Source organism: Mytilus trossulus, chromosome 5 (assembly GCF_036588685.1).
Source record: "Mytilus trossulus isolate FHL-02 chromosome 5, PNRI_Mtr1.1.1.hap1, whole genome shotgun sequence".
Taxonomy (NCBI): domain Eukaryota; kingdom Metazoa; phylum Mollusca; class Bivalvia; order Mytilida; family Mytilidae; genus Mytilus; species Mytilus trossulus.
Window position 1 is genome coordinate 33,073,340 of NC_086377.1, and position 121,439 is coordinate 33,194,778.

A 121,439-nucleotide genomic window follows, 5' to 3' on the forward strand; every position below is an offset into this window, starting at 1 on the left:
GACAAAAAACTAAAGACTGCAGAAAACGAAAAAAAACAAATGAAAAGGGGGTGATCTTAGATGCTCCGGAAGGGTAATCAAATCCTGCTCCACTTGCCGTGATAAGTCTTCTTAGATAGGTCACATTCATGTTAAAGTGGACAGGATTGTTATTACGACAAAACGAAAATGTCACATATCAACATGAGTTATACATGATTCATTCCTATCTGGCTTATAAAAGTTATTAAAAATTGTGTACGGTTTTTTCCTGATATTTTTCAGAGGAAAAGTGTTATGCAATTAAAAACAACACCAATGGGACATTGAAATGTCCAGACGACAAAAGTATTGTCATCAAACAGATCGGCTTTGCAGAAAATAATTGTTCATCAGATGCTTTTCTGAATCCTACGCATCTTAGCCGTCTAACCAATATAACGTGCATCAATAAGTCTACGTGTAGACTACCATTAAAGCTTAGCGTGCACACTTTTCTTAATATAGGTTTTCAATGTGAAGGTAAGTATAAGGTATGAGCCTATACTAAATTTTGTACACTTATTGATTTATAAATGCTCAAATTTTATATTTGATGATTTTAAAGTCAAGCGTATTAATATGACTATTCCAAGCTTAAACCTCCGAAACACTGACATAGTGTGTGCCTTACAATGTAATATCGGATGCCTAAATGCATGATTCTTTATTAATAGAAAATACTGGATTGTTTCGGTAAAGGCGGCAGTATTACTGTTAGCTGTATTTATTTTGACTTGTTCCTTCTTTTAAAATTAAAAAAAGAAAACTATTAACTTGTATACTCTTAATGTATTACCTTTTTAAAAACATTTGTTCTATAACTTTATATACCTTTAAATGTTTAATATGATTCATCCTTTTACCTACTGAAATTTGCGGTCGAAATTAGTTCTAACCTCTATCAAAATATGTCAAGAAATGCCATTATAACAGTTTTAGAATAATCAAAGAAACACAGTTCCAACCACAACAATTGTAGACATTTTTAATCTTATACATCTATAAACTTTAAATAATCCTTCCAGTTCTAAAACAGGGACAAAAGATACCAGAGAGACATTCAAACTTATAATTCGAAAATGAACTGACGAAGCCATGGCTTAAAAAGAAAACGAAAAACAGACAAACAAAAGTACACAAAACACAGCGTAGAAAAAAAGATTGAGCAACCTATAATTCCATTCAGACAAATAATTTTTGATAATTCTTGTGTTAGACTGATAAGAATAGATATGTTACAGAAAACAGAAAAAGACAATAACGCGCATTTCTGATCTTAAAATCAACCTTTCCCTGGCACCGAGACGTTGTAGATGAGGGTGTTTCATCACCAAACACTCTTTTTGAAAAAGTATTTTTAATGCATATCCGACTAAATATACGACATCTACCTCTATTCATATATATATATATGTTTAAAATGTAGGAACCGCGTCATATCACAAGGAGACATGTTCAATGCTCTTAATGTAGATAGGGTGTCTTCCTCCATTTTGGATTTTGAAATACCCAGAAAACAAGGTATAGATTTTGAATAAAATGTGCAAATTTTGAAATAAGTAGGTAATTCATGTGTAAGATTTCTTATTATAATATAGAAAATGCCATGTTTTATCATATTTATGGTTGTATTTTACCAAAAAACAAATACTTTTATTTGATTTAATTTTTTTCCAACTTTGGCAAATAAGGGGAGACAGCTCAAATGCAAGGGCAGATAATTCAGATAGTGTCACTTTTACAATAGAATGTGTAAGGAATTTACCCATTTTATTATGTACCAAGAAAACGAGTCCGGTGACCCCATTTTTTCTTCTTTTTAACTGAAAGAATAATATTTAAGCTATCTTCTCATATTTTATCTCAAAATTATATGGTGTAGATTTCGTTTTATGACCGAAATTGGGTTTTCCATGCATAATCTATACAAAATTTGACAATTTTGCACAACCTGTAGTGTGAAAATAAGTCCGGTGACCCATTCTTTTTATTAATGTTCTTAAGCAAGCAGGATATAAACTAGATTTTGGCAAATTATCAAGAAATTCTATGGATTATAACTTAGACACCCCATCTACCTTAAACTTCGTACTTTATTTGGCCTTTTTAACTTTTTTGGATTCGAGCGTCACTGATGAGTCTTTTGTAGACAAAACGCGCGTCTGGCGTATATACTAAATTGAGTCCTGGTATCTATGATGAGTTTATCTACTCAACAGCATAAATATAGATATAAGAAGATGTGATGTCTGTGAATCTCCATCCCAGTCACAATTTGTAAAAGTAAACTATTAAAGCTTACGTTGTTTAATACGGAGCCTTGGCTCACATCGAACAGCAAACAATAAAGTGCCTAGAAAATTATCCATGTGAAACAATTCAAACATGATGATGCCTGCTGTATATATGCATTTTAGATGTCACATCGTGGTGCTAAACTTTATATTTTTACAATTTTGTTAAATGTTGAAGGTAATTTATTAATTTGCACATATTATTCTTTTTTTATAACAGAATGTGTGTTTTTAGAGGAAAAGAACTTTCTGAAATGCAGATCAAGTCATAAAATTAAAATCGATAATGTTTTGGTACTTAACCAGAAATGTCCAGCTTATGATATTCTCAAAGTGAAAAATATTCAACGGAACGATATAAAAAGTAACATTTCTGAAGAATGCAAAGGAAATCAAACCTGTGAGATTGTTAAGGATTATCCAAACAATACAAGTATATACTTTCACTGTGAAGGTCAGTATCTGAATAATATATTTATATACGACAATAAAATGTATTCTTTAAATGAAATATTTAAGTTGTCTTTCTTAGTAATGGTCCTAATAGTTCTGGAGGTAATTTACATATTAAAAAAAATAAAGTCACTCAACAAATTAAACACCGAGTAAAATTTAAAACAGAAAGTCCTTAATCAAATGGCAAAATCAAAAGCTCAGACACATCAAACGAATGGATAACAACTGTCCTATTTCTGATTAAAGACATTTTCTTATGTAAAAAATGGTGGATTGAACCTGGGTTTCAAAGCTAGTTAAAACTCTCACTTGTATGACACTCGCATCAAATTCCATTGTATTGACAACGACGCGTGAACAAAACAAACATACATAGTAAGTAATCATGTCAAAAATTGGGGTACGTGAACAGCATTCAACATTGTGTTATAATCTTAGTCACTATTAAAATAGATAAATATGCAACAAAGAAGCACACAAAAGCATATGACTAATTAACAATTTCATCCGTTGATTTTATAATACGATTTGATTTATCTATGTGATCCAACCACAAAAAATTGAAGGATTTTGAGTACTGGGTCCGATTCCTTACCCTGACTTGAACTTGGTGAGGTTAACATTGACTCTGAGAAACATACGTGTTCACACTAACATTTAATGTTTTCTAATTTTTGATTAAAATGTGTCGTTTCTAAAAAAAAAATCAAACAATGATCTAACTTACAAATAAAAAACCAAAAATTATGACTAGACGATTGTTAATTGATCATGATAGTTGACCCAACAAATATGACACCAGTACAATATGCATACGTAAGGAATTAATGATAGGCAAGTCATTGCAAATCTTATAAATCGCATATGTCAACTAAACAAAGAAACCATATATAAACGAGATAAAGAACATAACAAACTGCAATGAAGTAACTAAGTCATGGGACGATAACGCGCATTTCTGATCTTAAAATCAACCTTTCCCTGGCACCGAGACGTTGTAGATTAGGGTGTTTCATCACCATACACTCTTTTTGAAAAAGTATTTTTAATTCATATCCGACTAAATACACGACATCTACCTCTATTCATATATATATGTTTTAAATGTAGGAACCGCGTCATATCACAAGGAAACATGCTCAATGCTCTTAAACTTCGTACTTTATTTGGCCTTTTTAACTTTTTTGGATTCGAGCGTCACTGATGAGTCTTTTGTAGACAAAACGCGCGTCTGGCGTATATACTAAATTGAGTCCTGGTATCTATGATGAGTTTATCTACTCAACAGCAAAAAAACCCAGCTTCACACAAAAAAACATCGTGATTTGGTTTTCAAGAGGTTTTTAGTAATTATTTTCATATTTCAAACCCCAAATCAATCAGAATCAAGAGATGAATGAGAACTTTCACTTTAAGTGTCAAATGCATAAATGCAATTGATAAAGCACTAACATTACCAATCTCATTGTATTGTTTATCGTTCATGTCTTAACTGTAGAGGAACCAGCCGTCATTGATACTGATAGAAGACATACTGATTCCAGTAAGGGCCATTTGAATACTAATCATACACCAAACCCAGATAACAAAAATCAAACGTCAGAGCATGGTACTGGTTCTCAAAATCATACATTGATTTTAAAAACAATCAAACAAATAGTCCAGATCATGAAAGTGGTATTATAAATAATACTCCGGAGCAGACAAGTGGTATTCGAAATCTTACTCCTGAGCAGACAAGTGGTATTCGAAATTATACTCCAGATCCTCAACGTGATAATCGACATCAAATTTCAGATCATGGTACACGAAATCGACCTTATACAACAGGTAATCATTCAAATAATACAAATCAAACCTGTAAGTGGTAATATACGTCACTAAACAGATACCAACAATGGTTATAAAAAAAATCAATCAAAATATTCATGCAATGGCGGTTTCCAAAATTATTGATTTTATTGCCATTATGATGATATAATTTGTACATCAAATCAGATCAAAGATAAAGATAAGCATCGATTTGATTATACTTGGTTTTGAAAGTAAAAATTATAAGTCATACTTTTGATAGTCATTGTTAACAAAGTTCATTAAGTCTGAAAAAGAAACAAGCAGACAAATCGAAGTAGTGGATTCAACTATTATATCGGTTATCATCTTTATTTAAAACCAGCCACACATGAGGATAAAGGAGAATGTCAAATTAAAGCAGTTATATCTTTATAATAGTATAAGTCAAAAGATTGTTTACATAATTGAATTATCACATGTGTTAGTTGTCACATGTTAATATATAAAAGTGCAATAAGAGATACATATTGATAGCATATATAGCGTATAACATATTAATACTTCATTATGTTTCATTCTAATACACAGTGTTTCCTTTTAAGTTACAACGACAAAGAAGAATCTTTGCTCAATTTGTTCGTTAAATGAACAGTGTCAAACCTTTCAAAAAGAAACTGAAACATTGTTTACGTGCAGCCATGAGAGAAGAATTAACATTTCCATGGCATGGGTCGATAAATATGATTGTAATGATATAAGAACAATAGCTGGGAATGTGGTTCATTTGACCAGGGATGTGTCTAGTCGGTGTAGTGGACATTCTAATTGTAGTCTATCATTTCACCCAACCACAGCTGTTGTTGGATTTTTAAACGTAATTTACAACTGCAATGGTAAGTAAAGTAGTTTATCGAGGTGCAAATCTTGAAAACAAAAGACATGTCAATGTAACAAAAAAAGCTAATTTAATTTGTAATTCAAAAAGTACCGAGTCCTATAGTTGCGATGGTAAACGTCTCTGGTCATGTTACTTCACACCAGTCACGCGAAACCACAAAAAGTCGCATTGTCACAATCAGAAACAATCTTTACTTTAAATAGTCTGACATATTGCGTAGGAAACTGTATCTTGGCTTTTTTTTTTAGTAAAATGCAGTGTTTGTCAAAGTGTTTGGAGCTTTTATTGTTTACACACAACGTGTCAACACATGCCGCATTTTATTCGTATTTAGCTAGACGTGAGCAATGCGTTACAATATAAATCGCCGATACATTGTTTTCAAAAGAAGTGTATTAGACGGGGTTCGGTATGATAAATTGTTTACTAAAATTGTATATTGCTATTTGTGTTTCTCATCTTTTTACGTGGTATTGAATAAATGTTTAAATGGTGGATACACTATTGAGCTTATACACAATTAATCTTACCCGATTGGTTTAATTTATATATAATGTTGTTATATCGCTTTTTGTATAGTTTTAGTTTCATTGCTAGTATCTCTTCAACGCCATTTTTGTTTTTCTGCATTCTACATTCTACACAGACATTTACAATTTATTGTTTAATAATTCAAACAACTTTGTTAATAAAAAAAAAGAAGTTATCAACGTGACTACACTTGATTTTTTTTCACATTTGTGCTGCTGTATTGTGAACTTTAACCTGACTGTAAATTAAATGAACTAATCATAGTTTGTTTTAGATGACAATCAGTCACCGAATCACATTAATAAACGAAGCAACGAAAGAACAATTGGTAAGTGAAGCTCTACGAGACTTACAAGAATAGAAAATGGGTTAATTGATTTACAGCGCTCGACTGAAGAGCAGATGCAATTAAACGAACAACTGGTTTTATTCAATATAGAGATATTTCATCTATAAAACAATATCAATATTGATAAATTCATGATTGTTTTACGAAATTCAGGAAGATTCTATCTTAAGAATTGGAACGTAAATACATAATTATTTTTTGTTTTTATTCATTGAATTTTTTTTTTTTTCGAAAGTTAAGTTTCTTGCCTGTCGCATGTACTTTTTGTTACCACAAGAAAAGAAAATAGACAGAAATGATTTGGGTATTCATTCTTTAACCACTTTATTTAATTTTGCATCTCCTTATTATAAAAATCCAGACGCTAGATGATCATGGTATACATCAATAGCTTTGTCCTATCGGAAACTTAGTCTCGTGGCAAATTATATGAATGATTTTTATTGTTGTAAATTGTTTTTATCAAATATCCCGACTATGAATAATGCAAAAGCAAATCAAGAGCTGACGTTTTTTGTAACTTTAGTAACTAAAAAGAATATTTTATAGGTGGTGCAATTGCAGGCGGAGTTTCAGGTATCTTAATTGTATTTCTTCTGATTGGAGTTTTCTTAATCAGGTAATTATTATTTATCATATAAGGTGTATAATTTTAACATCACGACCCATTGCATGGACAATTTAGTTTAGGTATCTGTGACATTTCCTATGCTCTTTAATTGTTTTTTTTCAAACAAATAAAATTATAAAAAATGCTGCACATAAGTTTTTCAAAATAAGATAACGGATCAAATGTTATGATACATGTATAAATTAAAACACCTACGCATGCCCAAATATAGACTCAACACAATGCAGAGTTGTTGAATTGTCTCCCTTTTTGTCACCTATCAAAATTTGTAATAAACATAGCTGATACGTCTTAAACATTCTATTCTTATCCACTTTTTCTATGCTACATCTCATAAGCCTGTGTATCCCCGGAGGTAGTTCCAACCTAAGATTGTACAAGTACACGAAAACGACGTATGTTGAAAGGTTCAAATTATCGACGTTCTATCCTACATGTATATATTAGTAAATCAATCACATACACCATTCATTATTTCTGTAAATGATTGAGTTTTTTTTTTTTAATAAATTGACTTAATTGATTCATCAATGTACAAAGCGCTATTATGGAATTGACTCAACTGGATTCCAGTTGTAAGAATAATCAACCGTGTCGTTCTTCCTTCCCTCTGCACGAAACCTTTCAAGTGTGTTTAATTAGTATAGTGAAAATACCGCTTTCATTTGATTTCTATTTGCAGACGATGTCGAAATAAAAATGCCCAGGAATCAAACGCCAATACAATGAATAAAACAAGATCGAATCCAATGAACGATCCTAGTAGTGAAATACATGTAGACCAAGAAATAAACAATCATCGCACATATTCAGGAAATTTGCCACAAAATACAGCTTCATATGTTAGAAGTATGGATACTAACTATGCTCATTTAAAAAGCAAAGAGAGCAAGGGTAATTATTATACAAATGGAAAGGCTACAAACTGCATATATGAAAGGGATTCTTCTACCTACGATCATATACAAAGCAAAGATGGAATACGAAACCAGCCAACTAAAACGTTGGAACAAGATGTATATTCACATTTGAAAGAAGGTGCTACTGTATCGGACGCCATTTATGATCATACACTTCGAGATGGTATTATAGATCATTGTGAAGGTGATTATGACGTTTCCCGTGGAATAATGACTGATGACGACTATGATGTATCTGGGAACTTTAATCAGTCTCAAGTGAAAAACTCAGATTCTTTGTATAATTAATGCTTAAAAGATTGACAACAAACGAGCATTTCTATATAAAACATTATAGCGGTAAAATTGCTATTCCAAATTATTTAAATCTTTTGAACTGAACCAATCATTCAGCATTCCAGTTGTATCTAAGAAATGTATACAATTTTCAGAAAATTGTTGCCATCACCATTAAAATATGAAAATATGACAATTTCAACATCCAATCATCTATATCAAACTGCCAAAATGTCTAAATATTCTATAAGTGATATGTGACATACATTACAAACATACCAGGGAAGCAAAGAATGTCATTGTCTGAAATTAAAATGATCAAAAACATGATAATGAATTATACATATTACTTATATTTTTTTCTTCTTTTAACTACAGTTAAGGTAATACCAATCAAGTATATAAAACTTCTTGGGGGACCGGGTATATTTACTTTAAGCAAAAACTTATTAATCGCTACAAAAAAAAGTTCATTTGGGGTGGTTGTTGATTGTATGAACAATAATAAAATTTATAATGCAGTTGTGACTTTTTGCAGCATATTAAATAATATAATGTCTCACATTAAAGTTATTGTTTGCTTTGATTATTATTCAGAATCGTTATGCATTACCCCGTGAAATCTACGGAGTTAAACAAAGCATAACCATGTTCGTGCTTGGACTATAATTAATTGTGCACATATAATCTTGTACTCTAACAGTTGTTATAACTCCTTTCATTGCACTGGTTTTTCTACTTACTTTTCTTAATATACCATGTGACAATATGAATAAAATCATAATTGAAAGTATCGTCTATTAGACATATTTAATACACAAATAAGTAAAGCGACATATGGGGGTAAATATTTGGTTTTCGACTATATATAAGAATCCGCTGTAAAACTACACAATAAAACGACACACAAATAAAAAGAAAACTTAAGGAAATTTATGACAATCAACTCTAGCGATGTCGGGCTGTTGATTGTGTTTGTATTGTACACAATAATTTAGGTATGACTTAATGCAACCGCTTACGAAGCCTCGCTATACCATAATGAACATAAGGCGAGGATGATTTGCACTTTATCCTCCTTTTTGAAACAGTAGACGTATTCTGCATTAAAGCATCGGTTTATTTGTTACTATTTGATATATATGATGTTGTCAGCATGATATCGACCTATACTTATGATTTCTTTTATTTTAAGTTGTATTGTATCCTCATAAGAGGAAGTTGTGATAAAACCTGCAGGTCGACGAAAACACGTTGGAAGTAAATATAATAGTTTCCGTATCTAACTGTTCATACTTCCTTTTACGTTACTTTTTAGATAAGAAATAAAATAGTTTTGGGTATTTGCAGCAAAATTATTTGAACTTTTAGATTGTCTATATCTATATCTAAGTGTCGTTTATAGGTTTATCGAATATTTCCCAAAATATATACATAGGATATATGACTTGTGTCATAAAAATGTACAAAATAGTTTTGCTCATCGCTGTAGTTTGTTTGATATTTGGAGAATTGAATGGGTATTCGAATGTTTATAACGGTTTGTATATTTTTTTCCTTTATTTTTGAAATTTTTTCGTTAAGCTGTTTAAGCTCGAAATGAAGATTCATTGTTATATTGTAGATCTTTGGTATCTAAATTTAAGTTCACGTTGAAGACATAATGTAATCCTTCCATATTTGCTTTGCACTTGATAAACTTGAACCTTGCTATCAGCTGTCACTTCAAAGATCACACCCAATCTAGTTGTATGTAACAAACTTTTCTTTGATTATACCATTACAATTATGATAAGCAAACAGTATCAAGAAGAAAAAAACTATACCATTAACTGTTAAAAGAAGCAAAAACAACAGGCTTTAGTACATATGTTCGCCAATTTAAACAAGATATTGAAGATATCAAGGGAACACTCAGTCGAAGCAAAATTGATGACAGAATGGCACAAAATTACGAAATGATAAACAAGTCACCTTAACACTATGTAAATAAAAACTTGAGATATACGATAACAACAAAAAAAGGAAATTCATGCAATGAATGATGACAAACAAATTTAAGACATACAAAGTCAGAGTAGAAACGAAAATACTGATATCACGGGACCAGGAAGACGGATAAAGGAAACAATTTGCCATATACAACAGTGAATATTAAACGATTATCCTTTTAAAAAAAACGGAAATTTGGCTCTTTATTCAATTATTGCTTTTGAAATAAAAAAAAATAAAAAATAATATGAGCCTTTCTAAAATTGAACTGTGCACGAAAAATCCCACCAATCAAGAGATTAATTGCAAGATACAGTAGTGTAACAGCAATCAAACAAATAAACTTCTATAATGAATTGGGAAAAAACTAACTTAAACGGTATGTATATTATTTTGAACATAAAAAAAAAATATTCCAAAACTGGCCGGGTTTTCTATAATCATTCGGTGCACTTTAAATAAATTAAATTAAACCAGCCACTTACACATAAACGTATAGATTATCAAAGAACAAATATCAGTATAATCTAAGATGTCATTAGGTAAATTCTAATTGCATACAACTGTTCATTATAAACGCATAAGACATAGACAAATTTAAATATATCACAAAAATTATAATATATAAATGTTCTGATAATTATATTGTAACTATTCATCCCTAATTCTTAATGTCAAATGTTATAATTTCTACGTAGTAACTTTATAAGAATTCTAATAAACGACATATCATCCTAATATCTATGCAGAACACAAAAACGGTGTTTTATAGACATTGATTTGGAGTGTATGAAGAAAAATAAAATAATGCCAAAAAATATATGTTTACTCAAATGTAAGAAGAACACTTGCTAAAGATGGTACGAATAATATATCGCTGTTCGTGTATTTTTAAAGATCAGTAGTGTAAACAAATAAGTTATCTATGCAATACCATAGTTTAAACGCATCATGCTTTCAAGAAAATGTTTCATAGGGGTTTAACTCCCATTGTGTTTTTGCTGCTGGGGGTGGACTATCAATACTCTCAGTGGTCCGTAAATCATTAATGACTTTAAACACATGTACTACTGTCTGAAAAGATTCGAGTACATATACATGGGTATTTCACAATGTTCAAATCCAATAATCGATTAAGAAAATAATTAAAGGTTGAAAACACAAACTAATGGAAATTCAACTCAGAAGAAACGAGCTTTTGTGTTTAATGCATGTCAAGCAATGCACAATGCCGGTCATAGTTAGACTTTCTAAATCCGTTTCTTTAATGAAATGTTGCTAGAAAAAATAGTGTCACAGCCTATGGTTCAACGCTTGTATGTGTACGTATCATCAAAAATCTACTTTAGAACAAGATTTTGAAAATTTTAAAATCAGTGAGGATAAATCAAATAACACATTATATTTTTTTATGCAGAAAGTAAATGTGCAACTGTTGGGAAGAATGAAACTGGTCGATTACACTGTAAGGAACATGATCACATTCATATTAAAAAGATTTGGACGGATGAAGATAAGTGCATATTTGGAAAATCTTCTAATATATCATATACAATTCGAAGTGTTTCGTGTATTTCAAATAGCTCATGTGACGTCAAATATGAGACAAACATTTCTAGTAAATATCTCAACATCGTTTATAAATGTGCAGGTAAGTATAATTTTATAATCATTAACTTTCAGCATTAATTTGCAGATCAATTTGTTGAAAAAAACAAAACTTTTGATTGTGTAAGTTAGTTGAAATCTTCAGTATGTAAACTATTGGATTCACTTATGCTTAATTGACAATTAAAATGCATGGACATTTATATGTAAGCACAAAATGGCACTTAATGTTGCCATGGAAGGGATATTTTTACATAATATTATATATGTTTAAAATTGGAGTTGGTGAATTGATGGTCTAACACTTATGTTCCAACTGACAACTGACCTAGATACAGACAAATGGAACACTCGAATATTCAGCAAAGTACTAAAACAATCGTACTTATTACACAACATATAACAATGCAAATATAACTTAGTAAAGATTTCCATATCATGAAAATAATACAAATGCTCAAACATTCCTTCTTTAAAAAATGACATAATGTAAACTGCACGGTGACATCTACTGTAAACCAACTTATTTTCGCGGATACTTTATTTCGTGTTTCACCCTTTCTTGACCACATCGCGGCTATTAAATTTCGCGATTTTCTGATTAACTTGATAAAGTTTAATAAGGAAAGAACCAAGTTGTACATATTCGCGACGATTTATATTCGCGTTATTTTTCTACTCGCGAAAGTCGCGAAAATAAATCGCTCGCGAAAATAAGTTGGTTTACAGTTGTTGTTAACCCCTATATGACTCGTCCCATTTGGAGAGTTGTCTCATCTGCAGTCATACTTCAGCTTCTTATTTCAATATTCTTATAAGTATGTGCAAGTTGTTTGAGCCGTCTCTGAAAATTAAAATTAAGTACAATAAATCATAATTATCTTTAACATAACTCAATATTTATAGATTGTTTACCCATGATGTGGAATACCACAGCTGAAATTACATGCCGAAAAAACATGATAATTGAAATATATGATGTATGGATAACGAATGAACAGGAACCTTGTCCCAGTTACAAACAAACGCATAAGAGACATACATTTAACAACTACATTTTAATGAAGAGCGCATTCTGTAAGAAGTGTAACTGGAAGTCCAAGTGTGAGATTTATAACAATGACCAGCTTATAACAGCTAGCTATATGTATAGTGTGTATTATCAGTGCAAAGGTTTGTAACACGCTTAGATGCAAATGCTGTCCTGTTGATAAAATAAAGTATATAACAATGTAAAATCTCAAAAATGCTTAAGTACAAGGACAATTTTAAACGGAAAGTCCCTATTCATATGGCAAATTTAAAAGCTCAAACACATCAAACGAATGGATAACAACTGTCATATTCCTGACTTGGTATAGGCATTTTTGAATGAAGATAACGGTTGATTGAACCTGATTTTTATAGCTAGCTAAACCTCTCACTTGTATGACAGTCGCATCAACTTTCATTGTATTGACAACGATGTATGAACAAAACAAACAGACATAATAGGTATAAATTTTAAAAAAAACAGCAGTCATATTGTGTTATATTCTTAATCACTAAACAAAACCATACAAATAATGTAACACAGTAGAACAAAATGACACAATGACGGGGTGTGTAAGTACACAGTCGTGTCACATATGTAACAAAGCAACATTAAAAGGCATACAGACAAAACACACAAAAAAATGAAAGCAAGCAACAAACAAGTTTTTTGAAACAACACCAAAAGACATATAGACTAAGAAATAATGTTTAATATTTCTTACGTCTTCTCGGATATTACATTTATAACCGATGGTGGATTACTGTGGATGAGTCTAGGACATAGTAATGACGATGACAGGAATCATTATTAGAACCAATTTCGTAAATGAAAAGTCGGTTCATAATATAACATTTATGATACAGGCCGTCGGACGTCAGACAGCATAATACTCCTTTAGCCACAATGGGTTTTGGGGTGTATACTGACGCCGATAAAGCGTACAGCGTTGTATCTGTCAACGAACGCAGTAAGTCGTTGAGCTTTCTATTAGTAAACCGATACCGCAGATAGTGTGTAAAGATGACCTGACCGATCATGTGACTGGACTTTCATTGATGCATAGTCGGTCTAGTACAAAACAGGCTAAATATTCATTTTACATCAATATCTTCTCGTTTGCAATGCAAAACAACGTAGTAATTACCCCAAAACAACATTAATTTACTTAACACGAGACCAATCATAAATCGGGGATGATATCGCGTAATCTGGAAAGGAACTATGTGTAGCACATGTTATATGCTCATATAAGAACAAACCCGGTAATAAGTTTGATTTCACAGGTTACTATCTATGAAAAGCGAACGCGAATATGGTTACGGCAATTTAAACATAAAATGTTTTTATAATTTCAGCTGAAAACAAATCGTTAGACTTGGGAAATGTAACATCACGTCAAGGTATATATGCAGGCGTAGTTACTATAGTTGGAATATTGGTGATCCTGTGTATATTGGTAGCGGTATTCATTTCCAGGTACTGTCACATTAAGTACAAGATAAATTTAAGATACACGATTGCTCCCATTTGACCACGCTCATACACATCACAGATTTGAAAATTGTTATTTGAAACACATTATTCTAATAAAGGATCATTCTATTAGATTTTGTAATTAATATCATAAACTCTGGCTGCTAATTAACCCGGATATATAAAAAGAGAGTCTATGTACACTTGTTATAATCTAACTTGGACTATTTACCGGATTTGTAATAACATAAGCAACACGACGGGTGCCACATGAGGAGCAGGATCTACTTACCCTTCCGGAGCACCTGAAGTTTTTGGTGGAGTTCGTGTTGCTTAGTCTTTAGTTTTCTATGTTGTTTTTTCTGTACTATTATTTTTCAGGTTGTCTTTTTATTTTTAGCCATGGCGTTGTCAGTGTATTTTCTATCTTTGCGTTTCACTCTCCCTCTGGTATATTTCGTCCCTCTTTTAGTCATTTTAGTACATAAATCATATTCGTCTTTCGTAATAAGAAGGATAATATGACTTTGATGATTCCTACTCTGATGCATAAGGTAATAATGAAAAATGCTACATTTTTAACCCCGCCACATTATTTATGTATGTGCCTGTCCCAAGTCAGGAGCCTGTAATTCAGTGGTGGTCGTTTGTTAATGTGTTACATATTTGTGTTTCGTTAATTTTTTTACATAAATAAGGCCGTTAGTTTTCTCGCTTGAATTGTTTTACATTGTCATATCGGGGCCTTTTATAGCTGACTATATGCGGTATGGGCTTTGCTCATTGTTGAAGGCCGTACGGTGACCTGTAATTGTTAATGTTTGAGTCATTTTGGTCATTTGTGGACAGTTGTCTCATTGGCAATCATACCACATCTTCTTTTTTTATACATGTTTTACGTTCAAATTGGTTCAACTTTTTCATGGTTAGTATGTTCTGCTATTAGAACTAAGCTGAGTTCAACGAACTTGGAACAAAGATATTTAAGACTTTATAGTTACCCTAATGTCAATTTTGAATATGAACTTTTTAGTAAAAACTAAACATTACACCTTATATCTGCAGGAGACAGACCACGCATAGCACAAATAAGAAAACACATAGTACAAGAACAAATGCAACAAACGTCCAGAGCAAGTTAACAAAGGAACATCAAAATAGAAACCAAAACAGCGGTATATCAAATTCAATCTATACAGAGTTAGTTTCGTCAATTGAATATGCTTATGCCATACTCAGTGCAGAACCTGGCTCAATTGCTCAAAACGGAAACCAGGACAAAGGCATATCAAATTCAACTTACATCGAGCTAGTTTCTTCGGATGAATACTCTTATGCAATACCGAGTGCAGAACCTGACTTCATAGTTGAACAGAACGATCAACCAAATGAATATCAAAATGGAAACCAGAATAGCGACACACCAAATTCACCTTATGAGATGGCTTCATCAGTACAATACTCGTATGACATGTCGAGTGCTGGACCTGATTCAATCGCTGAAAATAGCGAAGTACAAAAGGAACATCTAAATAGAAACAGCGGCATATCAAATTCCCCTTATGAGATGTCGTCTTCGGTAGAATACTCGTATGACATGATGAGTGCAGAACCAGACTCCATTGCTGAACAATACAAAGTACCAAATGAACATCCAAACCGAATCCAGAACAGCGGCGAACCGAATTCACCTTATGAGATGGCTTCATCAATAGAATCCTCGTATGACATGACGGGTGCAGCACTGGACTCTAATGCTGAACAATATGAAGTACAAGAAGAAAATCAAAATGGAGGCAAAAACAACGCAATTAAAAATTCACCTTATGAGATGGCTGCATCGATAGACTACGCGTATTTTCTGACAAGTGCAGAACCAGACTCTTTTTGTGTAAAGAATACTGACGGTTCTAATGAACACTTGTATGCAAAAGGAAAGAGAACTACAGGAAAACTATCGTTTGATATTGAAAATCCTATAGATAGTACTTATTCACATCTTATAAGAGACGCTGGTGGTAGCTCTGATATGACGCATACGTCACATACAAGAGTGCAGGAGACAGCCGAAGGTGATTACGATTTATCGTGTAACAGATTTACAGAAGATGAATATAACATATCTGAAAACTATAATGTATCATTTAACAAAGATTCGGATTATAACGAGATCTAAGTATGCACTTACATGAAAGTTAATTCAAGCAGTAAATTACTGTACTTCTATATTGTGTTTTGTACACTGTTGTTTGCGTTTTACTTTCCTTTTGTTTTTGCCATGACGTTGTCAGTTTGCATTCGACTTACGAGTTGGACATATTCCTTTGGTGTCTTTTGTTTTTCCATTATCAATGAATGACACAATCAGCTAACAGGTTAAAGCTGTGATGATTTGAATGAAAGAAATATGTAATATATAAACTGGTTAAGTTTGTGTTTTAAAAAACAAAATAAATAATTACACTATATATATTTAAGGTATTGCTTTAAGTTTGTAACCTTTGCAACACTTTTTTACAACAATTAATAATAAAATATAATAGTGGCAAGAAAATTGTCCACCTACTTATTATTGCATATCTGATTTGAACATGTTGAAAAGAAAGTAATTCAGGAAATATACTTATAATAAAACATTCAGCCTTTTTTCACTTCAAAGGTGAAAAGTTTACATATTTGTGTCAATATTTGTATTTTCTAAAATCTCTCTTTGCATATAGTGAATGTATTTTGTTGCTATGGAAATCATCAGGTTAGATGAACTATGAAAACAATATAATTTATGTGTTTTTCTAATTGCAATCAACTGATCATTTAACATGAATTTTAGAAATTAAAGTGGAAAAAAACACTTTCCAACCAAGCTCAATGATTCATGTCCAAGCCTCTGAAAAGCTTACATACAAGACCTTTTATTGCTTATTTTACGGTATTGGTTTTGTCTATCTCTATTAGTGATTGTTAACACATGTGGCCTTGTCAGGAGTCATCGGTGATAGGCGATCAATCAACTTTAGGAATTGGTACCTCACTACTGTCAGTTCAATACTATATCGTTTTGTGTACATGTCTCACATTATGCATACAATTATGTTTACAATATACTCAGAAAAGATACATTTTTTATGCATAAGCCGAGCTGCACATAGTACACCTCCTTAATGTTATGTTATCAAAAAGCGGATCAGAGTTGTCTCGCTTGTGTCGTTCTCTTTGACAGGTGTGCCAATGAGTCCACTATCGCCTCTCTATTTAAATTATCAATATCTGATTCATAATGGGTAAAAACAATATTAAATTACCATAAAAGGAAAATATTTTTGGGTGGTAAAAGTCTTGATCCCTCTGCACTGGAGGGCATGCATCTAATCTGGATTATATGAGCATACAGAATTTTCATTGCAACACGTTAAGAAACACACTTTATAAAACGAATAATTATATACAAAAAATTGGGATCGACCAGGAATATAATACCATCTTCTAAAATAATTGTTTCGTGTTGTTGCTACTTCTATTTGCCGGGAACTACTCACATTCTGGTTACATTCGTTGGGACCTAGACTCTAGCTTGGCCTGAGCCCTCGGTATGACAACGGGACCTTAGAAGACAATCCAGTCCGTTTATTACATTTTATTCTGGTTCACAGTCTATATAAAATGTATAACAGAACTTTACGACGGTTACGTACAATACAACTTCCATTATTTTCCAACCTGGTAAGTAAGTCAGCAAGGTATGATAGTAAAAGAGTGATGACGATACCAGAGGCACATTCAAACTCTTAGACCGAAAATAAACTGACAACGCCATTGAAAAAATTAAAGACACAATCAGACAAATAGAACACAATTCAAAACCTAGAAAACCAAAGACTAAGCTACACGAACCCCATCAAAAACTTGGGGTGATCTCAGGTGCTCTGGAAGATTAACGGCGTGTCCTGCTCCACATGTGGCACCCGTCGTGTTGCACATGTTATTTCAAACCCGGTACTGCATATAAACATAATAACAAGGAAAATGAGCTCTATAACATTTAAAAAAAATGCCTTTAATATATAAATGTTCTAGACCGTATGAATATTTGGACCGTACGCATACGGTCTGGACAGTATGCGTACTTATTCAAAATACGCATACGGTCGGACCGTACGCATACGGTCGGGCCGTACGCGTACGGTCTGGCTTACATTAAGAAGTTGGTCAAGTTTATTAGATACAAATGTATATTACAGATCAACATAACTTATATCTAAAATTGATATAAAAGTTCAATAGTAAATGAAATAAAAACTTCTTTTTTTATCTATTTAAACAAATCACGCTTATTTAATATGTTAATCTCCTGTATTTAGCATGTCAGTAATTCATTAATTGCAGCCCAGTATGCTCATTGAAATTGAAGTTATCGGAAGTAAACATAATGTGGGAGGACAATTGGTTTAAAATAAATAGGAACTTAACAAAAATGTCTATGCCAAGGAACATACATGAACAAAACATGTCATTGTATAAAAACATTATGGCGTTCCTTATGGTACTGAACAAGTGTCACCTTGGGCCAGAGTAACAAAATATGAATCAGATATATAATTAAACAAATATTTAATTTTTAGTGTTCGCTTATTCATTTTATTCATCTAATTGTAATAATAACAATTTGTATAACTAATAAGACAGATTTTGATAAATTTTTATTTAAATTTAACCCATATGATCTCAAAACATGCATGGCCATGATAGCTGGACCGTACGCGTATACTTATAAGGTCCGACTGTACGCGTACGGTCCGAATACTCATATGGTCTGGAACATAAACATCAGATACATATGTACAACACACATATAGACAGCACATGCATGCATTAATACATTTTCACCGATAGCACATGCAAAATAAAAGCTTTGCAAAAAATATATTAAAATAAATGTCAAATATCAGCACATAATTTAAAAACACTGTAAAGCACAAGCAAAAGACTGTGCAAGCAGCTACAGCACGTGTAATGCATAAGCAAAACAAAACAAAAACACCAAGAAGGGATAACGTTTTTTGAACTGGCCAAACCAATTGATAGATATAAAGCTCTGAGGCCCCTCATGGGGGGTCCTAGTAATCACATAATCACCATTTTTTTGCCAATATAATCACATAATCATTAAATATTTGCTTATCTTTAGTAATCAAATAATCATAAACTAAAAATACAGTCCTAGGTAATCAAATAATCATGAAATATTTGGCTTAATAATCAAATAATCATTAAAAAAACGGCCAAGTAATCACATAATCAAAAACCCCATGAGGGCCCTCAGCTCTTTGCCGCAAAACGATCATTTCATATTACTGATATTTTGTTAAAAAATTATAGATGCAGATTACATTCTCATTGCCAATGAGAACAGCAAGTTATGACATGAACTAGTATAATAACAGTCCCAGGGTGAAATTTAATTAACATGGGAAATAAAGGTATGTGAAGGAGAACACAATACATCAAAAAACGGAAAATCGTACGATTCCGACACTGTTTTACAATTATTTTTTACCCGCCAAAAAGACTTGCTGGTGGGATTCTACATATATATTCAACTAGTTGAGTTCTACGAGAGTGGTAAAGAGTTATATTTGTTAAAGTGTCCTAGACTATCAATTATCATCAATAAGAAATCTAATATACAAGCAATTCATATCATTATATTCTGGAAAAAAAAACATGTTGAAATATTACTTCAAGTACGACATCATTATCATACTCACAGACGTACTTGTATGTATCTAGGCCAGTGGTAGGGTAGCCTAGGCCTGTGCTCCCTTTTGTTGGAAAAAAATGGTTGAATATAAAGGAATTACTGAAGACTGACTGGAGCAACAACCAGTGGCGGATCCAGGAATTTTCATAAGTGGGGTCCCACTGACTGACCTAAGAGGGGACCTCAATCCAGTCACGCTTCAGTGATTCCCTATATAAGCAACCAATTTTTTTTTGAATAAGGGGGAGGGGGCCCTGGGCCCCCCTAAATTCGCCTCTGACAACATGCGGCCAGAGCAGATAGCAGCCAAAAGCCACCAATGAGGCTCCCGCAGGGTAAAAAAAAACCTGCGACCTCTGGTCATTTTAGTGGCGACTTCCGACCTGAGGGTCTTCTAAAAACGACCTGCGATCTGTAAAATTTGTAAAAAACGACCTCCAACCGATTTCTGTCCTCTGTGTTGGGAAAAACGACCTGCGTCCTGTACATTTCCCTTAAAAACAACCTCTCGACAAATTTAAAAGCGACCTTGTGACCTGAGGGGGGTACCCTGTGGGAGCATCACCAATGGGTATTGAATGCAGCGAGAAAATCCTGAAACCCGGACACATGCTTTAGCTGGCCCCTAAACAAAAATGTATAAGGGTGGTAATGCCCTTTCAGGTCAGGTGTCAATCAGTCATTTTCAGCTACCAGTTAAAATTTTACAGTGATTGGTCAAAATATCCTTATCATGATACTTGTATGTCAGATGTCTCAAATCCTTATTGGTACTGTTTGGAAAAAAAATAGCATGATTGTCAAATTCAGCTGATTTTTAGCTCACCAGCTGGCCCGAAGGGCCAAGTGAGCTTTTCTCATCACTTGGCGTCCGTCGTCCGTCGTCGTCCGTCGTCGTCGTCGTCTGTCGTCGTTAACTTTTACAAAAATCTTCTCCTCTGAAACTACTGGGCCAAATCAAACCAAACTTGGCCACAATCATCATTGGGGTATCTAGTTTAAAAAATGTGTGGCGAGACCCGGTCAACCAACCAAGATGGCCGCCACGGCTAAAAATAGAACATAGGGGTAAAATGCAGTTTTTGGCTTATAACTCAAAAACCAAAGCATTTAGAGCAAATCTGACATGGAGTAAAAATGTTTATCAGGTCAAGATCTATCTGCCCTGAAATTTTCAGATGAATCGGTCAATCGGTTGTTGGGTTGCTGCCCCTGAATTGGTAATTTTGAAGAAAATTTGCTGTTTTTGGTTATTATCTTGAATATTATTATAGTTAGAGATAAACTGTAAACAGCAGTAATGTTCAGCAAAGTAAGATCTACAAATAAGTCAAAATGACCAAAATGGTCAGTTGACCCGTTTAGGAGTTATTGCCCTTTATAGTCAATTTTTAACCATTTTTCGTTAATTAAAGTAATCTTTTACAAAAATCTTCTCCTCTGAAACTACTTGGCCAAATTAATCCAAACTTGGCCACAATCATCTTTGGGGTATCTAGTTTAAAAAATGTGTGGCGTGACCTGGTCAACCAACCAAGATGGCCGCCACCGCTAAAAATAGAACAAAGGGGTAAAATGCAGTTTTTGGCTTATAACTCAAAAACCAAAGCATTTTGAGGAAATCTGACATGGGATAAAAATGATTATCAGGTCAAGAACTATCTGCCCTGAAATTTTCAGATGAATCGGTCAATCGGTTGTTGGGTTGCTGCCCCTGAATTGGTAATTTTGAGGAAATTTTGCTGTTTTTGGTTATTATCTTGAATATTATTATAGATAGAGATAAATTGTAAACAGCAATAATGTTCAGCAAAGTAAGATCTACAAATAAGTCAACATGACCAAAATGGTCAGTTGACCCCTTTAGGAGTTATTGCCCTTTATAGTCAATCTTTAACCATTTTTCATAAATCTAAGTAATCTTTTACAAAATTTCCACTGAAACTACTAGGCCACAATCATCTTTGGGGTATCTAGTTTGAAAAATGTGTCCGATGACCTGGCCATTTAACCAAGATGGCCGCCACGGCTAAAAATAGAACATAGGGGTAAAATGCAGTTTTTTGCTTATAACTATGAAACCAAAGCATCTAGAGCAAATCTGACAAGAAGTTAAATTGTTAATCAAGTCAATATCTATCTGCCCTGAATTTTTCAGATGAATTGGACAACTGGTTGTTGGGTTGCTGCCCTCCAATTGGTAATTTTTAAAGAAATTTTGCCGTTTTTGGTTATCTTGAATACTATTATAGATAGCGATAAACTGTTAACAGCAATAATGTTCAGCAAAGTAAGATCTACAAATAAGTCAACATGACCTAAATGGTCAATTGACCCCTTAAGGAGTTATTGCCCTTTATAGTAAATTTTTAACAATTTTCATTAATTTGGTAAATTTATGTAAATTTTTACCAAATATAGTTCTCTGTTACTAATGGGCAAAGTTCATGATAGATATAATTGTAAGAAGCAAAATCGTTCAGTAAAGTAAGAACTTCAAACACATCACCATCACCAAAATACAATTTTGTCATGAATCCATTTGTGTCCTTTGTTTAATATGCACATAGACCAAGGTGAGCGACACAGGCTCTGTAGAGCCTCTAGTTTTAACGTCTTAAAGAAAGTGTACATTTTATCGTCATGCACTTCCATTTTCCTCATTTGGCAAAAAAAATTTACTGTTACATGAAATGAAGGTACCCCCAATTACTACTCTCATGTATGATAGTTCAGTGATAATGATGTCAAACTTAACTATAGAAATATATATAAAAGAAACAAAGATTAATAATCATACAAGACTAACAACATGAACAAAGCCAGAGGCTACTGACTTCGGACAGACAGAAAAAAACCGATAGCATTGAAAAAGGTATTCAAAATTGTAAACCCCTTGAGCGAAAAAATAAAAAATCCTTTACATCCCTTTGAAGTCAAATAGTTGCCTCCCTAATTGACAACTAAAAGTATCTGGCAAAAGGTGCTTAATTACAAATATGCTGGTGATAGTATCAATAAGGTATAATGAACAAAGTGTCTATATGAACAGGATAAAGCACCTGAACCAAAGTATGGGTTATAGGTAAAGTGCTTAAAAAAATCAGCAACATCAAAAAATCATTTGCATATATAACAAAATGGGGCTGGAACGTGTTCTCTTGCTCAAAACAACATTGTAATTAAAAGACCATAAAGTAACAAGGGGAAGCAATCTTGTACAAGGCTTCATTATTCATGTACAAAAAGAGTTACCTCCCATTGTAAGCTATTTGCAGTGGCAGATCAAGAAATTGTCTTTTAAGAGGGCCCACTGAATACCATAGATGGGGCCTTTCCAGTTATGCTTCAGTGATTCCCTATATTATATTTTATTTACCATACCTGTCAACTCACCCGTTTTTTGCGGGTGACACCCGTTATTTTCACCTCTCACCCGGGAGTTTTTCTTTACCCGGCGGGTCCCGGGAATTTCTAACATTACCCGTTTCACCCAGATTTCTGACTGGAATTGTTTCCGGTATTTAGAAGTAATACGACCTTCGGTTTTATCGGTCTTTTTCAATGTAACCAATAGTCAAAATATAGGACTGTTTACCTGAGCTACGTAACGATATTTTCAACAAGCTACAAGATGAGTTCAGTGACTATCAGTTGACCCCATTAGATGAACTTCCACTTTGCACTTCCCCTGAAACTGACATTGGTACATTTTGGGGAGAAATGTCCAAGTTGCATGACATTTTTTCTTAACAAGCCAAGATTTTTTGTTTTGTCAAAAATTGCTAAAACATTACTGGTTTTGCCAAACAGCAATGCAGACAGTGAGAGGGCATTTTCTTTAGTAAAGAAAATAGCTACAGAGTTTAGGGCTGATCTTAATAAGGATACACTGTGTGCTCTTCTTTCTTGTAAAATGAATACACATTTGCATTGCTATGAACTGAAACCAAGTGCAGTTCTTTTAAAGAATGCCAAGTCTGCTACTATGCCTATGGAATATAACAATAGTCTGAAATAAACTTGTATACATGTTCTAACTGTTTCATATACATATTGACTATATAAATTATATGTAAACATATTTTTGTTCTTCAATTGAGCCCGCAAAATGTCGTACGCGTTATGACCTGAGATTTTTTTTCTCAATGCAGGTCATGACCTGACTTTTCATTTTCAGAGGTTGACAGGTATGATTTACAGAGTTCTCAAATTCTTTGTTTCCCTGGTGGTCCTTGAAAAATAGATACAGGTCCCCACTATCATTTCTATTACAAATTACCAAAATTGTGGTATTTCTTTCCAAAAATGTGGTGGTCAAATACCTAGGACCACTAGTAGTCCACTTATAGAAAACTCTATAATTATAAACCAAATGTTTTCCTCAAAAGAGGCTTGGCCTTCTGATGTATCATGTATCATGAATATAGTTGATGGTCATCAACTAAAACAATAAACTATTAGCAGTGTGGGTGTTCAATACTGATGCAGTTGATTTACAGTCCATTTTAATTACTTCAGCATCTCCACATTCATGAGCTTCATGTACTTGCAATATGGACCATAATTTGCTATTGGGCTCCGTTTCTTATAACTATAGAAAAGTGATAAAATGTGAATTACTGTAAAAAAAGTTGTAACTACATCTAAAGATGCCATTATTTTTATCAACATACAAGTGTATGCTACTCTTCCCTAGAAAAAAAAATGAAATATACGAATTTCAAAGATTCTACAACCGTATTTTTGTGTCGTTTCTCGCGTTACTTATTGCTTCCGAAGAGCATAACGCTGACTGATTTATAGATAATCGTCACCGGCAAATTCGTAACTTTTGCTTTCAAATAACAAAAAACATCGACCAATAAGAATAGTGAGAAGAAAATGCCGAGAACTATAAGTATTTATATAGCAGATGTAAGAACAGTGGCGTAACTTTTGTGTCCGATTTCGTAACGCAAATTTTAGATGATGTAATCTGCTTTGTTGTAATAGAATTCTTAAAAACAATATGCAAATATGAACTCTTGCGAGATGTTCAAACAGGTAAATCAGAGATGATTTACATTCTTGTTTTGATCTTCGTAATAATTAAGTAAGAAAATGACGTTATCGTTATGCGTTACATTTCACACGAAACAGAAGTCCAGTTATTTATTAAAATTGTTTTTGTCCTTAAGTTCTAATCATTTCCGGTCATACGTGAAACATGTGACTAACATGTGATAACGCCATTACTGCCGGATGTACGAAATACTAGGTCTAAACATTGTTTTTGTTTCCAACGGGATGTTAGCAAACATAATCTGTAGACTTGTTTCGTCTTGTTTAACAGAGGAAAATACAATTGTCAAAGAGATTGCGCCAGTGGTCTGTTATTTTTCCGATGTGCATAATGTTACATACGATCCTGTGTGAAAATAAATGCCCAATGACTTGACAAAATTGATTTCATATTTGACAGACGTTAGAACACACTTCGTTTCCGGATAATGACGTGAAGAGTCCTTGGAAAAATCAATCGAAATTACGTCTCTTATCGTTGTACCAATGCTCGTTGGATTGATTTAACTTCAGCAGTAAATATTACTGGATATTTTAGGTGAATAAATATAATTTAATAAAAAATACATGTTAATATACCGTTACACTTGGAATGTACAAAGTTGACATCTTTGTCACAGTTTTTAATTAATATTTTTTATTCATGTTCTGCAAACACTAATCAGAAACGCAATAACTTGTAAAAGGAGAAGTAAACTTTTACCATGCATGACTTGAAAGGAAGTACTTTATTGATTTTAGCCCACTAAAGTAGGTTAAAATGTGGAAACCATGTAGATGGTGTACAGGTCACAAGTATCACATTGTGCCTATTTTAAAGATTTTAATTCCAAGTTAAAAGTTTTTTTCTTTACTGGATTTAAAGAATGTTACATTGCCAATGATTTGGAATAAATTGTATATAACTGGAATATCAAAACCAAATATAAATACATTTTTTTGGCTTAAACATCAAGATACAACGATTATGGAATCCTGTATCAATGAAGAAAATATGGAAAATTCTGAATAAATTGTACTAATTGTTTTCAAAACAAGCACATATTTAGGAGTTTTATAATACTGTTACATTTAAGATGGATTTTAAGAAAAAGTATACTGTTCAGATTATTTTAAGCAGATTTTGCAATAAAATAAAACAAAAAAAATGCTTTCGGTTTCTTATGGTTTCCTGTCAGGTTTAAAAAAAACTTTAATATAACATTGAAAATAGATTTTAAACATTAACACGAAGCAAGTAACACTAGTAATGGTGTTTATTTATGCCTTTTGAATTCTATTGTGCAAAATAAAGAAAATAAAGATTGGTTTCCTGTTTGGTTTCCTGTCATGTAAACGGTGAATCAAAATGTATTAATTTTTTCTCGAAAAACTCAATTGTTCCATTCATACTATTCTCACACAAACACAACCCACAAAATAAAAGTTAAAATTTTATAACTTATAAAAAAGGATACAAAAAGAAACCAAAGGCCGAATACCAAATTATGGTCCATATATATTACAAGTTGTTAATATGAAAATGAAAACACGTTATTAATGATAATATTGTCAGTTAATATTGTTTTGCAGGTGCATAAAGAAGCTGTGAACCTCTGTGTGATAAGAGATAAATAAAGATAATATTCCTAATAGTTCAGATGTTATACAGCAGGGTAGGTATAATTATTTAACATGTTAAGGCTTTTTAATGGGAACTGACACTTCAGAAAAATGTGTTTTTTTTCCTTTTTAAAGAATTCAATTAGAATAACACTAGATTCATTGTCTAAACATGCTAAAGAGCTTTTGTGGATTCACTTTTATCAGGCATGCTTAAACTTACACTACAGTTTACTGTAAACCAACTTATTTTCTCGAGCAATTTATTTTCGCGAGTAGGAAAATTTTGCGAATATAAATTGTAGCGAATATGCTTTAACTGAGATCTTTCCTTATTAAACTATATCCAGAAATTAGAATATCGCGAAATTGAATAGCCGCGAAATTGACAAGAAAGGATAAAACGTGAAATAAAGTATCCGCGAAAATAAGTTGGTTTACAGTATTTACATATTGTCAAATTGATTTTGTTTTTTAATTGCAGAAATTAACCTGAAAATTGTCATAGTAATTAATTGTGGAATATACCAGTACTTGAAAAAAAGGTTTGAGGAATTAATTTTAAATTTATAGCTGAACATTAAATTAGAGAAAAACTACCTCTCCATGCAATACAAAAAAGATCAGAAGTAAAAAAAAAATCACAATTTTAAAAGGACAAACCAATAAAAATGAAATTAATGATTAAAGCTGCTTCAATGCAGCATGTTTAAGATCATGCACAAAACAATTTTTGTAAATGTTAGAATTTTCCACCAGTAAATTTAGAAGTGGATGAACAACGGAGAAGTATAATTCTGAGAGGACATTTTAAAACTATTGAACATTCAGTAACAAACAAGAAATCAATAAATAAAGCTGTTCCAATTACACCATGTTTTAAGATCTAACACAAATATTTTTTTATTAATTTTGTAAAAAAATAATATTTTCCACTGAAAAATGGAAAAGTGGATAAAAACCAACATGATTATTAGAGGAAAAAGCTAAACTATTGAATATACAATCACAAAATCAATGATTAAAGCTGCTCAAATTACAGTATGAATAAGAACTAACACAAATAATTTAATTAATTTTTGTAAATATGAATATTTTCCAAACGAAAAATTTAAAAGTGGATGAAAACCAACATGATTCTAAGGGTACAACTACAAGTCAAGCAAAAGTGGTGAACAAAAAAATCAATGATAAAACTGCTCTAGTTACAGTATGTTTAAGATCTTACATAAATATTTTTATTAATGAAGTAAATATTTATATTTTCCACTGTATGAACTTGCACTTGTTATCTCCATGTTACAGATGCTGTCCTAGAGAGAACCGACTTCAGCTGTCCTCATCAGCTATGAAAAACTTGTCTATTTAATTTATCTTGAGTGGCAGGAAATTTACAGCTTCTTGGCTCCTGTATACAGTACATTGCATTCTAGTTACAGTTAGTGGATTATTTGGACAGTCTATAGCAAGTAAGTTTTGTCAAGTTTATTTTAAACAAATAGCTTTTTTTCTATTAAAAGAATGATAAATATTGGGGAAAAAAATCATGAAAATAATAGACAGAACATTAAATATCAATATCCATTTTTAGCTCACCTGGCCCAAAGGGCCAAGTGAGCTTTTCCCATCACTTTGCGTCCGGCGTCCGGCGGCGTCCGTCGTCCGTCGTCTGTAGTCCGTTGTCGTTGTTAACTTTTACAAAAATCTTCTCCTCTGAAACTACTTGGCCAAATTGAACCAAACTTGGCCACAATCATCATTGGGGTATCTAGTTTAAAAAATGTGTGGCGTGACCCAGGTCAACCAACCAAGATGGCCACCACGGCTAAAAATAGAACATAGGGGTAAAATGCAGTTTTTGGCTTATAACTCAAAAACCAAAGCAATTAGAGCAAATCTGACATGGGGTATAATTATTTATCAGGTCAAAATCTATCTGCCCTGAAATTTTCAGATGAATCGGACAACCCGTTGTTGGGTTGCTGCCCCTGAATTGGTAATTTTGAGGAAATTTTGCTGTTTTGGCTTATTATCTTGAATATTATTATAGATAGAGATAAACTGTAAACAGCAATTATGTTCAGCAAAGTAAGATTTACAAATAAGTCAACATGACCGAAATGGTCAGTTGACCTCTTTAGGAGTTATTGCCCTTTATAGTCAATTTTTAACCATTTTTCGTAAATCTTAGTTTTCTTTTACAAAAATCTTCTCCTCTGACACAACTGGGCCAAATTAATCCAAACTAGGCAACAATCATCTTTGGGGTATCTTGTTTTAAAAATGTTTTCGGTGACCCGGCCATCAAATCAAGATGGCCGCAACAGCTTAAAATAGAACATAGGGGTAAAATGCAGTTTTTGGCTTATAACTCAAAAACCAAAGCATTTAGAGCAAATCTGATATGGGGTAAATTTTTTATCAGATCAAGATCTATCTGCCCTGTAATTTTCAGATAAATCTGACAACCCATTGTTGGGTTGCTGTCCCTGAATTGGTAATTTTAAGGAAATTTTGCTGTTTTTGGTTATTATCTTGAATATTATTATAATTAGAGATAAACTGTTAACAGCAATAATGTTCAGCAAAGTAAGATTTACAAATAAGTCAGCATGACCGAAATGGTCAATTGACCCACTAAGGAGTTATTGTCCTTTATAGTCAATTTTTAACAATTTTCATAAAATTTGTAAATTTTTATTAACATTTTCCACTGAAACTACTGGGCCAAGTTCATTATAGATAGAGATAATTGTAAGCAGCAAGACTGTTTAGTAAAGTAAGATTTACAAACACATCACCATCACTAAAACACAATTTTGTCATGAATCCATCAGCTTCCTTTGTTTAATATTCACATAGACAAAGGTGAGCGACACAGGCTCTTTAGAGCCTCTAGTTATAATTTGTACAGTATATTTCCATTTATGTACAAGTATATGCAATTAATAATGAAAATAAGTAGATGTGAAATGATTGCCAATTAGATGACCAAATGACATAGAACATGTAGAAAATAACAACTAACAATCATTTTAAACAATGCAATACACCTTATCGCTATTTACGCGCATCAACGGACATCACAAAAGTTCAAGAAAATGTTGGTGTCATAATAGAAAATATCTGACTTCACAATGAAAAAGTGATTGTTGTATGATGTCAAAAGTTCAAGAGGGACAGATTCTGAAAGCAAAAAGGTGTATGAATAAATTAATATTTACATGTTGTAAAATTAACATTCTCTCTGTACATTTTGAAAGGTGTTGACATGTGACTGAACCCTTCATCTTTCATTGGCTTAATCAGTGTTACTGTAAATTATTCACAAATTATTGTGTGCATCCATTATTACAATTTTATCATTTTAAACTAAAATATGAATATGATTTTTGCAATATTTAGAAAAATCCTGTTTAATTCATATGAAAAATTTCAAAATGTGAGTAAATAATTGCGAAAATTATATCTCTGTTGCATTTTAAGCAAAAATAAAACCGTTTTAACCAATTCATTCAGACAAATAAATAATATAGTGATACAATGGGCTGTAATTTCAGCATTAATAAAACTGTCTTCTAGTAGTTCAAAAACTATGGCTAAAGTGCCCTGCATCCTATTTTTATACCCCCGCTTTAAAAAAGGGGGGGGGTGTATACTGTTTTACCTGTTTTACCTCTGTCTGTCCTTCCATCAGTCTGTCCGTCAGTCCGTCCGTCCCATGAATATTTTTTCGTCGCATTTTTCTCAGGAACTACAATACAAGGATTTCTGAAATTTGGTTTCAGGGTTTATCTAAGTCAGTTATACCGTGTGATGCGTTTTCAGATTGATCACTCGACAGCTTCCTGTTTACCGAACACTTGTATGATTTTACACATGATAGCCAAGTTGAAAATTTTCGTCACATTTTTCTCAGGAACTACAAATAACAATACAAGGATTTCTGAAATTTGGTTTCAGGGGGAGGGTTGAGATCTCACAAACATGTTTAACCCCGCCGCATTTTTGCGCCTGTCCCAAGTCAGGAGCCTCTGGCCTTTGTTAGTCTTGTATTATTTTAATTTTAGTTTCTTGTGTACAATTTGGAAATTAGTATGGCATTCATTATCACTGAACTAGTATATATTTGTGTAGGGGCCAGCTGAAGGACGCCTCCGGGTGTGGGAATTTCTCGCTACATTGAAGACCTGTTGGTGACCTTCTGCTGTTGTTTTTTTTATTTGGTCGGGTTGTTGTCTCTTTGACACATTCCCCATTTCCATTCTCAATTTTATTTCAGGATTTATATAAGTCAGCTATACCGTGTGATGCGTTTTCAGATTCATCACTCGACAACTTCCTGTTTACCGAACACTTGCATATTTTTACACTATTAATATTATCCACTTGCGGCGGGGGTATCATCAGTGAGCAGTAGCTCGCAGTTTCACTTGTTGATACCATCCTACATTGAAATATTGGAAGTATATTGTTATAAATCTTACAGATGTAAAACATGCTTACGACATCGGAAAGAATTTGATATGCTCATACAGTGATAAGTGGTACTTAACCAAAGGGTACTAAGGATGTCATGATCAAGTTATATGTAGTGATATGAAAATATCTTTATTACATGTACTTTATAACATGTACATGTAAGTGGACCCACGTGTCTGATCAAAGTTCAAAGTAAAGTGTACATACCTGCCAACTGTCACTATTTGAGGGGAATTTCCCCCATGGAGGCTCCCAAATTGAAATTTTTAAAAAGCAATTATGTCCACAATTTTTACTAAACAATTAATTTTACAATGAATTGAGGCTTATAATAGTACGAAGAAGCCAAAAAAACAACATAATACCGTATTTGAAGGCCCCCTTGAAGGTTTTTTAGGAGTATGGCAGCCATCATGCACGCAAAACCCCCATGGGTGCTTTGAAAACTTGGCAGGTATGAGTGTATCATTTGTTCAATACTGAATAGTTCAGATATTTTCACTATTAATTTTGATCTATATTTGATTGCAGATGATTAAAAATATTAGCCAGTTGTTTTTTTCCTTTTCTTATAATGAAATGTTTAATTTTGAAACTCAAGAACTTCTGAAATTTTTTAAATTATGAAAAAGGTTATATTTCTGTCTCCTTGAATTGGTTTCTACCAAAAATCCTTCCTATGAAAAATCCTTATTTCATAGATAGAAATACTATCATGTCTTAATTTCTTTGAAAGGCAATAAAATGTTTTAGGGTCCACCATCAAACTTAGTCAGTGTGAGCAGGAAACAAGCATATATTTTTGTTTGGCCTTACAATAAAACTTTTACTTTCCACTGGTTTTGTACATTGAATCATATTAATTGGAAAACTGGGTCCCTGCATCTTTAGACTGACAAGAAGGTCATTGTACCAGTTTAACATTTTTTCAAGCACCCATCTCTGTTATGTAGATAATTTAACCATATCTACATAAATATATTAGTTTTATCATTTATCATATTTACAAGTGCACAAATGATGTAATATTACTTTGACTTTAACCAAATTATTTTGACGGAAAGATAAAGATTAGAATTGAGCATATTTTCAAGGTTATGAGCACTTTAATCTGATTTTACTTAATGTAGATATATAATATAAAAGAAGATGTGGTATGATTGCCAATGAGACAACTATCCACAAAAGACCAAAATGACACAAACATTAACAACTATAGGTCACCGTACAGCCTTCAACAATGAGCAAAGCCCATACCGCATAGTCAGCTTTAAAAGGTCCTGATAAGACAATGTAAAACAATTCAAGTGAGAAAACTAACGGCCTTATTTATGTAATAAAATGAACGAAAAACAAATATGTAACACATAAACAAACGACAACCACTGTCAGATTACAGGCTCCTGACTTGGGACAGACACATACATAAATAATGTTGCGGGGTTAAACATGTTGGCGGGATCTCTAAGACTTATTCTTAAAACATCCATAAAACAAGAACCTTATTTGATTTAACATTTCTTTAGAACTTAGCTTTGATCTATTGATTGATTGATTGGTTTTTAACGTCACCTCCAACTCTATTGGCTATTTTGTGGCTGTCATTATTTATTGTCGGAGGAAGCCAGACAGATTTTACCACCTACATGTACCTCCAACAGGAAAACTGACAATCCTTGTCAAGTTGCTGTAAATTCAGAAACTATTGCAAGGTTTTTATTACTGTGAAAAATGCGACAGAGTTGTAAATGCAATAATTTAAAATCACATTTTGAAATGTTTTAGAATTTAGAATTTATAACTTTTTCGAAAAAACTAAGGATTTTCTTATCCCAGGCATAGATAACCTTAGTCGTATTTGGCACATTTTTTGGAATTTTGGTTCAATCAATGCTCTTCAACTTTTTACTTGTTTGGCTTTATAAATATTTTGATTATGAGCGTCACTGATGAGTCTTATGTAGACAAAACGTGCATCTGGCTTACTAAATTATAATCCTGGTACCTTTGATAACTATTATATGAATCAAACAGGATTTTTCCAAAAATCATTACAATAAAAATCGCATTTTAGTCTCAAATGACAAAATCGCAATAATTTCTGAATTTACAGTAGATTGCAGTGGCGGATCCAGAACTTTTCCTAAGGGGGGGGGGCTTGCTCCAGTCATGATTCAATGATTCTCTATATAATCAACCAAATTTTTCCCACGAAAGGGGAGTCCCGGGCCCCCCTGGATCCTCCTATGGATTGGAGTCAAGCACACCTACTACATGTGAGGTTTGAACTCTGAACCTCAGTGTTGGAAGGCTAGTAGTGAGACAATAGTTGAACTACTTGGACTACTTGACCAGTAGGCCCCATGTATTGACAGATATTAGGAATCCTCTGGTTTTTGTCGAGCCTGCAACTTTTGTTGCAGAAAGCTCGACATAGGGATAGTGATCCGGTGGCGGCTGCGGCAGCAGCTACGGCGGCGGCGGTGTTAGCTCACTTCTTAAAAGCTTTATATTTTAGAAGGTAGAAGACCTGGATGCTTCATACTTTGTATATAGATGCCTCATGTTACGAACTTTCCATCAGTCACATGTCCAATGTCCTTGACCTCATTTTCATGGTTCAGTGACTACTTGAAAAAAAAGTTAAGATTTTTTGTAATGTTAAATTCTCTCTTATTATAAGTAATTGGATAACTATATTTGGTATGTGCGTACCTTGCAAGGTCCTCATGCCTGTAAGACAGTTTTCACTTGACCTCAACCTCATTTCATGGATCAGTGAACAAGGTTAAGTTTTCGTGGTCAAGTCCATATCTCAGATACTATAAGCAATAGGTCTTGTATATTCAGTGTATGGAAGGACTGTAAGGTGTACATGTCCAACTGGCAGGTGTCATCTGACCTTGACCTCATTTTCATGGTTCAGTGGTTATAGTTAAGTTTTTGTGATTTGGTCTGTTTTTCTTATATACAATAGGTCTACTATAATTGGTGTATGGAATGATTGTAAGGTGTACATGTCTAGCTGACAGGTGTCATCTGACCTTGACCTCATTTTCATGGTTCAGTGGTTATAGTTAAGTTTTAGCATTTTGGTCTGTTTTTCTTATACTATATGCAATAGGTCTACTATAAATGGTGTATGGAATGATTGTAAGGTGTACATGTCTAGCTGACAGGTGTCATCTGACCTTGACCTCATTTTTTATGGTTCAGTGGTCAAAGTTAAGTTTTTTAGTTTTGGTCTATTTTTCTAATTCTTTATGAATTAGGTCAACTATATTTGGTGTATGGACATATGTTATGATCTTTATGTCGGTAATGCTGGTTTTATTTGACTTTGACCTCATTTTCACAATCCATTGCTAAGTTTTAAGTGTTTGTGTGTTTTGGTCTGTTTTTCTTTATTAATAAGCAATACATCAACTATATTTGTTGTATTGAAGAATTGATAGCTGTACATGTCTGCCTGGCATGGTTCATCTGACCTTGACCTCATTTTGATGGTTGATTGATCAATGTTTCCTTTTCTTGGTTAATGTTGAGTTTATGTGACAGTTGTAATAAATCTTTGTATTTAGGTCTATCAAGATAGTATCAAGGATTAGTAAAGAAGGTGAGACATTTCAGTGTGTGCACTCTTGTATCCATGTAGTTCCATTAAAATGTTTCCCCCCCCTAAACCCTACTTTTCTTTTCATAATTTCACAACATATAGTTTGAAATGCTCTATTTGAAAAATCTTATAAAATCCTTTACTATTGCTCAATGTATGAAAAATCTAAAGAGAAATATTTCCCACCAAATTTTCAATGGCTTTTATCTTGAAAACAAGCATTGGGATCCTTAGTTTTTTTCTGCTTTATTTTATATTCTTAATTTACATACTATCAATTTATAACAGCCTTTTAAAAACTTGGTATCTTAAAACAGAGATGCGAACATCTTTGACTTAATTTAAAACAGTTGTGTTTGATACTGGACAACATGTACTGATATATCCATGTATATTGGCACATTCTCATACATGTATATCTTAAGAGTTCATTATATTAAAAGTTATTGTTATAATAACCTGATAAAAACACATTGATATTAAATTTGTTTATGTCTGGACTGAATGGTTTTCTGAACAATTGACTATAAAATAATTAGACACACTATCATACTGTTTATGTCAAACTAAATTAATGCGATAAAAGTAATTATGCACTGCTCTTAATTTAGTGAAGTGGTGACTCCCCCTGTCTCCAATAAAATCCATCTCATAGGCATCAGGAAATATAAGGTGCACAACAGCCCGCGTGGATTTTGCTTTTTCCACCTGCCCACTGTGGGCAGTCCACCCGTGCCCACTCTATCTATAATATCTTTTTTGTAAAAATATTTATTACAAATGCTTATCTGCTTTTTTCAAGTGATTGTACTTGCAAGTCTTTAGATGAAACAAAAGAAATTGAATGCCCACTCCTACAGGTGGGCAGAGCTCCCATGGTGGTCCGGTGGACAAAGCAAAATTCACCCGAGCTGTAGTGTAAATATAAGTCAATATTATTATGAAGCAGCAACAATTGTGCATGTGCATATCAATTTTCTAAGGATGAAACCAGTCACAAAAGGGATCAAATGGAAAAAAAAGGGGGGTCTAGAAAACTTTTTGATATGGTCTAAAGATAAAGAGGTGATAAGATTATATTCTGTTTTAAATTAAAATGTTAAAGTATAGACCATTTGTAAGTTTTGAATAATTCAGTAAAGACCTGTTAAATCTTCCATTTACAAATGTCTGCATGGTTACCTGGTTACATAAAAAATAATTATAAGTGACGTGCAATGGTATTTCTATGATATAACTTGTTTTATGATATGAAAAATTATTAAGTAGAGATACCATGTTTACTGCAAAGATATAGGAGTTCTTGCAGCTTAGGTTAAGTGTTTGCAGGTAGAATATGATAAAAGTAGTTAGATTCCAAGGTCACTGCATACTTCTGGAATGGTATATTGTAAAACATGGTATGGCACAGTGGAATGGTAGTTTATGCATACCATAGTACAGTGATATGTGTACCATGCCATCATACCATGACATGTTTTACAGTATGCCTTCTGGAATCTCTCTTGACTTATTTAAGAAGACATGCACTTGCATGATAAATGTAGCTGTTATACACAGCATTGTATAAATCATTTTTATACAGACCTACATCAGAGATTCAATGTTTAGATTTTGTTATAAGAGCCAGCATAGGAATGTTAAGAGATGGAGAGGATATGCAGTTTTCTGACATTTTTATGATGAAAATTCACTTTTGGCCTATTTTTTTGAAAGCAACAAACTGATTTTTTGAGAACGAAATTCAGTTACTTTATCTTTTCAATTTTCTACTGTGAAAGTACTTTAGTCCCCCCATGAGTACCAATTTTCATGACTCTATCCTTGAATTTATGTGGTCAAAGAAATAAAACAACTGGGTACTGTCCAAGTCTATCTATGGAAAGGAGCCCATAAAATGATTTAGATTAAATAATAAATAATAGCACCTCCATTATGTACTTTTCAACTTCAGACAGGAGTATACCCATACATGTACTTTTCAACTTCAGACAGGAGTATACCCATACATGTACTTTTCAACTTCAGACAGGAGTATACCCATACATGTTCTTTTCGACAGGAGTATACCCAAACATGTACTTTTAATCTGCAGACAGAAGTATATCAATACAAAAATAAATGATGTGGTATGATTGTGAATGAGACATATCTCTTTACAGACCAAAATGACACAGACATTAACAACTATAGGTCACCGTACAGCCTTCAACAATTAGCAAAGCCCATACTGCATAGTCAGCTATTAAAAGCCTCTAAAATGGCAATGTTAAACAATTTAAAAGAGAAAACTAATGGCCTAATTTATGTACAAACTGTTCAGGGTTTAACTTCTGTGGTCGTATCAGGCTGTGCTCAGCAAAGCAATTTATTACATAAAGAGAATCAATTCTTTGATTTAAAATAGCAACTTACGATTTTAACTTGTTTGTTAAGTGACATGTTTATGGCACAATTAACACCTTAAGTGAACTTTGAATATTTTGTACACATGCTCTTAGTACATGTAGTATCAAATACATTTTATTCATACATTTTTATTGTTGATATAAATGGCTTTTATTCAAAATATTCATTCAGTTTTGTTTTCAGGAAACTGAAATCCCAAAATTTACAAATCCACAAACTTTTCTTTTAAATAAAAAATTGTGACCTAAAGATAAAGGTATTGTCATATTATATCATAGATTTTCTTTATTTTATCAATGTTGAATTATGTAAAGCAAGTAGGTTTTTTCGAACACATGCATAGATTGTGGCCTGAGCTGAGTTAGATGCATTAGGGGATTCGTGGGCGTATTCCGGTGTTGGAACCCCTTTTTTTTTTTGGCAGATCAATGCATTTGCTTTTTCTGGAAGTACTAATGTATATATATATATATCATATTGTTTGAAGCTGCTTTTCAACATTTTGTACTAGTTTTCTGACTGAATTAACATTTTGGTAAGTGGCAAAAGATTTTCTGTATAACAATGATCAATTCATTTTATTCGTGGAAAATGAAAAATTGCATTTTATATATATCAGTCAAACAATATGCAGTAATTTCTACATTTAGAACAGAATATAATTCTTCTTACTGTTGTGTTCAGCTTACTGAAGTTGAATTTTGACAGAATGCTGTTTTTCCCCCTTTTAGCATACTAAAAAATGATATGATTTTGTATCATTAATGTCACAATAGAATTCAAAATGATGAATTAAATGTTTTTCTTATGACAACTTGTGACAGCTTTAATGAGGGAATTCTAATTAAAACATTTTAGGAAGCATTTATCAGTCTGTCAAATATACACAAGATAAGATAAGATAAAGTGTATTTCCTATTATAGGACCCATTATGGAAATAATCAGTTAGTTGGAATATAGACAGTATATTATAAACAAAACCTATTTTAATGCTTCATAGTTACAAAAGGGAAAAAAATAGTTACAAAAGGGAAAAAAAAGTGTGGGGGGGGGTATCTGCATGGAAGAACAAGTTATAAATTGCCATTTTATGATGAATGAACAATTAAAAATCTCTTTCAGATTATTTTTTTTTACCAATGTCACGAAAAACACAGTGAATAATGAAACTTTTTCATGGCTGCACGTAAAATAGAAATGGCAAAGCATGTTGCACAAAAAGAACCCAAGTTTACAGAATTAATGATAACTGGTTACATGACATATCATTGAATTCTCTGGGTAAAGATTCTTATTATTTTGTGCTTGATTACACCCACTCTCTGTCTACCTCAGGGATATAAGCTATAGATGACTTTGGCTGTATTTGGCAAAACTTTTAGGAATTGTTGGTCCTCAAAACTCTTCAACTTCTTACTCTATTTGGCCTTTTTAATAATTTTTTGATTCAAGCGTCACTGATGAGTCTTTTGTAAATGAAACATGAGTCTGGCGTTAATACAAAATTTCCATTCTAGTATCTATGATATGTATGATGAGTTTTTTTAAATCCAAAAATATAATAATTGAATTGTTGTGGCCTGAAATTTAAAATTAACAGACTAACTTGAGTTTGTTTATTTATTTACAAGCACATGGTTATAGGAAGTTTAAACTTGAAAGGTATGGTCATTTCTTTATTGTTATTTATCTATTTATTAACTGAAGTATAGAAACATTGTAAAAGCAGTCTCTAATCTATATTTATAAGCAAGTCATATAACAAATATAAAATATTATCTTGGGAAGTATTTATGGCCATATCTAAGTGCAAGGGTATAAAAAATGCAGATAACTTTGGATAACATATTAGTACTTTGTATTATGAATTTCTTAACTTTATGACCTTTTAACCCTGAATATATATAAAACAGAAAAATAACCAGAAAATTTTATGATCAACATAGTAAATGCAATAAAATTTATTATGCATGGAATTCCTCACTCACAGTAACATGAATGTAAGGTTGAGTTTCTTAAAAAAATAATTATCTTTTCATCAAATTAAAATGATTTAGAAAAAAAGTAATTGAAAATCAATAAATATACAATGTTCATGTTAAATTTGTTTTTAATGACATAACTATAATTAGTATATTAACTACATAGATATGAAATAATTTTTGGTGAAATGCTCTTTAATATAGTATTTTAGAGGGTAACATTAACTAAAGATCAAACAGTCAATATTTTTTTTCTGAGGGTAGTATTAACTAAATATCAAACAGTTAATATTATGCTTATCACCCTGCTATAAATTTCTGTCATCTATTGAAATCAAAGAGAAATTTGTTAAACATTAGTGTCAAATAGAAATTCCTGACTTGTGTAATGTTTTTATTGATGACTATGATGTAGCAAAAAAAATTAGGCTATGATGTATTTAATAAAAGAATATATGTTAAAAGTAATGAATTCATTAGCGTTTTAAACTGATCTTAGCCAAGTTGAAGTTAAGATGGATTTTGTGTCTTAAAATCGGAAAATAACATTTTTCCCAAACTTTTACTTTGTTTATGAATTAACATTGTCTTGTTTGGCAGTTAAGGTGGTACCCAACACTTTCACTAAAATTAATTTGGGTTGTTTAATTTTCATAAAATTTTGACACTTTAACAAAAATATAAAAATTTAAAAAATTTGAACCAATCCTTTTGTCAGAAAAATTACACTGGTTATAATTATATAGCAATTTGACAAACACCAATTTTGATTATTGAGAAGCTTAATATTCCTTTTACAACACAACTAAATTAAAATGTAAAGCCGACTTTTCAGAGTTGATCTCCCTGTAGTGTTAGGTACCACCTTAAACTTGGAATTTTGGTTTGCGAAAATAGATTTTTGATACCCCTCAGACTCGGCCCTCAGATTATGTGCAGGCATGGCATGAATGGAGAACAAAAAAAATCATCTGATGTGACTGTAATTCAAATAAAACATTCTTTTTTTTCAACTGAATAATTCAAGATTTTAAACAAAATATAAGTGGTAATTAATATTCTCTCTTTATGATTTTTTTCTTTAAAAGTTTAGCTTATTGTTATGTTTCATTTTCAAGTCAATAATTCAAGATTTGAAAAAAAAAATTTATAAAAGAAAATAATAAGCAATATGTGATTATTTTCAAAGTCCCATGTTCAGTTGTAGCTTATTGTTATGATTTGAATCATACATTATACTGGCGTGTAAAAATCATCTGGTAATATTTAAATATGAAATCCAGGCTTATATATCCTAAGCTCTGTCGATCAATGAACACTCCAGTGTAATATGGGGCAATTATAAGACTATTTTCTGCTACATTGAAGATCTTCTTTATTAACTCGCCTTTTCACCTATTAAAGGTGCACTGGGTCATTGAGGGCTTTACTATATAACATAGAGAGATGTTCTGCATGAGTAATTACCAAAAAGCCACAGGCGCTTATACCTTCTATTATTTGATCAAGTCAAATGTCATGAAATTGTTTATACAGATAAAAATCAAAAGTGTGTGTTCACTGTTATAGCACTGGTAGCCCTTTAATAAACGGAAACAGGAAATTTATAGCTTGTGTTGAATGACACACTCCGGATAATGATAACAAGTTGTCTGTTAAGATTGGATAATTGAAATTCTTGTCAGACAATGTAATAGGTAGCATGTTAGATAAAAGATTAACACTAATTTATTTATTATTTCATTGACTTAATATTATCATAGACTGTTAGTGTTGTGTCATCAGAAGAAAAAAAGAATTATGTTTAAATAAGGTAGAGTAGTCTCTAAGGCTTATTTAGAAAGGGAGATAGTTTTAATATTCAAAAGGGGTATAAATGTACTGTAAACCAACTTATTTTCGGGAGCGATTTTTTTCGCGACTTTCGCAAGTAGAAAAATAACGCGAAAAATTTTAAACTGTGATTTTCCTTATTAAACTACATAATAAATTTGAAAATAGCGAAAATAAGTAGCCACAAAGTGGACTAGAAAGAATAAAACGCAAAATAAAGTATCTGTGAAATTAAGTTGGTTTTCAGTATTTAAAAAAGGACTTGTTTAAAGAATGTGTTAAGAGAATGAAAGAAAACAAAAATAAAACATTTTGAAGAAGGTTAAAGGTCACCATCTGACAGAAAAAAGGGGTATCAAGAGGTGCATGGATTTGATACTCAGACCAAAGAGAGGTCTTTTTTTCAAATATTTGTCATAATTAAAAGCAAAGATTTTTAAGAAGGTAAATTAGTTATCAGACATCAATGCTTATCTTATAGAAAGGCTAAAAAAGTTTGAAAGCCATAAAGGGAAATTAAGAAAGGACTATTTAATGTAATTTTCATTTCATGATTTGTTATTGCACTCTTTATTCTGGAAGCCTTTTATGTACTTATCGGAGCCTTTTATAGCTGACTATGCAGCTCATTGTCGAAGGCTGTACGATGACCTATAGTTGTTAATGTTTGTGTCATTTTGGTCTTTTGTGGATAGTTGTCTCATTGGCAATCATACCACATCTTCTTTTTTCTATTTTATGTACAGGGTTGGTGAATCAGTGTCCAATCTTTTACTTGAGAGTTTACTACATGCAATATTAAATTATATCACGAAATTGTATCTCATGTGTATTTATAATACACCCAACAATTTCAGTTCAAATTTGAACATTAAAATAAAATTTAAACTTTATGTTTTTCAATTTTTAACAAATACATTAAATGAAAACATATTTGGCACTCTATTTGTAATCTTGTCACCATATAGAGATGTTGTGCATTTTATGAAGACATATTTTTATTCAGTTGACCATATTTTCTATAATTTAATCCAGATTTTAAAGATTGATGATAAATGAAAATATATATGATAGAGCAGTAGTATATATTGGCCAATGAACAGGAAATACCTTGATAGAAAAAAAGTATATATCTTTTAAATGTATTAAAGTGTAATATCAAGTATTCCTTAACAATCTTAAAGGATCAGAAAAATCTTTTATTTTATATGAAAATGTTATTTAATCAACACGCAGGAAAATGATAAAATTTATTTAAAAGGTCCAATCAGAATTCACATTGATATAAGATTGCCATAAAATATTGTAATATTTTTCTATTGCCAATGGTATGCTATAAAACTGACATAACAATGTTTTTATAAATAACTATTCCCAACTATGCAGGTCCAACACAAAATATATGTGAATATTATATTAGTAACACCATATACCCCAGCTGAAGGTCATCAAATGTTTTAGAAATGTTAATCTAATAGTTGCTACTGGACATTAGGCAACCATCATTTAATAAAATAATTTGAAAAAAGAGAATGACACTTTTTTTCCAAATTCAGGATTAAGTGTTAATAAATAAATATTATCAACTATGCAGGTCCAACACAAAATATACATGATATATGTGAAAATTATATTAGTATAAGCATATACCCCACCTGAAGGTTATGAAATGTTTTAAAAATGTTAATGTAATAGGTGCTACTGAACATTAGGCAACCATCATAATTTAATGAAGTCATTTAAAAAAATAAAAATGACACTTCTTTCCAAATACAGGATTAAGTGTTAATAAATAAATATTATCAAATACATGTATGCAGGTCAAGAAACAAAATATATGTGAAAATTATATTAGTAATATACCCCACCTGAAGGTCATCGACTGTTTAAGAAATGTTAATCTAATTTTAATGGCTTGTTAAACCCCCACCTGAAGTAGGTATATGGAGGTACAGAAATTTCATTAAAGTTTTTTTAATTTAAGCTTTCATGCTATCATGAAATTAATCTGCCCTTCATAATATTTCTAATATCGCCCTTGATAGTATTTCTTATATCACCCTTGATAATATTTCTAATATCACCCAGAAATATGTTAAGTTTAAATATTACAGTTTTGGTTAAATATTAAAGGAAAGATTTCAAATTTTATTTGATCAGTCTTTAAACAAATTGGCTATCATATCAAAGGTTTGTATAATATATAAAAGTCAAAATGGACTAGAAAAAATGTGATTAAGCATAGCAATATACAGATCTGCCTTGAACTTCAATGGACTTCATTTCAATTACTATTTGTTGAAAGATATTTGTGGTCAGTGTTTACTAAATTTAGACATTACTAAACTTGAGAATGGAATTTGGGAATATGTTAAGAGACAACAACCCAACCAAAGAGCAGACACAAGCGAAGGCCATCAATTGGTCTTCAAGGCAGCAAGAGAATCCTTAGCTGGAAGTGATCCTCAGCTGGCCCTGAAATAAAATTGTTTATTAGTTCAGTGAAAATGGATGTCAGACTAAACTTCAAAACATAGAAATTAACTAGAATTAAAAACATACAAGGCTTACAAAGGCCAGAGGATCCTCACTTGGGACAGGCACAAACTTACTGTTGGCATTATTGGGAAAGGAAATTAAATATTCACTTCATCATACTTTAGAAAAATAATTGTTATATGGAATCCTACATAGTCTTTTTAAGAAATTAAAATATGCAGCAATGAATCTAAATTTTCTCCCAAATATGATCTACTTGAAAGATACAGCTCAAAATAGAAGTACATGCATGTAACTGGTGAAATAGGACAGTGTGTGTTTAATAATTGTGTTACGTGCACATATTTGTTTTTCGTTCATTTTTTTACATAAATAAGGCCGTTAGTTTTCTTCTTTCAATTGTTTTGCATTGTCTTATCAGTGCCTTTTATAGCTGATTATGCTGTATGGGCTTTGCTCATTGTTGAAGGTTGTACAGTGACCTATAGATGTTAATATATGTGTCATTTTGGTCTTTTGTGGATAGTTGTCTCATTGGCAATCATACCATATCTTCTTTTTTATATTACTTGTACATTTACATAACAAATTATAAAATTCAGTTGAAGATGGAAGCTGGAATTAATAAACTAATTAACTTGAAATGTATTTGAGTCATTGAATGAAAACATTCGGATCCCGTTTGATGTTCTAAGTCTTGTATAGGTACAAGTTTAATTTTTTGCTTATGTACATGTATCAGTTCAATATTCGAGTTCTAACATGTAAAAATACAAGTTTAAAGTTCTAGTTTATGTTCAAGTATTTAAGGTTAATGTTCTAGCCTATGTTCATGATCCAGTTTGATTCTCTTGCTCATGACATGCCAGAACAAGTTTAATTTTCAAATTCTCCAGCTCATATACAACTAGCGCATGTAGCAACAATACAGGGTTGAGTTCAATATCGTAGCAGCTATGTAGCTGCTATCAATATCTATGAAAAAACTAGTCTACACATCCAATAGTCAAAATTTATGCAGCACTACATAGCTGCTACGATATTGAGCGTAACCCAGCTAACAACTAGCTAGCTTTTGTACTAAGTACCAGTTTAATGCTCTAGTTCATGTACAGACTATCAGTTAATACTTTTGCTCATGTACCAGTTGAATGTTTGAGCTGTGACATGTACAAGAAAAAAGTAAAAACACAAAAATACCGAACTCCGAGGAAAATTCAAAAGGAAAATCCAAAATCAAAAGGCAAAATCAAAAGTCCAAACACATCAAACGAATGGATAACAACTGTCACACTCCTGACTTGGTACAGGCATTTTCTAATGTAGAAAATGGTGGATTGAACCTGGTTTTATAGCTAGCTAAACCTCTCACTTGTATGACAGTCGCATCAAATTCCATTACATTGTCAACGATGTATGAACAAAACAAACATACTCAAAGAGTAAAAATGTCAAAAATAGGGGTACAGCAGTCATTATTGTGTTTTCATCTTAATATCACTATAAAAACAACAAATGTAACGAAGAATCACAAAAAGGCATACATCAAAATTAACATACTCATTTTGCTTTTCTTGTACCACTTAATTTATGTATATAAAGTCTACCCGTCAAGGAAAGAAGGTTGTCATCGCTGGTGTAAAAATGCGCGTTTGAAATTCGTACAGGTAGACATAAAAATAATTTTGTCGTTAAAAGTATGAACAAAACAAACATACTTGCATCACTATAAAAACAACAAATGTAACGAAGAATCACAAAAAGGCATACATCAAATTTAACATACTCATTTTGCTTTTCTTGTACCACTTAATTTATGTATATATATAAAGTCTACCCGTAAAGGAAAGAAGGTTTTCATTGCTGGTGTAAAAATGCGCGTTTGAAATTCGTACAGGTAGACATAAAAATAATTTTGTCGTTAAAAGTTTGAACAAAACAAACATACTTGCATCACTATAAATCAACAAATGTAACGAAGAAGCACAAAAAGGCATACATCAAATTTAATATACTCATTTTGCTTTTCTTATACCACTTAATTTATCTATATAAAGTCTACCCGGAAAGAATAGAAGGTTTTCATTGCTGGTGTAAAATTGCGCGTTTGAAATTCGCACAGGTAGACATAAAAATAAATTTGTCGTTCAAAGTATGAAGGTATACATACATGCATAGTCAAGTTGATATAACAAACAACAGACTCAACAGTAAATGTAATAAAAATAAATAAATAAGGTGTGGTTCAAAGTATGATGGGATACATACGTACAGTATCACGTCAAATGTATAAAATAAAAAACAGACTTAACAGAAGTTTAAAGTATTTTAATGAATAATGTTATCATTCATAGTATGTAAAAATCCATAAGTAAGAGTAATTTAAGTAAATGAAATAATTTTGTCGTTCAAAGCATGATGTTTTTATATAACCACAGATTCAATTCAAAAGAATATCTCAAAAATGTACAAGCAATATTAATAAAGACTAATAAAATAACACTATAACGCGTTATTAAGATGATAACCAACGTCAGTACGCAAAATCTATACTTCAAGACCATCTTGTATTATTTGTGAAGTTGATACGGAATATTTATCAACAAGTTCTGGGTATCTTCCGATGAACTTTTTTAGAAAAAGGACGAGATGTTCTTTGACATACCCCTGGTTCATCAACTTTCTGCTCAGACACTGGTGACGTTGTACAAAGTCTGAATAGGAGCTGCAAGCTCTTGAATACCTAATAAGTTGGGAAATGTATATTCCATATGCAGGTGAAGTTGGTATATTACTACTAAGGTGAGGGAAATTGATAATTTCAAAATTGAAATCGTCTCGTTTGTCATAGATTCTGGTACTGAGATGACTGTGTATGTCAAATTCGAGGTATAAGTCTAAAAATGAGGCGGAGGAAGCCGTGTCCGTGGTCTCTTTAATTTCTAGTTCTGGTGGGTATATTAATGGAACCCAATCAGAAAAGTTCGGATTGTTAATGGAAAGAACATCATCAATATATCTGAAAGTGAAATTAAATAACCTGGCTTCTTTGATTTTCTTGTTTTTAACAAGTGTCTGAAGGAACTCCGATTCATATGAAAATAAGAAGAGATCAGCAAGGAGAGGCGCACAATTCGTTCCCATAGGAATGCCGACAATTTGTTGAAAAAGTCTACCTCCAAATTCAACAAATATATTGTCAATAAGAAACTCTAGCATACTGATCACTTGTTCCTCTGTATAGTATGTTTTACCCTTTTGTTCCTTATTAACAAAATATGCCTTATGGTATCCCAACGTGATAAATTTATAGCGTATGCTACCATTTTTATGATGAAAAGCATTGTGGATAATTTCTTTTAGACGATTTTTTAATTTCACATGGGGAATGGTTGTATACAAGGTTGAAAAATCAAAAGTTTTAATAGAACTAATTTCAGAAAAAGATCGAGATTTAAAATTCTCCAGAAGTTCTTTAGAGTTTTTAAGAATCCACATATGATTAATACCACTGCGTGAGTAAACAGTTTCACAGTATATCTGAAGTCCCTCTTTAACTGCTGACAGAATTTTAGTCAATCTAATGGACAATTCTTTAGTAGAACAAGCAGATGAGCCAGCAATGTATCGTTGTTTGTACGGAATTTTGTGAAGTTTAGGTATCCAATACAAACAAGGTAAGTCCTCCGATTTGTTGTTCAATGTAATGTTCATAGAAGCCATGAAGGACTTATGATTCGCTAAAATCTCATCCTTGTCAAATGATATGTTTTTGTATGTGGGATTAACCGAGTGCTCATTTATTCCTAATTCTTTTATAAGACATTCGTAGTAATACGATTTACATACAAAGACAATATTATTTGAGGCTTTGTCCGCAGGAACAACAACATACTTATCCTGAAGAGATGATAGACATTTTACAGCCTCTTTGTCACTAAAAATGGACTTGGGTCGATCATTCACACAGTTCTTCAACTTATGAATGCGACGTTTTATCAGAGACCTGATTGTTTTGACCCATTCTGACAATGTGTCCAGTTGAACTTCTTCTCGTTTAGCCCATGCTCTGGCATATTTCTCAATGGAATCCATAATTATTTTGAAGTTATGGTTCCAATTGATGTGTTGGGGTTCTCTAAACTTGGGACCACGAGAAATCACCTTTCGGAGATTTTCATGTTGAATTATGTTTAGATCCCCAGTAATAACATGGCCAGAGGGACTGTAATTGTAAGGCGAAGGGGAACAGTCACATGTCAGAGGGTTTTTTAGGTATTGTTCTAAATCAAGGTTCTGTAATGCTTGTTGATAGTTAAATATTTTGGGTGCAATGGTTTTGGTGTAACTGTAGGATACAATAGGAACAGACTGATTTTGAAAATAAATAGGAATTTTTGATGTTACCTCCTTGTGATGTAGAACGTTGCTGATGTTGATTGCATCAATTCCTCTATTGGTAAAGTGAACAGGGAGGAATTTCCTCTTTTCCTCATGTAAAGGTTCCGATCTTACTGGTTTAAAGAGACGGAAAAGAGCTACATCACAAATTATACTGACAAGTCTGTATATTGGAGAAAATGTATTGGTGCCTCCTTTGTCAAGTGCATAATCTCTCAAACATTTTAGAAAATTAACCGGCAGTGAAAAAAGAATAGTTCTAATGTAATGTAACCCTAACGGATGATGTAGATGAGAAAGAAGGTCATCAAAGCTTCCAGAGGCCGATCTCGATTTGGAAGACTTTTTTACATTAGGCCGGTGGTAACGTTTTTGTCCATGACTACGTTGGTTTCGTAAAGTAGAATTAAATAAACTCATTACATTAACATCACTACAGGCTGGACTTGACAAATTTCCTACTCCTTTAACATTGTCATTGCAACCATATGGCATTGCAGTACCTAGTTCCCTTATCCAGAAATTTTCTCTATCTTTTCGGAAAGGAGTACTAAGTACTGGACTATTTGTGTGGTGATAAATTTTCTCTATGATGCGTACTTTCATAGATAACGAAGGATCATGGTCCGGTTGATTAAAATGGTTATAAAGAACCCTGAATTGGGGATCTTTATTATCAGACCGGTGTTGATTCATCCTTTTACGTAAAGTTTGTCGAGTTTCACCAACATAGAGTAGTCCACACAAAGTACATTCGATTCCATACACTACATTGTCCGTGGAACAGTCCAGAGGTTCGAAAGATTTAGTATAATAAGTTTTTCCTGTTGAGTTACTGGTGAAATCAGGAGTAGTGATTAACATATCACATGTCTTACATGTGCTCCTTTTTCCTTTTTTGTGTCTACAAGAAGAAATGCTAGGTGTTGATTCACTTGTAGCAAGCGTATTCAAACAGTCGAAAATATTAACGGAACATGGCTTTAATTTATGAAAAGTACCTGAATTTTTAAAGTAGTAATTACCTTCTGGCTGAACGTATGTCAAATCAGGGGTATCCCGGAGGATATTCCGTGGAACACACAAATCAAATGCTACAGTGTTCCGTGCAGCAAAAGGGGACCTTGGTAACCCGGGCGACGTCCCAGCCGGTTTGTTCTTAGTATTTTTTGTATTCATCATGCATAAAGCTACCAAGTTAATGATGCCCTCGGGGAATAATCCACCAGCAGTAAAGTTTCTTCTAGGAAGAAACTTGACATCGACTTGGTTGTAGTAAAAAGTAAAAACACAAAAATACCGAACTCCGAGGAAAATTCAAAAGGAAAATCCAAAATCAAAAGGCAAAATCAAAAGTCCAAACACATCAAACGAATGGATAACAACTGTCACACTCCTGACTTGGTACAGGCATTTTCTAATGTAGAAAATGGTGGATTGAACCTGGTTTTATAGCTAGCTAAACCTCTCACTTGTATGACAGTCGCATCAAATTCCATTACATTGTCAACGATGTATGAACAAAACAAACATACTCAAAGACCAGTTTAAAGTCCTAACCCATGTACTAGTACCAGTTTTATGCTCTAGTTCATGTACCGGTTGAATGTTTGAGCTGTGACATGTACAAGAACCAGTTCAAATCTCTAGCTTATGTTCAACTACTAGTTTAATACTTAAGCTTGTGTACATGAACCTGTTTAATATTCTAGCCTATGTTCAAGTTACAGGTTATACTGCTTAAGCTTGTGTACAAAAAACAGTTTAATGCTTTAGCTCATGTTGAACTACCAGTTTAATGCTCTAGCTCATGTTCAACTACCAATTTAATGCTTTAGCTTGTGTGCATGAACCAGTTTAGTGCTTTAGCTCATGTTCAACTACCAGTTTAATGCTTTAGCTTGTGTGCATGAACCAGTTTAATGCTTAAGCTTGTGTACATAAACCAGTTTAATGCTCTAGCTCATGTTAAAGTACCAGTTAAATGCTCTAGCTCTTGTTAAAGTACCAGTTTAATACTTTAGTTCATGTTCTAGCTCTGACATTTACAAGTACCAGTTTAATACCTAAGCTCCTGTACAGGTATCAGATTAATGTTTAAGCTCTGACATGAAAAATTAGCTAACTGCAGTTTAAAGCTCTAGCTTATTCATGTACAAGTACCAGTTTAACATTCTACCTTATGTGCAGTTACAAATTTAGTGCAAAACCTCCTGTACAAGCACAGGTTGAATATTGGAGCTGATGTACTAGTACCAGTTTTATCCTCTAGCTGACATACAAGTATGAGTTCGATACTTGAGCTCTTGTTTTAGTACAAGTTTCATTGTTTAGGGCATGCATGGGTCGAAATTAGCGCTGGTCCGGTGGTACGAGACCAGTAGAGTTTGCGTTGGACCAGTAGGTGTTGTCAGCTAGTAATTGAACATAAGCTAAAGTAATATTTGTACATGCCTTCAGGGGTCGAATTTAAGCTTTTTTGTGTACTGGCAAGCTGGACCAGTGGACTGAAAATCAACTGTCCCGGCTCCAAATCTACTGGTCCTGAAAAAATGACATGCATTTGACAACTTTAGCAACTGTAATACTTAGTGTCCCCCGTAATTGATGTCGCAGGTAAATTGTTTTGTTAACAAACCAAGATTTTTATCGGCTTATTTATACTGGTCCAGCTTGCCAGTACACAAAAAAGCTTAAATTCGACCCCTGAGGGCATGTACAAATATTACTTTAGCTTATGTTCAATTACTAGTTTAATTTGTATGGGCATGTACAAATAGCAGTTTATAACTTAAGCTCAAATATATAGGTACAGGTTTTAAACTGACTAAAAGACATAATATCGATGCACTTGGCCTTTAATTTCATTAAGCGTTTTGTGTTAAACAAACAAGGACAAAAATGCAGTGATGCGGTAAGCATTTTAATGTAAAATGTTTTGTTTTTCAGATAAACAAAAGAATAAGGTGCGAGTATATGATGTAAAAGACACCAGGTCATATCATTTGACAGATCTGTTTTAGAGGTAAAAGTCTCTTTGATCTTTTTCAGGTGAGAAAGAACAAGAATCTATACATTGAACATTTTGTTTTACTAGAATTATTTCTGTTTTATTGCAGTTTTATTGACAGTATACATGTATATAGTCTAGTCATCTAATCTCTGATTGACAGTAGAGTTGAAATTAGATAGACCTCAAAGAAATTTTAAACCCTTTTAAGTTGTGGGCAGTAAACAAGGAAATATTGTCTTTATACACACAAAAAAATAAGATGTGTTATGATTGCCAATGAGACATCTCTCAATCAGAGATTACATATGTGGAAGTTAACTGATTGTCAGTATACAACCTTTAACAATGAGTAAAACTGTCAAACCCAGGGATGGGGTAATTGTAATCTGTAATTGTAATCGATTGTAATTGATTACATATTTTCAAGTAATCGACAGTAATCTGTAATCGAAGACATTTTCGATTACATGAAATCGTAATTTAATCGATTACAGCAAAAATTTGGATGTAATCATCGATTACTTTTCGATTACATTTCGATTACTTTAGTAAAATAGTTTGATGATAAATAACCTATTTCAGAGGAAAATATGTATGTTATCACTTTGAAGTACAGATAAAATATTATGCATCAACAATACTTGAGAGTTAAGCAACTGCCTTATTTCTATCTATTGTCTCAAGCTGCATTATATAAATGAGCAACCAGATCCCCTACCTAACTTTACTTTATATCTAGCTTTTATAATAAATGGATATACATGCTTGTCAATAATTCAAGAGCTTTAATATTAAAATAAGAAAATAGATTTGAAATAATAAAAAAGATCTTAAATAAGAAATGTGTCTGTGTTGAGCAATATAATTGTGTTTTACTCATGTTATTTTTTTGTTGAAATGTTGAAGCATGTAATTGACAGTAATTGTAAAGTAATTGTAATTACTTTTGATAAAGTAATCGATTGTAATCGATTACATAGTAAAATTTGAGTAATCGATTGCACAAAAATCCTTCATGTAATCGATTATTAATCGAATACATTTGTCAGTAATCGTGTCCATCCCTGGTCAAACCACATAGCATGACAAATGGAAAAAAATAAAATTAGACAACTATGATTAGTATATATTCATTGGCGGATCTAGGGGTGGGGTTCCCAGGTTGGAAACCCCCCTTTTTTTTGGCTGATCAATGCATTTGAATGGGGACATATAGTTGGAACACCCCCCTTTTTAAAATGGCTGGATCTGCCCATGATATTCATACAACTTACAAGAGCAGCAATTAATGATAGTATATTATATATATAGCATAATACTTTATTGGACAACTCTCCACCAAAAACCAAATTACATAGAAGTTAATTGTTTGTCTCAACAATGAGCAAAACCTATACCACATAGCATGATATAAAGTCTCTCACATTACAAATAAATGCAATAACAAATTGTCCGTTTCAGAATCTAATGCATCCTGGGTAATATTTTCAAAAGTGAACACCAAAATGTCCTGATTGGTTAAAAATGCCATAAACAATGGGAATTTAACCAATGATGTGACGTTATTTTCATTTTGAGGTACGAACACTGAAATTACCCATGATGCTTTAGATTCTGGAACAGCCAATTGGCTGATAAAAAAGATTTGGTATGATTGACAATAAGACTTTACTTTTTATAATAAAGAAATTAGCAACTAGTGGTCAACATATGATCTTCAACAATGAGAAAAAAAAACATACTGCATAACAAGCTATAAAAGGCTTGCAACAACAAATTTAATACATGTACTATTCAAAAGAGAAGACTCAATCGTTTTAATTTCAATCAAATATAGACTGTTATGTAGATGAAGAGACTTGAAAATATTGGTCTTGTTAATTTATAGATGCACTGACTCTATAAAATAAGAAATCTCCAGCTAACCTGAGTAAAATATAATATTTCATAAGTTAAGGTGGTACTTTTAAACACCTGGACTAAATTAATTTGGCTCGTTTAATTTTCTTTAAATTTTGACAAAGTATTCAGTTCGACCCTTTGACACAAATATAAAAAATTCAAAAACTTTGAACCAACCGTTTGATTAGAAAAATTACACTGGTTATATAGCAGTTAAAAAAACCTTATTTTGATCATTGAGAAGCTTAATATTCCATTTACAACACAACGTAATTAAAACGTTTAACTGACGTTACAGAGTGATCTCCCTGTAGTGTTAGGTACCACCTTAATGGAGTAACATACATGCACTGCAATGCAATGGGAAACTTTTTCATAATTAAATATGGTCTGACAGTACCTTATTAAAAATGTGAAAATCCTGCATTATAATGTCTGTAAATATATATTACAGAAACAGGACAGTAAAATATAGAAATAAATACATATATAAAAAAGATGGATTCAAAAAGGAATTATTGAAATATTTATTTATCCTTTTGTTACCTCCATTGATATATATTTTTTCCTTTTTCTGTAAAATAATGAATTACTTTATAAATGTGATTACTTATGATGATCTATCATATATGTAGAAAATAACCCAACAGTACAAAGACAAGTTTATACAGACAGACTGAGAATTAAAGGTGTTATTCCAAGGTAAGAATTGAATACTGATATTTTGAAACTTTCATATATGTGATGCTTTATCATTGTCAGTTCCAACCTGCACATTTGGGGTTTTGGCAGGTATCTCATATTTAAAAGAACTTGTTACCTTAAAATGTCAAAACCCCAAACTGGAAAGCTTAGAACATTATTATCTACTTAAACGTTACCTGGTTAACTTAGGCAATTTTCAGACATATTAACCTTGTTATCTAAAGATGTACCCCTCTAGAGCCTCATTTGTTACGGACTCTATACAAAGTTGCCATTAGTTGTTATCCTTGTCAGTATGTTCATACAAAACAAAAATTTGTTCTGTTTTCCTCAATCAGATGTTTGGAAACTTTTATTCAATGCTTATTACCATAAAACGTAGATCAAGTTCAAATACAGTGGCATCACTTTTATCTAGTTATTTGCCCTTAAAACTTGAAATGCAAGCAGGGGCATTGTTCGTGTCCTTTGAACACATTTTCAATTTATTTATAAAAGTCTAGCTGTTATCTGCTCTTTGATCCGTATGTTGATATTCAGTTCTATTTTGTTACTTTAAAATTATTGCAATATTTAGGTACCTATATTTTATAGTACTTAATTTGTACTTGAAATTTAGGTACTTCAGATTTTTGGTTACTACCGTTACATTCTCAGCATTATCAATTTCAAATCTCTTAAAATCATGATTTTCAAACATGGAATATTGTATTATTTCTGTACCAAAATATTTAGAACAAATCAAGTACTGTAAAATACAAGTACCTAAATATTACAAAATTATAGTTTTAAAGTAAAAAAATTAGTACAAAATATTAAAAGTCAATTTCCAGTACTGCATTTTTTTAGTACAGAAGTAGTACCTATGCAAAAGTAGCTGTGTATTTTCTATTCTATTTGATTTTATTACATCAGATCAAACATATCGAATGATGTCATTGTATATTCGACTCTAACTGTGGCATGGTGAAGTCAGAAATGTACAGCAAAATGTATGAATGTCAAAGTAGTCTTTTTAATGCCAACTTATTGTTTACAAACAATTTTATGGTTTTAAATTAATTTCTAATTCTAAACTGAGTTTCAATGCTTATTGCAAAATACTTTTATCATTATTTGAATTGATAAGATTACCAAATATATTATTTTTAATAACCATATAATAGTAGGAGGGAGGGGGAGACATTAAAAACCAGACATTTCTAATTATCTGTCTTGTAGGGAAAGTTAATGAATGAATCTTAGAAAGTCAGACTAAATGAACTTTTTCATATTCCATATTTCACGTAGATTGTACAATAAAAAAACAATTGATATCTTACAGTCTTATATGTCATATTTCAATAATTGATTTGCTAACAGCAGGAACCTGTTTAAGGAATGATCGACTGTAATATTTTTCTGTCTATGAAGAAATAACATCAAAAATGTGGTGCACACTGAATAACCCGGGTAGCGTGTGTTGTTTAAAAGGTTGCACAACATTTTCAATGATATTTCATATAGACAGAAAAATATTTCAGTTTTTCCATATGGTTTAATTCTAGATTCCGTTTTTTTAGATGTCATTCATGGAAAAAGGTTGATGACATCATATGGTCACATGACAAATTTATGTCTATGAGCTGATAGACAAGAAACGTTTAGGCGATTGAAAGTTGTGATACATCCAAAATTAACTGATTTCCATATAAAGGGGAAAATCTACCAAAAGTAGTATTTGGACTTAATTTGAAAATTATTTATATGTTGCCAACAGCTTCAAGAAGTTGTACTTGGACTTAATTTGTCTATTAATTAAATTTTGCCAAAAAGTATTAATGTTGCAGTTTGATTCATATATTTGAAGGTCATATATAGTTGCTCTTCACAAACACGCTTTTGTGATCACATTTAAGTTAATAAAAAATCATTTTGTTTTTGATGAAGACTGGACGTTAACCTCTATATGTCTTTAAGTTTTACGTTTCCTTGTCACATTGATTAATACCCTTCGTAGCCTTTTTATGATAGTTTGAATTACTTCCGACTCATTTGCATAACAGCGCTGATCTAGATTGACAGCAATCGTGAACATTTGTACTTTAGGTATCAGTTTTATACGATATAATATCGATTGTGGTTCAAATCTATTCTATGTAGCTTAACTTGATTTGGTTTGGGTAATTACCTATATTGATGAGAGTTCTATTAGATTTGTCCTGAGTAGAATATTAACAGTTGTCCATATAGGAAGAAATATAGCTGAAAGAGAAGAAAACTGTGAGTCTTTTGGTCCATAGATCAGTCTGTTCAGGCCCAAAGACAGGAATTTCCAAGGGGGGATTCGTTGGACTCATAAACTCGATTTTAACAGTCACAATTCGAACAGAACATTGACTTTAACAGTGCTAATTTGTTTTCAAGAGGCTACAGATATGCTGTTTGTCTGTTTGTTCATAATCAGACTTACATTTTGGTTTTAGATAGTTGTTGCCAAATTAACCTGAAACTTAGTGCATATTTTCACAACAAAATGAAATATATGATGTATATATATGACAAATTAGGGGTAATACCCTGATTTCACAGTTTACTAAATATGTAAATTTGATACAGATAAAAGTTTTAGAATATTAACAGTTGTCCATAATGGAAGAATACAATCTTTGTCCAGAAATATAGCTGAAAGAGGAGAAAAACTGTTGGTCTGTTGGTCCATTTATCAGTCTGTTTGTTCATAATCAGACTTACATATATATACCATTTATAGCTGACTATGCGGTATTGGCTTTGCTCATTGTTGAAGGCTGTACAGTGAACTATAGTTGTTAATGTTTCTGTCATTTTGGTCTTTTGTGGATAGTTGTCTCATTGGCAATCATACCACATCTTCTTTTTTATATATTACGTTTTGGTTGTAGATGGTTTGTTCTAACATCAACCTGAAATTTAGGGCACATTTTCATAACAAATAATAAAAAGAAATATAGTATATGCCTGTATATGACAAATTAGGGTATGACATTGATTTCACAGTTCACTAAATATGTAAATTTGATAAAGATTAAAGTTTTGGTTCAAGATTTCTAAAAGTTTTGTTTTAAGGTATTTTGTGGTCATGTCAACTTGAAACTTAGTACATGTGTTTGTAATAAAGAACTATTTCGATATTTCGATTATATGCCAAGTTAGTTCTTTGATCCTGATGTTTTTAAGTTACATAGTGGGATTGGGGCATGATGTTCTATGGATAATATTCTAATTAAGGTGGTACCTAACACTACAGGGAGATAACTCTGTAAAATCAGCTAAATGTTTTAATTACATTGTGTTGTAATAGGAATATTTAGCTTCTCAATGATCAAAATAAGTGTTTTTCAAACTGCTATATAACCAGTGTAATTTTTCTGACAAAACGGTTGGTTCAAAATTTTTGAAATTTTTATATACTTGTTAAAGGGTCAAAGTACATACTTTGTCAAAATTTTATGAAAATTAAGCGAGCCAAATTAATTTTAGTGAAAGTGTTTGGTACCACCTTGAGTAAAACTTTAAAAGACCTTGTAGGTGGCATATTTTATGAGACAGGCTGTAATGATATTTGATGTACCGTACATATTAGCTGACGAGAATATCTAAGGCCTTTTTTTTTAATTAGTTGGTTTACGGACAACTAGTGTCAAAGGTTAGGGTCGGAGGAGGTAAAAAAAATAAAAATAAAATAGCAATCTTAGATTTTTTTTTTGTTCACGTATAACTGTTCTGAAAAATTTGAGTCGGAGGAAAAAAAAATAAAAAAATGCTGTTCATTCATGACATTACAGGGGTTGAGGAGGAGAAATAGTTTAGCTCTTATCTTGATATGCTTTGCATTTGATGGATGGATGGTCAATTGTTGTTTAATGTCTAGTGGCTAATCAGATGCATAATTAGGATGAGAATATGATAATGAGAAATGAAATGCTAAACTGACACACTGAGCCAGAATTTAAATGTGCTAGCTCACAAGGTAACAGTTCCCCCAAAGATATGTTACCTTACCCAAACTCATTATTCTGACTCCTTTAATAATTGCAATTGCAGCGTGCTTGGCGAAGAAGCAGCAGATACCAATTTTTAAGTCTTTGATTTGACCGGGTCAAGGTTCAAACCCAAGATCTCTCACTCTCCAGGTGAACACAATACCATCACATTTAAGGTGCACGTGGTCTTCACGTATGAATATATTATGTGCATGTTTGACCCAAAAATCTTTTGAGGACAATATACTTGACATAAACAAATTTCTTTGATTTATGAAATGTTTGATAATCAACTGTGTTCATGATCCTATCATGCTGATGAAGAAATAGCAATGTACCAAAGTTTGACTAAAACACATATTTTGTTCAGACAAGAAATTTGTTAGCATCTAAATTATGCATGAAGCCGTCAGACTCCATGGTCCTCCCTCGTTGGGTTTTTGAATTCATCTGCGTCATTTCGAAGCTTTTCAAAATATGCCGTTCACTACAAACGCTTTATTGACACAGACAAAACGTTTTGGAACGCCTCAGATTTTTTTATTCACAGCACTCGAAAAATCGGGTCGGCGGAATAAAAAACAACACGAAATCAAAATTTTAATTTTATTTCACTTTTAAACAAAATCGGGTCGGCGGATCCGTAAACCAACTAATTAAAAAAAAAAGGCCTAAACATGTATTACTAAAACTTTGTTTTAAATTTTGTCTTACATTCGGAATTTTTAAAAGTTATAATTTGACTAAGCTATGTGTTATATTGAAATATTATGTTTTGATGTGATTATACTATCATGACTATATATACTAGTGTGATATAATATTTGAAGAAAAAAAATATTCATTTTTCTTGATCTATTTATTTACATGTATAGTTTTAATTTATGCTAATGAAATTCACAACAACATGCCGTTAACCCACTTACTGTTTAAGTAGCCCATTATAATTATTTTCAGACACATAAATACTTAAAAAAAATATGATTTTGACAGAATATATCACATTTTGAGAGAAAGGTTCACTCTGGGTTAATTTAAATGCACTACATTTCATTCATTTTAGATTAATTATAGAATTATTATATTTATTGTGCACATCACAATGTGCAACCAGTACATGCAGTGCTGTCTACGGAGGAATACAATTAATTATATATTGTACATGTTTGCAACTAAATGCATTTATTTATAAATTTGTTTAATATTTTACCTCAAGACTTCTATTTTTTTTTTTTTGCCTTTTAGGACTTTTGATAGCATTTATAAGACTTCTTCTAAATTTTAATTTATACTTTATATGTTCACAAAAGAATATACAAGTAAAGTCTGTCAAACCTGTTTCTGGATTGTGATCCTAATAATGTATTGAGAATGCTGAGGCAGAAATGGCATCTTAAAATTGTCTTCAATTTTAAAGTTACATCTTTTTTTTTCTTGTCTTTTAGAATTTGTTTAGATCATTTATAATTATATTTCAATTTATTCACAACTTTTCAACACTCACAGCTTACAGTTTGAAGGATAATATAATATAAGGATATTGAAGATAGCATTGTAACGGTAAATATAAAAAAAGAAGATGTGGTAGGAGTGCCAATGAGACAACTATCCACTAAAGACCAAAATGACACAGATATTAACAATAATAGGTCACTGTACGGCCTTCAACAATGAGCAAAGCCCATACCACATAGTTAAATGTCTTGTTCTTATCAATTGGTTGCTGTCTGATTGAATTAAGAATATGCAAAATCTTCTTTTACGCTATCACTAATGGTTATTTATTATAACTTTTGAAATAGCTAAGCTGCAACAGTTAAACACAGAAAATTCAATGTTTGGCCTTGCTTGTCAATCTATTTCTTGATAAAAAACTCCTTTTACCTGACTTAACTTTCGTTCTGGCGTAAACAATGGTCATTTTGAGGTCTTGTCACAATTCAATTAACTAGTGTAAATATCCTGTCGTGTACGATCATTGTTTTGACATGACAACCTCATTCCATAGCGAGGTCAACAAGTGCACTAGGCGTACCGCCACTGTGTTATAGTCATATTAAATCGGCATAAAATGTGTCCAGCGAAAATTAATGCGAACTCTTGTGTTTGTTTTCTGTACGGTTAAATAAAAGGAACTTTATCCAATAATAGGTTTTATCCAAAAACAGGCGTTATTTCAATAGCACTTAAAAAACTATCAAGAATAAATTAGGATTCATTTTAAGCCTCATTTGTTGTTGTTCTTGAGTGAAAATTAGATTTTTTTTAATATTGACATATATAAGGATCAGAGATTGGACTGTGAAAGTTAACAATGAAAAGCAGTTTATTCCATTAAACATCCTGTATCAAACATTTAATAAGAGAATAGAAATTTTATAGTTTTTTTATTCTATAGGCTACGAATGTTGGACCTACGGAACAGATGTTAGAACGGATTGTATATTATATAGAAGTTACAACAATATGATGTTCAAGTCAATGTTTAACAGGTCAGTTCACTTTTATTATAACTCAGTAAAAATTGTATAAAGTTTAAGATTATTGACTGAAGACTGTGAAGTTTTAAAAAATTATTTGTGAATGATCATTTTCAGCAAATAAATAAAATCATCTCTTGGGGGCGGGGGGGGGGGGGGGGGGGGGGTGTCACATTACACTGAACTTTCTTACTTCCTTAAATGAAAGTGGGTACTTTTCCCTTGGGAGTTTGGCAGGACTCTACATCCAAAATAGGAGGCTTGATTGTGAAAAACATAAATTTATAAATTTTATTAATTTATTATTTTGCTACTATATTCTATTTAATATTTTAAGAATTAAGAGGAAAAGGAGGTTGATTGAAATTTGAAATTGAAAAGCTAGGTTATTCAATTTGTGAATGCTATCATAGTTAATTTCAGTCTTACTTGGGGGACATGTCATACATAATTATTTATGGTCACCATATATTTAAAGGCAATACTTAAGATAAGTAATTTTTGTATCAAATTAAAAAGTGAAAGTATTCTTAGCTTATGACAAAAATTTATTACAAAATGCAACAACAGTATGACAATGTACTAGTTTCAGGGGCGAATCCAGTCATTTTAAAAAGGGGGGTTCCCAACCCAGGATAAAGGGGATTGTTCCAACTATATTTCCCCATTCAAATGCATTGATCGACCAAAAAAAAGGGGGGGTTCCAACCCCAGGTACCCCCCCCTCTAGATCCGCCAATGAGTTTGTCCACAGAAGTTAACAAGTGCTGTCAGGGATGCTAAAATTCTAAGAAAAAAATATAAAGGTTGATAAATAGAATATGTCATGTACAATGTTATGATATAGAGCAGATTCTTAGAAAAATTTCTAATAGTTTCGTTGTAATGACTCCAGTTTTTTTCTAGGCAAAGCATTAAAATAATTGCCATGCTTATATATATTTGTCAATACTGTTCGAATAGCATTTACCTCAATGGACTTGCTGACAAAATATTTCGATTCCAGCAACACCAGTTCATAAAGTACAACATTATTTTTATAATTTTTGAAAATTTGATGAGACTAATGAATTAAATTTTAATTTGATTTAAAATTTTATACTAATTTTTCTTGCCAAACATAATAGGTTTCCAAATGCTTTTATTTCAAAGGCATCAAAAGATACCTATCATGTTTTTCATGATTTTATTGTATAGTAAGTTTACTATTTCAAAAAGACAAAATTCATATAAATGTTGTTTAGAATTTAAGCAGCAAATTACTTCCTTATTTCCATGTAAGAAAAACAATTTAAATACTTCTATGATATATCAGGGAAAAAAATGCATATTATGAGAAATTTCTTAACAAATGGGAAAGAATTTTAGTAACTAAAACTAAAAAATGTAATAAAAAGTGAAATTGAAAATTGTCACGAAAAGCGTTCGGCCATAATTCTGTAAATTTGGCATTTGACAGCTTGATCTTCCATCAATCAGTCATTTAGTAACGGGATGTTTAATCTTTACCATTGTGTAAAAAAATGTTGATCGATTGCCCTATCACCGATATTAATCAAAATTAGATTTCTATCATAGAAAGGCAGTGAAAAATAATAATTAAAGAGAGATTTGTAGTGAATAGAGATAGTATCTGTCACATTGTACCTATTAGTATTGAGAGTATAGATTGGGGCTCATTGGGGTCTAAGGGTGACGCTGGATTTCCAATTTTTTTGTAAGCGTGACATGTGAAAGTCAAATTATTGTGTTGTGAAAATGGGAAACGAGGTCTTAGTGAGCGTGACCCGGGAAATGAAAAAAAAAAGAAGAGAATTGCTTACGTACATAGTGTAAGCGGGATACAGGAATCTGACAAAACAGTAAGCAGGATCCAGGATCGGAACCCCCCAATGAGACCCCCTATAGAAAAAGAAAGTTATAGAATATATACCTTATCAATTAATTTGTAGATTGATTTAAGATTGAAATATGGCAGGCATTTGAAGGCTTCTTCTACTTATTTTATTGTATGTGAACAAATGGCAATTTGTCCATGAAAAATTTAGGCCTGAACATGATTGAGGCATGCATCTCTGTCTAGAATGTGCACTGAAAACAAACTACAATTTGTCCATGGGATATTTTAGGACTCAGATATTTTAGGTCTAAACATGATGCATGAGTATCAATCTAGATAGTAAAATCCCAGTAAATTGGTGTGAAGTTTTGGAATTAGTTCAAGAATTTTTGTCAAATAAAAAGGCATTAATTTAAGTTCATTTATATGTTTTGGAGTTTATTGTTATGTTTAACTTTACTGAATTAGTACTCATTTCTGTTTAGAGGCCAACTGAGGCCCCTTCCCAGTGCAGGATTTTTGCGCTGTGATGAAGATTCATTGGTGGACATTGGCTGTTTTCTGCTCTTTGGACTGATAGTTGTAACTTTGACACATTCCCCCCACTGATTTTTGTTACTTTGACACATTCCCTATTTCCATTCTCAATTTTCTATTTTACGAAAAAACTAAAGAATAGATTACCTTAGCCGTATTTGGCACAACTTTTTGGAATTTTGGATCCTCAATGCTCTTCAACTTTGTACTTGTTCGGCTTTATAACTATTTTGATATGAGCGTCACTGATGAGTCTTATGTAGACAAGATGCGCTTCTGGCATACTAAATTATAATCCTGGTACCTTTGATAACTATTAGTGTTATGCAAGTATTATTTTACATTTGAAGTTAAAAAGTTCAATTTTTTGTAGAAAATTCAGCAAACCTTAGAAGTTATTTTTTTGGCAGAAATCCAATATTTATATTCTCTAGACTGTATACAGTGATAGTATATGTCATTTGACTTTTTATGTTGTTGGATTGTTGTCTCAATGACTCATCATCAATATTTAAAATTCAAAGCATTGAAAGTAATTATATCTGACATTTTTTATACTGTTTGCTGACCTGTTGATGCCTTTTGGTTTTTTTTGTATTGTAAGCTTGCTGTTTTCTTCAGATATACCTCCAATCTAAATGTGTATTCATTGACCTTTCTTATTAAAGCCATTATAACCTTAATTAAGCATTTAAGTTTTCATGAACTAGTTGCTCCCTGAAATCCTATGGCAACAGACACTGTTAGAAGAGAAACCTTGTTAGCTATATAGCCGAGGGCAACAATTATGATGTTGACTGGGGAACAATGTTAATATTTGTCATACACATCATAGCACTGCAGACATGGGATATCATTGATTAATATAATGAAATTTGTTAATGTGATATATTATTTTAATAACACGAGGTGTGTTGCTTTCCATGTAACAGCTTTCTGGCTATAAGGTTTTTATACTCTGATTCATTTTATGATTATATTTCTAAAACTACAAAGAGAGTGATGACCAACAGCAGGCTCATTCACTGTTTTAATTGACTCAATCTTATGCTGATTCACATGTCTGAATCTATTGCTGATTCACATGTCTGAATCTCATGCTGATTCACATGTCTGAATCTAATGCTGATTCACATGTTTAAATCTAGTGCTGATTCACATGTCTAAATTAGCTCCTGAGACTTTTGTCTAAACCTATTGCTGATTCACATGTCTGAATCATTGATTGATTCACATAGCTAAATATAATGCTGATTCACATGTTTAAATCTAGTTATGATTCATATGTAAATATAATTCTGATTCCTATGTCTGAATCTAATGCTGATTCACATGTTTAAAACTAGTGCTGATTCATATGTCTGAATTTAATGCTGATTCACATGTCTGAATCTAATGCTGATTCACATGTCTAAACTAACTGCTGAGACACTTGTCTAAACCTATTGCTGATTCACATGTCTAAACTAACTGCTGAGACACTTGTCTAAACCTATTGCTGATTCACATGTCTGAATCATTGATTGCTTCACATGGCTAAATCTAAAGCTGATTCACACATCTGAATCTAGTGCTGTTTAACTGTCTGAATCTAATGCTGATTCACATGTCTAAATCAAATTTTGAATCTAATGCTGATTCATATCTGAATTAAGTATTGAATTTGTTTTTATTCATTTAAAAGTGGATGTCTCCCTATGTAATGATTTTGAATAATCTAGAATATAGAATTTCATTGATATTAAAAATGGCATGTGGAATTTGAATGTTACAATTAACTGAAGTCAGTGTCAAAAATTAATAATAAAAAAAACAAATACAAATTTTAGTTAATACATCTACTTTGCTATTTATTTACATACAAATATACCAATACTTGAACACATCTAATTAATATAAACTGTTAAATATAATTCATTCAAATAAACAATTACTTTTTATTTTCTAGTAATTGAATGTTAATAAAACAAAGCAAAATTGATTTTTTGCTTTTTAAAAAGTGTTGAGTAAATGAATAAAAAAGAAAGAAAATTTCGATAAAAATTAGTCTGATAAAAAAAAAACCTGATAATTACAATGAATTAACGACACATTATTGAATATATTTTTTTATAATGTTAAGATCTTTTGCCTGTGAATGTGAAAATTGAAAGTGATATTTGACTGGCCTTTCAATAGACTTCGACATAATTTAATATCGAACTTCGGTAAAATCAGCGAAGTGGAAAAACTTATTTGATTGTTACTTTATTCATTCAGCATTTTATTTACAGCTTTACGCAGATAATTAGACGGGGAAAGATTTAAAGGTGAAAGTTCAACCATTTACCGCAATTCAATGATACGTTTAAATGTTTAGAAAGTTAAATGTTTTGTATTAGAAGCGATTGTTAGAAGTAAATTTGTACAGGTTTAAATGGAAGTTAATATGTCGTCTAGGGATATCAGTTTAACATAGTTTAGGTAAGACTTGTAAATGGAATTCGTAAAATTTATAAAATTTATTTAATATTTGAATTATAAATTTTGATGTACGGGTAGTTGCCTTACCAAGATAATGTAAAAAAAAAAATCGCTGATGGAACAGGCAAAACGAACTATATATATAAAATGAAGATTATTTTCCAAATTACAAGTTCCTTACTTCTAATCCACAAACCAAGATAATTATACTAACTATTAAACTGACAGCAGAACTTTGGAATTCACAGTCCCGGTCAATTTCGACCATGTGTGTTAATAAGACACATCAAAGTTGGAAAACCCCTAACAAAACTGAAATAAAAATAGAATATTAATATAAGGGGTACAATTTCATTTCTGACAATTTTCATAGGTATAAATATTTACACTAATTTGGAAAATGTATTATTAGAAACACATTGTCTGTTAACTTTCTTTTTGAATTATATTCCTTTAGTAGATCATGTCTATATTAAAAGGAATTATACAGATATGGGTTCAAGAAGTGTGTGTGTGTGGAAAGAAAAAATGAGGGGGGATGTGGTAATACCACATCTCACTGATTTAATAGCATCTGTATGAAAGTCTTTTTTTTAAACTGCAAAATGCAGTTCCTCCCAACCTTACACCCATAACATGTAAGCCAGTGAATCTGGTACTCAAAACCTGCAAGATATGTAATTATATTTATAGAAATATGTTTTAAAGTGTTGAATTAATTTACGTATTTTATAAATTTACAATACCAGCTGCTTAATCTTTAAATTGTAATTGAAGTTTCAATTTTTTTTTTTATTTTTTTTTTCAATTATTGTGATTGTTTATAATGATGGAAGTCATAAACTAGAAGAAAAAAAAACCAAGTGAAATAGATACATGTATATGTCTCTGAACATCAATAGCAAATATGAATATTTAGTTATTATCTAGTATTCCCATAAGGTTTTGAAGTGGATTTTTACAAGAATTAAACATTCTTTGACATGAAATTTTTAACAGAAAGTAGTTAAAATTTTCATCAAAATCTAAAATAAGTTTCTTTTAAAAAAATGTATTTCCTTGGTCACTATTTGTTTAAATTTATCCTCTAAATTTCAAATGTATCAAAAGGTGGGAGTTTATAATTTACCATATTTGGTATTATCAATTTAAAGGTAGTGTCTAAAGTATAAATATTAGGATATCATTAACCAAACCATTTGTCATTGATAAGGCCATAATAAATAATAGGTTTGTTTGCCCAAACATACCTATCCAGAAAAAAGCTGCCTACTCAAATTCTTTTATTGTCCTGATTTGAAGAAGTTTTTTTTTAATCAAAAAGGCATGAAGACTAATAAACATTTGATACTTCAATTTCATTTGTTGAAGGAAAAAAAAAGAAAATGCCTACCTAGCTACCTACCCACTGTCTCAACCTTTGAGTAGGGTTTGGACAAACCAAAATATTTTTAATTGTGGCCTAAGTTAGATTGTTTATTTACTAGGTAAATGTCAGGTGAACAAAGTGATGACCACTTAACTCTTCATAAAAACATAGAAAATGACAACGTTTATTGTGTTTATTGATGGACGTTCTAGTAACTGACCGGTCTTATATAAACATTCTGTGTGGTGTACTATATCAAGAATTTAATTTTTGCTAATTTTGAATTAGAGAAAAAGGTAGGATTTTTATTTTTTCTAGTTATAAAGAGATTTATTTCAAATAAGAATTGTAGGTACACTTTTTTTAAAGAGTTTGCATGCTGACGTTAGGTTTGATTTGATTTTACACATATTTTTATGAAAAATTATAGTCTTTGATTTCCTAAATGTGTTGATGCTGTGGGGCCATAATAAAAAAAAATAAGCCTTTTTTGTGAATCTAGATATAAATTGCAAATTAGAATTTTCCATCCCTTAATAATTGACTGTATCTTCGAATACAGATACGGACATCCTCACAGGCATTTACATTTTTCAGGGGGTGATGCCAACAGGAATCCTCTAGATTTTTCATCTATTTGAAGGTGATTACTGATTATTTATATTGCCGATTATTTTTTAACGGGAGGTTATAGTATGTTAAAAATCAAAATGGAGATATTATATAGTGTCTTCAACAATAATAAAAGAGAATTTTTTTTATATTCAACTGGTAACGATATTTATCAAAGCTGTTTATTAAGGCCTATATTAGGGACCAAACCAGAAACTGCCATTGAATTAAGATCAAAATCCTAGAAAAAAAAGACTGCATTTTGACCTTAGTTGGTGACCTGAAATTGAAGTCATATTTTTAAGGGCTGCCTCTATTTAAGCAGATTTTACTGTATATATGTTCATGACTAGTTTATAAATATATTGTTAAGTAGTTATCTTATTTCCTACCAAATCCTTCCAACATTTCCTATTTCCACATCTCGTTTTTAATAATTTACATGTGAAAAAATATACCACGTATAAAATTCTTGGACTAAAAATAATAACCAAGCTTCAGACCTGTGCGCCTGTTATATGTTATGTTATGAAAAACAGTCAGCTGTTAATCTGCTTTCTGGTTGCATTGTCGCTTTGACACATTCTCCATTTCAATTCTCAATTTTATTCCTATTTTTCTGTCAAATTTCTTTTTTTGACTTTTCTATTCTGTTAAACATATATTAACACCTTGAGTTAAACTGTTTTAATTGTTAACTGTTAAAAAACAAATTATTTTGAAATTTTTCACAGTGTATCCCAAACTCTGTCTGACCGACAAAATGACAGACAGGATTGTTTTAGTTGAAAATAAGGAAGAAAATGTCACATTTCTCTTACCATCAGACAAACCTTAAAACAGTTTGGCACATACAATATCATTGGAAAATAATATTTTTATGTAAAATCAATTTCACAGAAAAACAATGTAATTATGAAATCAAACAAAAAGATTTTATTATAATTTAGGAAGTCATATTAACTGAGGACAAAGTTAGAGTGTCAGTATAATCTTAGGGACGACATCAAAAGATCAATGTAAGATAAAAAACTTTAATCAAATAGTTGGGGGTTAAGAGGGGGGGGGGGGGTGGGGGGGGGGGGGGGGGGGGTGGCAGTGAAAAAACTATATGAATTATTTTTTATCCTTAATTGAACTTTTGATGTCCTCCCTTACAGGTCTATGTTTTAAAGGTATTGTCTTAGTGAAAGATTTTAATTTATATTCTACATATTGGGTTGGTAGGAGGGGTCCTGATCCCGAAATCCCTGGCTTAAAAACACGAAATCCTGAGGTCCTGAATTTAAATAAATTTAAATCCAGTCATCCAGAATTTTTTTTTAAAATCCTGAAATCCCGAGCTTAAAAACATCTGATCCCAGGGTCCCCATAAAGAGGATACCCCCCTCACATATGTAAATTGTGTATTCTGAAAATGGGAATAAAAAGCTTGATTCGTTTGGAATACTTTTTAATCATGTGATCATAATAACCAATGAGAAAGAAGAATGTGGGTCTCATTGGGGTCTAAGCATGACGTGGGATTGCAGATTTTTTGTAAGCATGACACATGAAAGTCAAATGATTGTGCCTTGAAAACAGGAAATGAAATTTAGAGGAACACAGGAAATAACCAAAAAATTAGAGTTGCTTAATATAATAATTACATACATAGTGTGAGTGGGATACAGGAATCTGACAAAACAATAAGCGTGATCTGTGATCAGAACCTCCCCATTGGTCCCCCAAGAATGCTACATCATATATATAATATTTTACTTTATTTCAATGAGAAGCTTTGAATTGATTAATCTAATAGGCATAAGAGAGAAATTTGGCCTGGAATTTTCATTTAATACTTTTTTTGAAAAGATTTTTAAAGTCTTATCTTAAGCATTATGTCTTTATACTTTAGAAGATATAAACAGTGTTAAGCTTCTGATAAATAGACATTAATATACACTTCAAGACATTTGTTTGAGGAACAGTTGACAACTAAGCCTCTCTCTCATAAATTAAAATTCTAAATGGTAAATCATATAAAATTGCATAGAAAAATGGCCAAATGCATTTGGCAGCATAATAAAAAAAACTTTATTTTATTAACAAATATATTTCTTCAATTATTAACTTTTTTATTTATAATTGATAAATTCACAATTAATTTGTTATTTAATGATTATGATACTTGAAATGAGTAGGTCCGGTAAGGGCTGGTTTTGGCCTCAAATTTCAAGTTCATCTGACGAAAGATTTTGGACACTTTTTAATCACTTTAGTGTCTATTTCAATTAATTCAATTAGTTTTTGTGAAAATTTTAATTGTTTTACTCATTAAAAACGCTCCGATTCTAGCTTAAATATGAAAAATCTATCAAATATGCTAAAACCTGTCACTTTTCAGATGGTTTTTGTCAAAAATGAAAGTGGCCGCATCCGTGTTCATCCTATACCTTTATGTATGTTATGTATTATCATTAAACAAAACTTACATTTCAATATCAAGAATGAACACGAATGCGGCCACTTTCATTTAAGACGGAAATCGTCTAAAATTTAACTACAATGCTGAAATTGTGAAGATTTCAGTAATTTAGCATGACTTAATGATGCAAGTACCCAATATATGTGCATTGTAATGCCAAAAACAGCCCATATTTATGTAGCAGAGGCATTATATTACCTTCCAAAAAATAAATAAAAGATTACATTTTAACAAATTTGTAAAACTGCTATATTTTGGGGCCAAAAAGGGGTCTTACTGAACCTACTCCTTTATATTTTTTAAGGAGGGACATCCATGTACTTGTGTATTATATAGAACTCATTCTTGTCCTTTATATGCCTAGCGAAATTTGTATGTGACCGTATTGGTCATTCACTGTTGTATTATTGATATAAAAGAAAGGTTAGTTTGAATAATATCCACATAACCTTGATGTATAATTATATTTACTATGAAAGGTGATCTTTATAGATAATTATTAGATATACACATTAATTATACTCTCAAATTGGATGTGTTAATAGTACAATTAAACTTGATTTCAAGATATAGAAAATATAGTATATATACCAATACACATGATTAACGGCGCCTGGTGATGTTTCATAGCCTGACTTTGATTTGAAGATATAGTTCTTGTAAATTATTGGAGAAAAACAAACATGATGAAATAGTATTATTGGTAATAAGTTTACAAACCAAAATCTTAGACCAGTTATTTTTGAATCAAAAGTATATTGGATGCTTAAACATATGAAGATGCTTAAACATATATTGATGCTTAAACACTTGTGGATGCTAAAACATGTGACGATGCCCAAACATATGTTGATGCTTAAACAAAAAACATTAGAATGGAGAAAGATACAAATGTGAATCACCAGAAATGGTGAACAAATTTATTTTTTTGTATCTTTCTTCATCCTAATGTTTTTTTGTATCTTTCTTCATCCTAATGTTTTTTTGTATCTTTCTTCATCCTAATGTTTTTTGGGGTTTACTTTGGCATGACATGGACTTTGTCACTTGTGGATACTTAAACATGTGACGATGTTCAAACATATGTTGATGCTTAAACACTTGTGGATGCTAAAACATGTGACGATGCTTAAACACTTGTGGATACTTAAACATATGTTAATGTTTAAACATGTGACAATGCTCAAACATATGTTGATGCTTACACGCTTGTGGATGCTTGAACCAGTGTTGATGCATAGATAAGTATGGATGTTCAGCTCAGTGTGGATGCTTGAACCAATGTTGATGCATAGATAAGTATGGATGTTGAGCTCAGTGTGAATGCTTGAACCAATTTTGATGCATAGATAAGTATGGATGTTCAGCTCAGTATGACTGCTTGAACCAATGTTGATGCATAGATAAGTATGGATGTTCATCTCAGTGTGACTGCTTGAACCAATGTTGATACATAGATAAGTATTGATGTTCAGCTCAGTGTGAATGCTTGAACCAATTTTTATGCATAGATAAGTATGGATGTTCAGCTCAGTGTGACTGCTTGAACCAATGTTGATGCATAGATAAGTATGAATGTTCAGCTCAGTGTGAATGCTTGAACCAGTGTTGATGCATAGATAAGTATGGATGTTCAGCTCAGTGTGAATGCTTGCATAGATAAGTATGGATGTTCAGCTCAGTGTGAATGCTTGAACCAATGTTGATGCATCAATAAGTATGGATGTTCAACTCAGTGTGGATGATTAAACAGGTGTGACTGTTTAAAACAAGTGTTAATACTTAAATTATTAGTGATGCCTTACACATAGTGTGGATGTTTTAAAAACTGTTTTTCTTTTAACATGTGTGGATGTATATATATATAGATTCTTACACTGCAACAAGTGTATTACGATATTTCTCCACTTGAGACAGTTAAATTTTATTATTTAAAGCGCGAGGCTTGCCGAGCCCTTTAAATAATAAAATTTAACTGTCGAGAGTGGAGAAATATCGTAAAACACGAGATGTAGTGTCGGAATCTGTTTCTCTAATGGTTTTTATCGGTTTTTTTCAAAGATTTTCAGAAAATTGTGCTCTTTATATGCGACGTCATCAGGCAAGGTCGCCTTTTTTCATGACGTCACAATAGGAAAATTGAAAAGAAAAACAAAACATTTTGACGTCATAATCAAATTTCGACTAATAATTTGCCGAGAACAGATTTTTCACTAGTGAGGAGAAATATTTTTCTCACACCGGTCAGGAAATGTGAAAATAACACAAAAATTAGAGAAAAACAGGTTTGGATGCTTAAACCGATGTTTATCATTAAACATGTGTGAATGTTTGAAAAAGTATGTCATTAAACATGTGTGTATGTTTAAACAAGTTTCGATTATTAAACTGGTTTGAATGCTTAAACAGATGGTGATGTTAATAGGGGAAAGATGAGGAATGGCAGAAAAACATAATCTTGTGTAGCTTTTCATGAAATATGGCATGGAAAAATTTAAAACTTCTAAAAAAATAAATTTGTTCACCATTTCTGGTGATTCACATTTGTATCTTTCTTCATCCTAATGTTTTTTGGGGTTTACTTTGGCATGACATGGACTTTGTCATAACGTTAGTATACAATACAAAACTGCGGATTTTTTTAAAGAAAATTCGTGTGGTGACTTCCAATTTTACAAATTTGCATGATAGTGAATGTTTGTCTTTGAAATATAATGGATAATGAATCCACAGTAGAATCGAAGTACTTAATAATTTTGAAACGATTTTAAGTATTATTTAGGGACGACATCAAAAATTCAATGTAGGATAAAAAACTTTTGGATTAACAAAACTTGCAGCAATGTTGACCCCACTCCACCCCCAAACTATTTGATTTAAGTTTTTTTTATCCTACATCGATCTTTTGATGTCGTCCCTTATACTGCTCAGGATATCTATATTAACACTAAATTCCCTAAATGACAAAACACATTTTGACTATTTAAATGTGTCCTTAAAACAAAGTTCAGGCGACTATTTTGGCATTGTTATTTATGTTGATATATTTATTTGTTTACATTTGTACAATTTGTACCTGAATACATTATCTGTTACAATGGTTATGTCAAAGCATTTACGAAATAACCTTTGACCCTGTCCTATCAGGATGATTACACTTAAGGCCTATCGTCTTACACAAGCTATGTTTTAAATGTACATGTTAACTTATCAGATGTTCTTTGCTTTGTTTTCTGACTTCATGCTCAAGAGGGGTGTTCGTGACTCACATTTGCTTAATTCTAAAATTAGTCATTTTATGACTTTTTGATAAAAATAGATGTAAACATTATTAAAGAGTGTTTTTTGTGGCATTGATGAATACCTTTTTAGCTCACCTGGCCCGAAGGGCCAAGTGAGCTTTTCCCATCACTTTGCGTCCGGCGTCCGTCGTCGTCCGTCGTCCGTCGTCGTTGTTAACTTTTACAAAAATCTTCTCCTCTGAAACTACTGGGCCAAATTGAACCAAACTTGGCCACAATCATCATTGGGGTATCTAGTTTAAAAAATGTGTGGCGTGACCCGGTCAACCAACCAAGATGGCCGCCACGGCTAAAAATAGAACATAGGGGTAAAATGCAGTTTTTGGCTTATAACTCAAAAACCAAAGCATTTAGAGGAAATCTGACATGGGGTAAAAATGTTTATCAGGTCAAGATCTATCTGCCCTGAAATTTTCAGACGAATCAGACAATCCGTTGTTGGGTTGCTGCCCCTGAATTAGTAATTTTGAGGAAATTTTGCTGTTTTTGGTTATTATCTTGAATATTATTATAGATAGAGATAAACTGTAAACAGCAATTATGTTCAGCAAAGTAAGATTTACAAATAAGTCAACATGACCGAAATGGTCAGTTGACCCCTTTAGGAGTTATTGCCCTTTATAGTCAATTTTTAACCATTTTTCGTAAATCTTATTTATCTTTTACAAAAATCTTCTCCTCTGAAACTACTTGGCCAAATTAATCCAACCTTGGCCACAATCATCTTTGGGGTATCTAGTTTAAAAAATGTGTGGCGTGACCCGGTCAACCAACCAAGATAGCCGCCACGGCTAAAAATAGAACATAGGAGTAAAATGCAATTTTTGGCTTATAACTCAAAAACCAAAGCATTTAGAGGAAATCTGACATGGGGTAAAAATGTTTATCAGGTCAAGATCTATCTGCCCTGAAATTTTCAGACGAATCAGACAATCCGTTGTTGGGTTGCTGCCCCTGAATTTGTAATTTTGAGGAAATTTTGCTGTTTTTGGTTATTATCTTGAATATTATTATAGATAGAGATAAACTGTAAACTGCAATTATGTTCAGCAAAGTAAGATTTACAAATAAGTCAACATGACCGAAATGGTCAGTTGACCCCTTTAGGAGTTATTGCCCTTTATAGTCAATTTTTAACCATTTTTCGTAAATCTTAGTTATCTTTTACAAAAATCTTCTCCTCTGAAACTACTTGGCCAAATTAATCCAACCTTGGCCACAATCATCTTTGGGGTATCTAGTTTAAAAAATGTGTGGCGTGACCCAGTCAACCAACCAAGATGGCCGCCACGGCTAAAAATAGAACATAGGGGTAAAATGCAATTTTTGGCTTATAACTCAAAAACCAAAGCATTTAGTGGAAATCTGACGGGGTAATAATGTTAATCAGGTCAAGATCTATCTGCCCTGAACTTTTCAGACGAATCGGACAACCCGTTGTTGGGTTGCTGCCCCTGAATTAGTAATTTTGAGGAAATTTTGCTGTTTTTGGTTATTATCTTGAATATTATTATAGATAGAGTTAAACTGTAAACAGCAATTATGTTCAGCAAAGTAAGATTTACAAATAAGTCAACATGACTGAAATGGTCAGTTGACCCCTTTAGGAGTTATTGCCCTTTATAGTCAATTTTTAACCATTTTTCGTAAATCTTAGTTATCTTTTACAAAAATCTTCTCCTCTGAAACTACTTGGCCAAATTAATCCAACCTTGGCCACAATCATCTTTGGGGTATCTAGTTTAAAAAATGTGTGGCGTGACCCGGTCAACCAACCAAGATGGCCGCCACGGCTAAAAATAGAATATGGGGGTAAAATGCAGTTTTTGGCTTATAACTCAAAAAACAAAGCAATTAGAGCAAATCTGAAAATGGTCAATTGACCCACTAAGGAGTAATTGTCTTTTATAGTCAATTTTTAACAATTTTCATAAAATTTGTAAATTTTTATTAACATTTTCCACTGAAACTACTGGGCCAAGTTCATTATAGATAGAGATAATTGTAAGCAGCAAGACTGTTTAGTAAAGTAAGATTTACAAACACATCACCATCACCAAAACACAATTTTGTCATGAATCCGTCTGCTTCCTTTGTTTAATATTCACATAGACCAAGGTGAGCGACACAGGCTCTTTAGAGCCTCTAGTTTCTTTTTTAATCACTATGAACCAAGTTCTTCAAATCTGTTTCCCCTGACGGTACTCATGAAAAATCTGCTAGTCATCACTTATGTTTCTATTGTAAAACACCAAAATTGTAAACCCTCTGAAAAATGTTGAACCTTTGGCCCAACTTTTTTCTTGAATTCTGAATTAAGCTGGTTCTCTTTGACAAATATCCTAAATTTCATTTCATTCATAAAAACTTATGTTTTTTGTTAATACATGTACAGTTTCTGTACTGATAAATTGTTCAAGTTTGATGACAGTTTGGGTCTATTTATTTTGATTCGAGTGTCATTGATGAGTCTTTTGTAGACAAAACGAACGTCTGGCGTATATACAAAATTTAGTCCTGGAATCCTTGATGAGTTTATTTACAATCAGATTCCATAGCTTTACTGTTTATACCTCACCCCTTTCTGATTCAAGGATGCTGTAAAATAATATGTTCATAAGTTCATCCCTCTTTCCAACTTTTGTTTGACTTGATCATATCCACAATGCTTAAGTTCCTATTTTTATCCACTTCTTCTAACTTGTAAGGGCAGGATCTTTCTGCGAATCAATGTCATATTTTGTGCCCCTCATACTTTGTTTTTTATCTAAATTATTTTTGGCTAAGCAAATCCTCAGGACTTGTGCAATACTCATGGCTTTGGATATTGGAGGATAGGAAGGGGTTACACATGTTGTATCTAGTTATATGATATAATTTAGCTAGCTAAAACCTTTAAAAGATCTTCATATATGATACAGATAGATTGTTTGTGAATACACAGTGGGCTAAATTCAGGCTTAATGAAGACTATTCAAAGTTTAGGTGGGATCTTACAGTATTTCATGTTTATGTACCATCATCAAAAGGTATAGCTATTTAATACTAGGATCTAGTTAATTTCAACAAGTTTTATGTTTCTCGTTTGAATTGTTTTACATTGTCTTATCGGGGCCTTTTATAGCTGACTATGCGGTATGGGCTTTGCTCATTGTTGAAGGCCGTACGGTGACATATAGTTGTTAATATCTGTGTCATTTTGGTCTTTTGTGGATATAGTTGTCTCATTGGCAATCATACCACATCTTCTTTTTTATATTACTTAATTACTGTGATTCTCTTTTAACTTTTTAGCTCACCTGCCTGAAGGGACAAGTGAGCTTATGCCATCACTTGGCGTCCGTTGTCGTCCGTCGTCTGTCGTCGTAAACTATTTTAAAAATCTTCTCCTCTGAAACTACTGGGCCAAATACTTCCAAACTTTAACTGAATGTTCCTTAGGGTATCTAGTTTGTAAATTGTATCCGAAGTTATGATCTATCAACACAAACATGGTCGCCATTGCTAAAAATAGAACATAGGGGTCAAATGCAGTTTTTGGCTTATAACTCAAAAACCAAAGCATTTAGAGCAAATCTGACGTTGGGTAATATTGTTTATCAGGTCAAGAGCTATCTGCCCTGAAATTTTCAGATAAATCAGACAACCCGTTGGTGGGTTGCTGCCCCTGAATTGGTAATTTTAAAGAAATTTTGCTGTTTTTGGTTATTATCTTGAATATTATTATAGATAGAGATAAACTGTAAACAGGAATAATGTTCAGCAAAGTAAGATTTACAAATAAGTCAACATGACGGAAATGGTCAGTTGACCCCTTTAGGAGTTATTGCCCTTTACAGTCAATTTTTAACCATTTTTCATAAATCTTAGTAATCTTTTACAAAAATCTTCTCCTCTGAAACTACTGGGCCAAATACTTCCAAACTTTAACTGAATGTTCCTTAGGGTATCTAGTTTGTAAATTGTATCCGAAGTTATGATCTATCAACAAACATGGTTGCCATTGCTAAAAATAGAACATAGGGGTCAAATGCAGTTTTTGGCTTATAACTCAAAAACCAAAGCATTTAGAGCAAATCTGACATGGGATAATATTGTTTATCAGGTCAAGATCTATCTGCCCTGAAATTTTCAGATGAATCAGACAACCCGTTGTTGGGTTGCTGCCCCTGAATTGGTAATTTTAAGGAAATTTTGCTGTTTTTGGTTATTATCTTGAATATTATTATAGATAGAGATAAACAGTAAACAAGAATAATGTTCAGCAAAGTAAGATTTACAAATAAGTCAACATGACGGAAATGGTCAGTTGACCCCTTTAGGAGTTATTGCCCTTTACAGTCATTTTTTTAACCATTTTTCATAAATCTTAGTAATCTTTTACAAAAATCTTCTCCTCTGAAACTACTGGGCCAAATACTTCCAAACTTTAACTGAATGTTCCTTAGGGTATCTAGTTTGTAAATTGTATCCGAAGTTATGATCTATCAACAAACATGGTCGCCATTGCTAAAAATAGAACATAGGGGTCAAATGCAGTTTTTGGCTTATAACTCAAAAACCAAAGCATTTAGAGCAAATCTGACGCTGGGTAATATTGTTTATCAGGTCAAGATCTATCTGCCCTGAAATTTTCAGATAAATCAGACAACCCGTTGGTGGGTTGCTGCCCCTGAATTGGTAATTTTAAAGAAATTTTGCTGTTTTTGGTTATTATCTTGAATATTATTATAGATAGAGATAAACTGTAAACAGGAATAATGTTCAGCAAAGTAAGATTTACAAATAAGAAAATACATGACGGAAATGGTCAGTTGACCCCTTTAGGAGTTATTGCCCTTTATAGTCAATTTTTAACCATTTTTCGTAAATCTTAGTAATCTTTTACAAAAATCTTCTCCTCTGAAACTACTGGGCCAAATACTTCCAAACTTTAACTGAATGTTCCTTAGGGTATCTAGTTTGTAAATTTTGGTTATTATCTTGAATATTATTATAGATAGAAATAAACTGTAAACAGCAATAATGTTCAGCAAAGTAAGATCTTCAATTAAGTCAATTTGACCAAAATTTTCAATTGACCCCTTAAGGAGTTATTGCCCTTTAAAGACTTTTTTCACAATTTGTTCATCATGTTGACTTTACTTTAAAAAATCTTCTCCTTTGAAACTGCTGTATCAATTTCAGCCAAACTTAGGCTAAATGAGTTTCAGAGTATCTAGTATAAATTTTATATTTTATTTCCTTGTATGTCAAGAAACATAGCTCCTATGGCTAAAATAGAACATAGGAGAAACTGATTATTTTTTTTGGCTTTTGAAGAAAATAGGACGATCCAAAAAACATTTAAATAAATTGAAAAGCCAAAATAATCATTGATGAGAGATTTAACCAAAAGAATTAAGGTGAGCGATTCAGGCTCTTGAGAGCCTCTTGTTTATAATGCTCTTGAAGCATTTCTCCCATCTTCGCTAGCCAAGGGTTACGATCCACTCCCGCTCTCTTCACCCTTGGCGGATTGAGATAAAATTTCGGAGACACAAGGTAAGGATTTTTATTGGTTGCAGTCAAAACTCGCTGCATCCAATCAAAATGCGCTTGTAACATGATCACGTGTAAATGTAGAAAGTGTTTGTAAACAATTGCCACGTGTTTTTTGTGCAACAAGCCTTTACATCCCTAAACATACGACTATATTTAGTGAAAACTTGAATGTTTTTAATCAACAAGTGGAAGTTCCTGTGTATGTTTCATGCACAAATGCATGAATGTTGACGTATGCTTTCATTTCCGGCTTTACCAAGTGTGTAGCATCTAGACGCTACCGTGTTTTTACCTCCAAGCTGAAGAGTTCAAGTGCTACCATTGGTCAAGACTAATGTATTCGGAATTGGCGTGGTTTTTATCATCCGATAGATGGCACAACATTGTTATCACAAATGTTGGCTCAATCCGCCAAGGGTGAAGAGAGCGGGAGTGGATCGTAACCCTTGGCTAGCGAAGATGCATTTCTCCAGAAGTTTATAAAAAAAAAAATGAAAACAGCATGTTATATGAGTTTCTTTCATCCATAGTGCTTTTCTGAATTTTACCTTAGGAATGCTTGCTGAAAGCGAAATACTAGGAAACCAAGGATATATATAAAAACAAAATGTCACAAAAAATGTTTTGTTGATAATATAAAAAAGAAGATGTGGTATGATTGCCAATGAGACAACTATCCACAAAAGACCAAAATGACACAGATATTAACAACTATATGTCACCGTACGGCCTTCAACAATGAGCAAAGCCCACACCCCATAGTCAGCTGTAAAAGGCCCCGATAAGACAATGTTAAACAATTCAAATGAGAAAACTAACGGCCTTATTTATGTAAAAAAATGAAACATGCCTCAGAAAGTCGGTGAATATTTGTATCTTCTAAATAAGGCCTTTGTGTCTAAAATTAGAGTGTGCTAAGATAATTGAACTTTTACAAGAGGTGCTAATATTTAAAAAAAACATTTAGAATGTTAGGCCAAAAAAAATAATATGTCCGTTTCCTGGATTTAGAATGTTAGGCCAAATAAAATAATATGTCTGTTTCTTGGATTTAGAATTTTGGGTCTAAAAAATAATATGTCTGTTTCCTGGATTTAGAATGTTAGGCCAAATAAAATAATATGTCTGTTTCTTGGATTTAGAATTTTGGGTCAAAAAAAATAATATGTCTGTTTCCTGGATTTAGAATTTTGGGCCAAAAAAAATAATATGTCTGTTTCATGCTGCCAAGGCAGATAAATCAGGGTTGGTAGGTCGGTAGGACTGGTAATGACTTTTTTTCCGGACTGGAAACAATTTTTTTCCGGAATTGAATAACAAAATCCAGGGTCGGTCAGGAAACAGACATATATATTTTTTTGGCCTTATACAATGACATGGCATTGTTAAGAATTCTGTCCATTGGTCTTTAAAAGTAATTTGTCTCATTAATGCAATCACACCATATTTTATGACATTTGTTTTTTTTTTGCTGTTTATATAAACGGTAAAATGCCAGATGGATTTTTCTCAACTTTAAGAATAAGACTTTTATCAATGTTAAAGTGAATAACTTACTCCCTCCCTGTGAATGACTTTACCACTCAGGAAAGGGGCTGACTTCTGTAACTGATAAGAATGTGTTGCGAAATTAAAAGATTTTGATTGGTGCTCTCTAGGTGAAAGACCCAATCAGCTATCATATTATCAAGATATGTAAATTCAGAGCTAATTCTGAATAATTTAAAGATGATTTTCTATTGTCTAGACCTTCATGCCTTTGAAAGTAACCATCATAGAACATCGGAATATACAACTTAATTATTACATGGGTTATATCAATGCAGTTTGGCACCAAAAGAGTAAGTGTTTTAAAATATTCTGGTAAAACTAAAACTTCCCAAGTAACATATTATTATAAATTTGTAACTTCTGTATTTTCCACAATTTTTTTTTTATCAAGTTTTCACTTGTTATTTTTTTATATATGCATATAATTTTCAGAATAAGTGGTTTTAATTTAAAATTACTGATGACCAGCAGGGGCGGATCCAGCCATTTTAAAAAAGGGGTGTTCCCAACCCAGGACAAAGGGGGGTTCCAACTATATGTCCCCATTTAAATGCATTGATCAGCCAAAAAAAGGGGGGTTCCACACACCGGAACCCCCCTCCTGGATCCGCCAATGACCATTCAATTGAAAACTTTTATTAAAAAAGAAAACAGGCATTGGGGAGGTGGTAGTCCAAACAACCTGGCTTAAATTAATCTGGCTCATTAGCCTGCATTTCTTTGACCCTTTGACAAAATATAAAAAAAAAAAAAAAAAAAAAACCTGAACCATACACTAATCAGAAATATAGCAGTTGGTCAGCTTATTTGATCATTGAGAACTTTTTATAATTATTAAAATCTTGTGATAAAAAGGTTAAAGCTGATTTTACAGAGTTATCTCCCTGTAGTATCATGTACTACCTTACATTATCGGCAGTATCTGATAATTTCAACACTTTATTGCAGTTCTTTAATCATGAACCAGATTTAGTGAATGTGTACTTCAGTATATAAAGAAGAAGATCTGGTATGATTGCCAATGAGACAACTATCCACAAAAGACCAAAATGACACAGACATTAATAACTATAGGTCACTGTACGGCCTTCAACAATGAGCAAAGTCCATACCGTCCACTTTTGAAATGATTGAGGTCTTAAAATCTATTTTAACAGGAAACATGCTCATGCCTACAGGTGCGGGAATTTCTCGCTGCATTGAATACCTGTTGGTGACCTTCTGCTGTTGTCTGTTCTATGGTCGGGTTGTTGTCTCATTCACCATTTCCATTTTCAATTTCACACTCTTCGTATGAATTTGAAGTCCTGAACTCAAATGATATGGAGACTTTAGAAAGCCTTGTGTTTTAAAGATGTAACATAGAAGGTCCCATGTCTAAGAACATTTGAATGTGTCAAGTTAGAAATAAAGGTTTTATTCTATAAATTCCTTTCCCTGCGATCATGGTGACAGCACAGTAAATGACATGATGGAAAAACTTAGTCCAGAATTATGTCAGGAAGTGAGTTTTTAGGACGACATCCAAAACATTTAAGACTTAAACCTTGAACCTGGCCTGAGATACCAGAGCCTATATTTACATATTTATATATGTAGATAAAGTTTTGTGTGTTTAAGGATTAATTAAGTGGATAGATTCTTGTTGGAGAGTAAGGTATTGTATTACTGTCTTAGTCTAAAGCATGCACATGTAGTTATCAAAGAATTCGTAATTGTCAATATTTGATAAAGGTTTTTCAATTTTGGAACTTTCTTATAATTGTTTTTCATCATGTTGAATATTTAAAATTATGTTTATTTGATAAATGCATTTTGCCATTTTTAGCTGATTTTTAAGTGGTTTGTTTAATTAAATTTCAACTTTAGAGATGGTTTAACTACAATGTATTTTTGACGCTGCAGGGATAACTTTTTGGAGCCTCATTATTTTGTGAAAACAAGGGACTTTGTGTTAATTTCTAGCTTCAATTTTATTAAAAGGGTAAAACCCAACGTAATATTCATCTGTCGTTTTAATATCCATATTTAATATTTGGTTAATTTGCCTTGGTAAAATATTTTAAAAGTGAATGTTTGCTTAGTAGTAAAATGATTGATTGTTGGTTGCTTAACGTCCAGTGGCAAATATTTCATGCATATTTAGGACGATCTTAGTAGTAATAAAGAGTTTGTAGAAAATAACTCATCTGAAAGGGGTAAACGGGGGTTTCAGATAAAAAAAAAAGAAGAGTGCATTAGCCTTGTAATTAATGAAGGTGAACTTTTATGCACCACTTAGGGGCATTATGTCCAAATGATGTAACTGTATGGTCTTCAACCATGAGCAAAACCCAAACATAACAAAATATGAAACTTTTTCAACAAAAAAAACAACGGCTTGATTAAAGTAAAAAAAAAAAATATGACAGCTAGACAGCTACAAATGAAGGACATTCATTAAGGTGGTACCTAACACTACAGGGAGATAACTCTGTAAAATCAACTAAAAGTTTTAATTATGTTGCGTTGTTAAGGGAATATTAAGCTTCTCAATGATCAAAATAAGTGTTTGTCAAACTGCTATATAACCAGTGTAATTTTTCTGACAAAATGGTTAGTTTAATATTTTTGATTTTTTTTATATTTTTGTCAAAAGAACAGAGTAAATACAGTATCAAAATTTTATGAAAATTTAACGAGCCAAAAAAAAAATATGACAGCTAGACAGCTACCTCAGTGAATGAAGGACATTCATTAAATTACAGTCTCTTTACTATTAAATCTGACCGGCTTATTGTATAGCATTATTATGTAACAATTCTTAAGCATATAAGTGAGATTTGAAACACTTGGGTTTCTTACTATTGATATTGATCAACAATTGAATTATATACATATTACCATATAGGAAGTAAATAGATATTGATAGCCAAACACCTGGATTTTTACCTGTAAATTATTAAGCAGGTACTTGCTTTGAAGTATTTATGATGTTGTATTGTTACATGTACTATACTTCTTCAATTGACTATAAATGACCTATTATGTTATAGTAAGTTTATTTTTATTATATTGTTGATGAATTATTTATAGTTATTTAAACTAATATTTTTTCAATTATTTTTTTCATAAATTCTTCCTTCATTTATTGAACCATAGATAATTGAAAATTATGACTTTCTTTTTTTTAAATTATTAGTAAAATGGTAAAAAAAAAATCAAATGTTAAAAAGTATTACTGGGTGTAGGGTGTGGTCAGTTACAATTTGTATGTCAACATACAAATTTGGGGGTAGAGAACCTCACATCTAGCTGAGGTTTATCAATTAAAAACCACCCAAATTCTTATTTAGATTATTGCGAAACCCCCTTCCCATATATATATATATATTTCATTGTAAAATTAACCCATTTATATTTTTGTACTTGACATCTTAGTCAGATGTTAACATGTTAACAACAAGATCATCCATATTAATTACATAAAAGACCACAGAGACCAGTACATAGTTGTTTACAAACAACTTTATAGAAAATAAACATTTATGACCATGGTTGACATATAAATTTGTACCCATCTTTATAGAAAATAAACATTTATGACCATGGTTGACATATAAATTTGTACCCATCGTTATACATGTATAATCTCTCTGAAATAGGCTATTTGCCAATTCTTATACTTGACCCTTTTATTAGAGATCCCTAAAAAAGTTGTCTCCCTTATGAGGGACATTAATTTTTATTTACAATGGAGAGCTAGCAGAAAGAGTAAATCTACCTGTGTGTAATATGTTAGTAATTTATAAGGTTTTCAAATCTTTTAATAACATTAATTTGTTGTTTAACTAAATTGACTAATACTTTTGAAATCAGAAATTATTTTTAGTGAAAAATAATTAAACTGCCGATACATCACTTTCATTTCATCATGAAATGCATTGGCTAAAGCCAATTTTGTCTGGTATGGAACCAGTTTACAATTGACAAAGGGAAGTAATTTGTTTAAAAAGTTTGTAAAAGCAGAGTCAAATCGGTAATTGGCAAATGGACTTATTGCGCCACATTTATGTTGTACACTCTTAAAAAGTTGTTGATTATACTGTGGCATGTGTACAATGGTGTATAACTTTATGTAGGAAAAGACACCCCTATTTAAAAAAGTTGATATTACTATTGTACTGAAATGGGAAAATGGGGGGGGGGGGGTTTGATATACAACAATCTCGCATCTTCTGTATACTAAAAAGGGTCTAGTGTATGACTCTGGAAACATTAACTTATAACCTTATCTGAAAACGTTTCGAAATTTTGGGTCTTCCTTGCTCTTACTTTGTAAGGCTTGTTGAACGTTTTTTTTATTTCAGTGTCACTCAATTGTGTATCATTTGTAGACAAAAAGCAAGTCAGGTCTGAAGTACAAATTTAGTACGAAAAATGTATCTATGACTTGTTTTTTTATCTACTTTTATTTATGAAAATCAAGGTAACTAAAGAATACTTCCTCTATCTTACAAAGTATATATCTCTGTTTACTCAAGACATAATTTAAATGAAAAATTTCATAATTGACACTAAGCCAAAAAAAAAAAATCAAATATCATAATACAGAAAAAGTCGTAATGTTATAATAAATCACTGAAAATAAGAAATCCCCAACATCCCGGTTGTTAAACATTGCGCCCTTTAATATTGAAAACACAAATTACTTTATTTTATCTTAAATGGTAAAAAAGTGTCCACCTTAAAATATATTACTTTTCCATTTTGTAAATTAGAAGGATACAAAAGCTTTCACTGTACCACAAAATTCCACCTTTTCTGACATTTTGTTAATTTAATGGATACAAAAGCTTTCACTGTACCCCAAAATTCCAATTTTCCATTTTGTAAATTAAAAGGATACAATATAGCTGACTCTTAATAACGTTGTATGATATTTAACTACCCATTAGAGAACCACTTTGTACATAGTATATCTTTCTGCATAAACAGTGCATGTACTGTGTCATGCTGTCTCCGAAGTACATGATAATTAATTTTCTAGTCGACAGTTCAAAGTTCAATCATTGGATATTTTATTCATTTCTAAATGATATATTATTTTTAAATTGCATGTTGGATTAAATTGCATAGTCTATAAGTATGATATATTTATATTTTTTATTGCTTTTTGTATAAATTTTATCAAGCAAAAAATTCTACCAGTGTATGTAATTTAAATCCCGAAGCTTTATTTATTTCTAAATGCTATTAAAGTGGTCTTGCATGTACAATTTTTTACCTGAATTTTATTAAATTTATTTCAATGGTATTATACTAGCTATCATTGTCTAAATTGAAATTTTTGAAAAAACTTTTTAAAAAAGTTATTTCCCTTTGAAATATTAGTGTTATGGAAAAGTGCATTATCAGGAAGTCTGCATCAATTTTCAAAAAAGGAGTAATGGTCCTTATAAAAATAATAGTTAAGAAAAAATTACATTTTCATAAAAATAATAGTTAAGAAAAAATTACATTTTCATAAAAATAATAGTTAAGAAAAAATTACATTTTCATAAAAATAATAGTTAAGAAAAAATTACATTTTCATACGTGGATTCAGGGGGGAGGGCGGGTGCACTGGTCCCTCCCTTTTGTGACAAAAAATTGGTCGATTATATAAGGAATCACTGAAGCACTCAGGTTAGTTATTGGGACTTGACCCCCTTTAGAAAAGTCCTGAATCCACCACTAATTGTATGCATGCTCTAAACCTAAATTTTCCCTGAAATTTATAAATTGTTTTGAAGAACAAAAATAAAATTATTTTGAGTTATTGCCCTTGGATAAGTACATGCAATGCTGGGGGTTGACCTTGCAACTACATGTATGTTCTTAAAATTGTATATAAAGTATCTGAAATAGTGCATTGTAATGGCTCAAATATATAGTATTTCTGATTTACTGTAATCCAATTCTGAGTATCGGAGTAGAGGTTTTTGCTCTTGTTTAATTATATGTCTTCTATTATATTACAGAATAAATTCAGGAAAATGAAAAAACAGGATATTCTGTTTCTTAATGTGGTACCTAACACTTCAGGGAGATAACTCTGTAAAGTCAGCTAAACGTTTTAATTACGATGTGTTGTAAAAGGAACATTAAGCTTTTCAATTATCAAAATTGGTGTTTGTCAAACTGCTATATAACCAGTGTAATTTTTCTGACTAAACAGTTGGTTCAAAATGTTTGAAATTTTTACATTTTTGTTAAAAGGTCAAAGTTAATACTTTGACCAAATTTTATGAAAATTAAACAAGCCAAATTAATTTTAGTAAAAGTGTTGGGTACCACCTTTATTGCTAGAAGTGTGGACTGATTTAATGATGGGTTTTTGAAGGGTGATCACCAATTTATATAAATTTTCCTGGTTTCTGAATCTCTTTTATGACTATTTTGGAATATTTGTCATTTGTGCCCTTGCTGTTAAAACCCTAAGTTTTCTGTTTCACAATCCCCAGATGTGTGCTATATATATATTTGATGTAAATAGTGCTGGTTTTTGAAATGCGAAAAAAAATACACTTTTTACCAGCTTATAGATTTATATTTATTAATTTTATTAAAAAATAATTTAATTTTGAATGTAATACGTCTTCTGATTGGCTGACGGTTTTTTGTTATGAGCCCATAGACATAATTAAGTCATGTGACCGTGACATTATCAACGTTTGGTTTCATGGTTTTCTATGGTGTAAAATGGAATTTAAAATTAAATTATAAGAAATGACTGTAATATTTTTTCTGTCTATTCGAAATAACATAAAAAAATGGTGGTGCACACTGTTAAATAACCCGCTATAGGCGTTATTTAGTGTGCACCAAATTTTCTATGTTATTTCTCCATAGACAGAAAAAATGTTACAGTCATTCCTTAAATAATTTTGAAAAAATATAATAATTTATGAAATGTGTGTTTTTGATGGCCTGAGTCATGTTCAATAAGTTTTTATTACTCCCTGGGGGCAAATTGTAATTACTTGTTTTGTCAGTCATCAATACTTTAAAAGTAATAAAATAATTTGAACAACAAACCCAGTAACCTACCCTAAATCAATAAAACAGAACAGAAGGTCAGGTCCAGTCATATTACAATCAAATATTATAATAATTTTACACTGAACTGATGATTCGATCAAAGTGAGTAGACATACCTGCATGCCCCTTCTTGTGTTGTCTTGTCCTGTAGTAATTCCGTCCTATATAGGACCACCTCCAGTAACCGGAGTAAATTATGGATTCACTAATTGTTCTATTTAAAATGTTTTTGATTAGAAACAGTGATTTACAGAGGGTAGGCTACCCTTAAACCCTTTCTATTGCTACTAAGCAAAGCGTTCAGAATGTTCCTTATTTATTTTTTTCAATTTTGCCCCTTGTACAATTTTACTGTTATAACTAGGAGATTACCATTATACATACATCTGGAAGGGCAATCAGTATACAGGTAGATTTCATTAAACATATAAATTAGTAAGGAAAAAAAAAGAAAATAAGGCAATAGGTTTTTAATTAAATATTTTATTGTTTAGAAATAAATTCTGTAAATAACTTAATTCATTGCAGTGTTATTTTTCTACTCACAAAGATTAATCACTGTTAAAATAAGTGGAGATAAATCATAGTTTGCTGGGTTCCAATTCCAATTTTGCATATATAGTGGGCATACTGATAATTAATGAAAAAGGAAATGGTCAACAAGCAACAAGGTAAAAAATTTACTATAATGAAGGAAGACTTTGGCAATGCCATGATATCAAATATCCAGAAAAATACAACATTTCATATACATGTAGCTTCAAAGATAATTATTCACAAAATTTTTTTTTTTATAGCTGACTATATGGCATGGGTTTTGCTCATTGTTGAAGGCCTATAGGTGTTAATTTATGTGTTATTTTGGTCTCTTGGAGAGTTGTCTCATTGCCAATCATACCACATCTACTTTTTAGCTCACCTGGCCCGAAGGGCCAAGTGAGCTTTTCTCATCACTTGGCGTCCGTCGTTCATCGTCGTCGTCTGTCGTCTTTAACTTTTACAAAAATCTCCTCCTCTGAAACTGCTTGGCCAAATTTAACCAAACTTGGCCACAATCATCATTGGGGTATCTAGTTTTTGATATACATAAATGATTACTTGTTTGTTTTCTTTAAATTTTGACAATTTAAAATATAAAAGACTTTCCTAAAAAAAACTTTTTAATATTTCTCAATGGAAGAATTATTCTCATTTGAGAAATTTTCTCCCATTTAGTGATTTTTTTCCCAACCTGTAAAGCTTATGTGAATCAAGTTGATTTAAACTGTAAGAAAACTTGTACATACATAAATAATTGATTTCTTTAAGGTAATAGATCAATTGATTTTGATAGCTTATCAAATAGTTGTCAATATTATGTACATAGGTATGACATTAAGTTTCATTCATAAAACTAGTACGGTGGTCTGTCAAACAGAAATCAAAGTTTCATTTGAAACATTGAGGGTTCATTTAATTTTCATTGGTTTTGATTTTCGTGAATTGAAGAAGGCTTTACCCGCGTTTTTGCGTCTGTCCCAAGTCAGGAGCCTCTGGCCTTTGTTAGTCTTGTATTATTTTTAATTTTAGTTTCTTGTGTACAATTTGGAGTTTAGTGTGGCGTTCATTATCACTGAACTAGTATATATATTTGTTTAGGGGCCAGCTGAAGGACACTGCCAGTTGTGGGAATTTCTTGCTGCATTGAAGACCTGTTGGTGACCTTCTGCTGTTGTCTTCTCTATGGTTGGGTTGTTGTCCCTTTGACACATTCCCCATTTCCATTATCAATTTTATAGCATTTTCTTTGGTATTTGATTTCATGTTTTGCCAATCCCTGCATACATAGTCGAGAGAAAAATTGTGAATCGTTGATCATTTGAATTTGGAAGTTCAACTGTACATTTACCCGCAAAAATCACGAAAAATTGGTATTTAGCAAATAAAATGAATCCACAGTACTTATTTTTCATTTGGTTCGGTCATTCCCAAGGTCAATCAGACATTAGGGAATGTCCAGTAATATAAGGTTTGGTCCAGTAAATTTTGATCAATTACTGGACCAATGTACCATCTTGTAGATGTAAAAGGATAGTAATACTCATAGTGTAAGCTATTTCTATAACACTGACTGGACAAGTAATGCTTGAACAATTTCAAGACTAAAATTATAACCTGTCGACTGAGGTCCAAAAATCCTTCAAAAACTGCTGTTGTATTTCCGTCTCTTCTTGTTAATATATATTTGTCCATTAAGCATGTTAAGGGAGTTGGCTTCTCAGTTTCAAAATAATTAACCTTTCAAAACACTAAAATAAAATTGAGAATGGAAATGGGGAATGTGTCAAAGATACAACAACCCGACCAAAGAAAAAAAAAACAAAAAAAACAACAGCAGAAGGTCACCAACAAGTCTTCAATGTAGCGAGAAATTCCTGCACCCGGAGGTGTCCTTCAGCTGGCCCCTAAACAAATATATACTAGTTCAGTGATAATGAACCAGCATATATTGATAGGGAATAAATAAAGGAATCAAAAGAGCAGAACAAAATTAAAGGTCACCTTGTTTGTTTTCTAGCTATTGACCATTGAAATGTTGGCAGGAAAATGTTCTCTCTTGACTTTTCATAGCTTTATCATTGACAAGTTTAAGTCCTCAAAAAACTGTTAAAAAAATAATTAAAATTTCATAAGACTTTAACAGACAGTTTATCATTACACATGTAAAGAATTATAAAAAGAAAATGGGGGTCACCGGGCAAAATTTATTAAGTCATTCGACTGGATTAAACCAGAAAATTCTAAAAATCTCACCAAAATTCCAAAACATGACAAGCGAGCTTCCTTTTATGTAAAAGGCTGATCATTTAGGATAAATCCCTATTGACTTTACTCACATTGAATTGGAACAAGTAAAACCTTGACATTGGTATATGGTCTTGATAGTTGTAATGTTAGTTTGCTGTCTAATCATATGCATGCTTCCCAAATTTCTCCATCATACATCCGAAAACTAGTTGACATCCTCTAGCTTTCGTTTGCCTCTACCAAATGTTATAAAATAAGTACACAATGCTTATTACAACAAAACTCAGATTAAGAATGAATTTGAGTAGTGTAACTTTTACCATTCTTGAATTATGTCCCTTTTTAAAAATCTTGTTCAAGATGGGGCATCATTCTTCATTAATATCAATTTTGCATATTTATACTTGCAGTTTTACCATGTGGAAGAAAATATTAGCTGCTGTGTTAGGTATACTGGTGGGATATTGGTTAATAGATGATTTTGATCCAGGTTAGTACATAGATTTATATAAGAAGATGTGGTTTGAGACAACTCTATAGTCACCATCACGTAAAATTGGCACCATTTTTTTTGTCCTAAAAATTTAAATATCCGCCGCGTTTACTCAAGATAATGTTTTTTATTTTGCGGAAGTCAAATCCTGTCCAAATATCCACTATTTTACTTTACTTAGGTTTACTAAGTTCTTTTACTGATACAGGAACTAGAGTTCCTCTTCATCAGTCTCTATATCTAAATCTTCTCCACTTCCGGTGATTGGTGATTTATAGTCTTCGTACATCATTGTTTGGTTCTTCCAGTATTTGTCTAGTCTATTCTTAAATGTATTTGTGGTTGGTGATGTTACTATAATTTCGGGTAGTGTATTCCATGTTTTTACCACTCGTAGAGCAAAGGCATTCCTCCTTAATTCTGTTCTTGCTCTCTGTGGAAATAAACTATTGTCTTACCTTTTATTGTGTTTGTACTGTATAATCCTGACCTTCACATTTTTCAAGATTAATTGTAAAACCCCTATCTTGGTTTCTATGAGGATCCCTTGTTCCATAACATTTCGTTACTCTCCCGTAATATCATTGTCATGAATGATACAATTTCCCATACTTTTTACGTAAAGTTGACGAAACGCTCATAGAGACCTAAGAAAAATGAGAGCACATGGAACTCCATGTCAACACTTCCGGTAAGAACAATGTTGGATTCCACCATACAAAATAATCTTGGATTATGTTAAGGTCAGGATTATACACAATAAATGGTAGGACAGTATTGGATATATCAACTGGATTTTTCTTCTGGTAATCGAAAATCATGATCTTTAGTAAACATGGTCGATATTTAAGAAAATTTTAACCAAAAACATGGTGCCAATTTTACATGACGGTGACTATATATTCAAGTCACAATTTGTAAAAGTAAACCATTATAGGTAATAGTAAGGTCTTCAACACAGAGCCTTGGCTCACACAGAACAACAAGCTATAAATAGCCAAAAAACAGCTAGTGCAAAACCATTCAAACAGGAAAAACATCTGTCTTATCTATATAACAGACAATAAACGACAACCTCTGAACATCAGGTTCCTGATAGTACAGTATAAATACCATGCAAACATTGATATTCAGTTATTCTTTACTAAAAGACACAATTAAATGCAATTTTTTTCTAAAACAAGCTGGGGCCTCATATTATGAGTGGAGGATTGATTCTATTGATTCTGAGGTTAAAAAGTTGAAGGTCAGGGTCATAATTACTTTACTAAAATATGTAAAATACAATAATTAATGCAGAAAAGTTGATTCTTGAAGCTTATCAAAAACTACATGAAGGATTACAACCTTATAAAGATGTAAGGTCACTCATACTGAGAGGAAAAGTCTTGATTTTGAGGTCACCACATCAAAGGTCAAGGTCAAAGGGAGTAACAATATTCTGAAATTTGTGCATAAAAATGGTTTCTAATGTTATGTATATTTGATTGCAACATTTCTTGGTAATGTGGATACATACATATTAGCAGAGGTTTTGAAGTCAGTAGATCTTGAATAAGGTCATGGTGATATTGAATAAAATTAGATTTGTTGAACTCAATGCCACCGTTTGAAATTATGACCATTTAAAGAAACACAGTACACAGAAACTGCCTTGAGACTTATATAAGCTTTTCCTCTTTGAATGAGGATCCCTGGTATGTGAGCTTCCTCATTAAAAGCTCTTTATGATAATCATTACAGGGAAGTAAACAAGAGTATGATGTAACATGTCAATTTGTCATATAAGTGGCTATAGAAACTCAAAAGGAAAAAACTCACCCTAAATTTGCAAATTATTGTTCCCGTAATTTTGACTTTGAAGTTTGGTAGCATAATATTCTATCATCAACTATATGGTTGTCTGATGCATTATGATTTTAATTTAAGTAATTTGAAATCTTTTGTTTAAAATTTCAGTTGCATGATTTTATATCAATAAGTATTGTACTTTTATCTATATGTAATGAGAAAGTCTGTAAGGCAATTTGTTCTCATTATTATTAAGAGGATACACAATAGAATAGGTAAACTAAACTTGGTATGATATCTAGTACTGAGTCCTGTTACTAGCTCAACTCTGTGTGACTTCTAGGGCAGTCTTTTGTCTGAATACTAAAGACCTTGTTGACTTAGAATATATAAGTACTTTTTCATCAATGGGAGAACTCCGAGAATGACATTAACAGCTTATGGGAAACTCTGCAAGAAAAAAGATTAACAGGTGCATGCAGTTCCAGGCTTTGGAGAAAGTGGGGTGAATGTTCTCAATGCTAGAAGTAGTTCATAGAGAGTGTTTTTTTTAAACAAATTTATACCAAAAATTACCTAGGGGCATAATGTGTTTTTGCTAGTGGGTTTCTTTTTTTATCCATCTGTCTGTTCTGCTTCAGGTTAAATTTTGGGATTGATAGTTTTTGATGCAGTTGAAGTAATAAATGTATGTACATGATTATATACAATTATAAACTGGAATGATGATAACATCATTCATAATTTCAGATGACAAAGTCAATATTTATGTCCTTATATTTGGACATAGCGATTGTTTACATACTTATTTGGACTGGAGAATTGGAGGGCTTATATTACAAGTGATAATTATAGATATTAATGTTGTCAATGAAAGTTTGTACTAAATAAATCCCCACATTTCCCATTTAATTTGATGGTGGAAGAATACATTACACCTTTCTAATAGCAATTGTTTATTAAAACAAAAGATGTTGTTTCCATCACATAGGCTAGTTTTGCCCTTTGATTTGTTTATTTTAAACCTAGAATTGGTCAACTGTTAAAAAATCATGTCCTGATAAGGTTGAGATATCTAGATTTAGGAGGATGTGGGTTTTTGGTGTTTCATTATCACGTTTGAAGTAAATTAAAAGAAAAAGCAGACAATAGTATTAATTGATGTGAAAAATTGATAGTCACCAAATCAGGTGTGAAAATACCAAAACATTATATGGTAAATACATCATCATTCAGAAAGGTGTGGGTTTTGGTGGTCTCATTCACAAAATTATTATGTTTTGCAATAAAATGGACAGTGGTATATCTGATTATTAAGTCACCTAGTTAAATGTAAAAATTCAAAGCCTGTTAGACTGAAAACTTTTATATTAAGAGAAAAAAAAAAGGTTTGGATCAATTATATTAATGTTTTGTTGGTGTATTAAAATAGTTATGGTTTGAACATCCATGTTTGACTGAAGGATACTGAAGTAATTCTTCAGTGTCAAATTTGAGTAAACTATCTAATGCATCCATTCGTCTGTCTGTCCCGCTATAGGTTAAAGTTTTTGATCAAGGTAGTTTTTGATGAAGTTGCAGTCTAATCAACTTTAAACTTATAACATGTACACATATGATCTATTTTAATGCCAAATTAGAAATTTTTTAAAAAACCATGCATTTCACGGTCCACTGAACATAGAAAATGATAGTGTGAGTGAAGCATCTGTGTACTACAGACACATTCTTGTTTTGTTAAAATTGGAAACATCAGGTAAAAGAAAACATTAAAAATTATGTTTAAAAGGCAAAAAATATTTGGTGTTGATTCTAACTTAAGTTTAATTTTTCTTCTAGATCTGTTGAAAGGAAAGAGAGTTCTTATAACTGGGGCATCAGCTGGCATAGGAGAACAGATGGCTTATCACTATGCAAAGATGGGAGCCAATGTAATTGTTACTGCTAGGCGAGAACAAAAACTACAAGAGGTATTACTAGATTTAGGAAGATGTGGTATGTGTGCCAATGAGACAACTCTCCATCCAAATAACAATTTAATAAAAGTAAACCATCATAGGTCAAGGTACGGCCTTCAGTTCAACACAGAGCCTAGGCTCGCACCGAACAACAAGCTATAAAGGGCCCCTAAATTACTAGTGTAAAACAATTCAAACAGGAAAACCAATGATCTAATCTTTATAAAAACAAGAAACTAGTTCAGTTTGGTTCTGATTGTACAAATCTTGTGACCTCCCTTTTTGACCTGCCTCACCAAAAGCAAAAGCAGGCCAAATAACTACTTGACTAGATCTTAGATGAAGCTGTGATAATTCGTTCACTCAAATTATGAAAAAATATAGCATGTAATAATAAAATTCCACCTTAAATATGTTTTTTAAATTTTTAAATATTTTTATTACATCTATTGTTAGAAGAAATTGAAAGCATACCTGCCAAGTTTTCAAAATGCCTATGGGGGTTTTGCATACAAGATGGCTGTCATACTCCTAAAAAACCTTCAAGAGGGCCTTCAAATACAATGTAATGTTGTTATTTTGGCTTCTTTATACTATACTTTTATAAGCATCACTCATTGTAAATAAAATTAATTATTTTGATTAAATTGTGGACATAATTGCCTTTTAAAAATTTGAATTTGGGAGCCTCAATGGGGGAAACCCACCCACAAATAGTGACAGTTGCCAGGTATGTGAAAGGAATGGTTTTAACGAAAATTAAAACTGTCATTATGTATCAATTGGGGTAGCGTTATTTGTATCCAGTCCCCATCTTCTGATATGAAAATGATATATTTCTCATTTCTGTTTATAGCTCAACAATTGCAATTGTAAATGCACACAAAATTTTATAAATTTACAAAATATAGAGAACAATAAAAAAAAAAAATTTAGTACAGGGAATTAAAGTTTGTAAGAATTTGAAGAAGATGAGGCTGAATGAGCATAATAGTTTATTTCAACACATGTGTAAGAGTTCATTTTAATTGTTTATATACTGTGGATTCACAATTATTTGTTGGATACCAATGTTCATGGATTTCATTGGTACTGGTGATCCAAGAATTTAAATTTTCAATGAAATACAAATTTCTATAAAGTTGTGTCCAGACTTTGGCTGAAACACGGAATCACATATCCAAGAAAATGCTAGGTTTCCACTATTCATCAAAATTGGTACCCACGAATATAAATGAATCCGCAGTAATTGCTTTTTCATCAAGATGTACCCTTAATTAAAATATGTTTACTTTCAGGTTGTTGCTAAATGTAAAGAACTTGGCCGACCAGATGGAATTTACCATTATATATCAGCTGATATGAGTAACCTAACTTCTACAGAACAAGTCATAAGGGTATATTATAGTTCTAAAAACTTTATATTGATATCTTAAAATTGTACACAGAACTGATTTCTTGCAATTGTACACAGGACTGATATCTTGAAATTGTACACAGAACTGATTTCTAAAAATTGTACACAGAACTAAAATCTTAAAATTGTACACAGAACTGATATCTTAAAATTATACACAGACCTGATATCTTAAAATTGTACACAGAACTGATATCTTAAAATTGTACACAGAACTGATATCTTAAAATTGTACACAGAACTGATATCTTAAAATTGTACACAGGACTGATATCTTTAAAATGTACACAGGACTGATATCTTAAAATTGTACACAGAACTGATATCTTAAAATTGTACAATTGTACACAGAACTGATATCTTAAAATTGTACACAGGAATGATATCTTAAAATTGTACACAGGACTGATATCTTAAAATTGTATAGAACTGATAGCTTAAAATTGTACTCTGAACTGATATCTTAAAATTGTACACAGGACTAATAACTTAAAATTGTACACTGAACTGAAAACTTAAAATTGTACACTGAACTTTTATCTTAAAACTGTACACATAACTTATATCTTAAAATTGTACACAGGACTGATATCTTAAAATTGTACACAGGACTGATATCTAAAAATTGTACACAGAACTGATATCTAAAAATTGTACACAGAACTGATAACTTAAAATTGTACACAGAACTGATAACTTAAAATTGTACACAGAACTGATTTCTTAAAACTGTACACAGAACTGATAACTTAAAATTGTACACAGAACTGATTTCTTAAAACTGTACACAGAACTGATATCTTAAAATTGTACACAAAACTGATATCTTAAAATTGTACACAGGACTGTTATCTTAAAATTGTACACATGACTGATATCTTAAAATTGTACACAGGACTGATCTTAAATTGTACACTGAACTGATATCTTAAAACTGTACGAAGAACTGATAACTTAAAATTGTACACTGAACTGATATCTTAAAATTGTACACAGAACTGATACTTAAAATTGTACACTGAACTGAAAACTTAAAATTGTACACTGAACTTTTATCTTAAAACTGTACACATAACTTATATCTTAAAATTGTACACAGGACTGATATCTTAAAATTGTACACAGGACTGATATCTTAAAATTGTACACAGAACTGATATCTAAAAATTGTACACAGAACTGATAACTTAAAATTGTACACAGAACTGATATCTAAAAATTGTACTCAGAACTGATATCTTAAAATTATACACTGAACTGATAACTTAAAATTGTACACAGGACTGATATCTTAAAATTGTACACAAAACTGATATCTTAAAATTGTACACAGAACTGATATCTTAAAATTGTACACAGAACTGATATCTTAAAATTGTACACAGAACTGATAACTTAAAATTGTATACAGAACTGATTTCTTAAAACTGTACACAGAACTGATAACTTAAAATTGTACACAGAACTGATTTCTTAAAACTGTACACAGAACTGATATCTTAAAATTGTACACAAAACTGATATCTTAAAATTGTACACAGGACTGTTATCTTAAAATTGTACACATGACTGATATCTTAAAATTGTACACAGGACTGATCTTAAATTGTACACTGAACTGATATCTTAAAACTGTACGAAGAACTGATAACTTAAAATTGTACACTGAACTGATATCTTAAAATTGTACACAGAACTGATACTTAAAATTGTACACTGAACTGAAAACTTAAAATTGTACACTGAACTTTTATCTTAAAACTGTACACATAACTTATATCTTAAAATTGTACACAGGACTGATATCTTAAAATTGTACACAGGACTGATATCGAAAAATTGTACACAGAACTGATATCTAAAAATTGTACACAGAACTGATAACTTAAAATTGTACACAGAACTGATATCTAAAAATTGTACTCAGAACTGATATCTTAAAATTGTACACTGAACTGATAACTTAAAATTGTACACAGGACTGATATCTTAAAATTGTACACAAAACTGATATCTTAAAATTGTACACAGAACTGATATCTTAAAATTGTACACAGAACTGATATCTTAAAATTGTACACAGAACTGATAACTTAAAATTGTACACAGAACTGATTTCTTAAAACTGTACACAGAACTGATAACTTAAAATTGTACACAGAACTGATTTCTTAAAACTGTACACAGAACTGATATCTTAAAATTGTACACAAAACTGATATCTTAAAATTGTACACAGGACTGTTATCTTAAAATTGTACACATGACTGATATCTTAAAATTGTACACAGGACTGATCTTAAATTGTACACTGAACTGATATCTTAAAACTGTACGAAGAACTGATAACTTAAAATTGTACACTGAACTGATATCTTAAAATTGTACACAAGACTGATATCTTAAAATTGTACACATCCCCTCTTGAATTGTATCAGTAGTAGGGGAGATAACTCTAGGCAGTCAATGGTACATAACAAAGTTGATAATATCATTATTTGTGACATGATTATAATATTACGTCTGTCCAATTAAAATCATTTCACCATGATCGAAAAAATATTCAAAGATAAATTGCACATAAATTTTTCACCAATTTGCTCAGAGCATGATAAATAACTAAGCTTAAATAATGGTAACCACAAAAATATATGTTGCACAAAATGTTTACCACCATTTACAAAATCAAAATTTGAAATTGAAGGGGAAAACCCACAAAAAGTGTTAAACTCCTGTGTTCCCTAAGAGTACTCATATTCTGTTGCTTGTGTTACTCATCATAAGTACAAAGGCTCAGTCTCATTTGATAGATAGCATAACTTTTACCAAACCAGTAATTAGTGTATTTTTATAATGCGAAAAGCAATATACTTTTACTATATGGATAACAGAATTGTAACTATTGGTTGAAGGGGAGATAAATCTTTGCAAATCAAAGTATACAAAGGGAAAAATCTTATTGCATAGAAAAGTAGATTTTTGCTACCTCCAACAAAAAAAAAACCAACCTCCATATATGAAATATGTAATTAAACATATGCCATTGTTCTTGAACTTATTTCTGCCTATTTTAGGAAGCCCATGCCAAATTAGGAGGAATTGATTACTTAGTATTAAATCATATCATCGTGATTCCGTTAGGCATGTGGAGAGGAACAGTGGATAATCTCACACGGATGGATAAAATTGTGGATGTAAATTATAAATCTTATGTACATCTCACGTCTCATGCATTACCTCTATTGGAAGAATCTCGTGGTAGCATTGTAGTCGTGTCTTCATTAGCAGGTAAATTATAAATCTTAAGTTCTCCTCTGTAAATAAAAGATGAAACACCTCATGAAACTGCTAGATGCACAATACATTGATTAATGTTACATTTTGGAAGGGTAGATCGTGATCACCAGTCTCATTCCAGTATAATGTTAATAGAAAGCTTCAACAATATGATGGAAAATTTCTATTATCCAGTTGTCATCTTTTTCAGGATTTTTACTAAAACTCAAAAGGGGCATACTATTTCTCATATTTGGATATCTGATAATCGCAATCTATGATGAATAGTGAAAAAACATCAAACACCCTTTAGGGGCTTGTCAGTTAAAACAAGTCTCACATTATTTTATGCATAAGATTGTACATAATTTACATACTTTCTAAATTTTCATGTAACATTTCTTGGTTTAAATCATCTCCCTTGTCATAATGTTTCAATTTTTATCCTCTAAAAAGTTTGTATTATCTCCCTTGTCACAATGTTGAATGATTTTATTCACAGTTAAAGTAGCCCAGCAATTTTCAGGTGTCCATTCCTCTACAAAGATTGTATTATCTCCCTTGTCATAATGTTTCAATTTTTATCCTCTAAAAAGTTTGTATTATCTCCCTTGTCACAATGTTGAATTATTTTATTCACAGGTCAAGTAGCCCAGCCATTTTCAGGTGTCCATTCCTCTACAAAGATTGTATTATCTCCCTTGTCATAATGTTTCAATTTTTATCCTCTAAAAAGTTTGTATTATCTCCCTTGTCACAATGTTGAATTATTTTATTCACAGGTCAAGTAGCCCAGCCATTTTCAGGTGTCCATTCCTCTACAAAGATTGTATTATCTCCCTTGTCATAATGTTTCAATTTTTATCCTCTAAAAAGTTTGTATTATCTCCCTTGTCACAATGTTGAATTATTTTATTCACAGGTCAAGTAGCCCAGCCATTTTCAGGTTTTTATTCCTTTACAAAGATTGTATTATCTCCCTTGTCACAATGTTAAAATTATTTTATGTATGGGTAAAGTCGCTCAGCCATTTTCAGGTGTTTATTCCTTTACAAAGATTGTATTATCTCCCTTGTCACATTGTTTGAATTATTTTATTTACAGATATAGTTGTCTCCCTTGTCACAATATATAAATTATTTTATTTTCAGGTAAAGTATATGTAGCTTAGCCAATTTCAGGTGTTTATTCCTCTACAAAGATTGTATTATCTCCCTTGTTCCAAAGTTGGAATTATATTATTTACAGCAATTTTCTGGTGTTTTATTCCTCTACAAAGATTGTATTATCTCCCTTGTCACAATGTTTGAATTATTTTATTTATAGGTGAAGTTACTCAGCCATTTTCTGGTGTTTTTCCTCTACAAAGATTGTATTATCTCCCTTGTCACATTGTTTGAATTATTTTATTAACAGGCAATTATCTCCCTTGTCACAATGTTTGAATTATTTTATTTTCAGGTAATTTTGCTCAGCCATTATCTGGTGTTTATTCCTCTTCAAAGATTGTATTATCTCCCTTGTCACAATGTTTACATTGTTTTATTTACAGGTAAAGTAGCTCAGCCATTTTCAGGTGTTTATTCCTCTACAAAGATTGTATTATCTCCCTTGTTACAATGTTTGAATTATATTATTTACAGTCATTTTCTGGTGTTTATTCCTCTACAAGGATTTTATTATCTCCCTTGTCACAATGTTTGAATTATATTATTTACAGCCATTTTCTGGTGTTTGTTCATCTACAAAGATTGTATTATCTCCCTTGTCACAATGTATGAATTATTTTATCTACAGGTAAAGTAGCTCAGCAATTTTCTGTTGGTAATTCCTCTACAAAGATTGTATTATCTCCCTTGTCACATTGTTTGAATTATTTTATTTAAAGGTAAAGTAGCTCAGCCATTTTCTGGTGTTTATTCCTCTACAAAGATTGTATTATCTCCCTTGTCACATTGTTTGATTTATTTTATTTAAAGGTAAAGTAGCTCAGCCATTTTCTGGTGTTTATTCCTCTACAAAGATTGTATTATCTCCTTTGTCACAATGTTTGAATTACTTTATTTATAGGTAAAGTTGCTCAGCCATTTTGAGGTTTTTTTTCCTCAACAAAGATTGTATTATCTCCCTTGTCACAATGTTTGAATTATTTTATTGATAGGTAAAGTTTCTCAGCCATTTTGAGATGTTTATTCCTCAACACAGATTGTATTATCTCCCTTGTCACAATGTTTACATTGTTTTATTTATAGGTAAAGTAGCTCAGCCATTTTCAGGTTTTTATTCCTTTACAAAGATTGTATTATCTCCCTTGTCACAATGTTAAAATTATTTTATGTATGGGTTAAGTCGCTCAGCCATTTTCAGGTGTTTATTCCTTTACAAAGATTGTATTATCTCCCTTGTCACATTGTTTGAATTATTTTATTTACATATATAGTTGTCTCCCTTGTCACAATATATGAATTATTTTATTTTCAGGTAAAGTATATGTAGCTTAGCCAATTTCAGGTGTTTATTCCTCTACAAAGATTGTATTATCTCCCTTGTTCCAAAGTTGGAATTATATTATTTACAGCAATTTTCTGGTGTTTATTCCTCTACAAAGATTGTATTTTTTCCCTTGTCACAATGTTTGAATTATTTTATTTATAGGTAAAGTTACTCAGCCATTTTCTGGTGTTTTTCCTCTACAAAGATTGTATTATCTCCGTTGTCACATTGTTTGAATTATTTTATTAACAGGCAATTATCTCCCTTGTCACAATGTTTGAATTATTATATTTTCAGGTAATTTTGCTCAGCCATTATCTGGTGTTTATTCCTCTTCAAAGATTGTATTATCTCCCTTGTCACAATGTTTGAATTATTTTATTTACAGGTAAAGTAGCTCAGCCATTTTCAGGTGTTTATTCCTCTACAAAGATTGTATTATCTCCCTTGTTACAATGTTTGAATTATGTTATTTACAGTCATTTTCTGGTGTTTATTCCTCTACAAAGATTTTATTATCTCCCTTGTCACAATGTTTGAATTATATTATTTACAGCCATTTTCTGGTGTTTGTTCATCTACAAAGATTGTATTATCTCCCTTGTCACAATGTATGAATTATTTTATCTACAGGTAAAGTAGCTCAGCAATTTTCTGTTGGTAATTCCTCTACAAAGATTGTATTATCTCCCTTGTCACATTGTTTGAATTATTTTATTTAAAGGTAAAGTAGCTCAGCCATTTTCTGGTGTTTATTCCTCTACAAAGATTGTATTATCTCCCTTGTCACATTGTTTGATTTATTTTATTTAAAGGTAAAGTAGCTCAGCCATTTTCTGGTGTTTATTCCTCTACAAAGATTGTATTATCTCCTTTGTCACAATGTTTGAATTACTTTATTTATAGGTAAAGTTGCTCAGCCATTTTGAGGTTTTTATTCCTCAACAAAGATTGTATTATCTCCCTTGTCACAATGTTTGAATTATTTTATTTATAGGTAAAGTTGCTCAGCCATTTTGAGATGTTTATTCCTCAACACAGATTGTATTATCTCCCTTGTCACAATGTTTACATTGTTTTATTTATAGGTAAAGTAGCTCAGCCATTTTCTGGTGTTTATTCATCTATAAAGATTGTATTATCTCCCTTGTCACACTGTTAGAATAATTTCATTAAAAGGTAAAGTTGCTCAGCCATTTTCTGGTGTTTATTCATCTATAAAGATTGTATTATCTCCCTTGTCACAATGTTAGAATTATTTTATTTAAAGGTAAAGTAGCTCAGCCATTTTCTGGTGTTTATTCCTCTACAAAGATTGTATTATCTCCCTTGTCACAATATTTGAATTATTTTATTTATAGGTAAAGTTGCTCAGCCATTTTGAGGTTTTTATTCCTCAACAAAGATTGTATTATCTCCCTTGTCACAATGTTTGAATTATTTTATTTATAGGTAAAGTTGCTCAGCCATTTTGAGATGTTTATTCCTCAACACAGATTGTATTATCTCCCTTGTCACAATGTTTACATTGTTTTATTTATAGGTAAAGTAGCTCAGCCATTTTCTGGTGTTTATTCATCTATAAAGATTGTATTATCTCTCTTGTCACACTGTTAGAATTATTTTATTTAAAGGTAAAGTTGCTCAGCCATTTTCTGGTGTTTATTCATCTATAAAGATTGTATTATCTCCCTTGTCACAATGTTAGAATTATTTTATTTAAAGGTAAAGTAGCTCAGCCATTTTCTGGTGTTTATTCCTCTACAAAGATTGTATTATCTCCCTTGTCACAATATTTGAATTATTTTATTTATAGGTAAAGTTGCTCAGCCATTTTGAGGTTTTTATTCCTCAACAAAGATTGTATTATCTCCCTTGTCACAATGTTTGAATTATTTGGTTACAATGTACCAAATACAATTACATGGGCGCAGCCATTTTATGAAGGGAACATGACATAGAGATAAAAATAGATGGCTCTCTGTGATTGGTTGTTATACCTTTTATATATTTTTCTTCTGGAAAGCATTATGAATGAAGTTTCATGCAAGCACAAATTTGTCCTTAAATGTATAGTATGAAATGCCGAAAATAATTTTTTTATGTTGCTCAAAATTAGGGAAAATTTTCTGCGAAATCGTCAGGTATCGTGAAAAACCCCAAAATTCACCAAGAAAAGCCATGGGACCATATATATTTGAGTGCGGTAAAATCACAACTAGATATCGAGCTTCAATAAGACAACAACAGATTTTCCATAATTAGTTTAATGAAAACGCCTTTTAAGGAGATAATTGCTAAAAATAGCATTGCCGGCAACGGGGCCACCATTTAGTACTTTATATCCTATAATGGTCTCAAAATATGTCAAAAATTGTATTTACAGAAAGATTTAGACATCAAAAACGCTTTACTAGTGTTGTGATTTGTGTGAATAATTCCGTTTTCATGCTATAGTCTGTTTCTTATTTGCATTCAAAATACGGGTAGGTACAGGATTTCATCGCCTTGGTGTGTCTTTTCTGTTTTTATCCAAAATTTGTCTTACAGGCTTGATAGCCATACATAGGCCTAACTTTTGGCGATACTTGTTTGATCTTGTCACATCACATGACACAGAAATCTTCGGATTTGACCCTCCCCCTTTTTTGGTAAAAACGGCTCCAAGGGTTTTTGCATACGCTAAACGATTTCGCATCATTCAAAACATTTACCAGACTACTTGTATAGCTAATATAGACCACCAGAAGCTGTTTTTTACGAAAAGAAGCTAAAACAAGCACATGTATCCGATTTATAAAGCTATAGTCTGTTTCAAAATAGTGAATTTATTTCATATTGAACTGGTCCGAATTTTTAATTTGTTTTTCAGTACAGTGTCACTCAAATTAAATTTTCTGTTGATCAATATCAGAAGCACATGATTACTTCGAAAAGGCAATACTAACAAAGAGACAAAATATTACACCTGCAACAAACAGTACCGTAATGTCTATAAAAATCAGTGTAATTTTTTACCAATTTTTAAACAGGGGTAGGCTCCAGAAATTATTTCCCGTGTATTATACAGTTTACAATGAGATATTTTGCATAGTAGAATGAAGTCAAGCAATGTTCAAGTAACTAATGCGGCAAAAAAAATCAAATTTCAAAAATTGTTTATTACCGTATAGGTTACAATGTACCAAATACAATTACATGGGCGCAGCCATTTTATGAAGGGAACATGACATAGAGATAAAAATAGATGGCTCTCTGTGATTGGTTGTTATACCTTTTATATATTTTTCTTCTGGAAAGCATTATGAATGAAGTTTCATGCAAGCACAAATTTGTCCTTAAATGTATAGTATGAAATGCCGAAAATAATTTTTTTATGTTGCTCAAAATTAGGGAAAATTTTCTGCGAAATCGTCAGGTATCGTGAAAAACCCCAAAATTCACCAAGAAAAGCCATGGGACCATATATATTTGAGTGCGGTAAAATCACAACTAGATATCGAGCTTCAATAAGACAACAACAGATTTTCCATAATTAGTTTAATGAAAACGCCTTTTAAGGAGATAATTGCTAAAAATAGCATTGCCGGCAACGGGGCCACCATTTAGTACTTTATATCCATTTTATTTATAGGTAAAGTTGCTCAGCCATTTTGAGATGTTTATTCCTCAACAAAGATTGTATTATCTCCCTTGTCACAATGTTTGAATTATATTATTTACAGCCATTTTCTGGTGTTTATTCCTCTACAAAGATTGTATTATCTCCCTTGTCACATTCTTTGAATTATTTATTTTTCAGGTAAAGTAGCTCAGCCATTTTCTGGTGTTTATTCCTCCACAAAGTTTGCATTAGATGGATTTTTTGGAAGTATTCGACAAGAATTTGCTTTGAGGAACTGTGATGTGTCAATAACATTATGTGTTATTGGCTTAGTAGGTAAGTCAAATATGTTGTCATTCTTTTTGGCGCTAAATACATATATTGTTTATTCATCCTTTGTGATGGTTGAATTTTCCAAGGATTGTTTAGTTAAATGCTAACAATAGATTCAACAAAAACACTTTTTTTTGTAGGTTTATATACTGAATTATGGTTAAAAATTTTCAGAGAAATAGTTTTCACATAATTTTTTTTATATTGGTATCTACACTCACTCACTTCAGACATTTGTATTAATTTGAGTAGCTTTTTATTTTTGAAGCAAGAACAGCTGAATAGTTCATATATATGGTATACCAAAGCTTTACTGTTTAAAAGTTGATTCTAAAAAATGCTCATTATCCTTGATTTCATTTTCGTGGTTCAGCTATGCTATGCTATGCTTGAAGAACCAGACCAGGCCTTACTGTCATAAAACTTTGGAGCAAGATTTTTGTACTCCGACTCGAGAATCAACCAATCAAAATACAGGATTTGGTGTTTCGAGCATGATTTTTGTGCTCCAAGCACTGAGCAATGTTTTATGACTTCAACCCCAGGTTCACTTGATTATATTCTTTCTTCTTCAGGTCTGTTTTTCAAATACTTTTTGGAAACAAGTCACTTTTATGTCATGTATCAAATGTTTTAAGATTTTATTTTTGTCTGTTTAGAATATGATGCTTTTTTATCTTTTTCCCTCTCTAATTTTCAGGTTGTTTTGATTTGATGTTATATTATCTTTTCTCTCTCATTTTCAGGTACAGAAAGTGCTATATCAGAATTGAGAAATTTTGGACAACATTTTTTACTTAAATACATAAAAGCAGCAGAACCTCCAGATGCTGCCTATGCAATAATAAGAGGCGGAGCTTTACGAGCGAGAGAGATATATTTTCCTTATATGGAAACAAGAGTATTAACATTGTTACGAGATTTATTGCCGAGGACGGTGGACTATATAAACAGATGGGTTTACACGACAAGTTGAAAATGTGTTCTGTAACGAAATATTTTCTAGTCAAATGTTCTTGTTAATGCTTGCAATGTGAATCATTGTTCATCACTGCAGTGAAGAGTCCAGTCCAAAGATTTGAAATCCTCTATACTCATAGCAATAGAAAAGAGAGTTGTAGAGAAAATTCAATATTTAGTTATCTCCCTGGAGTAAACTATTCCCCTTTACTAATTTATCTCCCTTGACCAAGTTACCTTGTGGTGACTGTTTAACATGCTAGCTTTTAGTCAGTAGAACTATATGTTTGGTTTCTTACACAGGCTACATGATTTTGAAATTTAAAATGTTTTTCATTTGAGACTAAAGTTTTACTCAGGTGACTTATTTTTATTGTTGCTTAGACACTTTTTAAATCCACAAAATCAAATAATTTAATTTTGGATGTGACATGTCTTCTGATTGGCTGACGTTATTTTGTTATGAGCCCATAGACATAATTTAGTCATTTGACCGTGATGTCATCAACATTTTTTCATGGTTTTCTACGGTTTAAAATAGAATTTAGAATTAAATTATAAATTAAGAAATGACTGTAATATTTTTTCTGTCTATGAAGAAATAACATAAAAAATTTGGTGCACACTGAATAACGCGTGTATGTGAAGCAAGAATCACATTATAAACAACAACATAACAAAAGGATTTTCTATTGTAAAATTAAATGAAGAATTTTCTTTGCTGAAAAGACAAAAAAAAATTAATATGCAGTTATGTTAAATTCAGCTTTTTTATGCTATGCAACTGTTACGATTCAAAATCTTGTTTGTGTATTATTGCAATGGCTGTTCTGTGCTCATGTATAATTTTGTGTAAGATGGGGTTTAAAAATCACCTTAAGAACAAAAAAGACTGACTGATGTGTTATTTTCTTCATCATAATATTGCTTACCTAATTTTATAACTGCTGAGGCCAAATATTGTAAATTGGTTGATTTTTTTTATACATATACAATTAAAAGCAAATCGAAATGAATAAATTTTGCTCCCATACAGATTGTATTGGTGGGGGAGCCACGAAATTGAATTTAAAGGAACAAATGCACAAAATTCAATTCCTTTGAAATAGCAATTTGACTGTCCAGGAAAATGTAAGACAATGGGAAAATAATAATTGATTCCAGTTAGATTTTATTAATTAGTTACATGGATTCTTTTTTTTAGGGGCATTTTATTGTATATTCAAACTTCATGGTGTTTAAGCAATGTCTAATGATACATCTACAAAGTCATTCTTTTGAGACTTTTGATAATTAAGTGCCAGTCAGCCTAAGAATCAGGCAGTGGTAAAAACATGACCAAAAAGAAACCCACCAAATTTGACATTGATTTCAGTTCATAATATGTAGTTATGCACAAAAATAACATTCATTTCCATATTCGCTTCTTGTAAAAGAAGATACAATTTGGTTGAAATGCACTAGAAATTAATGAATAAGGGGAGATAACTCTGTGATTTGCTATCATTCTTACCAATTTTCTAACCAAGTTTTTTTTATACTACCAGACACACACAAAAGAAAGTATTAAATAGCATGATTAGCTTGGTGGGTTTTTTCTAATCATGTTGAAATTTTTACCTAAATTGCCTGATTCTTACAAAGACTGGCACTTAATAAAGCTTACTATATGCGTTATGGGCTTTGCTCATTGTTGAAGGCCGTACGGTGACCTATAATTGTTAATGTTTGTGTAATTTTGGTCTTTTGTGGATAGTTGTCTCATTGGCAATCATACCACATTTTCTTTTTTATATCAATTATATGGGAAAAAATATAAAAGACTTGTCCTCAATCATTGTATTTATGTTGTAATGTTGATTTATTGTATGTATGAGCTTCTGTTTTAGGTTGACAGAATAAATAATGGCCAAAATTAATGGCTAACAAAACAAAGAATAAAGTAAAATTAGACTAAATAATAAAGAATAGAAGGAACTATACCACATATATTTTTATATAGGCTCACAAAATACTGTAAACCAACTTATTTTCATGAGCGATTTATTTTCACGACTTTGGCGAGTAGAAAAAAAAACGCAAATATAAATTGTCGCGAATATGTCAAACGTGGATCTTTCCGTATTAAACTTTATCAAATACAACAGAAAATCTCGAAATTAAATAGCCACGAAGTGGTCAAGAAAGAGAAAAAGCAAAATAAAGTATCTGCGAAAATAAGTTAGTTTACAGTAATAAATACAGAATAATGTGCAAAATAAAAAAAGAATATGAGAAAATTCAATAGTAAAGGAATGAATAAACCCTCCCTTCCAGACACAGTTGTAATGAAGGGAGGGGTTTTCTTTTATTCATTAATTGAAAACCTTAAATTGTTACAAGATATTTTAATAATTTATTGTGACGAGGTTTTAAAATAACTCACAATACTGTTAGAGTAAATGGTTGTCTGCTAATCCTTACAATTGTATGATTTTGTTGCTTAGATTATGTCAGGCATTTTATTGTATATTTATTTCTACAGATTGTTTTGGATTTTATTTTGGTGGAAGTGGGGTCTCATTTTAAAGTTAAGGTGGTACCCAACACCTTCACTAAAATTAATTTGGCTCTTTTAATTTTCATAAAATTTTGTCAAAGTATTTACTTTGACCCTTTAACAAAAATATAAAAATTAATTTTTTTTTGAACCAACCGTTTTGTCAGAAAAATTACACTGGTTAGATAGCAGTTTGACAAACACTCATTTTGATCATTGAGAAGCTTAATATTCCCTTAACAACACAACGTAATTAAAACGTTACTCTGATTTTACAGAGTTATCTCCCTGTAGTGATAGGTACCACCTTGATTATTTTGGTTTGCTTCAGTTATGGTTGACACCAGTTCAAAGAACATAAGAACAGGACCCTTTTTGTAATTGCATTTTATCTTTTGCAAAAGTATCTAAAATTTGAACCACAAAAAATATAACATCGAGTTTAGTCAATTATTTTCAGATACATTGGTGCTGATAAACTTGTTTGTTGCTATAATTAAAATTTGATAGTGAGACAAGCTGTTGCAAACAACCAGCAAATAATGTCTTACTAAAAACCTTTTAGAAAAATAGCAGCAACGTGTTAAAATTAAGATTGCTTTATTTGTTTGTTCAATATAGATCTTTTAGACTAGTTCGACAATAGGATATCAAATCTAAAGGTATCTAAACCATATTGGACCACAGTGATTTAGTTAATTTTTTTTAACTATACACTGCAAAATCTTGACTAGAAATGAAAAAACATAAAAAAAATCATTGTTGTTATGAAAGAAAAATCAACTGGAAAATTTAAACAAGTATGTTGGCTTTACTAACTCAGAAATATTTATTATTTCTAAAATTGTGTAATTTTTTTGATATGGGAAAAAAATCCACCATTTGAACTTTTATAAAGATACCTTAAAACGATATTAGATTACGAAATCCTTACAATAAAGACATTTCTATGTAGAGATTTTGTTGCTGTAGACTTACAACTTCCACATGAGGGATTATTTTTCACTGAATTAGCATTCACACGAAATATACCCACTTAGAATACTGTAAATTCAGAAATAAGTGCATCCGTATCAAATTCACAATAATATAAATTTGCATTCATAATTTTATTAAGTTATTATTTTTCACAAAATAGCACGAAATTGCAATTATAAGATCTCACAGTTTGTGATTTACATAATAAATGAATGCATAATTTCTGACTTCATGGTAGCTTTTGCAAAATTGTAATATGAGAAGGGTGCATTAATTGTTAAATGCAGAAAATTGTGAAAATAACAACCCTGGAAAATCTCCAAGTATACTATATATGTTTCTTTGTTTTAATGCATGACTACCTCCTATTTATATCATTGTTAAACATGTTTATAAAATAAAATACTCATAATAATTGTTTGTTTAAACTGTGCCCAATACAGATTAATTTGCCCTTGTAGTTAGTAGTCCGGCCGATTGGTGCAGATATAGAGCAGAATTGCTCACTTGATGAGGAAAGCACGAAACTTTGCAGAGTAGTTCTTGGTTATATACCCTTTGATTTCAGCTATGGACCCACTCTGAAAAATCCAATATGGCTGCCATTTTCAAGATGGCGGAAAAACGGTATAAATATCAAGATTGTCCTATATAATTTTGGAAATTACAGTAATGATTTTTAAGCAGTTAAGCTGTTTTATGCGAGCACCATAGATTTATGTTCTACCCAATAAATGCTGAAATATGTGCCACTTTTATTATGTGGCTGGCTATCATGTTATTTATAACTAATTGGACACTTTTTTCATACTTTTTATTCTGGAATATAAAAAATATTACCATAAAAACGTTAACTGGTCGTCGATTTTCCCAAAAGTTTTGAAGTTTCACATAGGAAGTAGTGCTCGATAGAAATCCTTCTATAGTTTATTATCACCTGTGCTGTTGGCTAAGATGTCAAAGATCAATTGTATGAAATATTTGATCGCCGAAAATCTATAAAGATGAGACGTTTACATTTCATATATGGCAAAAGTCGTAGGAATATTGTTGGTCATCGATACGTATTACATACGTCAGTAGTCTATTAATCAGCTGATATAAGTTGGCGGCAATTTCAAACTACATAGAAGACGAAATTTACGTACCTTTTAAATTAAAATTGGGAGAATTCTGATGATACATACATACATACATGTGAACATCCCGACGGGAGTACAAAACTCCCGTTTTCAGGGGTCCCCTCTCGTCCTCCCGTCGAAGAGGAAAAACTCCCGTGCAGAAAAAATTTCATGAATGAAAATTTTCAGTTGCCCATTTTACTATTTTGTTTACAATATTTTTCATTGAGATCGTAAAAACCCGAGATTTTTAAGTCGTAAAAATCAGAGGTTTATCGAACGTATCCGGTGTAACCTGATTACGCAACATGTGGAGATTTTAATCCTTTGTTAAGGCTTATTTACAAGTGATAATAGTTTGATTGAACAATCAAAATGTGTTGGATTATCAATTACTCTATGTGGCTTCTGTTTATGGCACACGTCAAGGATTATTAAATACCGATAAATACCGGTATTGATAGAAAATGGAATGTTGTTGTCTAAACATTTATCGGAAGTGTTTTGATGCCGAGAAAAACATTTATTGTAAATGAAAATACTGGAAAAAGGAATGGTTTCAGCTCAATGTGAGCTGTTTGCTACACAAGCTGACTGAAAAATTATATAAACAAAATGATTATTTTGTACACCAGTATGTGTTCAAAATGCCAAAACGACAAATATCTCCGTCTTCAAAGACACCAGGTTGAAACATCAGAATTATTTGACAAAGTTCAACAATGCCTGGAAAGCTGACTTCAAATGGTGCCTGCCCAGTTCCAAGGGCAAAGTAGACTGCATATCCATTGTTATTGATTGTTAATTTATTATTTATTTATTATGTAATAAATGTTTAGCATACATTGTATCTCTCTTATATCTCAAGCCAATGCCAATGAAAAAGAAATAAAAAAAAGATCATCATCAGCAATCAACAATGTAAAACAAACGAAAAAAAGATTCTCATCAGCAATCAACAATGTGAAACAAAAGAAAAAAAGATTCTCATCAGGAACACTGTGGGGATTATGAGGTAGGGATTATTAGCATTAAGTTGAAGGGTAGAAAAAGCGTCCGAAGCGGAGACTGTCGTGACCTAAAAAAAAATCGTTAGCCATTTCTTCTATTTATATGGATATCATAGTCGACCTGCCTATGGATAAAAACAAGTGCCTGTGGTGAACATGGTGAAAATGGGAAATGTGTCATAGAGACAATAACCAGATCTTAGAGCAGACAACAGTCGAAGGTTACCAATATATCTGTAATGCAGAGAGAAAATCCTACACCCAAAGGATTGCTTTTGCTGGCCCTTTAACATAATAACAAAACTGTAAACTATTTCAACTAGTCACTTGTTCCAGTGGAACTTTTAAACCAGAGGAAGAACAAAGTAACTACAATGTAGTTAATAAGTTCTGGAGAACTTTTCGGCTAGTTAGTTCTTTCCGCCTGGAACTTTCCAACGTTGCAACAAAACAGCATTTACAATAACTTAAACATCATACTAAAATCAGAAGTATATACACAAGAAATTAATCAAATTTAAAAAAATGTACAAAACAATTATGAAAAATTAATATGATTTACAGCTACAATCACCACATTAGTGGGTCCTCACTATGGACAGGTACATACAGAATCCTGCGGCTTAAACATCTTAACTGGCACAAAACTCTCCCCTTACATAGGACAGTGTATGTGTATAATCTCAGACATTGAATCTTTATAAATATAAATTGGAAATAACTTTTGAAAGTGGAAGGATTGCATAACATGAACATTACTGTACAAACATTATTTGGTACTTTAGAAATAGCTGTGAACAATGCCTGAGATAAATATTTTGACTAATTCTTTACACTATTCATCTGAACGTGGCCAAGTTTGCCTTTGGGTTTTTGATTAACTGCCTATAGCACCCTTTGGTGCTTTGATTTAAAAATGGACTTCATGCTCTTGAATTTGATATCAATTAATTTTAAAAATAAAAAAAAAAAAATGGTTATTTCTATAACACATTCATTTGCAAATATGGCTGCATATACCAAAACAAATAGTGAAATTCAAACTGTGAATCAATATGTTACATGTTATTGTAATTGTTCTTTAAACGCTTTCAGTTTTAATGGTTGGAATAAAATTGGTTGAAACTAGTCGATTGAACTTTAATATAGGTCAGTTAAATGTGGTGGAATAGTATTTAACTTATTCGAACTTTGAGGCAGTGCCGAGGGCACATTGTCTCGTCTCTCTTCAATGCCACCGTCTTACGTCACTTATCGCGTTTTCATCTGCCGTACCAATTACATCGTCAAACTATTCTATGTAATCAATAGGTGAACCTTTCTTCAGGCGGATTTGACGATTGCCAGCTATTCAGCAAGCATGGTCTTAAAATGCACTCCTTGTCAGCACTTTTAGTTTCATTGGTAACGGTCCTTTTTGAGTTAGGCGAAACTTTGATTGTTCGTTTTATGCAAGTTGAAATCTCGTTTCGACTGTTAATAAATACCGCATATATCACATTGTTGGAGTACTCAGGTTTATCACGGCTCTCAGTGTGTCCAAAATATCTAGCCTAAGTACAACATCGTCTGTTAATGGCTCTGAAAATATCCCATTGTATGTTTATTCTATTAAAATCGACAGTCGTTCTTTATAATCTTCCCAATAACAAGCTGTTAACCTAAACCAAGTAGCGTTACGTTCTCCAAATCTCTATTTTCTGCCGGAATTTCTTTCTTATTTACTAATGTTATTATTGCAGCAGTGTCCACAATCATGCTTACATTCTGGTCATGTATAGTACCTCGTACTGCTAAGCCCTTTCAAATGGTTCGTCTGATGACAATATCGACGAGTCCGTGTGCCTTTGCTCGATTTTGTGATGAGGTGATGTTTCAATAGAGTTTGGAATCGTGCGTTGGCCTACTGGCCAGACCCTTTGCTGTTTTAAGACTCTATTGTTGTGGGTTACGCTTTGATTTGCTCCGTATCCTGGTGAAGGTGGCCGTTGTTTGAGATAACCAGGATTTCTGAGTTTGTCCGTGGAAATGCTAAACGTTGTCTTTAGGGACTATAATTATGATATCTAGCTTAGTGGGGGGGGGGGGATGTTGCTGATCGATAGGCATTAATCTTGGATGTATTTATATCTGGTGATCTACCGCGATTGTATTGCTCAGGAGATCTTCCACGTGTTTTGATCAGGTGATTTCATTGAACTGGTGATCTTCCATAATTATTTGATCAGAAGAACCGAGGTTATATTTATCGGCCAATCCACTGTTATCAGCTGATCTGTAACAATAACATCTTCATGCCTTATATATCATGTACTATAGTACGCCGCTAGATTAAAACTGACGAGGAAAGGTAACACATGGCTAGCGAAAGCTCTATTTTTGTAGAGCCAAGAAGGTCGTGTGGTCTAGCGGGACGGCTGCAGTGCAGCCGATTTTGTGTCACGATATCACAGTAGCATGGGTTCGAATCCCGGCGAGGGAAGAACCAAAAATTTGCGAAAGCAAATTTACAGATCTAGCATTGTTGGGTTGATGTTTAGACGAGTTGTATATACATTATGTACACAGCCATGTATCAGCATCATTGATGGCGATCTGATGGATACATCTGTTGTAGAGTTGTCACTGACTCAGACGTACTTATGAATATAATTATTTTCTGTGACTGTATCTTCAATTTATTTGTAGGATCCTTTACTATCATAATTTAGCTGATCTGTAACAATAACATCTTCATGCCTTATATATCATGTACTGAAGTACGCCGCTAGATTAAAACTGACGAGGAAAGGTAACACACGGCCAGCGAAAGCTCTATTTTTGTAGAGCCCAGAAGGTCGTGTGGTCTAGCGGGACGGCTGCAGTGCAGCCGATTTGGTGTCACGATATCACAGTAGCAAAGGTTCGAATCCCGGCGAGGGAAGAACCAAAAATTTGCGAAATTAAATTTACAGATCTAACATTGTTGAGTTGATGTTTAGACGAGTTGTATATACATTATGTACACAGTCATGTATTACCATCATTGATGGCGATCCGATGGATACATCTGTTGTAGAGTTGTCACTGACTCAGACGTACTTATGAATATAATTATTTTCTGTGACTGTATCTTACATTTATTTGTAGGATCCTTTACTATAGATAATTAAGCTGATCTGTAACAACAACATCTTCATGCCTTATATATCATGTACTGTAGTACGCCGCTAGATTAAAACTGACGAGGAAAGGTAACACACGGCCAGCGGAAGCTCTATTTTAGTAGAGCCCAGGCTAAGATGATGTGTCCATTGAAGGAATTTTAACTTCTTTATTTCAATTGTCCATTAATTAATTTACATCAGGTACCAGTTGTTGGGAGATACACTGCTGTTAAAATGCACTTTTAAATTGAACTGTGTCTCCTTCCTCAGTTGTTGTCAGCTTGTCCATTCGTCTCACCAGAACATTGGATATCTTGTTGGTCTGGCCAAGCAATTATTACTAGCCTTGTGTTATATCATGTCTTCAGACTGCTGAAGTTGCTGACATATTGCTCTCTTCTGTTCCTTATTAATATTATTTGCCTCTTTCTGTTCAGCTTGAAACGTAATGAGGTCAACGCATATTTTATCAATTCGCGCTTCGCTCTGTTTTATATTGCGGTAAATTTCAGCTGTTCTTTGAGCATCAGATTTTATATTTTATTAAAAATTCTTGGAACAATTAGTTAATTGTCATTTCTGTGTTGTCCTCTGTTAAAGCGTGTTCAGCTGCGGGTTGCTCCATATCTCAAAATGATTCAGTTTCTGCCGTTTCAATGTTCTTGTCCTTGTTGTCCTCAATTCCTGCCATTTCACTGATATGTTTTTAAATGATTCTCAATTCACAGTTTAATCTCTCAAATGGCGAATATTCGACCCAAGAAGTAAGATATGCACTGAATAATATCTTAAGGCAGATAAAGATTTTATGTGTGACCCAAGACAACAAATAATGCAGCTTTTAATTAAAGCTACTACTGCAGCTTTTTTTGAAAGCTACTACTGTGTGTATGAAATGACAAGCAAGGCAAAATAAAAAAGGACAGCACTGGGACAGATACTAAATGACACTATACATCAATAAATTGCTTATATTCAGGTCAATTCTCAATATTGAATATTGGCTTATTTTTCTTTTGAAAATGGCCGCTATTTTGTTTTTCAAAGATAAATCAAAACAAAATCTTGCTAAGTACACTAAGTCATTCAAATATGTTTATTTTTGAGCGTCCAGCATCAAATCCACTGTGGTTTGTGCAATACTGGCAAATATTTTAGAACGTACGGCAGCCATCTTGAAATAAGCCGCCATATTGAATTTTGAGGGTGGGTCCATAGCTAATATTGCACAGTACACAAAATGGTAGCATCATGCAAAAATTGGTGCTTTCCTCATTATTTGAGCAATTTTTTCATCGATCGGCCGGACTATAAAAAATCCTTACTTTTTCGATAAATTCAAAGTTTATATTTGTATATGGCATAACTTTTTTGAATTTTGGATTCTCAATGCTCTTCAACTTTGTATTTGTTGGCTTTTTTAATATTTTGATATGAGCGTCACTGATGAGTCTTATGTAGACGAAACGCTTGTCTGGCGTACTCATTTATAATCCTGGTACCTTTGATAACTATTTACACCACTGGGTCGATGCCACTGCTGGTGAACGTTTCGTCCCCGAGGGTATCTCCAGCCCAGTAGTCAACATTTCGGTGTTGACATGAATATCAATAATGTGGTCATTTTTATAAATTTCCTGTAAACAAAACTTAGAATTTTTCGAAAAACTAAGGATTTTTTTATTCCAGGCATAGATTACCTTAGCCGTATTCGGCACAACTTTTTGGAATTTTAGATCCTCAATGCTCTTCAACTTTGTATTTGTTGGCTTTTTTAATATTTCGATATGAGCGTCACTGATGAGTCTTATGTAGACGAAACGCGCGTCTGGCGTACTAAATTATAATCCTGGTACCTTTGATAACTAATTATAAACAAGAAATTTATAAAAATGACCACATGATTGATACTCATGTCATCACCGAAGTATACGGGCAACATTATTTGGATAAGATATAAACTGCAGTTTAAATAAAACTGTGCAAATCAACTTCATACTAAAAAAGCACTTTCATTCCTGATAGAGACCTGCTTTTAATACACTTTTCAGCAATAGTGTTTTATTAATGTTCTTTTGTCCCAACCATACCTTAATATAAAATTATTCAAACTACTCTTCCAATCTTTCCACATGTACTATCCAGCATTTTGATTTTTTTAAACCAACGGAAAAATTGCTTCGTATGTTAACATGTTCTTTCAAATATTTCTCCTGAAAGACCCAGTGGCACAATTAATCCTGCAGATTAGTTATTCAGGATACAGTCAACGCCACTCAAATTATTGACGTGAACCCCCTAACATTTAAAACAATGTTGCTAGTTCTATGCTGCAAGTTAGAGGCAACAGTTGTTTACGTGCAGTCAAATCTCACTTTTTTCCTAAACAGAATAATTAGTTATCAAAAATACCAGGATTATATTTTAGTACGCCAGACGCGCGTTTCGTCTACATAAGACTCATCAGTGACGCTCATATCAAAATATGTATAAAGTCAAACAAGTACAAAGTTGAAGAGCATTGAGGATCCAACATTCCAAAAAGTTGTGCCAAATATAGTGGGAGATATTATGGACATAATTGTGCAAATCGTGATACAAGCATGAAATTTGGTATAAAGGTTAACTAAATGATACTTATAAAAAATCCGCTGCTGGCCAGAAAAAATAATCATTTTTTCAAGATGGCCACCACACATTTTGAAAATGGCGTCATAACAAATTAGCCAATATTTGTTAATCCTTTGAAAGGTGTGTTATATGTAAAATCCATTGTAAGATTTGATAAAAAGAAAATGACAGTTCATAAATAACGACTAGACAATACCTTAATGAAACTTAATGTGACTTCCGGTTTCAAAATGTCGGCTAACGAGTCAAAAATTTCGATTTTTTTTTACTTTCAAGCAATTTTACAAGGGATTTTAATCCTTGAAAGATGGTTTATGTATAAATCAATGTCAGATATGATAAAACGTTAAAAACAGCTCCTTAGTACGACAAAACAACAAATAACTGAAGAAAAATAGTGGTTTCCGGTTCCAAATTAGATGCAAATACGTAAAAAATATTTTAATAATTTTCATCAACTTAACAAGTAATAACACAAGCATGAAATACAAGCATGAAATTTGGTATACAGGTGGACTAAACGATAATTAAAAGAAATCAGGTGCTGGCCATCAAAAATTTCCATTTTTTCAAGATGGCCACCGATCATTTTGCCAATGGCGTCATATCCAGTTATAAATCTTTGAAAGTTGTGTTATAGGTATAATCCAATGTAAGGTCTTATCAAGCGTAAATTACAGTTTCTAAAGTACGGAAAACAACACATAAATGACAAACAAGAGTGATTTCCGGTTTCAAAATGGCAGCAAAATTTTTTATACTTTTCATCAATTTAACAAGTGATATCACATTCTTTGTTAAGATTAAATGTCTAGTTTTGTTAGAAAGACAGGTTCGTTATCTTAAAATTATCGGACAGTAGCCAATGACAAAACTCGTTAGGAAGGACAGAACGGTATCATTTACAGTCACCAACACAACTGGATTTTTCGCCTCCTCATTTCAAAAGTTCCCGACAGGAGGATGCAACTGTAACGGTAGCCGAAGAAGTGCTCGATTTTTTTCTTTCATCCAACCCCAGTGTTCATGAGTTGGTACATAAATCAGGCTGAGCCCAAACTTATCCTCCTTGATACGCTGCTCTTTGGATGTGCTCCGGAAAATACCTCTTGTAGGCGGAACTACATCACAATGCCGCTGCTTCCTGAATAAAAATTTACATCGTGTCTCGTTAACAGCAAATAGTGATGTTGTTCTGTCATACATGATGCAAACAAATGCTTCTTTTATGTCCTTGTATGTGTCTTTATACTTCAGCAAAGAAATAAGTACAATGTACGTCCCTTACATGTTGAAATACTTCCTATGTCATCCAAACTGACCTATTTCCTAAGTGTCACATGCACTGAATGAATGAATGAAAGGAAGAGTAGCTACACGAGGACCAAACGCATTTGATAAATCACGTACAGGAAGCCATCAAAAGTCTTCATTCCTGCCAAAACCTATCCACAGTTTGTTCCACCATATTTTTTGAGTGCTGCAATTCTTTATACTACTACATCTGTGTCGGTGCTACCTTAAATTACCGTTCTACAACAATTTTCATAATCAGGCCGAACATGGACAAACATTCGTATATCTGCTTCTCCATGCTTACAAGGGGTAGCTGGAAAGTATCCTTATTAGTCTCTACAGAAGCATTTCTGTCGGCAAGACACTTGAAAAATTTCGTATCGTAATCATCTTCATAGAGAAAACTACTCCAGAACCCAACTTTTGTCTTCTCACATCTAGCCTTTCAATCATTCATTTAGTAAATCTAAAACAATATCTACTCTTGAATACTTATCGATGTTAGATTTTATTTAAGGCCGTATAACACAATTGCAAAATCATCCAATATTGATTCCCTACAAGGTGGCCTGGAATTAACCATTGCTGCTCTGTCAACGATAAATGCGTCAAAATTTGGATCTGCAAATTACAAAATGTGTCAAGTTTATCCATTTGCACCGATTTAATACCACTGTTTAAAATGACATCCGAAGACAAAAACGGAGGAGCAGTTTGTCTTTATTGATTAAGAAATATTCCAAATGAATTTGTCCACTGCGACAAAAAATAAAAGTCTAGAAAAGATATCTAAGAGCTCTAGCTTCGTTTTTACAAAAACGTTTACAGTTTTATTTTACCGACATAATAGGAGTTGTTCTTTTTAATCTGGTTATAAGAAACCGGTTCTCCTTCATTTTGTATTTGCTTCAAAGGATCTTCAAATTATTTGCCTTTGATCTTTTTAAAGAAACCCTTGTGTGTTCATTAAGTCGTACATCTATTATAGAATGACTCAAACCACTAGATCTTGCAAATTTATCTGATAGTCTACTGACTTCTGGTCTAGCTACCATCAATACGTCTAAATGAGGTCTTCGGTTAAACCTATGACAACACATCGCCGTTTACAATTGCATTATTCTGTTTTTGTCTGATCAATTGTGTTACAAGAAAAATATTTTCTGGTCTTACGTACAGTAAAATTATCATTTTCAGAATCAATTGCAACCTGTGGGTGACTTAAGAGAAGGGAAGCCATATCTCGGAGAAGGTCGGTCGCGATCGAGAATATGTTACACGATCAAGACCTAAATGAATACAGTATCATGCTTTATATAGACTGTTTGTACAAAATCTGACTCATGAAATACGCATACTACCAAATTCACAAGAAGTTCTTATTTTATAATTGAACGCCAGGAATTGAACTGTGGTAGAGAAGACTATATTTTCTTACACCAGTCTATCAAATCATTGAACGGCACAGAGTCATGACATGATTATAATTTCTGTGTTTAGCTTTCTTAAGCCGATATATACCTTTCAAGCTAAAACACATAGAGTTATCTGATGCGCGTGTCTAGTCTGAATATCCATTACCAAAAGTTGCTGATCTACCGTTACTATTGATGTTTTTTCTCGTTTTAACCACATTTTCCGTCTTATCCATCAAATACCTGATCATTGCAACTGAATTGGTTTGTTTTTAAACAGTGGCATCGTAGATTTTACACTTTTTAGAGTAATGAGATGACCTACGATTTATACCAGTTTTCCCTGGTAGTGCATACAAATCATTCATTATGTATATAAATAGTTTGCGCATGCGCAAAATTGTTAAATCATGTGTGTGTTAACCTTGAAAAAAGTTATCAAACCAAATCATAATATCATTGAAAATCCCAAATCACTTATTTTATAGTAAATAGTTAAAATCTTTTTTAATGAATTTTGTTACATTTTCGCGCATGCGCAAACCCGGTTTGTGTCAAATACTCATGTCTTGTGAATTATTTACACGTAAAGAAGGTAGCTACCAAACCTGACAGCTGTTTTCCACCAAAAGAAGGTAAACGAAAAGTTTTCCAGAAAAAATCAGTATTTTCAAACTGAAAAAACAGCCATTTGAGAAAATGGCGGTGGCCATCTTGAAAAAATGATTTTTTTTAATGGCCAGCAGTTGTTTCTTTAAAAGTATATAATAATGCTGCTTTGTGGTAATTTTCATGCTTGTATCATCATTTGCACAATTCCCTCGATTTTGCCTGCTAATATCTTCCACTAATACGGCTAAAGTAATCTTTGCCTGGGATAAGAAAATTCTTATTTTTACGAAAAATTCAAAGTTTTGTAAACAGGAAATTTATAAACCAGACAAACCAGGAATATCCAATATCAGGAACATGCATTATTTGTGTTTTCATCTTTTTTTCTTTTACAGGTACATGTATCTCCATCAGACAGTTGTTAAGCTGTGACGCTTTATCCGCGTTTTGGTTATAACTTTGGTTTGTTCCTTTGAATATATCGTTCTGCTTATTCTACAGCATTTGTTTTATAAATTTTGAACCTCTAGCGTAACTGGACACAATTTGTTTGTAAAACTTCGCATTTGGAGGTGTGAAATTGGAATACATTAAATGTGTTTTTCCCTACAGATTCTTACAGATGAAACGAAGTTTTAGCATATGCAAATCTCAGGGAATGTGGATGACCACTTAAGACTTCACTACTTTGGATGCATTTATTTTCGTTGATATCAATTTTCGTGTTTTGAGGGGAAAATGCATATTCGTGAATAATTAATTTCGGGGTTTTGGAAAAATCTAATACAATCCCTTAGAAAAC

The 121,439-nt window shown here is 32.0% G+C and overlaps 1 protein-coding gene across 12 annotated transcripts; it reads left to right on the forward strand.

Moving 5' to 3' along the window:
• The first annotated feature begins 26,741 nt into the window (after positions 1-26,741).
• On the forward strand, positions 26,742-109,821 carry LOC134718772 (hydroxysteroid 11-beta-dehydrogenase 1-like protein). Of its 12 annotated transcripts, XM_063581487.1 has the most exons (12): positions 27,195-27,248; positions 28,009-28,172; positions 50,876-50,951; positions 53,477-53,543; positions 59,949-60,042; positions 79,912-80,005; positions 89,975-90,054; positions 93,688-93,818; positions 95,105-95,203; positions 98,298-98,511; positions 104,795-104,932; positions 105,676-109,821. In XM_063581487.1, exons 7-12 carry the CDS (start codon positions 89,982-89,984, stop codon positions 105,903-105,905), a joined length of 885 nt encoding a protein of 294 aa, XP_063437557.1. In that variant the 5' UTR covers positions 27,195-27,248; positions 28,009-28,172; positions 50,876-50,951; positions 53,477-53,543; positions 59,949-60,042; positions 79,912-80,005; positions 89,975-89,981; the 3' UTR covers positions 105,906-109,821. The 12 variants fall into 12 exon arrangements, with proteins under 12 accessions (XP_063437549.1, XP_063437552.1, XP_063437547.1 ...); XM_063581479.1 differs by lacking the exons at positions 27,195-27,248; positions 79,912-80,005 and adding an exon at positions 26,742-26,756; XM_063581482.1 differs by lacking the exon at positions 79,912-80,005 and having other exon boundaries at positions 27,190-27,248; positions 50,876-50,977.
• The last annotated feature ends 11,618 nt before the right edge of the window (positions 109,822-121,439 follow it).

What these genes read in the sequence shown, in the direction of transcription:
- LOC134718772 (XM_063581479.1), top strand. Translation starts at nt 60,017, where the DNA reads ATGATGTTCAAGTCAATGTTTAACAG. An exon ending in AATAGATGATTTTGATCCAG is followed by an intron (nt 90,055 to 93,687) that starts GTTAGTACATAG and finishes TTTTTCTTCTAG; the next exon opens with ATCTGTTGAAAGGAAAGAGA. An exon ending in ATGTGTTATTGGCTTAGTAG is followed by an intron (nt 104,933 to 105,675) that starts GTAAGTCAAATA and finishes TCTCATTTTCAG; the next exon opens with GTACAGAAAGTGCTATATCA.